General features: G+C 34.7%; 13 protein-coding genes, 1 non-coding gene and 1 pseudogene across 17 annotated transcripts; 5 read left to right on the forward strand and 10 right to left on the reverse strand.

Annotated features, from left to right (window-relative positions):
* The first annotated feature begins 3,795 nt into the window (after window positions 1-3,795).
* On the forward strand, window positions 3,796-7,956 carry LOC114761275 (hypersensitive-induced response protein-like protein 2). Its single transcript, XM_028950609.1, has 6 exons — window positions 3,796-3,886; window positions 5,618-5,814; window positions 6,372-6,492; window positions 6,669-6,760; window positions 6,899-6,995; window positions 7,396-7,956. The coding sequence occupies exons 2-6, from the start codon at window positions 5,626-5,628 to the stop codon at window positions 7,749-7,751; spliced, it is 855 nt and encodes a 284-aa protein (XP_028806442.1). The 5' UTR covers window positions 3,796-3,886; window positions 5,618-5,625; the 3' UTR covers window positions 7,752-7,956.
* Window positions 7,957-10,921: 2,965 nt separating this feature from the next.
* On the reverse strand, window positions 10,922-14,581 carry LOC114761279 (mitochondrial outer membrane protein porin of 34 kDa-like). The gene is made up of 6 exons (XM_028950614.1): window positions 14,437-14,581; window positions 14,249-14,316; window positions 13,248-13,358; window positions 12,262-12,348; window positions 11,896-12,104; window positions 10,922-11,546 (listed from the first exon to the last, which is right to left on the reverse strand). The coding sequence occupies exons 1-6, from the start codon at window positions 14,483-14,485 to the stop codon at window positions 11,240-11,242; spliced, it is 831 nt and encodes a 276-aa protein (XP_028806447.1). The 5' UTR covers window positions 14,486-14,581; the 3' UTR covers window positions 10,922-11,239.
* Window positions 14,582-18,264: 3,683 nt separating this feature from the next.
* On the reverse strand, window positions 18,265-27,559 carry LOC114761277 (mitochondrial outer membrane protein porin of 34 kDa). 2 transcript variants are annotated; one of them, XM_028950611.1, is made up of 7 exons: window positions 27,403-27,559; window positions 27,216-27,283; window positions 26,608-26,718; window positions 25,592-25,678; window positions 25,212-25,420; window positions 24,706-25,017; window positions 18,265-18,597 (listed from the first exon to the last, which is right to left on the reverse strand). In XM_028950611.1, the coding sequence occupies exons 1-6, from the start codon at window positions 27,449-27,451 to the stop codon at window positions 24,711-24,713; spliced, it is 831 nt and encodes a 276-aa protein (XP_028806444.1). In that variant the 5' UTR covers window positions 27,452-27,559; the 3' UTR covers window positions 18,265-18,597; window positions 24,706-24,710. The 2 variants fall into 2 exon arrangements, with proteins under 2 accessions (XP_028806444.1, XP_028806443.1); XM_028950610.1 differs by lacking the exon at window positions 18,265-18,597 and having other exon boundaries at window positions 24,417-25,017.
* LOC114761278 (mitochondrial outer membrane protein porin of 34 kDa) lies at window positions 18,315-21,524 on the reverse strand. The gene is made up of 6 exons (XM_028950612.1): window positions 21,371-21,524; window positions 21,205-21,272; window positions 20,614-20,724; window positions 19,465-19,551; window positions 19,126-19,334; window positions 18,315-18,909 (listed from the first exon to the last, which is right to left on the reverse strand). Exons 1-6 carry the CDS (start codon window positions 21,417-21,419, stop codon window positions 18,603-18,605), a joined length of 831 nt encoding a protein of 276 aa, XP_028806445.1. The 5' UTR covers window positions 21,420-21,524; the 3' UTR covers window positions 18,315-18,602.
* A 2,167-nt stretch (window positions 27,560-29,726) lies between the features above and the next one.
* On the reverse strand, window positions 29,727-31,674 carry LOC114761274 (auxin efflux carrier component 8). The gene is made up of 6 exons (XM_028950608.1): window positions 31,161-31,674; window positions 30,624-30,801; window positions 30,460-30,545; window positions 30,194-30,351; window positions 30,031-30,107; window positions 29,727-29,918 (listed from the first exon to the last, which is right to left on the reverse strand). Exons 1-6 carry the CDS (start codon window positions 31,672-31,674, stop codon window positions 29,852-29,854), a joined length of 1,080 nt encoding a protein of 359 aa, XP_028806441.1. The 3' UTR covers window positions 29,727-29,851.
* Window positions 31,675-34,688: 3,014 nt separating this feature from the next.
* TRNAA-AGC (transfer RNA alanine (anticodon AGC)) lies at window positions 34,689-34,761 on the reverse strand. Its single transcript has one exon. It is a non-coding gene; the product is annotated as a tRNA-Ala (tRNA).
* Window positions 34,762-35,476: 715 nt separating this feature from the next.
* Window positions 35,477-38,998, reverse strand: LOC114761243 (auxin efflux carrier component 8-like; annotated as a pseudogene).
* A 4,908-nt stretch (window positions 38,999-43,906) lies between these two features.
* On the forward strand, window positions 43,907-45,426 carry LOC114761244 (pectate lyase-like). The gene is made up of 3 exons (XM_028950572.1): window positions 43,907-44,109; window positions 44,214-44,865; window positions 44,959-45,426. The coding sequence occupies exons 1-3, from the start codon at window positions 43,907-43,909 to the stop codon at window positions 45,424-45,426; spliced, it is 1,323 nt and encodes a 440-aa protein (XP_028806405.1).
* A 1,896-nt stretch (window positions 45,427-47,322) lies between these two features.
* On the forward strand, window positions 47,323-50,535 carry LOC114761268 (AP2-like ethylene-responsive transcription factor At1g79700). The gene is made up of 8 exons (XM_028950597.1): window positions 47,323-48,117; window positions 48,196-48,278; window positions 48,431-48,439; window positions 48,525-48,613; window positions 48,707-48,780; window positions 48,891-48,941; window positions 49,032-49,108; window positions 49,274-50,535. The coding sequence occupies exons 1-8, from the start codon at window positions 47,882-47,884 to the stop codon at window positions 49,837-49,839; spliced, it is 1,185 nt and encodes a 394-aa protein (XP_028806430.1). The 5' UTR covers window positions 47,323-47,881; the 3' UTR covers window positions 49,840-50,535.
* Window positions 50,536-50,839: 304 nt separating this feature from the next.
* On the reverse strand, window positions 50,840-53,099 carry LOC114761264 (uncharacterized). Its single transcript, XM_028950594.1, has one exon. It carries the CDS (start codon window positions 52,995-52,997, stop codon window positions 50,976-50,978), a length of 2,022 nt encoding a protein of 673 aa, XP_028806427.1. The 5' UTR covers window positions 52,998-53,099; the 3' UTR covers window positions 50,840-50,975.
* A 1,012-nt stretch (window positions 53,100-54,111) lies between these two features.
* Window positions 54,112-58,993, reverse strand: LOC114761267 (uncharacterized WD repeat-containing protein alr2800). 2 transcript variants are annotated; one of them, XM_028950596.1, is made up of 8 exons: window positions 58,694-58,993; window positions 58,181-58,367; window positions 57,879-57,976; window positions 57,364-57,469; window positions 56,134-56,351; window positions 55,586-55,622; window positions 54,748-55,001; window positions 54,112-54,608 (listed from the first exon to the last, which is right to left on the reverse strand). In XM_028950596.1, exons 1-8 carry the CDS (start codon window positions 58,894-58,896, stop codon window positions 54,206-54,208), a joined length of 1,506 nt encoding a protein of 501 aa, XP_028806429.1. In that variant the 5' UTR covers window positions 58,897-58,993; the 3' UTR covers window positions 54,112-54,205. The 2 variants fall into 2 exon arrangements, with proteins under 2 accessions (XP_028806429.1, XP_028806428.1); XM_028950595.1 differs by having other exon boundaries at window positions 55,586-55,628; window positions 58,694-58,992.
* Window positions 58,994-61,080: 2,087 nt separating this feature from the next.
* LOC114761252 (V-type proton ATPase subunit d2-like) lies at window positions 61,081-64,524 on the reverse strand. 2 transcript variants are annotated; one of them, XM_028950580.1, is made up of 10 exons: window positions 64,260-64,524; window positions 63,412-63,532; window positions 62,990-63,097; window positions 62,807-62,909; window positions 62,546-62,626; window positions 62,363-62,448; window positions 62,217-62,276; window positions 62,082-62,130; window positions 61,641-61,795; window positions 61,081-61,495 (listed from the first exon to the last, which is right to left on the reverse strand). In XM_028950580.1, the coding sequence occupies exons 1-10, from the start codon at window positions 64,438-64,440 to the stop codon at window positions 61,465-61,467; spliced, it is 975 nt and encodes a 324-aa protein (XP_028806413.1). In that variant the 5' UTR covers window positions 64,441-64,524; the 3' UTR covers window positions 61,081-61,464. The 2 variants fall into 2 exon arrangements, with proteins under 2 accessions (XP_028806413.1, XP_028806412.1); XM_028950579.1 differs by having other exon boundaries at window positions 61,661-61,795; window positions 64,260-64,523.
* An 8,576-nt stretch (window positions 64,525-73,100) lies between these two features.
* Window positions 73,101-76,740, forward strand: LOC114761245 (plant cysteine oxidase 2). Its single transcript, XM_028950573.1, has 7 exons — window positions 73,101-73,287; window positions 73,433-73,500; window positions 73,904-73,973; window positions 75,184-75,302; window positions 75,407-75,569; window positions 75,847-76,065; window positions 76,188-76,740. Exons 1-7 carry the CDS (start codon window positions 73,101-73,103, stop codon window positions 76,307-76,309), a joined length of 948 nt encoding a protein of 315 aa, XP_028806406.1. The 3' UTR covers window positions 76,310-76,740.
* A 3,703-nt stretch (window positions 76,741-80,443) lies between these two features.
* Window positions 80,444-83,265, forward strand: LOC114761281 (aldose 1-epimerase-like). The gene is made up of 5 exons (XM_028950616.1): window positions 80,444-80,770; window positions 80,891-80,940; window positions 82,032-82,155; window positions 82,244-82,351; window positions 82,444-83,265. Exons 1-5 carry the CDS (start codon window positions 80,575-80,577, stop codon window positions 83,088-83,090), a joined length of 1,125 nt encoding a protein of 374 aa, XP_028806449.1. The 5' UTR covers window positions 80,444-80,574; the 3' UTR covers window positions 83,091-83,265.
* A 745-nt stretch (window positions 83,266-84,010) lies between these two features.
* Window positions 84,011-86,938, reverse strand: LOC114761260 (O-acyltransferase WSD1). The gene is made up of 6 exons (XM_028950589.1): window positions 86,923-86,938; window positions 86,260-86,494; window positions 85,568-86,134; window positions 85,088-85,441; window positions 84,768-84,905; window positions 84,011-84,412 (listed from the first exon to the last, which is right to left on the reverse strand). Exons 2-6 carry the CDS (start codon window positions 86,452-86,454, stop codon window positions 84,251-84,253), a joined length of 1,416 nt encoding a protein of 471 aa, XP_028806422.1. The 5' UTR covers window positions 86,455-86,494; window positions 86,923-86,938; the 3' UTR covers window positions 84,011-84,250.
* Between the last annotated feature and the right edge of the window lie 22,815 nt (window positions 86,939-109,753).

Raw genomic sequence — 109,753 nt, forward strand, 5'->3', positions numbered from 1 at the left:
ATTTTTCCTGGAGATGTAAAATTTCCATGACCTCTACTTATATGTCATATCATTGATTATTTAATTTTTTGGTCATAATCGGTGGAATTTCGTAGTAACACAGCTCTTGATTTATTTAAATTATAGAATCACCAACTAAACAAATACGGCTTAATGATGGTATTATATATTTTGTCGAACAAAAAAAAATAGCAGTATTAATGTATTACATATTCCCATAATTCCGTTGGCTCACACATGCGGCGCCCACAGGGAAAAGTCCACCGGCTGTTTTCTGATTCATCTCTCAATAAACTGTTTTTCGATAACTATCTTTTAATATATTTTAATCTTACACACGCACACACACGAAGTATTTTCAACTTAATCTTTCATAATATTATTATTCACGATCTAAGAAAATTATCTTTTGAATGCAACATTGAAAAGATGTGTGCTTTTTACCAGTTTGATGAAAGAACCCCATTACGATAACTTTATTTGCGAATAATTATAGTAAAAGAATCATAAATCAAGAATTAGTTTTTTTGGGCCAAAAAATAATAATTACTTTTCTGGTCCCATTTATAAGGTACTTCCAACATGTTTTACACAGACCAAGAAAAATCTTAAACTTCATTGACTCTCATTTAAAATTTAATGACGTTCTCACTTTATCCTTATTTAATATGCATTATACCTTATATAAAGAAAGTCAACACTATAACAAAATAAGGGTTAAAATTGTATATCGATACAAAAAATTTCTCTTAATATCTTATAAATAAGACTAAAAAGTATTTTTTCTTTTTTTGCTCTATAAACAGGATAAGAGGAGTAGTCCAGAAAATAATTTTACAAAAAAGTTTATAAAATTTTCCGTTTCTTTAAAATTATATATAGTGGTTAGTGGCGATTATGGTTGACCCCAAGGCATGAAGACCCCGTGGTGGACAGCATGATTTGACATTCGAAGCCATTTCATTGGGACAGCGTACGAGAAATCCACATCGGTAAGGTCGTTCCGCATCCTTATCAAGAGACGGGCCCACCACAACGATATTTTAGTCCTTCGAAATATAATTACTTGCGAAAATTTGCGCCTATATTTAAAATAATTCAGGCCCCAAAAAAAACACATAAACTGGACATGATTTTCTTAATATAAACCAGACAAGATTTTTGTATTTTTTTAATTAAAATGTATATTGTATAGAATTCAAAATGAGATAATAATAATAGGTTTGAAAAGTATAAGGTTGGACTTGTTCTTTTTTAAGTGTTGTATGACGCAGACGTGGATAAGGTTTTCCATATCGTGGTTGCAAAGTTGGTGACCAGACAATAAACGAACTCCGCACACAAGAAAGAATCAAACTGCCGGCAACTTCTTAGTGGTTCTCAGCTCAGGGAGTATAATTTAGCTCTGCCTTATAATTATACTATCCGAGTAATGCACTAGCCAGATAAGAATTAGAAATATTTTCTTTTAAAATTCCAACACTTCATTGATTTTTCTCATTATCTGCTAAGAATCCAAAGCAACTTAAACACGTCATTGGTAACTCAATGCCTTTCAGCAAATCACACTCAACGCTGCAACTTCCTGGAACTATCCTTATTTAATATTAGAAAAGGAGAAAAAAAAAAAAAGAAAGGAATACGGAGAATTATATATGGATTGTGTGAACGTAAAGGATCATTATAAAAGTGGATAAGTAATCTGCACGACTTTACACAAGCTGGCGAGAGCCGGACGGAGACCCCGGAATGAAAACTTCTTTTATTAATATTATTTTATCGGATTACTTGTTTCACAAATGAGCCAGGGTGTCTGGCTTAGCTTTTTATGAATGTAGAGTTGTCGTCTTTAAGATTTGTTTTAAAAAAGAATTAAAAAGATCGATGTAAGCAAGGAACAATCTTCCAAGAAGATAAACCACAAAAAAGGAAAATCAACCAAGGAAAATAGCATCAAAATAAACTATCAGGAAACATTCACATCAATCAGTTCTTTCTGCATAAAAAAATTTTGTTTTTTCTAAGTCTAGAAAAGTCATATGTACTTTTTAAATTATATTTTTTGGGAACAAAATTAAAACACAACATTTTATCTTTGAAATCGTTTGGAAAAGGGTTAAGGTGCGTCCAGCATCTCGAACTATTTACCCAGGTGTGTCCAGTGGCCTAAAGTAATTTTAGATGCATCCAGTATTCTAAACTAATTAAAATGGTGCGTCCATATCCCAAACTAACAGAAATGTTATGTTTAACTGTTACTTTCTTGACTCAGCGTAAAGTTGACCCCAAATATTCTCAATGGCAGACATATGAACATTTGATGTGTATTATTCTTACTCAAAATTGAATTTATTTCCTTCCTCTTCTTCTAGATAAATTGACTTTTGAGTAAGAATAATACACATAGAGTGCCTATGTGTCTGTCATGTAGAATATCTGAGGTCAACTTTAAGTTGAGTCAGAAAAGTAACAGTTAAATATAACATTTCTGTTAGTCTGGGATATGGACGTACCATTTTAATTAGTTTAGGACACTGGATGCACTCAAAATTACTTTAGGCCACTGGACGCACCTGGATAAATAGTTCGGGGTGCTAGACGCACCTTAACCCTTTGAAAAATTCAATGTGAAGTGAAGAGAAGACAGAAGGGGATCAGGAGAAAGAAATCAAATCACATTATACCAGCAAGGGGAAAAAAAGAAGAAATCAAATTACAGCAAATTCGGTGTGAGGAGCCAGTTGCACGAGCGGATAAGTACTGGTACCTACCCCTCTGCCTCTTCCCCAATTTACCAAAACGGGGAGGAATAATATTAGTTTATGTCCAAATAAGGCAAATGTTCATTTCCCACTAATGTTCACAATTTATCAGTGTAAAAAAAATCGGACCGGACCGGCCGGTTCAACCGGTAAACCGGTAAACCGGTCAGTGGTCCGGTCCGGTCCATAAGTTAAACCGGGGACCGGTTCAAACCGGATTGAACCGGTCAAACCGGTGTGAACCGGTGAAAACCGGTAAAAACCAGTATGAACCGGTATTGAACCGGTTTAAATAAATATATTGATATTTATCCTATTTTTTCTCATTTAACTCATAATATCTCAATTATTATAGATTTAAATGAATTTTGATGATGAGTTTGGCATCAATAACTATTAATTTTAGTTATTGAAAAAATTATAAATATCAAAATTCTCAATATTGTTGTACTTTATTATTATTACAATCAAATTCTTATTGTATTTCTTTATATTTTGTTATTAGTAATTATTATTATTGTTATATTTTGTCATTTTTAATTAAATTAAATTATTTTAATATGACCGGTTTGATCCCAAGTTGACCCCGGTCTGACCCATTAACCCTTGAACCACTACCTCAACCGGTTTAGTGTCCGGTCCGGTTTTTTGTTCCTTGCAATTTATTCCTCTCTCCTGTTATTTTCTACTAAACATTATCCTCTGCCTTTTTTTTTTTTTTAAGACACCATCCTCTCCATTTTTATGCGAATAAAAAGATGTTGGAAGATATCTTCTTGGGAAAAAAACTAATGTGCTGGATCCAAAGGACTCGTTGTCACTAAAGGCGGGTTTTGATCCAATACCATGGGCAAATTCTTAGTTAAACTATTTTTTTGATGAGTATTAATTTATATCTATATTCACGATAAAAACCCACAATTGTTTTTTTTTTACCTTGTTATTACGTCCTTTTTAACTGGTTTTAATAATGTTATTCGCATCGCATTAGTTCCGGCGTCTCAATCTCTTTCTTTCACGACCAAAAAAAAAAACAAACCTGTTCCTTCGGTCCTTACCAATAAAAAGCTGCAATTGCATTTCTGCGATTCAGCCTGTTCCTCCGGTTCTCACAACTCATCAAGGTCTTTCTTCTCTTTCAAGTCTCCTGCTCTCTTTGTTTGTTTTGTTGGAGAGCTAATGATTATCTCCTTATTCGATGGCATCCTTTGCTCGCGCTTCACTTTCCGTGCATGATGCTTTTGCATTGCGTTCTTGAATTATATCTGTATTTTAATTTTAACTTCAATGTTCGTATTCGTTTCTTCCCTCTTTACTCTTCGAGACTACCTGCACTTTAGCAAGCGCGAATTTACTTTTTGGTTTTGTTGATTCTAAGGTTTTGCTGAGACTTAATGCTTCTAAGTTTCTTTACCGACAAACTGAGTGTTAGGGGAGTGTTAGGGTTGTCTTGTGCTTGCTTTTTGCTACGTGATCTTAGGACAGAGCATCAGTGGTAAATTGTGTCAGAGTTTTACCTTGGAAGAGATAAATTATTTTACAATTTTTTCCCTTCAATTTTGCTTTGGTTATATCGTTTTTTCTTTTCAATTTGTTGCTTAGAGCATTTCACCCTTTCCAAAGGACAGAGAATCCGAGTTTCGGCTCTATCTTGTTTCGAGTCTTTCTAAACTTCGAAAAGTCTGTTTCTCTTCAATTTGGTGCTTAGAGCATTTCACCCTTTTTTCCAAAGGACAGAGAATCCGAGTTTCGGCTCTATCTTGTTTCGAGTCTTTCTAAACTTCGAAAAGTCTGTTTCTCTTCAATTTGGTGCTTAGAGCATTTCACCCTTTTTTCCGAAGGACAGGGAATCCGAGTTTCGGCTTTATCTTGTTTCGAGTCTTTCTAAACTTCGAAAAGTCTGTTTCTCTTCAATTTGGTGCTTAGAACATTTCACCCTTTTTTTCCGAAGGATAGGGAATTCGAGTTTCAGCTTTATCTTGTTTCGAGTCTTTCTAAACTTCGAAAAGTCTGTTTCTCTTCAATTTGGTGCTTAGAACATTTCACCCTTTTTTTTCGGAGGATAGGGAATTCGAGTTTCAACTTTATCTTGTTTCGAGTCTTTCTAAACTTTGAAAAGTCTGAGCTTTATCTGGTCCCAAAAAAATTCTGAGCTTTATATTTGGTTTGTATTGATTTTTAAAATAAATAAAATAGAAAGGAATTTGGTTTGAATTAGGCCTGCTACGGAGAATGAGAATCCATTTCGTTTACTCGCTTTTTCTATCTTGTGAGTCGTATTTGTCTGATTTTACACCCTATTTGTCTAATTTAAGACTGTGGTTAAGGGAAAGTAACTTTGATTCTGCTGTTATAAGTTAATTACTGCCATTCATTTCGGTTGACACATCTATGATATCTGTTATTAGTTCTGATATTGCTGTTGATCAATTTCTTTCTCTCATTTATCTTAAAAAAGATTTACAATTTCAGTAGTTTATGGTGGGCACTTGACAGTTTTATTACTTCTATTACTTTCCTGAATCAAGTCAAAGCCTATCCGTAAAGGCTTGAAAACAAACACCTGATGCTTCATTTTCTTCCCATCTGTTGAAAGTTTCTTGTAGTCAGTAGTCGCTGTTCTCTTATTCTTGCTCAATGTTGAAAGTATTTATAGCTATATTAGATTCAACAGTATGTCTTGCTGCTTTTTTTTGTTTTTTGGCCTTTCACTGTTCTTGATATGAAAAAATGCATTAAGTCTTGCAAAACTGATCATGGGAATTAAGGAAGTTAAAACAAGGTGGTGCTTGGTAGTGGATAATGCAAATTTGTACCATTTTTTTTTAATGTCGAATTGTGCTAATTGTCTTCAGATTGAAGAATGGGTCAAGCTCTCGGTTGTGTTCAAGTAGACCAGTCGAATGTGGCCATCAAGGAGCAATTTGGAAAATATAGTGACGTGCTGCAACCTGGATGTCACTGCTTGCCTTGGTGTATTGGGTTCCAGATAGCTGGTAAGCTATCACTACGAGTGCAGCAACTTGATGTTCGATGTGAAACAAAAACAAAGGTTTCTGCTGCTTCATTTTTCTTGTCTTTTACGTAATATTATTATGCCACTCGAGTGTGACTTGAAATCATAGATGGTGGGCTAAGGAGTTATGGCATATTTGATAAATATGCTTTACTCAATTTAAAATCTCTGAAGATTGTCTGCATAACTTCAAACAGATTTATGCACAGTTGAAAAATATCTCAATTTATCAATATCAACTAGATTATGTGTTCATTATTTTATGTGTTATATTTTCAACTTTGAGATGAATGAATTTGTTGATATTTTGATTGGTCACTATCAATTTACAGAATAATAATTTTTTTCAGCTGGAGGCATCTCTGTAATTTTGTGGCTATGCTATCCTTTCTCTGCCATCTATCCCTTTTTTCACAATTTTTTATCAATACATTCATGTTTGCAGGCAACTTCCATTCTGCTGGCAATGTATAATTTGTATTAATGATTTGGAAAAATACTGAAAAATCATTTTACTCTTTGTATGGATGTTTATCTCTTATGTGGGTTCTCATGATTTATTGTGAAATTTTTTACTGTCGTTGGCTTCTCAGGATAATGTATTCGTAAATGTGGTTGCGTCTGTGCAATATCGTGCCTTGGCTGAGAAAGCATCGGATGCTTTCTATAGGCTTACCAACACCAGGGAACAGATCCAATCATATGTTTTTGATGGTACGTCAAGTGGGTTTTTGCTACTAAATTCTTGACCTTAAAACATGGATACTACGGTTTCTGCACTAATGGCTGTCGTGTGAAGCACCCTACTTTTCTATGTAATGTTGGATTGCATAATTGGTAATAATGTGGGTTGATTTCCTAAAAGTTGCTAGTATTTGGCATTTCTCTAGTTATAAGGGCGAGTGTGCCAAAGTTGGAGTTGGACTCTGTCTTTGAGCAGAAAAACGAAATAGCGAGAGCTGTAGAAGAGGAGCTTGCAAAGGTGTGGTCATTTCCCCCCCGAATTATTCTTTTCCTTTCTTTATATTTCTACATACTGCATTCAGTATGGGATTATTGAGGGTGGTTGTCACTTGTCAATTGGACTAGTTAAGAAGTCGGCATAATCTTTGTGTTGCAGGCTATGTCTACTTATGGATATGAGATTGTTCAGACTCTTATAGTTGATATAGAGCCTGATGTTAATGTCAAGCGAGCAATGAATGAGATCAATGCAGGTAATAATTTCTAGGTCCTGATGCAGAAAGACTGCACTTGGTAGTTGTTGTGATGTTTGTTAAACTTTGCTGGTTTCTATATTGTTGGATTGCTTTTAATTTGCATTAAGTGTTTGCAGATACTATATTTCAGTATGTTTCTAATATTTGGATTGGCAATTTCTGATATATGTGATTGCACTCTCTGTATCTTGGCATAGGTTCGGTGGAATAAATTTCTGGTAGTGCTTATAAACCTTTTAACGTTTATATCGATGTATTATTGTGACATGTGGATCCATACGGACACCTTTTACTATGCCTACAGAAGCTACTAGACCTATTTATATTGTAAATTTCAATTTTGTTGTTAGATTGTTGTTCTCCCATCTTGAGCCTCTTTCTTTATTTCTTTTAACAGCTGCTAGGCTGAGGTTGGCTGCCAATGAAAAGGCTGAAGCGGAGAAAATACTGCAGATAAAGAAAGCTGAGGGAGAAGCAGAGTCCAAATATTTGTCCGGACTTGGAATTGCTCGCCAACGTCAAGCCATTGTGGATGGGCTGAGGGACAGTGTGCTAGCTTTCTCGGAAAATGTACCCGGTACTACAGCTAAAGATGTCATGGATATGGTGTTGGTGACTCAATACTTTGACACCATGAAGGAGATTGGGGCATCCTCAAAGTCCTCATCCGTGTTCATACCACATGGCCCAGGTGCAGTGAAGGATATTGCTGCGCAGATTCGGGAAGGTCTCCTTCAGGCCAATGCTTCCTAGAATCTGATGAACTGAGCTCTTTTGTAATGGTGAATGGCCAGATATTTTGCATGTCTAGTTTATTTGTGGAATACTTGTGAGTAGATGCTTTATATGTAATTAATAGATCAAGTCAATGCTTCTTTTACTTTGAATAATTGTTTTAGTACTTTGTTTGTACAGCAGATTGTCCATTATACATATTCTTGAGTGCTAATTTGTGCCATCTATGTTTAATTAGGCCTTGTAGATTACTGTGGCGGTATAGTGATGATATTGCAGGGTAGAGTGATAGCGGTACCATAGTATGCCATTCAGGCACACTGCACAGTCAACGGAGCCTTTCCATCCGTGGGCCTGACTTGTGCAACTTGAGTAGTATGCGCTTTCTGTGCTGTTTGATAACACATGATTCTTCATTAAGCTGTTCTTGTACATACTTCCAGTCTGGCTGGCTATCATTTAACCTGGTTTTCAAAATCCAGTTTTTGACAGCAATTTTTATTTCCATTTGCAAAATGTTTGTTGAGTTGTTTTCCATTTTACGAAAGTTAGTTGAGTTACCCAAACAATTCGTTGCGTTTGCAGAAAGTTAGTTTTGCTCTCCAAATTGTTAGTTAAATGCGCACATATTTGTCTTGTATCAACAGATTTGAGGACAATAATGGTTTATATCTCGTTGATTGGTAGCAAGTTTGATCACTCATATGGTGCTCGTTTGGGATTCATTAGAGGTCATGAGATCATTTAATATTGAATTATAAGTGATGTCATTAGTACAAGTTTAAAGGAAGAGTTCAAATTTAAAGGCTAGCCCTTCACGAGGAGGATTTTCCTTTTCTCTTTTTTTTTTTTGTTGTGGGTACAGGTATCTTTCTATTAAAAATAATTCTGTTCGAGATACTGTCAAGCACTAAATATAGGTATTTCTACCAACAGGAATTTGAATCTTTAGTTTTTCCCGTTCGGTAGATTTTCTTCTCAGCTGTATTTGGCCTCTTATCTTCTGTACAATTGTATTTCAATTAAGGCATGTTTCTTTAAGTTTTAAAAAATAATTTTTAAACTGTTTAAAAATTTTATGAAAAAGGATTTATTGCATAGATATCTTATGAAAGAAAAGCAAATTATCTTACGTTTACCTACAATTTACAATCCTAAGAAAATTATTTAGTGATCTTCAAGACGCATCGTCACGCCCACGCACCACGATAAAGGGTAGAATCCTTGACCCCGTGATTCGCAAGTTTATAGTGGTGCCACCAAGGATCTAGGCCACTGACTAGCACATTATCTTATGAAAAAGAATAAAAGAAAAAAATAGGTTGATGTCCTTTCATTATTTTGATGCCCTCCAACCAAGCAAATCACCATAAGGGTAGAGCCGGGAATCAGGGCCGGCCCTTCAGGGCTGGCGGGCTTAAAAGGGCCGGCCCTCCAGGGCTGAAATTTTAAAAATACCCCAATTTGCTAGGCCCGGCCCTTAAGCTACAGGGTCAGGGCCGGCCCGCGGGCTTTTGGCCCGTTTAAGAAAAAATACTATTTTTTATATTTATCATATTTTTTATAAAAATAAATCAATGAAATTATTAATAAAAGACATAAATATGAATAAAATTAAGTCACATATAAAATATCATCATATATAAATATTCATCAACATCTAAAACATTCATTAACAAGATAACAACATCTAAAAGTTTTATCTATAATGCAATTGTGTAATAAATAAACACTATTATTAATCTTTTGAAACTTCATCATCACTATAATTAATTACTTTTCTTCATAAGTATACTTTTCTTTCGTAACAAAAATATCAAGTTTTTCTTCTTTATAAGAATTTTATTTTTAAATTTTGCAATCTAACTATTTTTTTACTTTAATGTGAGAAACATTGCTGTTAAAACTCATGAATTTCTAATTCAAATTATAGAATCACAAGTTATATAAGTATAAAAATATTCTATTATCAAATATATATATATAGTTTAAAAATATCAACGCATATAATATAAATCAAATCATTATTAAAGTCCAAATTAACCCATTTTTTAAAAATTTAATTGGATAAATTATTATCTAAAACTAAATTTACTTTTAAAATGATAATAATAACTAAATATTTGAAATATTATTAACAATGTAAAAAATTAATAATATTAATATTATATAAAAAATTTTAAAAATAAAAAAAAATATAAAAGGGCTTAAAAGGGCCGGCCCGTGGCCCTCCAGGGCCGGCCCTTTTAAACCCTCGGCCCTCCAAGGCCAGCCCTCCAGGGCTTATGTTTCATTTTAAGAGAAAAATATCAAGCCCGGCCCTCATAATTTCAGGGCCTAAAAGGGCCGGCCCGACGGGCTCGGCCCGTTTTCCCGGCTCTACATAAGGGAATGGGAAAGCCATATTATAAATCCCTACATTTTCTCTCAATTTTTAATTTGGTAACTAATGTATTTTTTTCCTCTTAATTACATCATTTAATTTTACTTTTTTAACATTAGTTCTTATATCTTTGTTTTATTAGCATTTTTAATCTCCATATAAAAGTTAACAATATTAATAAAGCAAAATTAAATATTTAATTAAGAGAAAAAACACAGGTATCAATTTGAAAAATTAAAAAAAAGTATAGTATTTTTCAAATAGTTTTTTCCTCAAGGAATTCTATTCTTCTTTTTTTTTTAATTGCCCAGAATATCTTTCCACCTGAATAGTGAGAGACTAATATCTCAAAATACTGTTAGGCACTGTAACGAAGACCCTTCCTAACAATATTTGTTCCATACATACCGCTTCAAGAATCGAATCCAAGACATGATATTTAAGACACCCAAATCTTTTCTACTTAGACTAACACTTGTTGGTTAAAGGAATTCTACTCTCATTCCATGTTGAACAAGGAAATCCATAGCCCAAAACGAGGAATGATTTTCTGATAAGGCGAAGCCCAATCTCCTCAGGGGCCCAAAATATAAACGTAACAGAACAGCACCGTTAAATCCAAGAGGGGGCCTAATAGCTAATGCCCTTCGGAAAATCGTAAGCGAAGCTCAGAGACCCGCGGTTCCGACCAGAAGAAAGACGAAATCACGTTGTCAAAAGTCCGGTTCACATCATTCTCCCCCATACCCCAGCCGCTGGTTATGATCCTATATTTTATATAACTAGGAAGATATCACACCAAACCTAAAGCATCTCAACATGCTAGACTCGCAACGCTGAAAAGAGACATCAAAAGGCAAGATATCTTGCAATTCAAATCTCAACAAGTGTACCCAATCCTCAGTTACAGTGAGGCTTGCAGAGCTTGTTTATATTTGAGAGTAACATTAGGTTTATTAAATAATCTACTAGACATTTTTACCAGGTCGAAACACTCATGCGTGAGAACCATAAACACTTGCTTCCAAAAAGAAAACCAACCTCAGAAAATAAATCGGATGGCATATAACTATATGCTCCTAATGCCTACCGCGGAGATCTTGCCAAGAAAGCTCAAAATTCCTCAGGGCTTGAGAGCCAAGCTCAAGCCAACCTTAGCACTCTTCTCAATGGCTCTCGTGTCTACCTCACCAGAGATGGTCAAGAACGATTTGGGACGCCACTCATGCTGGATGAGGGCACTAGCACTGCCAGAGTTGTTGACACGAGCTTTCAATGTGGTCAATGGATCCAGGGCATGCTGGGTACCAATGGTGAAGGTATTCACGTTAGTTGAGAATCTGTGAGTCACATCAGCACCCACAGCGGTATTGGTCAAGGGGTTGACCACATGGTAGTAAGAAGCATTCAGAGCATCACCTTTATCATTCCTGCACAAATAAATATCATCGTATTGAAAGAAAAAAAAATGTACTCCCAATATTTCTGAAGGAGGTTACTAATATGAACAATAAACAGGTCTATTTCAAATAAGTATCGAACGCACACTCTCAGATTTCACTCAACAGTTATAGGGCCTTTACATGAAAGAATTGTATAGCTATCCTTCTAGTTTTTATAACCAAAACAAGCTCAATATTCTTTCCCTGGTCCCACATGCCAATGCTCACTTGTAGAAGTTGGGAAGAAATACATGTAGGCAGCTTTTCCTTTCCTCCCCCCCCCCCCCCAAAAAAAAAAAAAGCCGTTCTCACAATAGGAGAGGCAGCAGATACTCACAAAGTCAGTGAAGCAATAAAGTCGGCTTTCGTGAAGCTCAATCCAGCATTCAATTTAGTTAGATCCCCACTTTTGGTGTCGTAAGATACATCAGTACCGACAGCAAGGACATTAGTCCCTATAACACCAGAGAAGTTGACAATCGGGCTAGCTGTTAGCCCAACACTTGTGCTTATCCCAGCATAGTCATGCAAGTACTGAAGTTCCACCTGTTCCGGAACCACAAATCAGACAATAAATTCTATTGACAATGGAGGGTGCAAGTGTTCAAGGAATTTTAAAGATTCAATAAGGTTGGGTTTTGTTTCCACATCCATCTACTAACACAACTGTTAAGTATTTCTACAAAAGGTTTGATCATCTCACCTTTCCAGACCTTTGATCAGGAACTCTGAAGCTAAAGATACTCTTCAAACCAGGAGCAGGCTCATCAAAGGTGACTGTGGTGAAGAGCTAAAGAGCACAAGAATTTAATGAATTTTAGTCAAAGCATCTCATATGAATGTAAAGCGAATGAGATGGGACTACTATAGGAGACTTGAGCAAATATAAGAACATTGAGCAACATTATTTCTCCGAAAGATGCCTGAAAGAATATAACTGCTACATTCCATTCACCTGTCTTTCATGTCTAAATAATAAGCATGAATAGATCTATAAGAAATTTAGCATATCCTAGATTTGAGCCACCAAGTACACATGCAGAGGACTAAAGTAATTTTCCCCTAACACGATTACATCTCCATAATCCATATAGTCAAGAAGAGTTCAAATAAATAACATGACAGAAAACATCAAAATAAGAAAAATTCCGAACTATATTCAAGTCCAATCTTTCAAGATAATAGTAAGAATGCATGCAAGCACAGAGATTTTCCAACATCTACACAAGAGTAAAATGAAGAAACATCCTTTAACTCTAGGCCACACTCATTTAACATACAAGTATGGTTCAGAACTCTTTTTAATTTTCAGTAAATTATTTAATTGACCTGTAAACTGATGTGAGGCAAACAAAAATTACTAAGCAACTTCGGGAGTCAATAATTTGCAGTTTAAGTCCCAAATGCAAAGCACTGTTAGAAGCGCTTGAATTAATCAGACGAATCTAAAAGTGAAGGCCGTGCAATCAATTCAATCAGACACAGGATTCTATTTTAAGAAGGATATACTAACATATTGAATCGGCTGAAAACCACTGTGCAATGGTGGTAAAACTCAGATCAATCACCATAATTGAATTTATATTTTGTACAAGACAAGCAAATAAACACCAAGGGAGGAAAAATGTCAAAGGGTAAAGAGGGGGGGGAAAAAAAAAAAGAATGACTGAACAAAGATGCAGAACTTACATTGGAATCAGCATCAACTTTAATATCGGTGGTGAGGTTTCTGTGCTTCAATTGGGTATTAACATCAGCCAAGAACAGGTCACCTTTCTTAGTTCCTGATGATGTTATAACCTGAGATAGCAAATTTAAATTACTAAAGAGAGGTAGAAATGACACTGAAACTGAGTAAGGATGTAAATATTATCGTGTAGGTTGCAAAGTACAAATAATTTTGGAAGCATTAAACTGCATCTAACTCAATATTTAGCGTAATTTGACTAGCATCCATAACACTGCAAAGCATATGCCTTGGTTTATCCCTATATCTTTTGGGCAAGATACACAATGACTTTCATGCTTCTGTAACTAGTATTTGCAATCTCACGTGGTACATTCATCCAAAAGTAACAGAGACATCGAACTGTGTATGTAACTCCCGTGGCTCACCATTTAACGCCAAGAGAAACATGGAAGAAACATGACTATTAGGAAAGAAGCCAGCTCCGACATCTAAAATGTTTCTTAAAACTAACGCTTGGTAGTATGTATTCAAACGCTGTTATGTTCAGTCGTACTCCACAGAAACTAATAGCCACGCCGCTAGAGGATCGTTTCATGCAAATGGCGCTAATTTAAATTTTAAAATACAAAATTACAATCCAATCAGTAAACAAACAGATAAAAAAAAAAATCGAAGAGAATAAACTTAAAACCAAAAGACAATGACAAATAGGTGAGAAATTTATATATCAAAACGCGATAGTATATGGTGTGCAACAAAACTGATGCAGGACTAGACTTGCTATCTATACTTCACTGGAAGAAAAAAGATTCCCAAGAAGATAGGAAAGAAATAAAAAGGACGCCAAGAATCAGGCAAGCTGTTCTTTCACACTACCCTTCGAAACACAGATAAATTTGGCACGCCTCACTCGCATTTGAAAATCGCAGACAGTCGGACCAACAATATAATGCTGCATAGAATATTGAATATCCATGAATAAGGGAAGAAGGAAACTCACAACTCCAGTGGGCGAGTAGGTGGTGATGGAGAATTTCTGGTCGCAGTGATAGTCCTTGAACAGAAGATCTATGACCCAAAAACATATTCAATAAAAGCAACGCGAACAAGAATGGAGGAACACTTCACCGATTCAAAATCATAACCAAAAGCATAGCAACAAATCCAGTGAGAAAAGAGAGAGAGTACCTCTGGCTCTCTTGCCGATGTCAGTGTAGAGACCAGGACCCTTACCCATGGCTAGCTCGAGAAATGGAAATCTGAAATTTTCAGCAAGGGTGCAAGAAGAAGCTCACCGTCTAACAGCCAAAGCGGTGGTGAAACTCACAAAAGCGGGCGGCATATAGATCCCCAAGCCCTACTTTCGTCTTTTTCTTTTTCGAGTGGTTACTGTGACTTGTTCCGGGTGAGAAAAACATGGACCGTTCGATCTAGAAAATTAACCATTTTTCAGCCACCTGTGAGTTGTGACCGTCGGAAAATATATTTCATAATAAAATTACACATATATTATGTAAAGTTTGAGTTTGAATTTAGATATATTTTATAACAAATGTAATATTGCAAGAAATAAAAAAAATCATATATATCCTCCTTCTCAACGTCTTTTTCTTTGTCAAAAAAAAAAACCTTTGAATTTTAAAATTCAAAATCAATCTTATTCATTATATTTTAATAAAATTTAAAAAGTAAATGATAATACATTTTTATAATTATTTCTGATTTAAAATTTTGAAAATGTAAAGGTATTTTTTTAAAAAAAAATCAATTATAAATCATTTTTAATATCAAATTTTCTGTGCAAGAAGTAAAATGGTTAAAACTTGAATGAAATAAACGATTGCAATCCTAAGTAGCTTAAAAATGAGCGCATGTTGTATTTCACATTTATTGGGGTGTTATGCAAGTTTTGGCTGTTGTAATTAAAGTTTATAAATTTGAAATAAGGAAGTTTTATGGGGCAAGAAAACAAAGACATACAACAATTTAGGGTCTGTTTGGTAAAATGCCCAAACCATGTTTTGAACCCAAACTATGATTTGAATCAGAAATTTGCCAAACAGGGAGACAAAAGGACAAACCACAGTTTTGGGACAAAATCAGGGTTTTAAAAGAAGTGAATCTATCCTGTTTCTAGCTTAAATTGGAGAGTATAATTATGCCTGTCAGAGTATATCCCAATAGTAATATGATTTTAATACCCCTCAATTATTTTTCTATAAACATATTTAATCTTATATTTTATAAATATATATACACATATTAATTAATTATTAATTATGTTATCTTATATATTATTAATTATGTTAGTAAAAAATATATTATTAACAATTTTATTTCTTCAAATTAAAATATATTATAAAATCTATCTTTTATATAATTATCATATTAACTATGTTCCTTTTAGTAATTTGCACATATAAAAAGTGCTTCTAATAACAACTATCCAAACACTCTCACTTATTAGAATCACTTTTTCACAAAACCTATTCTTCACAATATCTATTCTTCCAAAAATCTATTTTACGGGGGTGTTTGGGTGATTTTTTCCCAAACACCCTTAAAAAAACCAAAACCATGGTTTTGGGAAAAGCAAAATTTTTTTGCTTTTAGAAAAAAAAAAGGAGAGTGTGAGAGCTTATAGGATATGTATTTTGTTGTTTTTTTTTATAAACATATTTTTTATAAATATATTTAATCTTATATCTTATAAATATATATACATATTAATTATTTATTAATTATTATCTTATGTATTATTAATTATGTTAATAAAAAATATATTATTAACAATTTTATTCCTTCAAATTAAAATATATCATAAGATATATTTTTTCTGTAATTATCATATTAACTTATGCATTTTTTAGTAATTTGTACATATAAAAAGTGCTTCTGATAACAACTATCCAAACACTCTCACTTCTCAGAATCACTTTTTCACAAAATCTATTCTTCAAAAAATCTATTCGCCCCAGAATCTATTCTCCAGGAGCTCTTCTCTAAACTATGGTTTGGTTATATCCAAACACCCCCATCTTATTCTCTAAACCATGGTTTTGTTTCATCCAAGCACCTCTTAGGGGGTGTTTGGCAACTTTCAAAAGTCCTTCTCAGAAGCACTTTTCCGCAAAACGAGATAAATTTTTCCACATATTTATTTCGTAAATCGTAAAAGCACTTCTGAAATCATAATTTTTCCATCCAAACACCCCCAGACAAAAGGCAGTCAGTATACTTTGAAGCCTTCGACAATAAACTGATAAATATTACTATCTCTAGTTATTAATATAATAGCTAATTGAGTAATTTGATTATATTAAAAAAATAAATTAAGTTAGTTATTTGTAATAAATAGATATTGTCTTTTTTAAAATACATTTGTTAATCATGTATATTAACTGCAACTATTATTTAATAAACATTTAACATATGCACCCGCTATAAGGACTATTTTAAAAAATAGATAAATATAAAAAATAAAATAGATTTGAATATTATATTTAAAACCAAATTTAATATAAAATTAATTTTTATATTAAAAATCAAAAGTAGTACAGAATATCAAACCACTCAATTTCAATATATGTGTGTGTGTGTAGAGAGAGAGAGAGAGTGATTGTTTTGGCCATATAGAATATTACTCGAAGGTATTGAATTGTATACCCGCAGCGGCGTAGCCACTCTAGCCAGCTTACAATGAAGGAAGGCAGAAATATGGACAACATGTATTAATATAACAGGGTAAAAATTTGTAAATTACTAGCTTTGGAGCTGGGTCTTCATATAAAAATTAAATAACTAATTTATCAATGTTAAAAATATTAGTTAAATTAATTATTTATAATAAATAGATATTATTTTTTTTAAAAATAACTTTACTAACAATTTTTGCAATCATCACAAATATTACTTTTTTAAGTTGTAAGCCTTGTACTATTAATATCATTTCGCCTTTATCTCCAAAATACAAAAACATCATAAAATTACTTGAAGCAAAATAAAGAAATATAAAAAATAAAGTGAATTAAAATTTTATATCTATATTTTTTCTCATTAAATTAAAATTTTATATCTGGAACTAAATTAAATATCTACTAGGACTAAATTGAATATCTACATAACTACTAGATATTCATAACTTCCTCTAGCTAATGCCTTTCCCTTGTATTCTCCAGTTTCCCGCTTTTTTTTTCCCCCCACTAAAAACAGTTGCTTCGTACAACCACGCAAAACGAATGGTTCATCGCCACAGCATCTGATCCTACAGTAAATTGGATAAAATGCACATCCGATGACATGTTCTCATAAGGGATCGCCAATGTTTAATCTTGTTTAATTCTAATAGTTTTAATATTCTTAATTTTAATAAATGATAAAAGAATGATGTAAAATAAAAATATACTTTATAACTATTAGATTTAAACCAAAAATGAAGTTATTACTTGAAACTTGAAAAATAAAATTTAAATCTCGCCCGTTCAAATTAACACCACATGAAAATAACAAGTGGCGGCAGTACATGAAGAACCTCCAACACAAACCCCTTTACAAACTTCAAAATTCAAATTATAAGGATACTTCCAATCACTGTGCATGAGTAATAACAGGGCGCACACAATCAGCAGGCGGCGTTAAAACGGAAGACGGCTTGGTGATTAGAGGTACCCCGATCGGAAGCAATGTTTATCGACTGTTATTGGATTAGAAAGTGCACTTTTTTTAAAACCTATGACAATGCAGCACCTGACAAACAACTACTCATCTACACCACTTGAACGGCAGGGGCCAGTCGTTATATTCACCTAAACGTGTCTCGCATTGTTTCTAAAATTATCCATCTTAAACTGACGGCCCAACTGGACATCCACAAGAAGACCTACATCAATTTGTCCGTTTGTGTCCCCTTTCCACAAGATGCAGAATTTAACCCGCGCCTGTCGCTTCTAAGCAGAAAGTCCACAACAAATGACGGTTGACAAAAATGAAGAAAAATAAAAGAATGACACAGCAAGATATCTCATTAGATGTAAATGATCTCAACCTACCAAGACTTCATAACGCTGAGAACAGCCATCACAAGGCAAAATATCTTGCAATTCAAATATCAATGAATATCAATCCTCAGTCTAACAGTGAGGCTTCCAGAGCTTGTCCAAATTTGAGAGTAACATTAGGTTTATTAAATCATCTACTAATTATTTTTACCATGTTGAAACAGGCATGCGTAAGAAACACCATGAACACTTGCGTCCAAAAAGAAAACCAACCTCAGGAAAATAAATCGGCTTGCATATAAACCATATGCTCCTAATCCCTACCTCAATGATCTTGCCAAGAAAGCTCAAAATTCCTCAAGGCTTGAGAGCCAAACTCAACCCAACCTTGGCACTCTTCTCAATGGCTCTCGTGTCTACCTCCCCAGAGATGGTCAAGAACGATTTTGGACGCCATTCATGCTGGATAAGGGCACTAGCACAGCCAGAGTTGTTTACGCGAGCCTTCAATGTGGTCAGCGGATCCAGGGCATGCTGGGTACCAATGGTGGAGGTATTCTCATTGGTTGAGAATCTGTGAGTCACATCAGCACCAACAGCTGTATTGGTCAAGGGGTTGACCATATGGTAGTAGGAAGCATTCAGAGCATCACCTTTCTCATTCCTGCACAAGTAAATATCATTGCGTCAAAAAATGTACTCCTTATCATTCTCAGGCTCTCAATAAAACTGTAGCTATCCTAGTTCTAATGACCATAACAAGCTCAAGATTCATTTTAACTGGGCTATATAAAACTTTCCTTGCCCCCACATGCTATGGCTCATTAGTTGGAAAGGAATAAAGGCAAGTCTCACAACAGGAGAGGCAACAATTACTCACAAAGTGAGTGAAGCGATGAAGTCTGGTTTTGTCAGGCTCAATCCAGCATTCACTTTAGTGAAATCACCACTTTTGGTATCATAAGAGACATCAGTACCAATAGCAAGGCCATTAGTTCCTAAAACACCAGAGAAGTTGACAGTTGGGTTTGCTGTCAGCCCAACACTTGTGCATACCCCAGCATAGTCATGCAGGTACTGAAGTTCCACCTGTTCCAATCAGACCACATGTTTTACTGACAATGGCGGTAATCAAAGTGTTAAAGGAATATTAGAGCTTCAAAAAGGTTGGATTTTTGGCTTCTACAGCCGTCCTCTACAAAATGTTTGATCATCTCACCTTTCCGGACCTTTGATCAGGAACTCTGAAGCTTAAGATACTCTTCAAACCAGGAGCAGGCTCATCAACTGTGATTGTGGTGAAGAGCTAAAGAGCACCAACACTAATGAATTTCAGTTAAACGATCTCAAAGGAATGTAAAGGGCGTGAGATAGGAAAACTGGGCTATTAAAAAAATTGCCAAATGTTAATTATTCAAATAATTTATATAGCATCAATTGACACTGGCTATTAACTAAGAAATTACAAAGCCAAAGACCTCGATAAAAATGCCACTTAGAATATATCTGTCACATTCTGTTCACCCATCATTTATGACTAAATGACAAGCAAGCATATCATGAATATCAATGAGCAGGTACGTACACAAAGACATCTAAAAGAACACTTACCCAACATGATAACATGTCCATGCAGTCACGCAAAGATTAAATAATTTTTATCATATAAAAAATAAAAATAAGAGAAAAATTAAAAAATATTAAAATCTAATTTTTGAAGATAATACCAATGATTTCTGCAAAAGAAAAATTGTAAATAATTAAAATCTAATATTTCAAGATAATTGCAATGATCTCTGCATGCATAAAGACATCCCAACATTACCATATGAGGAAAATGGAGAAACATCATTTAATACTGAATTGAGCTCGTATAGGCATTTTGGATGCTGCTATTGTAATAGCCTTTTTGGATTCCGCCTATTTCATAGAGTATTCTACCAGTTTTCATGATAGTTACCAAATATTCCGGTGCTCATTTAAAATACGAGTATAGTTTACAATTTTTTTTTTCAATAACTTATTCAATTGACTCGTGAATTGATGTGATGCGAATAAAGATTATGACTCAACTATGGGAGTAATAAACTTAACAGTTTAGTGCTTGAATTAAGAAGACTCATCTAAAAGTCAAGCTGTGCAATCCATTCAATCAAACACGGTATCCTATTTAACCTAACAAGAAAGATACACCAACATATTGAATCGTCTGAAAACCAAGATGCAATGGTGGTAAAACTCAGATCAATCACCAAAACTGGTTTTATGATTTGTCCAAGACGTGCAAATAAAATAAAAAGGGAGGAAAACATCAAATAACATAAAGAAAGATAAAAAAAGAATAACTGAACCAGGATAAAGTACTTACTTTGGAATCAGAATCAACTTTAATATCAGTGGTGATGTTTCTGCGCTTCAATTGGGTATTAACATCAGCCAAGAAGAGGTCACCTTTCTTAGTTCCCGATGATGTGATAACCTGCCATAGCAAACATAAGTCACTAAAGATAGGAAGAAATGACACTGAAACTGAGTAAGGAATCATTTTGTCAGCATTAAACTACAACACAATATGCCTTTTATCCCTATATCTTCTAGGAAAGACACAGAACGAAATCATGCTTATATAAACCACAGAAATTTAACGCCGGTGTGCTCCGTCGTAATCTACAGAAACTAAATGCTACAGCGCTAGAGGATCATTTCATGAAAGAGGTGCTAATTCAAAACTTAAACAACGAAATTACAATCCAATAAAAAGACCCCAAGGAAAAAAAATGAAAGAAATACAAAGGAAGCCAATAATTAGACAAGCAGGTTCTTTCACACAACCCTCCGAACACAGATAAATTTGGAAGGCCTCTCGCGCATTTGAAAATCGCACGTAGACAGTCGGACCAACAAGATAATGCTACGCAGAAGATTGAATACACATGAACGAGGGAAGAAGGAAGCTCACAATTCCATTGGGCGAGTAGGTGGTGATGGAGAATTTCTGGTCGCTGTGATAGTCTTTGAACAGAAGATCTATAACCGAAAAACATATTCAATAAAAGCGAGGAGGAACACTTCACAGACTAAAAATCCCAACATAGCAACAAGTCCGGAGAGAAAAGAGAGAATACCTCTAGTTCTCTTGCCAATGTCAGTGTAGAGACCAGGACCCTTACCCATGGCTACCTCAAGAAATGGGAATCTGAATTTTTCAGTACAGCTTGAGCAAGCTCACAGACTGATAGCCAAAATGCAATGGCGAGAGTGTGAAACTGACTGGGGCACACAGATATCAAAACCCTAATTTCGTCTTAATTTCTTTTCAAGTGGTTATTGTGACCGCCTTGTGACCGTCGGAAAATAATTTCATGATAAAATTACACAAATATTTTGTGTACAGCCTGACTTTGAATTTAGATATATTTTATAACAAATATAACATTGAAAGAAAGGAATAAAAAACTAATAAGTTTCATGCACATTTTCTTTTTCAATCTTTTCCCTAAAAGTATACACTCATTTTTAATGTCAAAGGGAACGAAGTGGCCAAAAGAGAAACACGGGGCCTTGCCAAAAAAAATGAAAGCAAAGGGTTGATTATTTCGTTATGGGATCATATATGTTTTTAGACACAAGGAGTGTATTCGAAGTCTAACCAGTAAGAAAGTCTAATGTAGGAAGAAAGCAAATAGCAGTAGTAGGCAATTCGAACCTTAATCACTTGCTTGAAAATGGAAGCATATTGTATTCAATATTTGGTGTAATGTAAGTTTCGATTATTGTAACAACGGTTATTTAAGTTTGAAAAAAAGGAAATTTTTCGGCGGTGAAAAAGACAACAATGTAATTCACCAAAAAAAAAAAGAAAAAAGACAACAATGTAACAGCAAACTTCCTCCCATTTCTCTACAACATATGTTGTCGAGCCCCACCACCTTTTTTGGTCCAACAATGAGGGGAAAGAAATTATTCGGCCCTGGTCTCGCGAAGTCACAAGCAATTGGCAGAAGCAAGCAGAATCGGGAATACAAAGAAGAGCAAAAAGCAACGGGTACACTTTGGAGGATTGAACAATAATCCATAAATGACACTCTTCCGATTCTTAATATAAGATATATTTAACTAATTTGATTAAATTAAAAAAGTTAGGTAAGTTAGTTAATTATAAGAAATATGACATGTTTTTTTTTTCTAAAACACTATAATCATCTTCCTTAATATCCATCATTCCTCTTTTACTTGATTATGGTTGATGGAGTATCCATAGTGATAGAGCCGGTTATACGGGAGCCCAGCCTGCCAGCCCACCAAAAAAAAGGGGCTCCGGTTGGCATTTTGTCAGCCCGCCACGGTGCGGGCTACTCTAGCCCACACCGCTTTTGGCCAGCCCGCTTTTTTATTTTTTATTTTTACTTTTTCTGATTTTTTAATACATTATATAATATAATTAGAGGATTTTGACCCTCAAATTTTATATGGACATTACATCATTCATATCATTACATATATAATTAATTAAGCACTTCATATATATGTGTATGGTTATATAAAGAACACCGTCCATCTTTTATTTTTATATCTATTTGTCGTTACTATACAGGGCTTCATAAGATTAGATGAACAGTCATGTGATTCTCATATAGTCATACATACACACACATAAAAGATTTACTTAATTAATTTGGATAAGAAAACTAGTTAAATTAATTATTTATAAAAATATATATGTTAGTTTTTTTTAAATATCTTCTAAAATTATAAATTAATTCTCATTTTTTCATCAAAACCCATTACTCAAGTTTAAGACTCGGAGCCTAATTTCAACATTTCAAACTAAGCCTAACTCATACTAATATAATAGATTTGAAAAAAAAAAATTTAGGCCGGCTAGCAGGCTGGTTGGCGGGCTCGGGCTGGAAAAATGCGAGCCCGCCAAGGTGTGGGCTACTTCGGCCCGCATCTCGGCAGGCTGGCCTGTATCCGCACCGCCAGCCCGCTTTTCCAGCTCCACATAGGGTAATTTAAAAAAAAATGATAAATATAAAAAATAAGTCTTATATTTAGGACCAAAATCAACTCAATAATTAGGTCCTATATTAAAAATCAGAAAAATATTATATATATATATATATATATATATATATATATAAGATTCTCTTGGTCTTGCACGAGAATGGTGTGTTTTTCTCCGTATTACATGAGAGAGTGGGAGAGGGTTTAGGGTTTAGCTTGGGAGGTGACGGAGGGATGACGATGGTGATCGGTGATTGGAAAAGGTATAATGAAGGATCGGAAGGAAGATGAAATGGTGGATGATCAATCGTTGATTAGGAACTTGCAGGATAGGAGTGGCAGAGCCAGAATTGTTTTGGCCAGAAAATCAATAATAGGCAGGAACATGAATCGAATAACAACAATTTCGATAATCCGAAAGCCTTTGATGTGATTACAATCCACATCGAGGTCCGGCAGAATGTATTCCAGTTCGATTCAATGGTAGGGAGCAGGAGAATTATGAGAGGTAGGCCATAGACGATCAATCAGCATCTTGCCAAACGTCAATATCAATCTTCGTCACGACTTCTTTTCCTGTTTCGTTGTCGATTTATTCTTCCATTGTTGATTGGTCTCCCCGTTTCATTCTTTCTTTGTTCGAACTTCCAATGCAGCTTGGCCATTTTCATTAATATTTGCTTTGTTTTGGACCAAGGATTTCCAGTCATGCTATAGATCGTCCGGTACCTTTTTGGTTGAAAAGAAAAACTTCTAATTACATTCTTGGTGATCCACATTTTAGATTTAATCTTGTCTCATCCTTCAATTTTTTGTCGTAATGATCATGCTGAACCTTGTGGAATTGAAAAACTGGCTTTGATAACTACTAGCGAAATCCAAGCGACCTTTATTTAACAACAGTAGGTTTGTTAAAGTGAGGCAGCTCAACCGGTTCTAGAAATGTTCTCAAATCCACTAGTTTTCCCTCATGATCAGACAGGACATGATCAATTCACGCTTCTATCTATTTTTGGCTTACTTCAACTTCTAACAGATGCATAATTTAACCCATGCGTAGGGCTTTTAACCAGATAGCTAATAATAAATGACGGTCCACCAAAATGAAGAAAAATAAAACGACAAAGGCAGACATCCCATCAGATGTAAACAATCTCAAAATGCTTGAGTTGATAACGCTGAGAACGGCCATCACAAGGAAAAATATATTGCAATTCAAATCTCAATGAGTATCAATCCTCATTCTAACAGCGAGGAGTCCAGAGCTTGTCTAAATTTGAGAGTAACATTAGGTTTATTAAATCATCTACCAATTATTTTTAACACGTTGAAACACTTATGTGTAAGAAACACCATGAACACTTGCGTCCAAAAAGAAAACCAACCTCAGGAAAATAACTCGGCCTGCATATGACCATGCGCACCTAATGCCTACCTCAATGATCTTGCCAAAATTCCTCAGGGCTTGAGAGCCAAACTCAACCCAACCTTGGCACTCTTCTCAATGGCTCTCGTGTCTACCTCCCCAGAGAAGGTCAAGAACGATTTAGGACGCCACTCATGCTGAACAAGGGCACTAGCAATGCCAGAGTTGTTGACGCGAGCTTTCAATGTGGTCAGTGGGTCCAGCGCATGCTGGGTACCAATGGTGAAGGTATTCTCATTGGTTGAGAATCTGTGAGTCACATCAGCACCAACAGCTGTATTGGTCAAGGGGTTGACCATATGGTAGTAGGAAGCATTCAGAGCATCACCCTTCTCATTCCTGCACGATTAAATATAATCGTGTCAAAAAATGCACTCCAAATCATTCTCAGGCTCTCAATAAAACTTTATGGGCCGTATAAAACTTTCCTTGCTCCCAAATGCTAAGGCTCACTTGCAGAAATTAGAAAGGAATAAATGTGGACAATGCTTTCCATATCAGTTCTCACAATAGGAAAGGCAACAGTTACTCACACAGTCAGTGAAGTGATAAAGTCTGCTTTTGTCAGGCTCAATCCGGCATTCACTTTAGTGAAATCACCACTTTTGGTATCATAAGAGACATCAGTACCAATAGCAAGGCCATTAGTTCCTAAAACACCAGAGAAGTTGACAATTGGGTTCGCTGTCAACCCAACACTTGTGCATATCCCAGCATAGTCATGCAGGTATTGAAGTTCCACCTGTTCCAGAACCACAAGTCAGATCACATATTTTACTGACAATGGAGGATACAAGTGTTCAAGGAATTTTAAAGCTTCAAAAAGGTTGGATTTTAGGCTCCTACAACCATATACTGACACTAGGTTTCCTGTATCTGTTAAGTACCACTACAAAATGTTTGATCATCTCACCTTTCCAGACCTTTGATCAGGAACTCTGAAGCTAAAGATAGTCTTCAAACCAGGAGCAGGCTCATCAACCGAGATTGTGGTGAAGAGCTAAAAAGCACAAACATTAATGAATTTCAGTCAAACCATCTCAAAAGAATGTAAAGAGCAAGACAGAGGAAAACAGAACAACAACAAAAATTGCCCAGTGTTATTTCGCCGAATAATTCATATAGCACCAATTGACAATGGTTATTAACTGAAAAATTAAAAGGCTAGAGACCTCATCAAAAATGCCACCTAGAGTATATCTGCCAAATTCTCTTCACCCATTGTTTATGTCTAAATGAATAAATGATAAGCAACCATGGGTCTATTAGAAATTTTAGCATATCATGAATATTAATGAACAGGCAAGTACAAGTAAAGATTACTAAGAGTGCTCTTCCAACATGAAAATATCTCCATGTGGTCAAGCAAAGATCAAATAATTATTATCACAAAAAATAAAAATAAGAGAAAAATTCTAAAGAATTAAAATTTAATATTCCAGGATGATGGCAAGGATCTCTGCATACACAAAGACATCCGAACATCGCCACTAGAGGAAAATGGAGAAACATCCTGGAACTTTAGGCCATGCTCATTCAACATACAAGTATAGTTTAGAATTTTTTTCCCCATAGGTTATTTAATTGACCTATAAATTGATGTGAGGCGAATAAAAATTATTAGTCAACTATGGGAGTAACAAACTTACAGTTTAAAAACACTGCTAAAAATGCTTAAATTAACAAGGCTCATCTAAAAGTCAAGTTGTGCAATCCATTCAATCAAACAAGGTATCCTATTTAACCTAACAAGAAAAATACACCAACATATAGAATCCTCTGAAAACCATGATGTAATTGTAGTAAAACTAGACCAAAACTGGCTTTACAATTTGTAGAAGACACGCAAATAAAAAAACAAGAGAGGAAAACGTCAAATAACATAAAGCAAGATTAAAAAGAATAACTGAACAAGGATACAGGCCTTACTTTCGAATCAGAATCAACTTTAATATCAGTGGTGATGTTTCTGCGCTTCAGTTGGGTATTAACATCAGCCAAGAACAGGTCACCTTTCTTAGTTCCTGATGATGTTATCACCTGAGATAGCAAACAGAAGTTACTAAAGAAAGGTAGAAATGACACTGAAACTGAGTGAGGATGGAAATATCATCATATAGGTTGTGAAGTACAAGCCATTTTTGCCAGCATTAAACTACACCTGACATGATTATAGCATAATTGACTTCAATCCAAAACATTGCAAAGCATATGCGCTGGTTACCCCGATATCTTTTGGGCAAGACACAGAAAATAAAGGCTACAACGCTAGAGGATCATTTCATGAATGTGGTGCTAATTCGAATTTTGAACCACAAAACTACAATCCAATAAAAAGACTCCCAAGAAAAAAAATGAAAGAAATTCATAGGAAGCCCCGAATAAGGCAAGCTGTCTCCGTCACACAACCCTTCGAAACACAGATAAATTTGCCAGGCCTCACGCGCATTTGAAAATCGCACACAGACAGTAGGTCCAACAACATAATGCTGCATAGAAGATTGAATATACATGAAGGAGGGAAGGAGGAAACTCACAACTCCGTTGGGCGAGTAGGTGGTGATGGAGAATTTCTGGTCGCTCTGATAGTCCTTGAACAGAAGATCTATAACCGAGAGACATGTTCAGTAAAAGCAAAACGAAGACGAAAGAGGAACACATCAAAGATTAAAAATCCCATGGACAAGCACAACAACAAATCCAGAGAGAAAGGAGAGAGAATACCTCTAGCTCTCTTGCCGATGTCAGTGTAGAGACCAGGACCCTTACCCATGGCTGCCTCAAGAAATGGGAATCTGAAGTTCTCAGCACAGCTAGAGGAAGCTCACAGACTAATAGCCAGGGCGGTGCACTGCTGACCAGGGCAGATGAGCACCGAAACCCTAATTTCCTCTTAATTTCTTTTCGAGGGATATTCCGTTATTGTGACTTATTCAGGAGGAAAAAGACATGGGCCGTTCGATCTCAAAAAATTAACAGATTTTCAGCCACTTGTGAGTTGTGACGGTCGCAAAAAATATATATTTGATGGGAAATTAGGAGATATTTTATAATAAATATAATATCCTTTTTTCCTCCAAATATAACATTCAAATAATATTGTAAGAGAGAAATAAAAGAAAAAGACGTTTTTTCGCCACTCAAATCTTTGATGCGGAAGACGTTAAATGGTAAGGAGTAAATGGAGCCACCTTTGTCGGGATGCTGCATTTTAATGTACCCCCGGTTTAAGTTTTGATTTACTAGTTTATTTGGATTTTTTTGCCACTCAAATCCGCTGAGTTTTTTTTTTTTGGTCCAAAAATCCGCTGAGTTTAAAATCCAGAATTTTACGGGAAAAAAAAAAGATAACAACATAACTGCAATTCTGCAACTTACACTTCTTAATATAAGAACTAGTTGGATAATTTAAATAGATTTTATTTATTTGTAAAAATCTGTGTTATCTTTCTTAAAATATCCTTATTAATTGTATTAATTAGAACTATCATTATTACAAGAACTATCTTAAAAAATAAATAAGTATGAAACATAAAATGAATTAAGGTCTTATATTTAAAATCAAAATAAAAATCTAACTGATTTTTATATTAAGGATTTCTATTTTTTTTTTCTTTTTTTCCTGCCAAAAGAAAATGTAGTTTGGCCCCGATCTGTCCATGCAAGAAGCAACGGGGGAAAAAAACAAGCAAGTGGCCAGAGCATTGAGAATCAGAATACAAAGAAGAGGAACAAGCAATAAGGATACTTTGATGGCTTTTACATATATTGCATGTGGTCTTAATTATAAGATATTATATTATAAATAAAGTCTTATAATTATAATTAGAATTGAAATAATAGTATAATTTATATTACAAACTAAATCTTATAATTAGAATAGAAGAAAGGATAATGTTGATTATAAACAAGATGTCAAGTCATTATCATATCTATCAACATACATGCAATGATACTATTCAAAGGTTATAAATATTACCCATATAATCCTAAATATAATACTTATTTTATAACGTAAATTATATTGTAAGATAGGTCTTATATTTAGAGTCGAAACAGTATAATTGTAACCAATCTACTCAAATGATAATAAAGGAAGAAATATCACTTATATTAATATGTGAACGAGGTGTTGGAATATTTGTATTACAGATATTAAATTAATACTTGTTCTGGTTTTTAATATAAGAGTTATTTAACTAATTTGAGTGGATTAAAAAAATTTATTAAGTTAGATATTTGTAATAAATAAGTGTTATATTCTTTAAAATACCCTTACTAATTATATGTATTAGTTAGAATTACTATTATATAACTACTACAAGGACTACTTTAAAATAAATAAATAAATATAAAAGATAAAGTGGATTGAGATATTATATTACCTCCGGTCCTTAATATAAGAGTTTGTTCGAATTTTTTTATTCCAAATATAAGACCCTAATATATTTTGTCTCTCAAATTTATCCTTTTTTTTTCAAAGCAGTTCTTGTAATGATGATAGTTCTAACAAATATACTTAATTAGTAAAAATATTTTAAGAAAACAACATCTATTTATTACAATAAATAACTAACATGATAAATTTTCTTAATCTATTCAAATTAGTCAAGTAGTTCTTTTATTAAAGACCAAAGATAATATTTAGAACTAAATCAAATATCAAGCTAGTTCTTATATTAAAAAATATATAAAAATTATAAGTGACTTTGATGGCAATTGAATCATGGATGTCTTCGAGAATCAATAAGCATTTTGCAGCTGCAAATGACTGATTTGCTTCCGCCCAGCTGTGAGAAGTGCTCGAGGTTTGGTACCGAGGCCAGATATCTTCGTAGACATGATACTCTTGAAAATACGGGAAAAAAAAAGAAAGAAAGAATGAGCTGCACTAAAATCAAAGCAAACAAACAGCAGAAAAGTTCAGTGTGATTACAAAGAGATAGAGAGAGAAAATCCTTGTATGCATTTCATCTGCTTTTTCTTGAATGTGTAGGTATTTCGCTGTGTGGTATGTACATAGATACATCGTACAAACAGGGGAAAACAGTAAAAAAAAATTAAAAAAAAAAAAAACTCTCCGAGCTTTAATTTGGCAGTCTTATACATTCCATTGTGCAGTTCCACACCAACTGGCAAACGAGAAGTCTGGTATTGTTCAGCACTTCTAAAGTCACAAGCCTAAGAGGAAATAGTAGGCCAGAGCTATGGGCAAGGAAATGAGCAACCCCAGGATGACCCTGTCACCAAAACAACGTTAACTAGCTTCAAATCTTACTCAACCTGGCTATGTAATGACACTAACAATCAAGCTTATAAATGAGCCAAGGCGCATTGAGCCATATTATATACCCAGTGCTTAAAAGAGCTGGATGCACGTTATACTCGTTGGCAAACACAAAGGGAACAATTCCTTGAGGTAGAGCAGCCTGCACTCAAACAAAACCCCACTATATTATATCTATCTTCGCATGATCTGAAACAGTATAGAGAAATATAAAGACAATTAGATCACTTGAACAATTGCAGCTTTCAACAACGTGTCTCTTAATCCTACGGCAATAGAAGCCACAGCCATTATGGTAGGCCCCACCAGGAATTTCAGTCCCATTGTCACCACTGCCATCTTTGTCCCACAAGCTATAATGCTAGATTGTGATGCCATGAACAAACCTGTTTGATACATTTCAAGCATGGGCGAGAGTTCAATTGGGTCAAAAAAATAACGAGAAAATGCACATAAGTGGACAAAGAAAAATTAATGGAGGTTTGATTTCTTACCCAGACTGAACATTGCCATGCCGAGACCTCCATTAGACAATATGACTATTGATTGTTTAACAACGGAAGGCATGTGTATGCCCCACCTGAAACAAATCTGAACTTTATATGGCTGTCTTTATGTAAAGAAATATCTATAATAATTTCCAATGTTCTTACCTTACCTAAAGTGTATGGCTGCCCAAATCAAACCTGTTAAAGTTCCATAGGTGTTAGGATTAGTGATCAACTTTTTCCCCACTGTTGACAGAACGAGCAAGATCTTCCTTTTCTTTCGTCTTGTGCGCCCTGCTTCTTCCTCTTCTTCTTTAGATTGTTCTTCCTCAGCAGGCTCCGCTTCTCCTTCAAGCAGAAAGCAAGAAGTGAATGGGAGAAGACGGAATGGACATGACTAGCTGAATCTACTAATCTTTGAGAGGAATAAAAAAAATTACTGGTGGAATCTATTTGACACAGAAGAAATCCAAACAAAACAAAGAGCTTCTACCTGAATAATAGACAAAGAAAGAAAGCGAAGGAACAGAAAAAACAGAGAAATTAAAATGCGTTGAGGGCCCACTTTGATTGATTGTCATAGATTGCGTAAGTTGACCGAGAAAGAAGCATTGATCAAAGCGATAAAATAAGGGACATGGGATAGAATTAGACCTCAAGAAACAAAACTGTACATCTCCTATATAAGTTTTGCATTGAGAATGAACCTGAACCTTGCGATGATGACGATGGAGTAGCAAGAGACATGGTATTTGCAGCATCGAGCTCATAGAGAAACAAGAGCAAATTATACCAGATCACGCTCTGCAACACAATAATCTGGGCAAGGATAGAAACTTGATCTCTATACATGGCGGTCAAGAGGGGAATCCCCAGGATCAAAGTGTTAGGAAGTGTGGACAATGAAAAACCAGAGATGATACATTTCAAACCTCCTCGACCACTGATCTTAGCAAAAGCTGCTATGGCAAGAACAGAGAGAAATTTCTGAAGAAAGTCGGCGTAAATGATCTTGAGGCTTATCCTGTAGAGATTGTAGGAAGAGACGACTTGAAAAGACAAGAGAGGAACAGAGAACTTAGCCACAAACTTGTTGATGCCAGAGCACTGATCCGGGGTGAAGAGTTTCCACCATTTGACAGAGACGTAGGCTAAGATCATGGTAACGTATAAGGGGACTGTGGCTGAGACTACGTGAAGCACATCGCGTGAGGAAAGCATGGTGGGTGGCGGTAGGGGTTCAAGGTTTTAGGAGGACACGGGCAACTTCGTAGGCTCTTTCGAGGTTTCGTTAGGGGCTATTTGTTTTTGAATTTTTAACGACAAGGATTGAAGGAATATTGTCTGCTTTAGTTGAAGCTCGCTTCTGCAGAGGTTTTACTGTGTCTTTTTTTAATTTTTGGGAGCAACTTAATCAGCCGTGTCGGACTTTGAATATTTGTCGGTAATTCTTCGTTAAGTTCTTTCTCTGCATAAAAATGAGTTGTAAATGGTAGTTTTCAAATAAAATCATTTATTAATGTTTGTTAATATTTATCATAAATGCATCAAGTTCTCTGCCCCCCCCCCTCTCTGTTTTTGTTCAGATGCGAAAATTATACTGTGGAAGGAGAGTGGATAGATTATATTAACTCAGTAAAAAGTCATTACTAATTATATATATTAGTTAGAACTACCATTTAATGGAAGTTTTAACAAGTGCAATTATTGCAAAAACTACATTAGATAAAACAGATGAATACGAGAGGCAAAATAAATCAGGGTCTTATAATTAAAATTAAATTAAATGTCAAACTAGCTCACTTATATTAAAGACTGAAGGTAATATATAATTATAGTCAACATGATTTGTAATATTTAGATGGAATAATATATAAGGAAAACCTTAACGTTGTGTCTTAAATCCATTTTCACACCACACTGCATCCTAATTATGTGAGATTAAATCAAAAGAGAGTTTATTATGAATAAAACAAGGGAGAGTGGGTATTTTTGTCCACACGAGCTTTCAAACCAGGAAGAATCCTATTTCCTTCTTAACTTGGTCTTTCGTTTCATAGGTTCTTTAGCAAAGAAGACCTAGCTAGCTAGCAAGCACCCATTGCATAGCCTGGGAAGTTCATGTCATCAATAGTTCTATTTGTCTTTCTTAAAGCAGAGAACTGAAAATGGAAACTCAGGCAAGCAAAAAAACAAAAAGAAGAACATCCCTATGGAACACATACACGTACACTTGGACAATGAACGAGTGTTGGTTGAATTTGATGTTTGTCTTTTGATGGATTGAATGAAGACTTTTTCAGAGGTGATGAGAATAAAGAAGTGAATTGCGAGGGAAGTAATGAAGGATTAAGAACAGTGTGAGGAAGAATAGTTTCTAATTTCAGTCAAAAGCGTGAGAATAAGTGTTGCAGCGGAGAATCTGCTTTTCAAAATGTGAATTTTTTTGCCATAAAAGACCAGTAATCTCTTTCTTCAGGTTGTCTTCAGATGCGGATATAACAGCCCGTTCCTTCAAAGCTTTTTTGGCTTGCCTTCTTAGTGATCCTAAAGTTCAAAATGATCTATGCCTCTTAATTAATACTGATGATGATTAGAGTATCAGGCCATCATACAACTTTCTTCGAGTAATATGGTTATTTCCAAAATGACGATGTTAAATTGTACTCATATTTTAACTAATGATTTGATTCTTTCGGCATGATTCTCTTGCTTTAACTACCACATGATTCCTCTTCTTTGGATCCAATTCTTTACAGATCAATAAAATCTCCCAATTCAATATCTTTCATAAATGATTTACACACACACATGTCAAGTCAAACCGGTCACATGCACAAGCAAAATTAGAATTTCACATGATGGTTCTTGTAAAGTTATATATCAAAGTACTACTCCTGTTCTAATTATAAGATCTTATCTGTAGTCTATAGACGAGGTCTTATAATTAAAACCAGAGGTAGTTTTTTTTCCCCGATTCCTGAATGACATTGAATTTTAATAAATAAATAGCGTACTAATTAGATCAAAATTGCAGGCTTTGGTTTTTTTTCCCCCCTGGCGAGATTAACTTAACATGTAAGCGAACGCTTGTGTCTTTAATCCACATTTTTATTGCATAACAATAAGAATATAAAATATTTATTGGTCTACGGAAAGCAACGCCGAACGTGAAAAGCTGTCATTCATAGCTAGGAATCTTGGCCCTCAAATCCCTTTACCGTTAGATTGTTTCAAGAAAAGAATGATTATGTACGACTATTACCTTCCTCTTTCTTTGCCATAGATAAAATGAGCTAGATTATTATATTCATCATGCAGTTTTTTTTTGGGGGAAAAAACAGCGGCCATGGATCAAACCATACAAAAGGGCGTAACATTTACGTATGGACATGATACTATATAGTTCTTCAAGCATAAGGTCAAACCAATACAATACTATCCTGGACATTCTTGCAGTGAGCTTAATGAGATAAACCCAGCCAATGTGATTTATATAGATTTCTTTTTTCTTGTACACAGATAAAAGAATAATACTATATCTAGAATCCGTGTCAAGATTATCTGTTTATCTGCTGTGATAAATACCATATGAGGCTGAACTATGAAAAGATTTTATGATGAATTATATTTAAAAGCATGTGATTATTTTATTATTGTTAAAAAGATTGATAACAAGATCTAAAACTTTACTTTATCGTATTAAAATATGGTAAGGTGACAGTCTGAGAAGCTTTTCATCAGTGGACTCACCATTTATATTATAGTGACGCTAAAATGAGTCTTTCCCAAGTAATCTAATGACCTCTACCTCTCGTTGCTATTCTTTATTTAAAGCCTTTTTTCTCGGTGATCCCTCAGCTAAAGAACTGCATAAAATATGAGTTATTCGTTTCATTTTTCTGCTTTTAGCAAGCCCTGCTTTTTATTTATTTATTTTTTTCATATGCAAGGAGAAACCATATGAAGGGTTTGTGTTATGTAGGTGCAATTTGTAAAGCTTAAAACTGAAAACAACACTCCTTTCCTACTCACAGACCACGGCTTTTGATCTAGTGAGAAACATTGGTCCCTGAGCATATCGGCTATGGGCGATGTTATAGTCCAGGCATAGAGCCCAACTTTGATTTACTCAAAACCCACTCTGGTAAGTACAAAAAAGTACCGTTAACGCCCTACCGGGTAATGGAAAATCCACAGAAAATTGGGGAAAAAGAAGAAAAAGTTGCTGTTGTTGGAGATGCGGGGTATCGATCCCCGTACCTCTCGCATGCTAAGCGAGCGCTCTACCATCTGAGCTACATCCCCATTGCTGTTGCGTTCTCTCAGAACTAATTTTAGTAAAGAGATGTAGTGCTGTCGGGCTTATCAACCGGCCTAGTCTGCCGATCATTCACAATGTAGCCAACGTGAAATTTTACAAAGTATCTAGATATAGTATCTCCCCAGTTTTCTCCCACTTTTGCTTTTCGTGCCTCGCCTGCTATAACTGCTTCATGTTTTGCTGTTAGACTAAGGGTGTGTTTGGATAGAAACCAAACCATGGTTTCAGAAGTGCTTTTACGGATTACGAAGTAAATATGTAGAGGAGATTATCTCGTTTTGCGGAAAAGTGCTTCTGAAACCATGGTTTTGGGATACCCAAACAGGCCCTAAAACTCGACTGCATCATTTTGTTTTAACTTGTTTTTTCTATCACCGATCAACAATTATTGTAATTATTCATGTTTCTCTCTCTTCCTGAATATGTCATATCTGCCAATTAATTTCTTTATATATGTCTGTGTTGTGAATATTTCGAGAAAGAGGACAAACGAAATAAAGAAGGAGAGAGGAAAGAGAAAAGTGAGATCTGAATGATACATTGTATTTACCACAAAGCACCGTAATACATGTGAGATATTTATAACTAGTGAATACACTTTGGTAAATCCGTCCCTCTTGACAATTTGACTAATTTGACTAACTAACTTGGTGGATTACAGCTGTCATGAGTAACTACACTAATATCCTCCCCTTAAACTTATGGTGGGGAGACAGGTGGATCCCCAACACTAAGTTTACAACGAAAATAAGAAAAAGCAGAACCAGAAAGTGGCTTGGTTAAAATGTTAGCCACTTGATCAATTGCAGGAATATGAAGAACTTCTAATTGCTTGCGTAAGACTTTCTCACGAACAAAGAAAAGATCCAACTCCATATGCTTTGTCCGATGGTGCAAAATAGGATTGTGAGCTAAGTGAACAGTGCTTAGATTGTCACAGAAGACTAATGGCATCTCTGAACATGTAACACATAACTCCGATAATAAAGATTGAAGCCAAAGAACTTCAGCAACATCTGAGGCAAGACTACGAAATTCTGCTTCTGTGGAAGAACGTGCCACTGTATTTTGCTTCTTAGCACTCCAAGAAATGAGATTCCCTCCAAAATAAACACAATATCCTGAAGTTGAACGCCTGTCATCAACATCAGTTGCCTAGTCTGCGTTTGAAAAGGCTATCAGTTGAAGGGACTGAGGTTTGTGTAGAGTGAGACCATAGGATATGGTCCCTTTAAGGTAACGGAGGATTCGCTTTACCGCTGTCTAGTGATTTTCAGATGGATTTTGCATGTATTGACAAACTTTATTAACACTGAAAGCTATTTCAGGTCTTGTAATGGTGGCATACTGTAAAGCACCAACAATAGACCGATAAAGATGAGGGTCAGCCATTGGAGAGGAATCAGATTGAGAAAGTTTGAAACCAGAGGTCATAGGCGTCTTTATTGGTTTACAATTAGACATACCAGCACGAGTAAGTAGATCCGTGACATACTTTTTTGAGATAGCAAGAGACTACCCATAGAGCCTTTCTGAACCTCAATACCTAGAAAGTAATTCAGATCACCAAGATCTTTCAGAGCAAATTCATCATTAAGTTGGGACTTGAGTTTCTGAATTAGTGTGGAGGAGCTACCAGCAATGATAATATCATCCACTGAGAGCAATTAAGTGTGAATTTGAGACTGAGATCTAATATTCGAGGATTACTCGGTGAAGTGATTTCCTCCATGGCTCTGATACCATGTGAATATTTAGAGAAAGAGGACAAACGAAATAAAGAAGGAGAGAGGAAAGAGAAAAGTGAGATTTGAATGATACATTGTATTTACCACAAAGCACCGTAATACATGTGAGATATTTATAACTAGTGAATACACTCTGGTAAATCCCTCCCTCTTGACAATTTGACTAATTTGACTAACTAACTTGGTGGATTACAACTGTCATGAGTAACTACACTAATATGTGTAGACTTTCTCAATACATAGATTAATTCACCGCTCTTTTTTATATTTAGATTTGTTTGCCGATGTTATCTTTAACTGTTGACTAAAATACCAGGGAGAACATAAGTTAGAGAGAGATGAACGGAGGCAATAAATGAAATTGATAAATCCATGTATATTTGGAGTACAATCTTATATACACGTGTGTGGAGGAGGACACAGACATAAACTGATATACAAGTAAGCAAGCCTAATAGTTATAACTCACGTCTCTCTCAAATTGTCTCAAGGCATCAATCTCTAAGATAAGCATTAACACTTCATATGATGTATATTATCAATATAATCATATCTCTAGCTAGATTGTGAAATAGTTAAAATCGGACTCATACATTAATCTGCATGGTCCTTCAGAGTTTAGAATGATAAAAGGAAATAATAGGCCATTGCAGTAGGCATGGAAATGAGCATCCCTAGTATATCCCGGTCACAGACAACATTGCTCAAGCAGTCGGTTTAAAAATAAATACTTTAAATATCTAGAAAAACTTGAAGTCCACTGTTAAAAGTTGTAAATATATGGTGCTTGCAACTATTACTTACCCAGTGCTTAAAAGAGCTGGATGCACATTGTACTCTTTGGCAAATACAAAGGGGACAATTCCTAAAGGCAGAGCAGCCTGCGCTCATATAAAATCTCATTATATATATATACTCATCTGGTCTTATTTATAAGGTATTTTTAACATGTTTTATACAGACCAAGAAAAACCTTAAACTGTATTAACTCTTCATTAAAATATAACACATAACTTTCCAACTTTACTTCTATTTAATATATACTCATTTTTAAAAAAAAATTATCTACACTATAATAAATGAAGGATAATATGGTACATTCATGATAAAAATTTAATGAAGTGATTTATAAATAGGACAAAAAAAAAACTTCTCTCTCTGTCCTATAAAAAGGACCAGAAGAGTATATGTATATTTTCATGGTTTGAAAGACTGAAACAGTAAAAAATACGTGAAATTAAAGGAACGAAAAGATCACCTGAACGATTGCTGCTTTCAACAACGTACCTCTTAATCTTACGGCAAGAGAGGCAACAGTCATTAGGGCAGGCCCCAGCAAGAACTTCAACATTATCATCACAAATGTCAACTTAGTCCCACATGCTAAAACGCTGGACTGCGACGCCATGAATAATCCTGTTTATACAAATCCAAGAATTATATTTACGTACTTCAAGGATAAATCAATACATTGGCTCGGAAAATCACTGGATATTTGATTTCTTACCCAAGCTGAACATTGCCATGCCAAGACCTCCATTGGCCAATATTAGTATTGATTGGTTAACAACGGAAGGCATGTGTATTCCCCACCTGCAACAAATTTAATCTTTGTAACTGTCGTTATGAACAGATATGAACAGAAGTATATATAACAATATAATCTCCAGCATGCTTACGCTTTACTTAAAGGGTATGCTTGACCAAACTAGACCTAATAAGGTTCCATGGGTGTTAGGATTAGTGATTAACTTCATCCCCGTACTGTTGAAAGAATGAGCAAGATCTTCCTTTTCTTTTCCGTTCTACGTTCTGCTGCTTCTTCATCTTTTTCTTCCCCAGTATCCTCCGGATCTCCTTCTAGCAGAAAGCAACAGATTATGAATGTGAGAAAACGGAATTGGCCTGAATTGCCAATTATACATAATAATATGTGGCCTGCATATAGAAAGCACCTGGGCATTGGGATAGTGGTGGCTTAAGAGACGTAGTGTTTGCAGCATCGAGCTCATAAAGGAACAACAGAACGTACGTTGTTCCAGATGACGCACTGCAACGCAATAATCCGGGCAAGGATACCTGCTTCGGCGCCGTACATAGACGTCAAGAGAGGAACTCCCAAGATCAAAGTGTTAGGAATTGTGGACAATGAAAAACCAGTTATGATGTTTCTAAAGCCTCCTTTTGCAGCACTGAGCTTAACAAATGCGGATATGGCAAGAAAGGCGAGAAATTTCTGAATAATATCGGCGTACAGGAGCTTGATGAGGCTCATTTTGTAAGTGTTGTAGGAGGAGACCACTTGAAAGGTCAACAGAGGGACAGAGAACTTCGCCACAGACTTGTTGGTTCCAGCGCATTGTTCTGCTGAGAAGAGCTTCCACCATTTCACAGAGCCGTAGGCTAAGATCATCGTCACGTATAATGGCACTATGGCTTTCGCTACGTGAATCACATCGTGTGACGAAGGCATGGCGGCTAGCTTTCAATTTTTAGTGTACGTGCACAACGTCGTAATATCTCTTCCAAGGTTGTTCCCGGGCTATTTGTATGGAGTTTTTTAATGACTTGTGAATATTATCAATTGCGTCAGCATTGTTAGTTGAGTCTTTTCATAGGCTTACGGTGTTGTCGTGGTTGACAGTGTTTCATTTTTTCCGGCAAGAACAAAATAACGGGCTTTGGAAATGGGGAATCGGAGACATTCCTCTCACCAAAATACTCCTCCTATCGTATATATAAGACTCATTTTGTAGTATATATATGAGTTTTACATTTAAGACCAGAAAAGTATATTTTAACTTATATCAACGTACGTAACATTTTTAGAAGAGTTTGCCACGTGAAGAGGCTTTCTAATGGACCGATCGATTAGTATTCATACTCCATTATATGTGTTTGCTTGAGTTTTTTCATGGTAATTAACTAGCTCTCCCATGGAAAGCTAGTTAACTAATGATAGTTAATACGTTTAAGAACAAATCCTCGAAGAGCAGCGTTACTTATGGAACGCTTGAAAGACAAATTATACTGAACACGTTCTAGTCAGGGTATAAGGAGTGATTCACCGTAGACAGAAAAGCAACGAGCGACTCAAGAATTGTGTTTCCTTAATTTGTGACCACTTTTGCCACAAGTAGACAGCATGAGTATATATTCTTCTCAGCTGAATTTGATCGTTTGTTTTCTATTCCAGATTTTTAAAGAAAAAACTTTCTTCAATGCTAAGAAGCGAGAAAGAAAGAAGCGAGTGGCGATTGAATCAAGAACATATAGTGAAGGAGATCCAATGGTCTCTAGTCATAAGTGAGAAACCTAGTGCGGTAAAGAATCTGTGTTCCCAACCACCTTATTTCGGGTCCCATGGTATGTGAATACGAAGCGCAATGATCCAAATATTTTGATTTTAGTTGTATTTATGATAACGACATGAACATTAATTAATGACCAATTAAATTATAAGCATCAAAACTTTCTTAGTGCAACTAGTAAGCCATTTCTTTGAAAGAGCCGTGCACGCTTTCTTGGCTTGCGTTTATTAGTTTATATACACAAATCGTTGACCATTAATTCATGATCATGCATTTGTTTTACCAGTACTGATGATGATCCCGAAATTAATGAAGGCATAGTCTACTTGAAGTGGATGCGTTAAAATAGTTTTCAGTTATTGTCACCAAAAAAACTCGGTGTAATTAATATATTACTACTATTTTCTTCAAAAGACCCATCACCTTTGTGTCTTTAGTTTATTATTTGCCAGTAGTAATTTGTTTGCAGTTGTTGCATTGATGATCACGAAATTTGTTTTGAAGTATGATTTTACTTTGGCAATAACAAAAATAAAACTTAATTAATCAATTGATCGTCTTAATATAATTTTTGTCCCTGAAATTTGGGTTCATTTTGGTTTTGTTCCTTCAAATTTCAAATATATGGTTTCAGTTCCAAAATTTAATTTGTCTTAAAACGTTATTTTCTTGAACTGTAATGGTGTTAAAATCTATTGAAATATTATAAACTATGTTGAAATGATAATGTGAACTCTCTAATTAAAACCTAGCTGGGTCTTTGTATGGATAACATAGAAAAAAAGAAGAAGAAGCTATTTTTGACACTTACAAAGAAAAAAAAAAAGAGCTAAATAGTTAATTACATTTTGAGGAGTTTTTTTGTTGTTATTCATACAAGATCGAATTAGGTGCTATCATTTTAACTCTGTTAGTCTGTTACACTTCAACAGATTTTAACATGGTTATATTATCTCTAATTGATTTGAACACAACTTTCTTAGCGCGGATAGGCGTCTCTTTCAGGGGCATCCTGTCACTAAAGGCGAAAACAAAAGTAACAAGACTAGTCAAGCATTCGTCGTCGATCACATATGATCGTTTTCTGTTTTATCGATGATCACAAAACAAAAGCAATCCACTAAATGAGTTAAATGTTTTTTTTAAGGTACCAATTATTCCTTTTTTGAAATAATTGTCTTTCATTTTACTTTAAAATGGTTTCTTCTTTAAAATTTTTACTAAGCAAATTTCATTTTTCTCCAATTTTATCCGCTACTACCTTTTTTTTTTTGGTGGGGAGAGTGAGAACATGAAAAATATACCCCTTCGGTTCTTAATATAAGTCTTATTTAGCTAATTTGATTATATTAATAAAGTTAAGTCAATTAGTTAATTATAAAAAATATGACATGTTTTTCTTAGAACATTATAATTATTTTTAATATTCTTCTTCCATGTCCTACTTGATTATAGTTGATAGAGTATTAATATAGATAATTTAAGAAAAATTAATAAATATGATGAATATCTCTTACATTTAGAATCAATATCAACTCAATAATTAGGTCATACATTAAGTATTGGTGGAGTAGCAGTTAAAGAATTTACATGTACAGTTTACTCATAAAGAAATTATATATACAGAATTATTTTAGTTGAATGCAGTCACTATCTTTTTACAATCCAAACTACTATTCTCCCGATTTTTAATATAAAACCTATTGAACTAATTTGATCAAATTAAAAAAATTAGATAAGTTAGTTAATTATAAGAAATATGACATATTTTTCCTAAAATACCATAATCATCTTTCTTGATATCCTTATTCCCTTACTTACTTGATTATGGTTGAGGGTTCTATAGAGGTAATTTAGGAAAAATTGACAAATATAAGAAATAAGCCTTATATTTGGGACTAAAATTAACTTAACAATTAGCTCTTATATTAAAAGTATGAGGAGTACTATTCAATAGTTTATTCTTGGTGTTGGCTCGCCAATATAGTAATACTTCAATTGTTCAAGCTGAGTAGCGGAAAGAATATGCTGATCGAGCAAAATCACAAGCATATAAAGTCCAGTTTATTCTTGGTGTTGGCTCGCCAATATAGACTCGGTATCAAGTTTTTTCTTCATGTCCACAATGAGATATTCATTTGCGCATTAGCTGACATGGGGTCCACCACTTGTATTTATTTATAACATGTATATACATTTGATAAAAAAGCATAAAAACAATATTTTAAAAGTTGGAATAAATTAAATGAAACATGATGACTGCATGTATATAAGCCAGTTGGAAATTAATATAGAGTTAAACATTGTTTTCCACCCAAGAGATGAAATTAATAAAGGACGCTGGATATTTTTGCAAGCAGTACACACACACACACACACTCTAATACAAGTTGGTATAAAATTAATTAAGTGGTCGTATAGGGTTCTCATACGAGAGTTTTAACGTACGTGAAGCTACTACTATAAAACGGTCCCCAAATAATCAGATATCAAATCGCAAACCACAGAGATAAGACATTGATCCATCTCACTCCTTTACTTTGCAATACTAAATCACTGGTTCATAAGTTGTTTCAATTCTAGGATATGGAGTTAGCCTTTAATTTTCAACGCAAGGATGGTTATGGTTTTTCTGGTATTCTTTGCTTCTGATGCTATCAGCTAGTGTACGTCATTCTCCGGACAGAATCAATGACCAGAATTCATAAGTTTGACATTTTCTGATCAGTTTCACCGGTTTAATTTTTAATACAGAAATCTTAAGTTAACTAGACAGATCACATATGCATTCTTGCAACTCATATATGTTTCGTATAACTTATTAGAATTTTTTATTTAAAAAATTATGGATATTTTTATATCACACAACAGAAATTAGAGGATAGCCAGCTCCTAGAGAGGAAGAGAATTTTATCATAAATTCTATGCAAATAACACTTGAGCATGAATTTAGTCATATTTCATATATGCATGCACGTACAGGTGAAGTTCATGTGGTGGTTGTGTCAGTCGTGCCCTAAGATTGCATTCGAAATCTTAAAGAAGCAGGACCCGAAACTTTGCTTCAAGACCCCGTAGCACGGCGGCGGACATATCTCGAGGGGATACTCGTCGACGGCTCTTGTGCCGTACGGCAAGCAGTGGAAGAAGATGAGGAAAATTGTCAACAACGAACTCATTTCTCCTCTTAGACTTCAGTGGCTTCATGACAGGAGGATGGAAGAAGCCGATGAACTTGTGAGGTACTATTTCAGTTTTAAATATAAGGCTCATTTTATAATACAAATTCTAAATGCATGTAAGATCAATTTGTAGTGTAACTTGTGAGGTACTATTTCAGCTTTATTACACGCATAGGTATTCCAAACCAAATCTATTATTGGGCCCATCATCTGAGGCTGTTCCAAGATTAGGTCGGTTCCACTTCCGGATTGCTTGACCCAGGTCCGAAAACCATGTCAAACACGTCATAACATTCTTAATGTGAACTAAAAACATTATTTTGCTACTGATGAATGATCCGAGCAGCAAGAGGATGAAATAGATGTGGGTATAAGTGAATGGTTCAAGTTCAATCCCCTGATCTAACCCAAAATTGTTTCCTTTTTATTTGTCCAATTCTGATTTAGACCAAAGAAGGGGGAAATAATTTTTTTTTTTTTTTAAAAGAATGAATCCATCTGTTTCTATGTGGTATATCCACAGCAGTAAAGCTGAGAAAGTCAAGGGGAGATCAAAGGGCAGGGCTAAAGATAGCAGATGGGAAAGATTGAATGCTTGATTTGAAGCCTGAAGACCCAAGAATACCCATTTCTGGAGCAAGTTTGAAACAAGAACAGGCTAAGAAATGGAAGGCCAATGACGCCCTGTGCTAAATATAGAGGGGAGGAAAGATAGGGACGAGCTTTATATAAAGCAAAGCGCGTGTGGTTGTGCATAAGCATTCCTTAGACAACGTTGGCTGCATGAAAAGCTTATTGGGGTTTAATTGGTATTGGATTGGCAAGGTCTAGTCCTTCGCTAAGACCTTCGCCATCCTTACCTGTTATAGACCAGGCAAATCTATTACGATGGCAGAAGGTGTTAATAAGGCCACCCTTTTCTTTTTCTTGGCCATTTTCGCCGTTTCTATTCCATGCCTACAAGCCAACATTGCCGATGAGTACGACGAATATATCATTAAACGATCTGAGGAAGCCCGCAGGGCCGCTCTAGAAGCCTACGAGCCTGAACCCTATAATGTCACCTCCGAATTCAATCTCCACGTTCACTTGTACGTGTATATATTATATATACATATGTAAACACACATATACATTTTTTTTTTTTTTTGAAAGCTTCCACGTTCAATTCTTGTATGTATGTATGTTGATGCAGAGCATTGAAAGAGAGCAACAGGAGGGGGCTGAGGAGGAGTCAATACGCAGGACCATGCATGGCCACCAACCCTATTGACAGGTGCTGGCGGTGCAGGCGTGATTGGGCCACAGATCGCATGAGGTTAGCTACCTGTGTGAAGGGTTTTGGCCGGAAGACCACCGGAGGACTAGGTGGCCGGATATATGTGGTCAACGATCCCTCTGACAGCGACTTGCAGAACCCGAAGCCCGGAACTCTGCGGTACGGGGCAATCCAGGACGAGCCATTGTGGATCATCTTCGAACGCGACATGACCATCGTTCTGCAACAGGAACTCCTAGTTAACTCGCATAAGACCATCGACGGTCGTGGCGCCAACGTCCAGATCACCAAAGGTGCTAGCATTTCCTTGTTCATGGTCACCAACGTCATCATCCACAACATTCGCATCCACGACGTGGTACCCAAGCCAGGTGGTCTCATTAGGGACTCCGTTCAGCACGTCGGCATGAGAACCCGGAGCGATGGAGACGCCATCTCCATCTTCGGCTCCTCCAACATCTGGATCGATCACATTTCAATGTCCAAAGCCGCCGATGGGCTCGTCGACGTCATCCAAGGCTCCACCGGCGTCACCATCTCCAATTGCCACATGACTAATCACAACGACGTAACAAATATTAACAAATATCCGCACATATACGCACGATTCATATGCTACACTAGAGAAAATTAGATAACATACATGGGTGTCTGGTTGCAGGTGATGCTGTTAGGAGCAAGCGATGTGTACTCAGGGGACAAGATAATGCAGGTGACGGTGGCGTTCAACCATTTCGGGCAGGGACTGATACAGAGGATGCCCAGGGCGAGATGGGGATTCGTGCACGTAGTGAACAACGACTATACTCACTGGATCATGTACGCCATAGGTGGAAGCTCCGGGCCGACGATACTGAGTCAGGGAAACCGATTCATTGCTCCGAACGACCACGCGGCGAAGGAGGTGACGCACAGAGAGTACGCGACGCAACAGCAATGGAGCTCGTGGAGGTGGACGTCGGAAATGGACTTGTTAGTGAACGGAGCGACGTTTCTGCAGTCGGGAGGGCAGATAGTGACTCAGTCATACGGAAAAGACGCAATGATCAAACCCAGAGATGGAGCTTTTGTGACAAGGCTGACCAGGTTTAGTGGTGCTCTGGGCTGCCGAGTGGGAAAGCCTTGCTAGAGAATTCAAATTTACGTTTGTGATTATATTCAATCATCAATTGCTTGCTGCTGCTTAATTCTGCAGTTTTATAGAGCATATGGCCTGTACGGTGATCGATGAATTCTTTGTGGCCACCAGAGCCAGCCAGAAACGCAAATTGTTGTGGCTTCTACTCCATCTTCTTATTTTTCTTGTTCTTGTTTAATGTTTTTTTTTTTTCATTTCTTTACCCCGATTCAACATTTCAAAATAGCTAGACCCCCTATGTGCTAGCTAGTGGTAGCACTTTCTATTTTAAAAGCACTGACATTTGTGTACCGCATAACTTACTCCTTACCAAAAGTCTTTTTAATTAAGCTATATATATTTGCATATGAGGCAATTTGGGGGGGGGGGGGGAATCATTGGTTTAGTACATACATAATGCATGAAAGCACATTATAGTTTGGATTTCATGTATCAAGTTGCCGAGATTAGATTTCGATGATGCGTGCGAGTGTTATTCTTAGCTACAAATCAAGAATTAGAAGTTTTATATATAGCTTATAAAAAAACATATTTTAATATGAAATTTTTTTTAAATTCTCACTAATCATATTTAAATTATACTACTGCTATATATAATAGTACTTCATTTCCTATACCGTTACAAGATTATACATGTTTGTGCTATGCTTCAAAATGATAAGCAAGCAATAAGCCAAGTAGAAAAGAAAACGAGATGCATGAATGAGTTAACAGACATATATGTTGGCTGATGAGGAACATGCTAAGCCAATAACAGTTAATCCATCCAAAGTTGAGGCCCAAGAAAAAACCCATCCAAAGTAATTATGTTTCACACCTGAAGGGCTAACATAGAGACACAAGATCGAGAATCAAGATTGAGAGTTCCTTTAGAATTAATGGAGAATAAAACACATGCGCATGCAAAAAATTGCTGCCATGGCAAGCAGTGATAAATAGATTATTATGAAAATGTCTTTGGTATATTCTACTTCAGAAGGCTCACTCTTTCACACAAAATCATCAATATCAATATAAAATATAATAATTATGTAGAGCAAACAGTTCACAAGCTAGGAATGACACAATTCATCTAGGACTCCATCTAAGTTTCCTGAAAATTTAGCAACCAACTTTCAAAACGTTTAGACCAGAAAGATCAGGTCTTGGAGCTTGATCAGCACATAAATTTTCCTTTCTTAAACTGTCAATTGGGTTGACCTGAATGCCAAAAAGAAAAAATGACACGATAGGAAAGAGCCAAATTCCCAGCTGTTTAGTATATGGACAGGCTGAATGAATTATGTACTGTTAAATACATAGTATACATCAACGATTGGAGCTACCGTAGGGCAAGAAAATTCTACTCCATTTCAGCCAGGATTCTCATTGGCTATCAGAATATAAACCCATTTAAATATAAATAAACAAACAACATCCACTGTAGGTTTGGCGATGCATCCAATGTACGAACATCTGCACAAAAGGATATACTCATTTTTTTAAGGTTTTCTTTGTTATTTTCCGTAGAGAGAAAACAAAAAAGGGGGAAACCTGGATTTCTCTTTCCCAAAACCACCGAAACTGTTCTGCATCATTCTCGTCTGCGATCAGTCAACCATGCTTTGCTTGATTACATCATGATTTGGTTTTCATCAATATCTTAAAATCACTTGCGGAATTTCTTTCTTGGCCTCCACCCTTCTAGTCCTACTTTTTCTTTCTCCCACCGAGGATATATTACACAGAGAAACCATATTCACAAATGAACACCATTATGAGGAGACATCTGATACATTACAACTAATTAGAGAATAAAGATAAAATCCAACTCAAGCAGGCACCGTGAAGTTAACTAGGATCACGAAAACTTGTAAGTTTAATTTACAGTTATCTGATAACTGAAAGTTGGTTGCATGGAGATAAATATTGCCGCCTTAATCTTGGTATTGCTTTGGTTCCAGGAGCACCTCCCATAAGACATTGTTTATGCTACATCTTTGGTTTGTGCTACATCTTGTAAAGTATCCTTGATTTCTGCCCCCTTTTGTGGCACAATATCAAAGTTTTTTTTACATAAATAACCGTATGGGCTTACAGATAACCTATAAAGCATACTTGATTTTTATTATCATATTCTGGGTTGGCTTCAAGACTATGAGACCTCTTGTAAGTTAAGATGGCAAACGGAGTCCTTTGACATTACAACCAGCAATATGAAGCAAATCAGAATTTCAATAATAAAATTTGGGCTGGCAGATGTGACAACTTAACGCGTACTCATTTGTCACCGAAATTATCGAGCCTCTTGTTTCTAACTCCAATCAAACCTATAAGAATACGAACAAAAACATAATAAAGCCAACAGAAGTGCACATCCTATAAGAACACATACCTTAGGCGCATTTCTCTCTGCCCCAGTCAAGCAATACAGAAGGAGAAAGTTTCGGAGAGAAAACTACAGGAGATGGAGAAGACGGTGATGATTAAAAGTGGAGAGAGCAAAAGGAGCCAACTCATGGCAGAAAATCAGTTCCCAAGAACTCATTATGTCAAGAGACGGCGAAGAGAGCCTTATGCAACTGCACTTAATGATGCTCCAAGTGATCAGGTGCAACAGCAGTCGCAGCCACAGTTACAGGGTGATCAAAATTTAAGTACTAGCACTGTGAAAAGAAGTTCAAGATTTCGTGGTGTAAGCAGGTCATAAAAAGGTTTTGAAGTCACTTTTATAGTTCTTGCTTCTGTTTAAAGCTACTAATCTGAACTGTAAACAAACAGACATCGATGGACTGGTCGATTTGAAGCTCACCTGTGGGACAAGTTCTCTTGGAACGTAACACAGAAGAAGAAAGGGAAGCAAGGTAGAGTTCTTTCTTCCTGTTTTCGTTTTTGAAAACTAAACGGGAACTTCCCTTGCTTTTCCTCACTACTTATTTTTTCACCCTTTCTGACTTATTTCGTGTCTCCATTTCTTTACGGAACGTAAATGGGAATTGGTTATTGGGCATAACAGTTTATCTCGGTGAGTATCTTTGGCTCCAAGTCAAGGTTTGCTTGAAGGATGTGTTAGTCAATCCGAAGATGACAATATTTTTCATGTTTCACAGGGGCTTACGATGAAGAAGAATCAGCAGCAAGAGCGTACGATTTAGCTGCACTTAAGTACTGGGGAACATCAACTTTCACTAATTTTCCGGTATTAATCATCACCTATGTGGGAAATTAGTTCCGTATATTTTGATTAGAAGTACATGACTTCATCTTCTAATACTTCTTAGACAACAAACAGATATCAGATTATCAGCAAGAGATAGAGATAATGGAGACGATGACCAAAGAGGAGTACTTGGCTACTTTAAGAAGGTAGGACTTTGTTATCCACTTGATAGTCCCCACGTTGCCATTCCTTTTACTCGAGGTGCTCTCCTCGGGTTACCTCACTGTTAAAACACTTTCTGATATTTCTTTAACAGAAAGAGCAGTGGCTTCTCAAGAGGCGTCTCTAAGTACAGAGGCGTTGCAAGGTAATACACATACTCTTGATGAATAGGAGATGAACCAGCTTGAGTCATCTTCGATGAAGACGAATCACTAACACTTCAAATATGGTGCAGGCACCACCATAATGGTAGATGGGAAGCAAGGATAGGAAGAGTATTTGGAAACAAATACCTCTACCTTGGCACTTATAGTAAGTTATATTTCCGGAATCTATTATAAGATGGGAATACAAAACTACCAAAAAATCCACGAGATAGAATTGAAATGAAGGAAAAAGAATAACAATTCCTCTTCCGTTCATTAGCTTCTCCATAAATATTGTGCTAACCAAAGTTGCGCATCTTTTGCATTACAGGCTCCCAAGAGGAAGCCGCGCGCGCTTATGACATAGCAGCCATTGAGTACAGAGGGATCCATGCTGTGACAAACTTTGATTTGAGTACTTACATAAGATGGTTGAAGCCTACAAGAGAAAACATCCAAGAAGCAATACCTGAATGTCAGGTGGTACCAGAGGCTCAGGCGGAGACATCCCCACCTATCTACACTCCAAAAGAGGAGAAGAAATCCATGACCCTTCAAAGTAATTCTTTCACAGCTTACCTGAACTCCCCTTGTACGCAGGATTTACTTGAAAGCAAAACCCATTTGATCTCGAGCGATAGGGCATCTTCTCCTACTGCCCTCGGCCTTCTTTTTCGATCCTCAATATTCAGAGAACTAGTCAAAAAGAACCCAAACATATCTGGACATGAAAGTGATGGAGAAGACACAAGATCAAGGGATTTACAGCAGCTGACGGGTGATGGCGAGTTAGGTGGGATCTTCTATGATGTAATTGGCAATGATGACCTGTTTGTCTGCGATACCAGCAAGTACAGCTCAGGATTGCAAGAAAGAAACTTCCAGGCCCTTCTATGAACAGAGAAGGTAGGTTTCTGGAGAATAATGCCATGCCTCGGTGTGGATTCGAGTACCAAACAATCCACAACATTACGGATGAAAAATTGTGGATCAATATTTGTGAATAACGAAACTAAAAACCTCCTCTATATATGTAGAGAGATAAGTTGCTCTCAGTTTTGGAGACGTACAGTTTCACAATGTAGTGAAATTCAACGCTCCTTTGCACCGGGTTATGTAAATGGAAGCCTAGTTACGATTTTGTTTACCGAGAAACTGCCAGCTGCTCATCCAAAGTGTGAATGTTCTCAAAATTTTGGAAAAGGTTATCGTTCTTAAAAAAGTAATACTGTGCTAATTTACAGATCATTGTTCATTTGGACAGAAAATATTCTCACAAAATGAAAATGTGTAACAGTATGAATCCTTCACCTAAGATATTTAATGATGCGTCCTTCACAAAAGTTCCATGTTCACCCGGCAACTCCAAATAATTGAACAGCGGGGATGCGCTAGCATGAGATGCAGCATGCAAGAAGGAAATCTATTAATCACAAGTAATTCAGCAGCTCAGCGGCTAAAAGCTGGAGTAACAACCTTTTTTTTAAAAAAAAAATCAAAATTACCACATGATTCATCTGGATCACTCATCAATCTTTCACTCGCAGAACAGAATCCAGTCACTTAGAATTCAGCTCAAGTAACAAGCTGTAAGGTGTAAATATGTGATGAAGAATTCAGTTAATATCAATAACAAGCATGGTACTTCAGGTTACCGTCCACTATACTAATAGAATTTATTGAAATCTCTTGCATGCCAAACTTTTCCTTACTTGAAACATAAATAGGATACCAAATTCCTTCGTGATTTGTACAACAATTTTGAACTATAAAATACTCAAAACTAAGTATATCACCTTTCAATCTTCAAACTGCTTATGACGCTAGTATTCATCAGGAAAGTTATCAACAAGCATCAAAACAAGCCAATCACGGGAAAAGAAAAAAAGGGGCAAAATGGCTGGTTGAACTGCAGTTAATTTGTTAAGAAATCTAAATACTACGCTTCTATGCCCATCAGCATACCTCTTGTACAATGATACATGTGCAATGTTTTCTTGAAATCATACAAACTTTCTCCCTTCTTAACAACATCAAAATTGCTTCCTTTTATTTCTAAAAAGTCTATCCCTTTTAACATAAACATAAGAGAGAGCAAGGAAAGCCCCTACAGAAAATGAGACTGATGTCCAAGGAAATGGAGGATCCTTAAAGCACACAAGGGATGCCTCTATTTCTTGGGAGGCATGATAGACGATAGAGTGGATGGCATACAGATCATGATCAGACAACCTTAAGTAAAATAAAGCCCTCTCATAATCCATATGTGATAATGCAGAAATCACTTTGTCCAGCTTGTACTTGAAAAGATTCCATCTTTGGATGAACTCAACATGCTGCTTTTGCTTGAGTAGATTTCTGTCTCCACCATGTGTTTGTATGGACTCAAGAACATCGATAGCGCTTGTTACACTGTAATTCAAGGATGTCAATAGAACATTTCTCCTTGCCGCATCTTTCTGCACAAAAGACAGGGATGAATTCTCTGAGAATGGCCCGAATGGAGTCTGCCCTATGCTCCATGTGTAATCAACCAAAGTATTATTGTGTCTTGGGCTCCATGACAAATGTGTTGGGGACACTCCCCACATGCTCTGTAGAATTGACCCAACAAGTGGCCGTTCAAGTTCCCTAGTTTGAGTGAATACATGGCGACCATTGCAGCTATAATCACTTACAGTCTGAGTATTCTTCGTCCTCACAGCAATAACCATGTCTTTGAAAGCCACAGATTGGTGATACCGATCAAGCAAGACAACTGTGTTGTAATCTAAATCAAACACGTACACAGGAATGACCCTACCAAAATCCTCCTCAGGCACCTTAGCTGCTTTCCTGAACTCCTCAGCCGACTCAGACAATATCTGGTGTAGACGCTTAGAGTCTAAATACTCGCTCACTATCAAAGTGTAGTTATCAAACAAGAACCTCGAAGTGTAGGAATTAAGAGACCTTGAAATAGCAAACGAACATATTCGGCAATCAGAATATTCAACCTCGTAAGCCTTAAAACTCAAAGACTGGTCACTTAACAAGAGGCCGTTATCATCAAACTCGTCCCTGAACGTCTTCTCAATAGATTTCCAATCCAGACCATTAATATCCTTCCCCCCAAAGCCATGCACATGTATGAACTGAACTATCAACGAATTCTCAAAAGGAACTGGAATTCTCAAAGAAGGCACAAGAAAAACCTGATATGCACTCCAAATCAATGAAGCCAAATCCGCAAGCAATGCTTTCTGCGACTTGGGTCGACCATGGAGAGCCGCCAGAGGATGAAACTCGCCTCTAGGCAAAACACCATCTCCTGAAATTGCCGGGCCGTAATCCACAGGACCTGCACCCAAATCAATCCACACGTATCTCTCTTTCCCAGTCCATATGCTCCCCAAACACTTAGTGACACCAGGAGACGAATCCCCAGACCCGTAATTATAAGCATATGGTCTCGACTGGGCGCCTAAATTGAGGAGATATATATAAACCCCCTCGACCGGTTTTTCCTTCTCGAAGTCTTGCTTGATGATCTGATCCACGGAAGCATGAGGAATAGCGAGAAGAGGGGATCTAAGGCTCGATGGGGTTTGGGCAATCTCAGATTTGATTTTATCGGAGAGAATGGAAGCTAAAGAAGAAGAGTGAGAGACAGAGAGATGGAGCTCATGCCTGAGAGAGAGACGGTGGTTCTGGTGGTCGAAGGGGGTGATGACGTGGAAGTGGTTGGAAGGCTGGGAAGCGGAGAGGAACGAGTTCAAGAGGGAAGATGAATCGGAAGGAAAATCGCCGACGAGACGGACATGGACAGAGAGAGGCACTGAGAGAGAGAGAAGGGACGAAATGAGGGAAGGGATATGAGGATGAGAATGAGAAAGAGAAAGAGATCTCTTGATAGAGGAGGGAAGAGAGTGGAAGGAGTCGTTGGAGGCTTGAGGGTCGACACGGGCTTGATGGGTAAGAAAGGAGTCAAGACCTATGATTGGGGCGGCAGTGGTGGTAGCAGTAAGGAAGATGAAGACGGTGGTGATGACGATGGCGATGGTCGGCATCTTCATCCCAGGGCAGCACTGAGTAGGGCTTGCTTTATGAGAAGACTGCAAAGTCAAGCGCCGGCGGTGAGACTTCGCCGCCAGCTCTTTATTGTATTGCCGATGGGTCGCTGAAGGAAGGTTTAATTAAAATTAGCGGTATGCGCCTGCACGACCCCAGCCTATGGAATTATGGGCTATTTATTGTTGCTATTTTGCATCATTTTTTATTATTTGTTTTTTCCAATTTTCCTTGTTAGGACTATCTCGGATTTTTAATATAGAATATCATCCCTGTATTTTATCTTTCATAATTATAATTTTTTTCTAAAAAAATATAATTATTATAAATAACTAATTTAGCAAATTTTTTTAATATATTAAAATTAATTATCTATCTTTCATATTAAAGATAGGTAGTACTATTTACATTAACAAATGGTTAACTTGTTGGTAAAAAATAACTAACATTGAAAAATGGACTTTTTTACCCAAAAAAAAAAGAGGAAACTTTAATTTTGCTTTTGCAGAGAGACGCCTGGGGAAAAAATGATATTGGTTTCTTCCGGTTGACATGGAAATTTAGGCACATCTGCTAACATAAATCAGAGAATGCAAAACCTCTGCTTGCTAACACCCATTCTCTTGCTTTCGAATAAAAAATGAAGATCCTTTCGGCTTATTTGGCGCGCATCAACGCCCTATACTAACCAATGGCAGCATTGTGATACACTGACTCAAGATCCTTTTTAGCTGCTGTATCCTGTAGCAAGTAGGAGGGGGAAATTGACACGAGACAAGTGAATCCTTCTTACTCTCCTACCTGATTAATGGAATCCACAGATCCGAATGTTTTTCATCCTACCGCCTAGTGCAATGTTTTATCACCCATCTGAAATGAAGCTTCGTCTACGGATGCTCATCTCTTCGTATGTTGATTCCAACCTCGTCTATTCCCCTATGGCTGTCCATCAATGCCCGGTGCATCTTTGGCTTGTCTATTCGCCTTCTCCGATCTTGTCCCTTTTTTTTTTCCCTATGGATTGTACGTCGGTTATGTTGATTTGAGGATTTCTTAATCTCGTTTCGTTTTCTGTTGATTAGAGTTTATAAACATATTGATGCTTTTTCAATCAAGCACAATAAATATATTTTTCCCATAATGACACAAGTGTGCAGTTTCAATTATCAGACTACATAATTATACAAAAGTATATCCCAGTCCTATTATAGGACTAGTTTTGCCAATCTGAACTGATACCATCGGTCGAAGAATCCCAAAATTTGGATGTCTGGTCGTCCTCCAGTTTCGTGACAGGACTTGAGGCGTTACTGAAATCCCTAAAGCGCAGAATTCCCATTTCTTGACAGTAGCTGGCAGTGGCTATTCTACACCCATCTACGGCTAGGGCACCGCAGCCAGACCTGTTGCCATGAGCTTCTTTCTCCCCACAGCAGCAGCTCAAGGAATTTGTTTGTGCACCCGTGTCAACCTCCCAAACATTAATGGACGAATCTCGAGGGCCTCCAGCTACAATTTTGTATGAATCCATGTGCAATAATGTAATTGGCCCGGAGGGTCCGTCCAACTCTGCTACTGATTCTTCTTGGTTTCTTCTAATATCCCAAAGCATTGCTCTGCAGCATCATTTTAAGTTTTGAATGCTGAGTCCTTATTAAAATACTGACTTAAGGTAAACTTGACAGTTGACATTAGTTATACAGCTAACTCAAGAGAGCAGTCTGGCCATGCAGATTATTGATTATTTTCTCTTACCTGCCATCACCGCCAGTGCAGATTAAAGACTTTGAAGGAACAATATCAAATGAATATAGCTTTGGCTGATGTAACGCTGCAGTCATAACTTTCCGCATTGTCCTTAAATCAACAGCCGTGACAGAAGAACCAGCTGCAATATACAATAGCGATTCGTGGCATTGCATGCCAACAGGTGCACCAGGAACAGAAGTCATTCCCACACAGCAGGATGAACGAGCAGCAGATGATGTGGTTGTATCCCAAACCCTCACCTGTTACAAGTCAAGCTCCATATTGTAAAAGGATAGGAAAAACAACTTTATAAAACAGTTCAGAGGCACCAGGTTTTTAGCAAGGCTGAATGGCTGATCAAGAACAAATTAATGAAAACTTGCTGGTTTTCCAGTAATCGTAAACGTTTATAATACAAGGCTTTGCATTTAGACTAAAAGCACGGAAAAACTTCCGGTGGAAACAAATTTGAACCCATAAATCTTAACATGCATTCATTGCATTGTCAATCAATTTATATGTAGTGTTTCCATACTAGACACGCAAAGATGCTCAAGTCTGAAATGAAATCATCAACAACTATCGTCTCTGTATCTCTAAAGACTTCCATTAGGATAACTGTTCAATATGCATAAGATGAACACAAAAATGATCAATTCCTTTCAACAACAATCACCTCTATAATTGCCTGTAATGCATTTAATTTGACCATAAACGTTATCTACTCTGTAAGCAAGCTAGATTCGACCTAAAGAACGTTGTTGATAGATTAGCTGAACTCAAATCTCAAATTGAATGCTAAGTAAATAAATTGAACAGTAGCAAAGAGGAATACAAAGAGTACCTTCGAATCTCTTGAAATGCTTGCCAAAAGAGAAGTTCTGTACCTGACAGTTTGAGGGCAGGAAAGATATATCACTATAATTGAAAGAAATGATTAACATAGACATGCAGATTACAATTTAAAAGAGAAAGACATCAAGAAACTAAATTTAAGAATAGCTATCTTTATACAACAATGGCTCGTCTGCTAGAAGACAGAACATGTAAGTAGGGAAATATAAGAAACCTTGAAACATTCGGTTGAAACAACCTGACAAATATATTCATCAACAGACATAATCACATAAATAAAATGACTCTTTTTCTCATGGCATTTATCCAACTTTAAGAATCAGAATAACAGAGGTTAATCACAGTTTAGAATGCACAGATTGTCTCCCTGATCAAGACTTAGTCAGCCAAGGTTAAAAGCTCAAGGTAAGAAAATTGAATACATTCGATTTATCCTCTATGAAGGATTATCAATAAAGTATAAGCAACATTATCATAACATCTTTTGTGTGGGGGGGTGTACAGCCCCAAAAAAAAAAAAAAAATTTACTTTCATACCCGGCAACCACTAAAAAATTTACAGCCTTCTCATGTCCATAGAGTGTAGCCTTTAAAGCACGCTGGCCTCGTTTTCCACTGGAGCTAAGAGACCATAGACGCACAGTACCATCATCTCCTCCACTTGCCAATACTTTTATATTATCCTCTCCCAATAATTTATTTGATAGGGACAACACTGGACCATTGTGACCTCTAAAGCATCTTTGACAGGAACCCTAAAAGCATGAATAACCGTAGCTTTCAGGGAATGCAAACAGTATACAATGAACAATATTGCAGAAGGCAAGCAAATGAATGAACAATGAAGAGAGAGAGAGAGAGAGAGAGAGAGAGAGAGATTTCGAAGAGCTGTAAGAGTGAACCTGGGACATATAATTCCTCCCCAAAAAAAAAAAAAAAGCGACAGAAAATAATTGCCCCATCAAGGTTTCAGTTCATATAACCCATAGAACAGGACAGAATCAGTAGCGAAGTCACACAGCGTTTAGGAGAAAAATATTAAAATGGAAAAATTAGATGCAGGCTTGGAAATTCAAGTCTACAAGCACTTCCCCAAACCCTTCTCTAACCTCTACCCAAGCAACTCTCTTTTATTCATGTTTTAACTGTCTAGTAAGTAACCAACCCTCTTATGGTACAGGCTACGAACAGATTTATCTTTTTAATCTTACCTCTTTCCCGAAATGTCAATTATATACCAGCATCTACCAAGAACCAGATAAAGAAGGATGTTTACTTCTTTAATAAAATAATAAGGTTGTCATGAAAAAGATAAGTTGGCCATGAATAAGACGAGCATGGGTGCAGTAAAAATATAACGGATGAAAAATAAGAATTCATTTCAGAGGAATAGGTAAAATTGGAGTGGCAAACCTTTTCACTCCATATCCTTTATCTCAAATCTATGACAAAAAAACAATGCAAATAACGGCAGAAAACATGTTATGTCCAACAAATTAAACGTATTTTGTTACAAGTTTGAACTGTAATTTTTACTTCAAAATATAGGAAATGAGTTAATGATATCATTGGAAAGAGTAACATTCTCTTTCATCTGTTCCGTCATATTTACCAAGCACTATCAGGTGATTACAACAACCTTTTCATCTTCTCCGTTTTTCCATAGTTACAAGGGATCATGTCATAAATATGTAATTCAAGGATATTTAAGGCATCAACTACCTCTACATAGAAGATAAGGCTTCTTACAATGTTAGAGAGATATACCTTTCGCCACAGACGAATGGAGTGATCACAGCTAGAGGTAACCAAAACTTTTTGCTCCCTTTCTGTTTCACCCCGAAACAAGGACATGTCATTAAGGGAAAACAACCTGCATTTTATTATTAGATTTCAGGTGCAGGCCAATTTTTCCATGTTCAGGCAGCTATGTTTTTAGGTGGGAAAGATTTGAATTAACTGTCATATTGATACCCTGAATACAATAAATCGATTTTCAATCCAAATTTACTGCTCACTTTTGGCATCTCAAGGAAAGGGGCTGCTGATGAACACACAGGCCGTTAGGAATACTAATTTCAGTTTATCATCACTACAATAAATTCTTCTATTTCAAACTTTGTGCTGTCGTGGATATCTTTGAATGTTTCTTTAGCATCAGTGACTTTTTCTCTTCTTTCTTTTCTTTTCCTTTCCTTTTTTTTTTTGGGGGGGGGGTTATTGGAATAAAAATGAGAAATCAAATATTTAAATGACCAGATAATACATAAAAAAAATCTTACCTCATACAAGTAATTCTTGCTTTGTGATCACTTAACGTAGATGCAAAATCTTTTCCGCTTTGATATCGATCCATATTTATCATTTGTATCATAGAACCCTGTTTTTAAATTCATGTTAATAACAATGAGCAAGATGCATGTCAAGATAATTGTGGGGAAAATGTATACTCAGTTTCTAGGCCCTAACCATATAGGTCTCAAACCAGGGGTAGGAATGAAGGACGGAAACAAAAAATGAATTTAGATGAAATGATTCAATGAGAAAAAGAAAATGCAAAAATTTCACCACACAATAGGAATACCTGGGTTAAAAAGATATCATTTCCACTCAACTGCAAATGATTGAAAGGTCTAACATCAGTATAGAAGTCAGCGACAAAGGGATCAGCAAACTTAAACTGCTGAACTGCCGTACGCCTCGCCAAATACATTTCCCTCACTCCACATGAATGTAAAGAGCTAGAAGATTGCTGTTGCGGCCAATGCTCCCTACAAACTGAATCAGTTTAGAAAGAAGGAAAATGGGGGAAATAAGATGTGCAGAAAACAAACAGTAGAACGCCTAAACGGCTATAATTTGCACAAGTCTAAGTACGTTATAAACAAGAAAAACACTTGCAACTAAAATTATCAGGAAGATCAACATTTCAGTTGCTTCTTATGTGATTCCATGATAATACACTAAAATAACACAGCTGAGAAGAGATTTGCAAGATGGCGTTTCTGAAGTTATATACACACACAGGAATTCGTGCATATAAATAATTTCGTAACCAAACAAAAGGAAAATAAAGGAAGAAGAGAGAAGTAGGAACCGGAAGAAACGTTGCCAGATGGAATCGGAATAGGCAGCCCTTTTGAGATATCTACAGGTCATGGCCAAATTGCAAACATCTTGGAGGTTAAGATAGGCAGCAGCGTGAACAAGTGAGTCTACATTGAGATCAGTTATTGTTGTCGTCGTCGTCGTAGTATTCCGACTCTGATAAGAGGACGGCGACGGGACAGAATCGGCCATATTAGTGAAGCAGTTGGGACCAATCGCTAAACCCTAGAAGATGTGATCAGTGGACATGAAATAGACGGAGAAGGGGCGAAAGGCGTGATCTCTTCTGAAGCTGAAACGCACCACTGCTCCTGCTTTCCAACCGACTCTCTGTTATTTGGGGAGATGATCTCGAGAGAGTGTTTGGATAAAAACTAACATGTTTCAGAAGTACTTTTACGGATTACGAAATAAATATGTGGAGGAGGTTATTTCGTTTTGCGAAAAAGTGCTTCTGAAACCACGATTTTAGAGCACCCAAACAGAACCTTAGTCCATATCGAATTGCTTTTTAAAAACTTATTTTCAAATCGAGACATAAAATATTTAAAAATTAACATGGATAATCATTAGTACTATATACCAAAAATAATTTTTGCAAATCATAAAAGTAAAAAAATTATTGAAAAAGATAAAATTGAAATATTTAAAAATTAACATGGATAATTTAATTAGGGTGAGACATAATATTTATTTCCTTTCTAAAAAAATCCCAAATTTAAAAGAACTTATAAGGAAAAAAAGGAGTACTAAAAGACAACTTTTTCTCTTTTTTCTTCTATTTTTTTTGAACCACACATAATTTCTTATTCTCTCCTTCTTCCTCCCTTCGAAAATCCTTCAAGTTAAACAGCGTATGGGTCTTTAACTATTTCCCCTCCACCCAAAAACACATGGAAAAATTATATTTGGTTGGCAGTCATAAGGATATATAAGTATATTTTATATAAATTAAAACAAAACTCATATTATATACTTAAAATTATTTATAAGCTATTCCAGAGGGCTCCTAAAATTGTTCAAAAATTATTAGTTCTCATTTGTTCCTAATAAATTGATGAAACAGGGTGAGAAATAAATGGGATTATTTAAATATTTATAGTTAGTTTTTAAGATTTATTTGTTTTGAATAAGGATATTTAAAAGTTTTTAGATTAATTAGAATTTATTATGATTTTCTTATCACTATTTTTCAAGGTCATTATATTTTGTTTATTTTTAAATAAATATGTCCGGGGTTTTATAAATAACTCTAAGACCCTCTTCTTTGTTACCTGAATTTGCTGGCCTTTGAACTAAGAAAAAACTAATTTGATAGTGCTCATAATTTTATTCCCTATAATTTTTTTCTTATTTATTGAATCATTATTTTTTATTTTGTTAATTATGCCAGTCCTTCTGTTGATTAAATAAACTGCCAGTTTTGCTCGCCCCAGCACCTCATCCCTCAGCTTCTCTGCCCCTCGTCCTCTCAGTTTCCTTAACTCGAAGCGAACATCATTGTCCATCTCTCATTGTTCATGTTCTCCTTTGTTTGGCCGTCAATTTTCAGTGTCTTCTTCTTCAACATAAGGATCGACAAAAGGGGGGGGGGGGAGAGCAGAGGGGAATAAAACGGAAGGAGGGAAGGGGGGAATTCATTGCACCTCGTCCTATGCAGATTTCGTTTATGGAGAGGAAATAAAAGTGAGAATTGGGGGTGATGTAGGAAATAAAGGGGAATAAAAATATGCTGTTTGAGCATATTTTTTCTCTATTTCTTGGTCTCTTATTCTCCTCTCTCTCGTTGTACCTTGTTAAGAAGAAAAGAACGTCTGATTCATATTATATTTTTCTGTTTGGCCTTCATTTCTATTTCCTATTTTTTTTCATTTTGTGGAACAAGAAAGCGTTTAGCGTTCTTTCTTTGTGTTGATCGGTTAGACATTAAGAAAGTGCTTGGATATTGCAGAGAATGATTAGGTATGAAAAAAAATGAATAAAAACAAATCCTTTTAAATGAAAGAAAAATCAAATAATTCATTTTATCTAGCCAGCAAAATGTCAGTCTATCCAAATGCTACAGAGTGCAGAAGGAGGCCCTTAATTGGGTGTGCTCAGCCACAACGGCGATGAGGCGATAAGGGGGAAGCTTCCTTTGATACCCCTCTTCACTTGATTAAAAAATTTACCATTAGCACCATTCGGCCATCACAAGATGTTAATGCTCTAATGCAGCAACACTCACAAGACGGCACCGTGCTGGGCATAAATAAATCACAACCAATAGCTCAAGCACCCTGTGTCACAGGGATGCTTAGGCCTACATCCTGCCTTCTAGATTGTATTAGCTTGTTTTGTATGTCATCTCAGTATCAATTAACCCCAGACTGACCGTTGATAAATAACCAGAATTTCAGAACCTTTATTTCCAGTAACTGTTTATTGTAAATCAACATACAAATTTAGTATTCTCAAAACTCTTAACATACTTGACAATATCAAAATACAATAATGTTCCCTTCAGATAGAAAAGGATCGCTATAGAATTATACTTATTTGGTAAACAGGCTTCTCAACAGCAAGCTGCATCCCATTGGCAAGAGAGATGAAGAACATCAACAATAATTTACAGTCAATTATGCACTAAACATAAAATTTCCAATTTGGCATATTCCGGCTAAAATATGAAGACAACACTGTCATGTACTCTGGACTTTTGATTTTGAGCAACGCATTCTGAAATCCACATTAGGTTCCGAATCTCCTGCTCTCTTAACCTCATATATGCGAAAAAAACAGCATAATGGAACTGCCAAATAGACAAAACAGGGAAGTTCAGAAAAGAGTAGGATATAACCAGAGAGGTGAAATCATTCCTTCAAGACCTATAAAGATCCATTGGCTATTCCTATACTTGCTAATGCCCTAGTGAAGCCTGAAAAACCAGTACTCACATAAAAAGTAAGATACAAACCTGTTGCTCAAACGCTAAGCAAAGCCTCTTCACCTCCTCCTCATAGAATGCCTTATCAAGCATCTGGCTCTCTCCATATGACAATTTAGCAAAGATAGACTGATAAGGGGGATATTTTTCCATCACTGCGCGAACCTACACCAGCAACCAAAACTGGGATCTCAGGCCCAAAGCAGCATAATAATTAAAGCCGTCAAGTAGAAATATAAGTGTCTCCAGCCCACCATTACAGTGATCGGCAATACAAATAATAGATACAGAAAGAAGGTAAGAGTTAACCATAAAAGAAGCCTGTGAAATCAACGGCAAAAATCAAGTGCAAATTACAAATGGAAAAGAAAAAATCACATCGTAGAACAATCCACTTAAATCCACCAATGAAACTACTCAAACCATCACACAGTTGAGAAGCAAAATATACCTGGTCAATGTCTTCACAGACAGCAAGCTCCTCGTGACCATAAGGGTACCTGATTAAGTCAGCCATTGCCAAAAAATCATTCCAAAGCAACACATATGCTTCCATTTTCAATAACAAAATTAGATCAGAACTTACAACAAACCAAAATTAGAGTACAATTTCCTACGATCATCTCTGGTGAGTTCAGTACCGATGCTGCCATCAGTGAAAAGTGGAAAACATCAAGATCAGTTATAAAAATATCTAAAGTGACAAATATGCAAAAACCTAACTTCAATTACCTATTTATGGTAATATTCACAGCCCTTCTATCAGCCTCAAAAGCTAGAAGGTCAGACATGATTTCAGCTGTGGCACCACCGAGTTTCTATCCAAGTACAACATTGAAATTTATAAAACCACCAAAAAATTGGAAAAGAGGGAACACATGCATAGAAGATGGGATAAAACTCTTGGGCACTCACCTGACAAAATTTGTAAAAGTCTTCAAGATATGCCTTATAAAGAGTGTTCCTCATTATTTCAATGTTCATATCATCCAGGTCCTAGAAAGAAAGAGTGCACAAGTAACATATGAGATGTGAAGAAGGAGATTTAGAAGTACATTGTTCCCAGTTTTTCCATAGGCCCATAGCACCGAATATCTTAAGCTGAACACGCTGATTGTGGACCTAAATTCTCTGAAGAAATTTAAGAGCAATAAGAATTTTGGTAGGAAGATTAACCTCTGATGTAATGCAGTCGGAGAAGTACGGAGCAAGGGGAGTGTCCACAAGTACCAGCCTGTAAAGCTCCCGCATATTCTGAGCAACTGCTAGACTAGCAATGCTGGAGAGAACCAAAGCATAATTAAAATTATGAGTACTTACACAGTTATCCTACCAAACTAAATATTGAAATTAATATACCTGTCAAACATGCCCAGTGGATGACATTTCTCTAATAATTCTTGAACATCTCGTTCATGCAACGTGCCAGTAACAATCAAAACAACGTTGTCTATCATGTGACCATAACTGCAGGAATAAAAAAGAGAGCGTATTGGTGTCCGTTTTCCCCTTTTTTCCTGCTTTGTCCAGGTTAAAGATTTCTTAAATGGAAAGGACATGCAGCATAAAATCTATCAACCCAACCCCAGTCTGATTAGAATCAAATTTTCCGCAAAAGATCTGAGTAAGTTTCCAAAAATCGTGGCCAGGGTTCCTGAGGAATTAAGGTTTCCATGATTTCGTATCATCACACAAATCATCTTAGATTCAGAAGAATTACAATGGAGAAAAAAAAAAAAAGTGAATATAAGAGGTCGGGAAGGAAATTGAAGTTGACGTACGTGATATACTCCAAAAAGGTGGACAAGGGTTCTGTGGCTTGGCATAACATGTGCTTATAGTCATCCACCAGTTTAAGTGTACATTTCTCCACAATTGTTGTTGTGTGCAATGGAGAAGGCTCTGTAAAAGGTAAATCATCAACATAAACAAAGGTTTTAAGCTCTTGAATACTTTAATAGAATAGAAAACGCTAAGCAGAAAAATAGATAAGGTCGCAATTGATGAGAGTGTCAAAACTAGGATCAGACAGTTTAATTTCTATTCAATCACTTTATCAAATGAGCGACGTCTTATCTGCCATCCCGTACAAACGAGTACATGTTTTTCTCATCAAGATGCACCAAGCAAGAGAAACAATGTAAACAAAAGCACCCGCTAAGCTAAGGACACAAGTCTTCCCTCAACAGCAGAAAAAGGAACGGAGTCCATGGAAATTATAGTTCAAAATCTCAGATACATAAAATTATAAGTTCTCAGCGAAGTTGCGCAAAAAGCATCCATCAGCATGAATGATCTCGTGATGTCATTATTGAGGTTGCAGAAAGAACATTTACCCCATGCAGATCTCTAGAACTGATGAAGAGGATAAAAGACAGAAATTCACCATAACAAAAAGAGGGGGGGTTAGCCAAGTAAACATAAGGCGGAACGAGAATCATCAATATCTTAACTAAATAGCTATATTAACTTGAAATTAAAAAAAATGTTAAAGAAACCAACTTTCTAATTTGAAATTTAATTCACTTAGTTCCACTTTCGATTTATTTGAAGTGGAAGAAAATTAAAGAAACAAAAACTTAAAATTGCGATGGGGGGACAACAATTTAAATTCAATCCTCAAACGCACCATTCTGCAGGTAAGGACCATACTCAGTAGCAGAAAGGTGCATCTTGATATCTTCAAGGGTTTCACATTGACACAAGTTGTTGTAATCAGCGGCTGTCAGCAACCCAGCACGGTGCCCTCGCACGATAGCCTCCAGGTAACCTCCATGAATGTTGAAAGTAAGAGCTTCAAAGCCGTACATCTTCGTAAGGCGATTGCGGGACCAGCTGGGGGCAGATCTGAGTCGAATTGCAGAAATTGATCGAAGTAATCAAGCAAGGGGATCGCAAACGAGAAGGCCCTCGAGGAAGAAGACGAACACAAAAAGCGACGAAAATAAAATAAATTTCTTTTTTTATTTTTTTGCCCCCTTAATCGGATAACTTATTGGTTATTGGGCTTGACTTTGAGGCTACGACGTATCATTGGGACCCAATAAGTCAAAAGGGAAAGCCCATTGGGTCCAAAGCTCCTGTGATGATCCAACGGGAACGGATGGATAATCCATGTGAGAGATTTATAGGATGTTTAGCAATATAAAAACTATGGTTTCAGAATCACTTTTCCGCAAAACGAAGAAAACTCCTCCACATATTTACTTCGTAAACAGTAAAAGCACTTCTGAAACCATGGTTTGGTTTCTAACCAAACACCCCAATCTCATCCATGTGCATAGTCATTGCTATAATCATTGCTATAATCAAAAGAGTGGAGTTAATTTGATAATGAATCGCCGCTCCTTCTACTTTTTTTGGAAAAAAAATATGTTGCTTTCCAGATCAGATTTTTGCGTCGGATGACTTCAGATCTAAACTTCAAAATTTATATATTAGCTCGATTTTTAACATAAGAATTAGATATTAAGAAAATTAGAAAGTGTCTGGGTAGAAAAGAAACAATAATTTTGAAAATGATTGTATGAAGTAAGTATGTGAGAAGATTTTTATCTTAATTTGTATAAAAATATTTTTTAAGAATTCCAAATACTTTTTAACTAAATTAGTTATTTATAATAAATAAGCGTTGTTTTTCATAAAATATTCTTATTAAGTATGTGCATTATAATAAAAATTATGTAACATATACAATCACTATGAGAACTATTAAAAAAACATGAATAAATATAAAATAAACTAGATTAGAGTATTATACGTAAAATATAAACGAGAATATTAATCTTTTGGTCCCCATACCTTTAACTCGATTGTGAAGTCCCTCAAATTTAACTCACTGACTCAGTCCTGTTTTCAAACTGTGATGACTCAGACCTTGAAATAGCTAAAATAGGGTGAGTCCTTGAAAACCCATCCACGTGGCAGAATAAAAGTTGAGATGACATCTTAATAAGCCATATCAGATTCTCAACTGGAAAACGAGGGAGGGAGAGAGGGGGCCACGTTGAAGAGGAGGTCGTCTTCTTCCCTTGAACCAGAGCACGCCGATGCTAGTCTAAAATAAAAATTCATCACTGTTGTCTTCACCAAGCTGCAGGGGCTGAGCTACCATTCTTCTCTTCATTATCATAAAAATTAACAACAAAATCTATCTATATACTCCTCCGGTCCTTAATATAGGACCCAATTCTTAAATTGATTTTGGTCCTAAATATAAGACCTATTCCTCATATTTATCAATTTTCTCTAAATTACCCTTATGGATACTCCCTCAACCATAATCAAGTAGAAGAGGGAGAGGGAGGATTAAGAAAGATGATTATGGTGTTTTAGGAAAAATATGTCACTTTTCTTATAATTAACTAACTTACCTAATTTCCTTAATTTAATCAAATTAGTTAAATGGGTCTTATATTAAGGACCGGAGGAGTAATATTTAAACGGAGGTGCGAAACTTACCCTCAGCGTTCGTGGAATCAATCAGCCACATCATGTGTTCATTCAAGGATATGCCTCTCATATATTGCATGCATGGCTGCCCAGAGAGTTTGTATTTGGTGGAAAATTACCAACACTGAACCAAAATGCATTGGTCATAAATAAACCAAGTTACCTTCAACGAGTGTCTCTCTGGCTCTACTTCTACTCCCATTCAGCTCCAGAAGCAGTCTCGGCGTCTCCTCTCTCCTCACGTAGTCGCACCTTGGTCAGAGGAGAAGAATACACCAGAGAATGATCCTCCCTCAGTGAAGACGAGAGTGATGAATTTTTATTTCAGACCAATATCGGCATGCTCCGGTTCAAGGGAAGAAGACGACCTACTCTTCAACGCATCTCCCTCTCTCCCTCCCTCGTTTTCCAGTTGAGAATCTGATATGGCTTATTAAGATGCCATCTCAACTTTTATTCTACCACGTGGACGAGTTTTCAAGGGCCAAGTCATTATAACTTAAAAACTACGGGGACTGAGTTATAACGAGAGACTGAATCATAGCTGAGCTAAAAATATGGGGATCAAAAGATTAATTTTCTCTTAATTTTTATTTTGATCATAAATATAATATCCTAATTTATTTTATCTCTCATATTTATCTTTTTTTTTTTAAGATAGTCTTTGTAATAACAGTAATTCTATCCATTACATTTGATTAACAAAAATATTTTAAGAAAGACAACACATATTTATTATAAATAACTAATTTAACTAATTTTTTTAATTTACTCAAATTTATTAACTAGATGTAGTGGTAATATCCAAATTATTATTAATTGATGTGGCCCTTTTCAACATAAAACTAGTAGCCAGATGTTTTGCAAACTGCAGCGTAGCCCAATCATCGTACACAATGCGTAATCTGATCTGTTTCGAAAGGAATGGCTACCCCTCGTATTTGTAGTTTGTACTCTGTTTTTGTGTGTTTTCGCCCACAAAAACACAAACAGATAGACAGACGTGAAATCGTTTGGGGGTCTCCTCAACACATTTAGCTCTAGGTTCGCACTAAACATTAAAAATAAGGGCTACAAATTGAAAGTAAGATTAAGAAAATATATTAAAAAGTATTTAGTATGAGAGATTGCTTGTTATGTAGGATTAGATAAAACCATATATGTGATATTAGGAAATATTATAGGGGGAGATGGTGTTCCTCAATCCTACTTTTATGACTTTGTCTAATCCCATATAACAAGTAATTATTTATGCTAAAAAAAATTTTAATGATTTTTCTCAATTGTAATCCTAATCTTCATCTCTCATTTTTAATACTCCCTCTATTCCTTATTATAAGAGACAATTACAAGGTATATCATGTTCCTTATTATAAGAGACACTTATAGGTTGTCTCAAATTTTATATGTTGATTTTCTATTTTACCCCTATTTAATTACTCATATTACTCATATAATTGTATTTAATTTCCATTCGTTCTCTCTCCCACCCATTATCTCTCTTTCACATAAATGAGGGTATTGTTGGCAAAAATGTTACACTTTTTACATATTTATTGCACCTAACTAATTTTAACTAATTTTTTGAATAATGTGATTTAGTTAATTGTATCTTATAAAAAGGAACGGAGAGAGTACTTTGTATTAAATGGATCCTACTTAAAACCTGTCGAAAACGCATAAGCCAAATCACATGGCAGTGCAGCTCGGACACTTCTCTCTTAGTAATTACTAGTCACTGATCACGGAAAAATAAGAGATCGTCTATAATTTAATATGTAAAACCATGGTTTTGTGCGCCTAAGAGAAAATGAGGGATCACCCCCTATAAAACAATTATCACTTCTTCCCTCGATTATGGGGCATGTTACTCTCGGTTTTTGAATTATAGGGCTGGTTTTATATCCATAATTAACCCTCGCAGTTCGCAAGATCTAGCCCACAGAAATGGGGGAACGCATACAGACAACATGTAACAACAACAAAAGTTGGCAGAAACACACGTGAAAATGAAAATATCAAGTTTTGTGGGGTAGAAAATTAAATCAAGTAATCAAAAAATGAATAAATGCGAAAATGCTAGAGTTATTTTTAATTGTCATCAGCTTTTGGGTTTGGTCTGCTCCTATCCCATCGAATAATGCAACCAGATCAAGTTGGGCGGGGGCAAAGTCTTGTAATCTTGAGAGAGATAGTGGCCTTAGCCTAGCCAGACCAAGTTGTACCCAGACCAAGACCCACGAGTGAAACAAAAAATGTGCACCAAACCCTACGTACACTAAAATTATAAAATACTACGTGGACTAAAATAATACTGCTTCTCATATTTAATATAATGATTAGATAATTAATTTTAAAATATTAAAAAATTAGTTAAGTTAATTATTTGTCACAAATGTGTGATGATTTTCATAAATTCTTCTTTAATTATGTGCATTGAAACTCTTTTTGGTGAGATCCTCTTTTAATCAATAGAGATATTTTGAAAAAATAGAAAGATAAGGTGAGTTAAAAATTTATATTTAGGGCCAGATTTAACCATCAACTAGTTTTCATATTAAGGATCAAAACTATAAAAGTTATATAACTAATTTGAAAATATTAAAAAAATTAGTTAATAACTTAGTTATTTGTTGCAAATATAGGTTGGTCTTTATAAACTATGCTCTTCAATCATGTGTATCGAATGATTGAAATTGTCCCTTGATGGAAACCCCTAAAAATCGATAGAGATATTTTTAAAAAAAATAACAAAATAGATTGATGTATTATATTCAAAATGAAATTCAACATCCAAATTAGTTCTTATATATTAAGCAACGGAGTAGTACTTGCATATCACCTGCATTAAGTAACTCATATATGTGTGCGTAGTGTTGTCTGGAAGTAAAAATGATGCATGCGTACACAGTTAAATTAGTACTCCATCCGTTCCTTATTATAAGAGACATTTGATGTTTATGGCATGTTCCTATATATAAGAGACACTTAAAAGTTGTCTCTACTTTTTTGTGTTGATTTTCTATTTTACCCATATTTATTGTTTCCAACTCACACTCTCTCTTTTTTCCACTTCTCTTTCTTTTAATAAATTACCATTGTTTTCTCTCATGTTCTCTCTCCTTATTAATGAGGGCATTTTTGGGAAAAAAATATACTTTTTATATATTGATTGTTCTTAACTAATTTTAACTGTTTTTTTTTATCAACGTAATTCGGTTATTCGTTTCCTACAATAAAAAACGGAAGGAGTATAAATTAGTGTGAGATAGCAACAGGCGTTTGCGTGCCCCTTCCATGAGTTAGATTTGAGGAGTGTGTGAAAGAGAGGTGATATATCTAATAATCACTCGCATTATTAAACACGCATGATGCATCAAGTTGAGAGATAATTTTGTGATTTAATATTAGTCATTTCTCGGACTCCATGCAATATATGGGTTTATGACTGACTAATTCAAATATTGAACGCTAAAAAAAAAAAAAAAAAGCTTACCCCAACAAATTGACCCAAATGACATGCATATCCTGTATTTGTTTCACTTCTCAAGTTGGCAAGAAAGATTCTCTAGCTAGCTTATCTCAAGTAGCAAGAGAAAACGGTGTCTATTTTTGAAAAGCTGGCCAGCCAAAGCCATTCAGCTCAACTTGTCACTATATATGTTTTTTGTTTGGGCTGAAAAAGCTAACGTCACGAGTTCTCAGATTCGCCCTTCTACTACCTCAATATTATCCTGCTAGTCCTTGTTCCAATATCCTTAATTAATCTGGATTTACCCTCGCTAATTCAGCTGCGCATTTGACAATTCGCCTCTGATTTTAACTTTATTTGTCAATATGATCCTTACAAATGGACCCAAAGTGAGCTGGGGGATGTTTGGCCACTTTGAGATTTCTTTTCTCCTTTTTCTGGGTTAAAACTTAGTCTAACATTTCATAGAATTGCCAATTAATTGACATATGCCGAGTTAAATTTTTATACACACGCACAAAGAAAATGGAAAGAAAGGGTTTAACTGAATAATATACTGATGAAAGAGCAGCGTGAATATACGTGATCATTTGTGAAAAGTTAACTTCTTCAATATAATTCTCCGTTCTTGTTCCATATATATATGAGTTTAAGTTGGCTTAATGACTTCGAAAATTCAAAATCGTTATAAACATGATTTAATAATATCAATGTGAGTTAATTTACGGTTTTAAATTCTTGTTTAACTATAGCATCCCGTCCCTACTTATGTAGGGAATCGTTTGAAATTAGGGTGATATGCGCTTCGAATAAAATAGGATACCAGTACAAAAAATACAATTTTATATATATTGAAAGATTTGCAAAATAATACTGAGTTAAAAATCTTAAAAAGTCATAAAATATAATATAAATGAAAATACTTTCTGAACATAATTTTATAGTTTAATAAACTCTCATAACTACTTAAAAAAGCTATTTTACACAATATAAAATTCTTCTTACATATTTAACAGTTATAGCTCAAAAATGCTACGTTGTAAACTAATCCTTATATTTAGGTATTAAAATAAGTTAATCCAAATACGAGAAGAAATGCATTAAGTGGCATATGGTTTGAGATCACAATGATTGAAGAGCATTTGAGTCAGAGAGCATGCATCCTTGCTCGTCAACGGAGGACAATGATTAGGGGGAAATGGATGCATCCCCTTCGTTTCACTTTATAATTTCCCCATCTCTCGCAGAATAGTGGCTTTTACTTTTTCAATCTCTTCTTTTTCTTTTTTCTTTTTTTTGTGTGGGACCTTTTGCTTCTTCTATCTCAACTCTCAACGGCAGCTTTTGTTTCTTTTAGGACTTGTCTAGGCAATATAGGAAACCATACTTTTGGAAGCTAAATCATGATTTAGGTTTCAAATTTGCTAAAAAGGTGAAAAAATTAACAAACTATAATTTTGGGTTAAAACCGTGGTATTAGACTCAAAACTACAGTTTCAGAAAAAGTGAATCTATTCTACTTCTGGTTTAAATTGAAGAGTATAATTGTGCCTATTAGAGTAGATCTAAATGACAATATGACTTTAACACCTTTCAATTATTTTTTTATAAACATATTTAATCTTATATTATATAAATATATGTACACATACTAATTATTTATTAATTATATTATCTTATATATTATTAATCATGTTGGTAAAAAATATATTATTAACAATTTTATTTGTTCAAATTAAAATATATTATAAAATCTATCTTTTATATAATTATTATATTAATCTATGTTTTTTTTAGTAATTTGCACGTATAAAAAATGTGTCTGATAACAACTATCCAAAAATTTTCACTTTATCAGAATTACTTTTTCATAAAATCTATTCTTCCAAAAATCATTTCTTCAGAAGCTGTTTTCCAAACCATGGTCTGATTTTATCCAAACACCCCTTTAATGTGAGTTTGGAAATCCATTAATTATAATATATTACTAGTAATTCATTAATAAGTAAGAAAGTAGTTTCCATAGTAATATCTCCATCTATGATTGCAGTGTATGTATAGTTAGTATTATATGATTCATATTGAAACTAATATCTGCTGCGTTAAGTTAAAACTCTTTTAACAATACATTATTCGGGATTCGAATTTATATTTTCTTTCTTATAAAATGATACTGTTTACTATTTTAACTAATAGTTTGTTAGTATACTCTCTTCCATTTTATCACCTGTTTTGATATATTTTACAATCTAATTTTAATGTTAAGCATAACTGTTTTTTTAATATAAATTAGTAAAAATCCTTTTCTGTAAAAAGTTTGATGGAGCTTTTATATATAAAATAATAATAGTATATAAATATAGAGCCCTTCTTCGTCCTTTCCGTTTCGAATCATTATCATGAATCAATAATAATAGCAACAGTGAATCAGCTTTTGGGCTTATGTCTGTGGGATTTGACCGGCGGTGGTGAGAAGGATCAACCAAAGCAGTGGTCATAATTAATGAAAATTAGTATTAAACACACCGTTTCTAACTTTTTCAATTTTCTTTTAAAAATCATTTTCAAGTGCATGATGTCTGCTCCACAATGCTGATTCGTTGAACTCCTTTATTCGTTTTTGTTTTATTATGACAGGGTACGTGAAGAACGATGTACCTGATGTTCTGATATCCGGAAAATTATCGAACGTGTTAATTTTTTTTAGTGAATTTTTAATTATAAGATCTTTTATTTGTAGATATTATTTATAATTAAAATTAGAAGCAATATTAAAAAAACGTGTGTTAACATTAAATTCTTCAAATTAACCAATAAAATGTGGATTTTTTTTTCACGCTCCCCTAAGATATTCACTGATTTAACTTATAGTTTAATTTTATTACAAAAAAGTCATCCTATTTTTTTAAAATGAAAAAATTTAACACCGGGGGCAAAAAAAAATTAAAAAGATAATTAACACGCCTACTTAAATTTTCAATTTGCTTACTCTCCTACGATGTTCTCTAAGTTATCCTAAAATCTGGATGGCATCCAATTCTCTTGATAATATCTGACTTGTAAATATGAAAATTTGATTTATAAATGTTAAATCATTAAATTTTACTTGTACATTATGAAGTTAAAAAGCAAATTAAATTAAAAATAAAGAGACAAATCTTCCTTTTAAATAGGAATACAATGCTAGTATTTTTTTTGCCATGGAAATATAATACTAGTATTACATGTACTCATACCATTTTTATATTAAGAAAACTTTTCTAAATTAAAACCTATAAAATATGAGCCTTGTTTAGTTAACAAACCACTTAATGCGAGGACATGGACTACAAGAAAAATTAAAACCCAACTATTATTTTTAGTTTTAAATATAAAATTTATTTTATAAAATAAATTTATTTTAGTGTTGACAAAGGAGTACTTAGGATATGTATCTTCGTCGGGGAAAAAACAATTTAGGATACGTATCTTTAAAAACTATAGTATTAAATTTGGATCCCTGGATATAATTTTCTCAAATCATACAGAGTAACGTGGCGCATGAGCATGAAGAGGGGCAAAAAAGTAAAAAAGAGGAAAAGAGGAGTAGATGCATCTGAGGAAAATCTGCTGTTGAAACAGCCCACTGGAATTCCAGGCGCAGCCCCTGGGTTTCAGTTTTGCATAAACCATTTCCATTATCTTTCACCCAACCCTACTCCTCCTTCTATTCCTCTTTTCTCATCCGTCCTCTGTTAATCCCATTTCGCATTTCTCTCCCCACTTCAACTCTCCATAATACGCGACCTTCCAAAGAATTCGTTATCCCGTATCATCATCCACCATTTTCCTCTGTTCTCCTCTTTTTCCTTTTTTTTCGGTTTTTTTTTCTCCTGTAGATGCATCTGAGGAAAATCTGCTGTTGAAACAGCCCACTGGAATTCCAGGCGCAGCCCTGCGGTTTTCAGTTTGCATAAACCATTTCCGTTATCTTTCACCCAACCCTATCCTCCTTCTATTCCTCTTTTCTCTCATCCGTCCTCTGTTAATCCCATTTTTCGCATTTCTCCCCACTTCAACTCTCCATAACTACGCGCGACCTTCCCAGAATTCGTATCCCGTATCATCATCCCCCATTTTCCTCTGTTCTTCCTCTTTTCCTTTTTTTTTTTCGGTTTTTTTTTCTCCTCTGGTGCATTTTGTTTTTCGGGACGTTGTTTCTCGCGTTTAGGATTTCTTGGACAATACCCATTTACGGAAAACGAATTCTGTCGGGTCCCTTGGAGGCATTTCGTGATGAGCTCTGTTTTTAGTACTACACCGTGATCGTAGTGTTTTTTCTCTTATTAATAACTTGACTTTCCGGCAAGTATTTTGCCTCTGGTGGGACTGGGATCGTTCCGCCTCCTCAGGACATTGAAAAGCTTCGAGCTGTTATAGGTTTGTGGTCTAATCAATCATACTTGCCGACTTGTTGCATCCTTATACTTTACTTTTACCGTCCGGCAGTTTTCGCAACCTTGCTTGCTTCTGATATGAAATTTATTTCGAAAGGGAATGTAATTTTTCCTGCTATTTTTTTTATTTTTAATGTTGCTGTGGAGAAGATAGTGTGAGACATTGAATTTTCCCTTTTTCTCGGAATTATTAACTATCTTGTTTGTTCATGGAACTTGGTATTCCTGGAAGGTTCAGCTAAAAAGCTGAGTCATTTGTATCTCATTTCAATTTATATGGTTATTATAAATATAAATATGTGGTACTACTAATCCAATTTCGCTTTGTGCCGTTTCTGACATTCATTAAATTATTCGTGGTGGCACCTGGTGGGCTTGCGTGCTCCAATGTATCCTGATATGTTTTCGACCTTTGGGGGTGGGGACATGGTTTTGTGGGATGACATGCATGTATTAATTTATATCTATTCTGCAGGTGTTCTACCATCGAATCAAAACAAAACAGGAAAAAAACAAAGAAAGAAAGAAAGAAAGAAAAAATAATGCTTGTTGATATGTGCTTATATGTTTCCCCAACTCAAGAGCCATTACATTGCTGGTTTCAGGTTACAATGTAATGTCAGTCCGAGTTCTGATATGACGGAGAGGCCAAGCATAGGATTCAGGCAAAAAAAAAAAGAGAGAGAGAGAGAGAAAAGAAAAAAAAGAGCATAGAATACTCAGTGTGTTACATTTAGGGTTTAGTCAAATGTCATCCTGAATTTAAGCGATTTTAGCAACTTATTTATGCTTCTCTCTTCTTCTCCGTGTCTTCATCCAGGCGGGAAAATAAAAAAGCCCGTAGGGATAGTTTGGATAAATGTCATCCTGAATTTAAGCGATTTAGCAACTTATTTATGCTTCTCTCTTCTTCTCCCGTGGGTTTTCATCAATCCAGGCTTCTCTCTTCTTCTCCCGTTGGAAAATAAAAAAGCCCGTAGGGATAGTTTGGATGTGTTATATCCCAAATTGGGGATTGTTTGGTTTGATGAGCCTAAAGAGCTTGTGTTGCAAATCCCGAAAAGCCAGATAAAAAGGGTTATCTGTCAATAATGCTAAGGATTCTGCTACTAGCTGTCTTTTTTCACATTTTATTTGTTTTTCTGCCTTTCATATACTGTGCAGAGCAACTAATTGAGGCCTCCTCTGTGCAGACGCAATAAAACTAGAAGATGTCGGCTTGAAACCTGAAATGCCATATTTCCGGAGGAACGCTGCTCATAAAACCCCAAGAATCACATACCTCCATATCTATGAGTGTGAAAAATTCTCGGTATTTTTTTTGCTTGCCCAAACTGCTTGAAGGATGAATTACGCCTGAGAACCTGCTATATTGTTGATGGTGACTGTGTTTGAGCATCTCTGTGTTTATTGCAGATGGGAATATTTTGCTTGCCACCTTCGGGTGTTATTCCTCTTCATAATCATCCTGGAATGACGGTTTTCAGTAAACTTCTTTTTGGGACAATGCACATCAAATCGTACGACTGGGTGGCTGACTATCCTAGAGACACCCCCACCATTCTCAAACCAACCGAAAGTGAGTATTTTCTCTTTTTCTTTTTAATTTTGCACTATTTTAGTACTACTTGTTTATAATAGTCTAGTACAATTTCTCCTTTGGCTTTGAGGTTAAAACAATGTTGAAGGTGATTCACAATATGTATGGATAGATATAGACATATCTCCTGTTAGGTGAAGATTGTCCAGTAATAGTTATTGTCTTTCAGTTCAAAATTTGTTTCTCGTAGGTTATCCTTCTCTTCTTATAAGAGTAAGCAACAAAAGAATATAATTTGCATATTCGAATGATGCAGTCAAGAGTTCAGAGGTGCGGTTGGCTAAAGTCAAGGTTGATGCTGATTTCGCTGCTCCTTGCAACCCCTCCATCCTTTATCCTGCTGATGGAGGCAACATGCATCGCTTCACGGCTGTTACAGCTTGTGCATTTCTTGATGTTCTTGGTCCTCCTTATTCAGATCCTGATGGCAGACACTGTACCTACTACGTCAATTACCCTCTTTCTCACTTCTCAGGTAATGGTGCCCTCCAACACCTTATGTTAATGAGTGCAAAATTTTTTCACTCATAATCATAATTCTTGTGTTTAGTTATATTTCTCTTGCATACTATAAATGGAACCTTTTTGAAACTTCAGTGAATGGAAATGCCGTACCAGAAGAAGAAAGGAAAGGCTATGAATGGCTGAGAGAGAGAGAGAACCTTAAGGATATAGTTGTGGTCGGGGCAACGTACAGAGGCCCGAAGATTGCGGAGTAAGCTGATGTTACTGTCTCTGTCGCTGAGCTCATCTAGCAAAGTTGTTGGCTGGATGCTGACATTCTGTCCAGCAACTGACCTTGTCGCCTTCATCTTTGTTCTCGTACTTTTGTGGGTTTTCCTTTTCATTATTGAGCAGGTCTACAGTTAACATGTACATATCGAAACAGAGACAGAGAAAGTGATTCTGCACAGGTAGTTGAAATTGGAATGGAGGGTCATTGAGTTAGTTGTCCGGTAGAGCATCGTTTTGTTAGACGTGGCAGGTCATTTCATATTAAATATCTGATGATTCAAAGCTGAAAGCAATTGATGTATTATCGAGCAAGGTGGTATATATTTGGGCAAAACGATGACTCTATGCACTTTGAAATTTTGCATGTGATCGTCATGAAGGGGAAGCTTCCCTTCATGAAATACAGAGCTCAAAATCTATAGAAAACATACCTAATATCTAGGACATGTTTACGAATGTATTTGTCCAAGTCAAAACCATCTCTTTGGAGGAAGCATTCCTTGTTACCTATCAAAATCATGGTTTTGGCTTTGGCAAGCATGTTTTCAAAGTCATACTATTTTATAATGAGATCTTAAATGTAAGAGTTAGTTTACAATGTAAATTGCACTACAAACTTTTATATCTAGAAGAGGAGGTAGTATTAAATTTTGGTGGTTTACCAAATATGCTCAACATAAAATCATATATTTCTAGTGAATTTTAACATGAAATCCAATGTGATTGACAAATAAGCGGCGACATGCTGCGAAGCATACGTGTCAGTGGAAAGAAGTTTGATGTAAATATCTGCAATCAAATTGATCTATAAATTATTATCAAAGTCTCTTGTTACTGGTATCTTATTCTTAAAACATACTCTTATATCATAAAATCTATTGATGTGGCGAAAGGTCACACGGCTTTAATGGCTTTCACTTCTCGGTGGTGGAGGTTTGATCTTGCATGTTGTCACCTGTAATAATAACAACAACAAAAATCTAATGATATGGAGCTTTCTTTTGACGGAGTAAACTATGGCTAACAAAATTATAAAAAGGAAAGGAATTTTGTTAGGAAAAATGATATGGGATTAGATGATAAATTAACTATTTTAAGTAGTAGTGATAAAAAAATCTATAAAAAAGTTTTATCCATTCTATTCATCTGAGAAAATGTACTTTTCTTGTTTATATAGGAAGTAATTCTCTTTAAGAGCATATGTCTAAAGTTTTAAATCATTAAAGAAAACTGGCAAATTTCAGGAATTTTAGGAAGTGCGGAATTATAAATTATTTTGAAAATAACGCTATTTACGAAAAATAGAGGGACGGGTTCCGTGCTTGCATATGGTTGTGCTGGTGGTAATACTTATTATTATTGGATCGAGTTATCAGTTTTCCAACACAAACTTGGGATTACTCTTCGGCACTTGCAAACTAGTTAAGGTGGTTCCCGAATGAGGATCATCAAACTTCAAAGACGCGTTATTCCATTCCGACTTAGGACTTTGAATTCAGATCACTAATCATAGGCTGCAAACACTAATGCCATGTCATGGCTCTTCTGTTTGCAGTGGGCTTCCCTGCGCATTGAACGTTCCTTTCTTAATGACACCTTTTTTCCCTCCAGCCCCCCTCTGATAAACTTCTTAACAACACTTTAAATTTTTGTGCTCGTCCCTGGTTTAAACTCCATAAGCTTGTGCCAATGGCTGGATATTTTGTTAGGTTATTTGCAGCTCGACTGCCCAAAACTTTTAGCAATCAGTGTTACCTGACATAACGCCATAGAATACAATACATCCAAATAAATATGGGGTTGGTATTGGTGGATGGTGAGGATGGGCTTTTATGTATAGCAAATGTGGCAGAGATCCATATATGCCATCATCAATGAATCGAAGTCCACGTCAAAAATGTCAGTTGCTTTTCGGTTTTAGAGGTAGAAGAGAATAAAGCAGCTCACTGCATCGCATTGTGGCTGTGGATTTTCTTTTCTTCTCTCCTAGTTCTATGCTTTCTTATTTCTATTGTGCTGCAACTTTATAGCCTTTTCTCCTCTCTCTGATATTGTTGCTACTCTATTATTTGAAACATATGTAGCGCAGGGACTTACGAAGACGGCTTTTGTACTTACTCTCAACAGTCATGAATTGAGCACAAACCTCGGTTTGTCATGATTTTTTTCCCCCTCAAACTTCACTTCGTTATTATAACAGGTTTTTGTGAAAGGAAAGATGTGCATTAGTTTACAGTTGTTTAACCTTTCCAACCACCTACAGCTCTTTAAACTTTCGCAATAAAAATGGCGTTTAATCCAAAAAAGAAGAAGAAGAGAGTACCATGGGGTTAGTCAGAATCTTGAAGTTGCCTCCCTGTTTGCATGTAGGTGTAAATCCCAAGCTTCTGTCGAGGGAGACACAGACCATGGATGCGTTATGCTTCCCCCGTCTGTGTATTACACATATTCCAGTGAATTCAAGCCTTGGAACGCGATGCGTAGAAAATACCACAGTGGCTCCAAAAAGTAATAACTGCACAAAGAAAAACACTACTAAAGGGGCTCAAAAATGACATCATGAAAATCCAAATCAAGAACCATTTGGGCACTTTTTTTAGCAAAAATATCTGTCACTTTACTTTCAAGGTTAATGAATCCAATGGCACTACCAAACAACGTGCTTCACAGTTCATAGGTTCCATCTCCAGTGCCTCACAGTGGGCAAGCAGCCTCCATGAGCTTTTTTTCATGAGACACATTTTGATAAATACTTCCAAATATGAGAAGAAAATAACAACACACCGATCAGTTAATCCCTTTTTTTTTCCCCCTCAAACGATGTTCACGGGCTTTTATAAATCATCATTATCCCAACAAATTATAGGTTCAATACTTCAAAAGTCAAACAAATATCATATGCCCTCGGGCGGCCAAACCCCCCCCCCAAGTCTTTTGCCACAAGTTATTACCATTTTTATTTAATTATTGAGCTAAAATTTCAAGATTCTTCTTGTCTATGTTATATTCAATTTAAAAAGTATTGAAATAGCATTTGACTAAGTAAGCAATTAAAATTAAAATCAATAGACAGAGAGACAGAGTCAGAAAACCCATGGGAAAGGGCTGTATTAATTAGTAAACGCAGCCCATCTCAGTGCAGCAATAAACGGGGAACCGTTTAGTAACACCGTCAGTTACATTGAGTGCAAGTTATCTATAATAATGAACCTTCATTATGAATACGGAAAATTAAACCAACTTATTTCTCAGAGAGTTGGAGGACTTGGATTATTGTAAATACTCTATCAACCGTAAAATAGAGAACTCAAAATCATCTATTATTGAGCTGGTTAACTTGGATTTTAACATTAATTAGTCCAAATGTTATTTAAAAAAAATAAAAATTATGGATAGATCCTAAATAAGGGATTTATTTATAAATAAGTCACGTGAATTTGCTAAATATAATACTACCTCCGGTCCTAATTATAAGATCCAGTTGACTAATTTGAGGAGATTAAGGAAGTAAGTTAAGTTAGTTATTTGTAATAAATAAGTGTTGTCATTCCTAAAATATTCTTGCTAATTAAGTGTATTGGCTAAAACTATCATTATTAGAAGAACTATTTTGAAAAAAAATACATAAATATGAGAGACAAAATGGATTGGGGTCTTATAATTATGACCAAATAAAAAGTCAAATGGGGTCTTATATTAAGGACCGGAGGTAGTAATTTAGTGTTTTTCATCTGCGTAAAACATAACACTAAAAAAAAAAATCTCGCAGCTTCCCCTTTTATTTAGGAGAACAAGTCCCTTATTTGAGATTTATGTGTGCCATAAAACTCTAGTTTCTATCTATCAATTAATTTCTTAAAAAGATGTCAAAGTCAAATTTTTATCAACTCAATGATGTTGGTTTTACCCGTGCATGCATAATTAAAAGGGTTTAACACAACGGTGTTCGAATCGAAAACAGATTTTAAAAACATCAAATGGGAGTCCAGTTCAATTAGGTAGGACCACACACACATGTATATGGCAAAAATATAATAAAATAATCAAACCTATGCCGCATATGGCGTTTGGTCCCTTCACTATAATAGAGGCACATCGCCTTCAATCCACAAAGAGCAGAACCTTGCACATTTGCATTCTGCTCTATTTCCAACTTCCCCGCTTTCCCTTTCCTCATCTCTCTGCTTTTCTCTTCTCTTCACTTGAGCTGCATTCGCCGCAACCTTGTCTGCTTTTTCTTGCTTGATACATGATATTACTGCATCAGAAAATGGACAAGAGCTTTCTGGTTCTCTGTTTTCTCCTTTTGGCTGATTCTGGGTTTGTGTTTGGCTATGATAAGAAGCAAAATGTTGGAGTGTTTGAGCTCAAGAAAGGTGACATCTCCTTGAAGGTCTCCAACTGGGGTGCTTCAATAATTTCTCTTGTTCTTCCTGATAAGAATGGTACATAACTATACATATCCACATGCCTCTGGTTACTGTTTTTTTGTTATTCTTTGTATTTCTTATTTCTGGATATTTATCTAAATCTTCGATCGGTCTGTGAATAATTTGTTTGATCAGGAAAGCTGGGCGATGTCGTTCTGGGATATGATTCAATCAAAGATTACTTTGTGAGTCCTTCGTGCTCCTTTTTAACAATGTTGAGTTGAAAGTAATTAATTTCCCCAGATTTCTGATATATGATCTGCTTCTGCTTTGTTTTTTTCTCAAATTGGACTGGTTCATACAACTCTTTCTGCAGACGAATGAGAGTTAGGACAAATATGTTACGGCTAAGATTAGAGTACAATTATGCCGTTCTCTGATGTCTTGTTTTTCAAATGTTTTGACTATTAGCTATCACTCCCGACTTGCGTCCTGAGATCCGCATCTTCCCTCAATAATTCAAACTTAATCTTCTTAAATCATCAGAAAGCCAACTACTGTTTATTATTATAGTCGTGGATCCAGGTGGGATGGATGAGGATAACTTTGACGTTTTTATCACAAGTATACGTGATAAAGATAGCCTTGACGATTCGTCCTAATAAATAAACCAGAAAAGTCTCATATTAGCTTTGAACTTTGACGCTTGGAAATTGATAATTTTCCAAAGCACGTGTCTTGGAGGCTTCCCCTTTGACGTATCTATTGACGTTACTTGCTTAACTACAATTCAAGCAATTGCTGCTAATTACTTACTTTTCAGCGCCACTGGCTTGCTTTGAATTGACTAAACCAGGTTATGGGCTGATTAACTTAACTAATTTTATTTAGTCATTCTCATCAAGTGGGGCTGTATTCCCCTATGAATTGTGTGGGTAGGAACTGGGGACGTAATACCTCAAAAACACAAGGCACGCGTCCCAGGAAGGACCGCAGGGAATCATTCTTTGCAATGATGACTGTTTTGGGCTTTTTCCCCCTTCTTTCCAGTGAATCAGGGCCATGTTTCCTTGAGATTCATTGATTCTAAGTTTTTTTTTTTATAATTTTTAGTTTCTTTTTGAAATAATAAAAAAATTATAGGAAAAATGGCAAAAAAAACCTTTGAAATAAAAAAATTATAAATAAAGACCCATGACAATATTAATATGGGTTTTGACAATAAATTTTGTAAACCAGTCTCTTTGTGTAATTTTTCTATTTTGGCAGCCATTTTTTGCTATTTTTCCTTTTATATATTAGAAAGTTTAACGAAATCGAGTAACTACATCGGCAGAATGATTCAACATATTTCGGTGCCACGGTTGGTCGGGTTGCTAATAGAATTGGAGGGGCTCAGTTTACTCTCAACGGACTCCATTACAAACTGGTCGCAAATGAAGGAAACAATACACTTCATGGTACACTTTTATTATCGGATTTTAATTCCTCAACTAACTGAACACACAGTTTTCTACGTTAAAATTTTCTCACCCTGCCAATGATTAGGTGGATCCAGAGGATTCAGTGATGTTGCTTGGAAGGTGAGAAGCTACCAAAAAGAAGGTCATCATCCTCATATTGTCTTCACTTACAGAAGCTCCAATGGTGAACAAGGTAAAGCAGACGATCTTCACAGTTCAAATTTCTCTGATATAGAGTATTCATGACAATCTAATAAAATGGAATTGCCATGGTTTGTGTTTCAGGGTTTCCCGGCGACCTCGTAGCCACGGTGGGCTACCATCTAGTTGGGAAAAACGAGCTGGCTATAATCATGAAAGCAAAAGCTCTGAACAAGCCCACTCCTGTGAACTTAGCCAACCACGCGTATTGGAACCTCGGTGGCCACAACAGTGGTAATATTCTGAGCGAGGTGGTTCAGATCTTCGGATCCAAGATCACACCTGTTAATTCCCAACTCATTCCCACTGGAAAATTTCAGTCAGTCAGAGGAACCCCGTATGATTTCCTTAAACCCCGCACTGTTGGAAGTAGAATCAAGCAGCTTCCTAAAACCAAAGGCTATGACATGAACTACGTGCTTGACGGTGAATATGGCAAGAAATTGAAGCTGGCGGCAATAGTGCAGGATCACGAGTCTGGGAGGGTTATGGAGCTTTCTACGAACGCTCCTGGCTTGCAGTTCTATACTGGGAATTATGTGAAGGATGTGAAGGGAAAAGGTGGGTATGTGTATGAGCCTCATGCAGCCTTGTGTTTGGAGACTCAAGCCTTCCCTGATTCTGTGAATCATCCTAATTTCCCTTCAACAATTGTCACCCCGCAAAAGCCTTACAGACATTACATGCTCTTTAGGTTTTCCACGAAACCTCCGTACGGTTCACGGGGTTAAATTGTTTACGTACTGTACGTTGTTGTAATCTCTCAAAGCATTTGACTTGACTGTCTATGGATTTTTATCAAACTCCGCTTCGGCAGAATAAAGGGGGAAGAGAAAAGATAATAAACAGAGACTTTGTAGTTGCCTAGATTGGCAAGAAATTTGTTGATTAAGGCTTTTATTTGAAGGATAGGTTTGTGTTTTTGATTTTGTTGGCACCATAAAGTAAAAAGAGTGACAATATGAGCCTAGTTCTGGGAGTCTCTACTGCAATGGCGGAATGTATAGGATTCGCTCTGTTCAGGAGGGGAGATATGCGTAAAAACAGAGGATGGGTGGCACACCGGGCCGAAACATTTTTTAACAATAAATTCACTTATTTCCTGATAATTATTTCACTGCTCACAAGTTAAATATTTTATTAATGAACACAATATAGGATCTGGTTAAAGAGTATGAGGATGAGAATCATAGAGATTTACGTCCGTAAACTACAAATGAAGTCATATAATTACAACTGAAAGTAGTACTTCTTAAGCCATCTCTACCAAATATGATGATATATATAGTTTCAGAAAATAAAGTGTCCAGAGATATAGAAGCAAAAGGAGAAGACTATTCCATGGGATGGATTAATTAATATTAGACAAACAGAGCATTAACAAAAGAGAAGCAAAAGGCTGGCTCACACATGCACTATCCAGCCTACACATCCCGATGACAGCACTAGTGCAATCATGCAGCGATACGGCCTTCGAAACTGTTTCCCTTAATTTAGAAATGTAGGCACTTGGTCTCTGTCTCTGAGAAAATTTCATATTTTTGTCGACATGCAATTGTTCCGATATGATAAAGAACAAGCCTGCATAATTACTGCAACTGAAAAATGCATTGTTACCTATCAACTTTAGAATGCTACTGTTCGAGAGATGTAATCACGGGAAGGCGCATATGGTCCACTTCTACAGTATTGTGAATCTTTTACCCCTGAAGGATCGTTTTTATTTCAAGCCTTTTCTCTTTAATACATATGACAGATGATAGACAATCGACAAATAAACAGGACTTAATTGAAACTTTACATGCGGACATACGATAAACTAAATGATAAAGTCATTGGCAAAAACTAAGAAATTATTAATTGCTTTAGGATAATTTTGTAGCAGGAAGCTTTAAGTTTTGGTAGGTTGCGGAAATTCCAGAGCCGCCTTGAGTACAGTCTCAAAAGCACATTTGATGCAGGAACTCAGTTTGTGTTCGTCTATGAAATACTTCTCTGTCTTCAGGGCCACTCTTAGAACTCCCATGTAGCTCATAATTGATATCACAAGGCTCTGTCACCCATCAAAATTCAAGTGATGATCAGCAATGTGTCAAACATAAAACGTAATATTAGAGAATTCAATTCGAACTTCTTCTTAGATTTTTAACAAACAATTTAGTTGTCAATTTCATAATATTATTTATCAATTTCCTGTGCTAAAATTATTAATTCTAATAGAACAGTTGTCAGTAAGGTTATTCGTTTGTTAGTAACTTCATTGACAACTGTTTTATTAAAACTAACAACTTTAGCATGCAATATTAATTAACAGCCAATCTTATAGTATTTACTAGTCATTTGCATGCAAAAGAAAAAAAACGAAAACCTATCCTTTTGTCAATAACTCTACTGAAAAAATGAAGTACCTCAGGACCTCCCGCTAGTGTGAAATACAGGCCTTTCACAGGATGATTGGCCAAAGACATTGGCTGTGATGGTCCAATCAAGTTTGTAATTACCATACTTGATCTTGACAGTGTGCCATGAATGTGTCCAGCCACTGCCTGCAACAAACACCATTTCAATGAACGTGCTGTTATGTTTCTAAGAAAACTAATGTTCTTAACTTGTGATGGATCTTTTGAGCTTTATGTGTTCGGTTGTAAGTAGTAACTAGCTAGTCGTTAGCTAAGGAGACAACGCACTATTTTACTTAACCAGACGTATCTATACATCCTTCGCGTACCTCGTAGCCTTTTATTTTGCTCTCCATATTCAGAAGCATCCCAGTGAGGGGAACGACCAAAGATTGTTTCTTTCTCTTGATTATATGACGTGCTTCCCAGATAAATTCGAGCGGAGTTGAAATTCTCCCACTTTCTAACTTGGGAATTGGAACATGCAAGAAGGTAATATGATTCCCCCAAGGCCCTTTGGCCTTAGCATTAAGCATGTCATCCACCGACTGGTAGCCTTCAACATTTCTTGTATTGAAAAGTACCAACGCTGTGCAGTTTGCAGCCTTTGACTCATTATTAATTTCTTGCATATACAATCGATTCCCATAAAAGATAATTCCAGTGATTACATCGTTTATTGTCTGCATTCAAATGGAAGCAAAACAAAGATGAGGGTAGGCAAACCAACAGAATTGTGTTATGAGTTGTTGAAGAGTCAAAAACCATAAAAGAAATTTCAACAAATAAAAGAAAAAATGAGAGCTAACCACTCCAAGCCTAGACTTGATGAGTTTGATTTGGTCAAGTGAAAATTCAATGGTAGATATGGTAAGCGGGCGAGTTTCTACTCCTTTGAATCCAGATCTGATTGGCGTTTCATCATCTTCAATGACGCTACTCTTTAGTATGCCCCACCAGAAATCTACTACAGTATTGCAGGCTAACGACATGGTCGAAGAAAATTTGCCTAAGAAGCCTTTGCTGACAGATTTTGATGGTTTTGCAGAAGGGAAAGACAAAGGAAGAGAGGGATGATCGGCTCTTTGAAGACAAGAGAGAAGAGCACCCATAAGAGAGTAGCCATCCCCAAGAGCGTGGTGGAGTTTGAATATGAGAGTACTTGCTGCACTACTTGTAGGGTAATTCACAATGTGAATTTCCCACAGTGGTCTGTTTTGTGGAAGCTTCTCTATCGCTATTCTCGACAAGTAATCAGAAAAATAGTTGTTATATGATTCCTTTGACTCGCAGTCAGGGAATGAGGGGATCTTCACATGATCTTTCAAGTTTACTTGCACTTTCTTCCATTGTTTGTCCCTTCTTTTGTCTTCAACCTGCTTTGAATATTATCGCCTATTAGTTGTGTGTGTTACACTATGATGATGATGATGCAATCCATTTTAGAATACTAGGTAGAATGAACAGAAGAATAACAAGCAAGAGAAAGAGAAAGGGTGACCATGATGGAGGAAAATCGTGGGTTGATAGGAAGGAAGAGACGTTGGAGGAGAGGGATGGCTTGAGACTCGTCCAGGCGAACTTGGAACTCTAAAACGCCAATGATGTAAATGCGGAGCACAGAGCTGTTGAAGTATTGCCCCACAGGACTCACCGGTACCGCTCCTTCATCTTCTTCACGGTGCTGCTCCATCATCCTGCACTGCTTTTCGCAAAATTATGGTATGAACATACACCTGAGAGACGACGAGGTTCATATCACTCTCTCCTCTGTCTCCTTTTTATAAACTCAAAATTGCGGACGATAAAGAGTCGTTAGAAGGTCTGGTTAATTGGTTAGAAAATTGTACAGTTAGTTGGGAATACTAAGTAGAAAAAATTAATAATTTATTCAAAACATATTATATTATGAAAAATGTAGGAGAAATTAATCAAAATTAAAGGAGAAATATCAAAGGGGGAAGCAAGCAATAGAGACGTGCATGGGCAGGCATCTGCGTATGGATTTGGAAGATGCATGTGGTTTCAAGCTCATGCATATATGCGTCGTTCTTAAAATATATATATGCTCATCATCATTAGTTTTCAAATGGAATAACTGGGCTAGATAATTGGTTATGACTACCGGGAACTACACTGCAAAAATAATTAGACACTTTTTAACCTTTAGGACAAACAAACTGCAGGAACGATCGGAGCAACATTTGACTATTTGTTCGTTTGCTGTTTTTCCAAAGAACAGGTTTTTTATATCATAACACGCAAAAGGACTGAGATAGATGCTGTTGCAGGGCAATTAATTGCATTAGTGGTTGTGAAATTAGTTGCGAGTTGGCAGCCTGTGAAAGTGAATGTGATCCATCCACATGATCCTTTCTTCAACTTTTAATCCCCACCGACGACTAATCACGTTTGGATTCCGCCCCCTCTACCTGCGTACTGCCAATTATTCCTTGTTGATAAAAGTTGTGGGCGAGTTTTTATCAAAATTATGCTACATTATTGCTTATTATAAAGCGCCTCCTTAAAAAGACGTTTTAAAATTTTTTGCATAAGGTATTTGATATTTTTAAAAAGCATTAAGTATTTTTTTTCACATATCTCATATTTAGTAAGGATAACAAGATAATAGAAATTAACATGAAGTTAAAATTTGGAAAGACACTAATAAGGATAATATTAGAAATGACTTGAATTTAATTATAACAAGTTTAATATTTTTGACTTTTTTTATTGATACATACGAATTAGTTAGAAAATTACATATATATGTGTAGGATTGGAGGATGTATGACTCCAAAAAAGAGTGCATAGGAATTCTTCTTGGGTGTTATTTTTTCCCCGTACCTCCTTTAGTCGATCTCTGGTAATTAAAAGATTTTCCTTTAATTGAGTGTCTTTAATTAAGATGCGTTATTTTTTCTCATTATTTTACATTAAGGTTGTTCTTCCAAGATACTTTTAAGAGAAAATTACAAAACAAAAAACCGTAAAAATTATAAAACTCTATGTCGGAAATTCTCACAAAAATTTGTTATCATTTGTAAATTGATTCTTGTCAAAATCATTTAGTGTTATCACAATTCTTGATCTGGGATTTTACAATTTTCGTGATTTTTATTTGTAATTTTTCTTATTTTTAAGGGAAAATACCATTCCTTTAATATTTCTTTTACTAAAATTTGTTTTTAAAATAATTTTTTTTTAAATTCTTGTGAAACACCACTGTGAATTCATAATTTAGTAATAAATATTTTCAATAATTTGTGAAAAAAGTTCAAAACGAATTGTCTCCCATGATAAATTAGAAATTTAATGTAGTAACATTTTTTTTAGTTTTTTTTTTTTGCTCTTTTCATTGTCTGTCCATCTAACTTTTCTTTTCATCCAAATAGAGGATTAGTTTGCTTGGCCAGAAAAAAATAGAGGGTTAGTATCCAACGGCTAACTAAAATAAATAAATGAATTGGGGAAAAAAATATCTCTGCATGCATTATATTTATAACTGTTGAATAATTATTTTTATTCTATATGCGTCTGTGCGTCGAATTTTTTAATTCCCTATTCAAGATTTGGATAATCTGACTAATTTTTTTCATTTTATTTTATTCCTAAAATTTTAATATAGACATTATATTTTTTGAAAAGCTCCACAGTTAAAAAAATTAAAAATAAAATAAAATCAACAAAATATGATTGGGTCAAGTGAAGAAAATTTGTAATTCCTCCTAAATAAAGTCTAGGGCTCAAAGCTTGTTGGTTAAAAAAATTATATTGAGGGAGCTAGCTACCCAGTTAGAGCCAATAATATTCAAATTTAATCTAATAGTACGAGACATATCAACTAATTACATTGAAAAGTTAAAATAATTTTCGATCCAAATAATCAATGAGTAGTACTTGGAAATAAAAAATTCTTCTAAAGGCGGCTAACCAGTGAGAAACAAATCACCATGTACATGACAAGATTGATAATAAGAATACTACTGATGCTTAACCCAAGACCCAGTTAATTAATTTAAGAGATTAAAAAAATATTAATTATTTAATTATAACATATATTATATAATCTTTTTAAAATACTTATAGAGATCATTAGATTATATATTAATTTATAAACGAGCTAAATTAATTTTAAAAAAAATAAATATAAATAGTTTAAATTTTTTTAAATTAGTTTTATATGAAGAATAGTATATCACCTCACATTATTAAATATTGTCAAGATCGTCTAGTTTAATATTAAATAGTATTGAATTTGTGAAGGAATTCAAGACACGTATGGCCGTCCAATCAATGGGATCCATATGAGCGACGGATACATCTCTGCTTCTCTGATCTGTGTGGAGTTCATGTTTGTTTGCGGATTGCAGCCGCTATCAGTGCTTAATTTTGGGGGTGGCACCACATTGTTTATATTTAAAAAAATTAAGGGATGAGGATAAAATCTTGAACAAGCAAGCTGGAGATATATATACACTCTCCATTCAAAATTATATATATAGCTTTTTTTTTACTCTTTTGATGCTTAAAAAATATAGACACGTGATGGTATTCTCTAAATTTCTATAATGATCATTTAGTATGCAAAGAAGCTAGTTTCCAATCGTACTTCAACTTATGTTATGACAGTTAACGAGAGCTAATTAAGAGAGGACATTATGTTATGTGTAATTATACCTATAAAAAGTCAAAGCATGTGTTCTCACGTATATGTCTGCACAACAGACAGTCCGGGCCAGATCAGAACCTAACCAGAAGTTTAGTCTGATTTTTAGTTGGGTTGGGTTTGACTGTCTGTAGTCTGATTCAATCCAGTGGTGACTCGAGGTCGGATTGGACTCGACTTAGTCCACCAGATTGGTGGACTGATCCAGATAGTCCAGGTGCCCAATTTTTTTAAAATTTTTTTCTTTATAAGAAGTAAGATTTCAACATGATAAATACAATTAAGACAATAAAAAATACCTATAATCATATGAAACTTGTCCTAAAATATTAAGACTTCATCATTAATACATAAAAATATCTAAAAACATTAAAATGATTAAAGGTAAAATCTAAGTTACAAATTATTGAAAAATAAAAAATTCATCTAGACTGGACTGGACCAATCCTGGTGGTCTAATCACTTGGTCCAAAACTCAGTTTAGCCCGACCAACTAGTCTGGTCTAATTTCATCATATAATTTATTTAAACTGGATAGGACCACTTTGGGTTGGACTAGATTGGATCGGACTACCGGGTTTTTACACACCCCTCATATGTCTATAGGTAGTTATATGTAGCTCTTGCAAAGATAAAGAGTGTGGGAAGGATTGAAAAGTCTATTAATTGCATGATAGTGACAGTAATCCAACATCAACCACTATTAATCTAATAGGTTGGCAGAAGTTTTTATATATGCAGCTGGTGTTTCAAATGTGAGCTGTCTTTGTTCATGTTCCTGTGCTATCATTGTTAACATGTGAGAGCACTCACACTTCAATATGCTGATGATGTACTAAGTTTTCATTAGTTTAAAAATTTTCAAGCACTTAATTATATATGCATGCATGTGTGATTTATATATCTTCAGCTCATCTCAGTTTATAATAATATAATATCCAATGGAAAATCAGCACATGGAAATATAATTAAGTTGAATGCTGCGATATTACTTGGAAGGAACTTATAAATATTGTGAAATTTAATTTCCCATTGATTGAAAGCTTCGTTCTATATACACACAAACACACACATCTTAGGGATTTCATTACTGCTAAAAAAACCTAAGAATGCAGGTAAGAATGTCACAAAATCACAATGGTCAGTGAGCTTAGGCGCAAGCATGATGTTTTTTGCTGTTGTGTAATGAACGGCATACATACAGGTTGTGATCACTTTGTTTTTGTGCGGGTCGATTACTTATTTCATAGGATTCATGGGCGAGTTCTTTTTCATTCACCAAAAAATAAAATAGTTTGATTCCTTAAACCTATGAAGTGTATTTTCCGTCCGTTGATTTTAGCACCCTTAATTACATTAATGGAAAATATTGAGTCACTAAATTTAAATGGGCTTTGTAATTAAATACTCTCTCTAATATTTTTTATAAGATGATTTTAACTAAATTATGCAGTTGAAAAAAATAGTTAAAATTAGCTCAAAACAATAAATATATAAAAATTAAATCTTGTTTTCCCAAATACATTCTCATTCAATGAGGGAGAAAATAAGAGAGAGAAATACTAATAATAATATAAATTATGAAAGAGAATGTAATATGAGAAAAAGATAATGAAGGAGAATAAAAAATTACTTAAGGACGAAATTGGTAAAAATGCATTTCATATTGAAATATCCCCAAGCAAAATCTTATAAAAATGACTAAACCAATTCAAATCTTGAGAGAGTACTCACAAAGTATGCTTAAATGTTAATCCTTTAATATAATATTGTTTATTTTACATTTAAAATAATCCTGCTAAATTATTTTTTATTCTTTATATTTTTATACTTTAAAATTAAAATAGGAGTTCTTATAGGACTGATGTTTGCAGGGATGAGTTGTTAACGTGAAAACGCAAAACATTAATCCGCAAAGACGAGGGGTGTTATGTTGAAATTTTAGAACACGCGGCACTTTTTTTAGGTGTTGTTTTAAATCCTGTTCGCTTTATAAATTTTAAATTAGAAATAACTACATCAATATTTTTATTAATGAGATGAAGGGTGTTAAAATTAAAGAATCAAAAATAAAATTTATAAACTTATTAAAACATTAAACTAAAACTTTATATAAACTTAGTATCAAATCGTATATTTGAGCATTTGGGAAAAATATGTAAGGCGTGTTTTAATTACTTGTGTATATGCGAATGGTAATTTTTGTGTAGATTGATTAGCCAATCTTACTCGTTGTTCTATTGAATCTTTCCGGAAGCTCTATTAAAAGTTCATTAAAGAATGCGTGATAATGTAATAACTTTTATATTATTTTTTCAATGTTTCAATTTAAATAGGAGTAAAGTTTAAAATCTTTCTTAAACAAAACTAATGATTTAACTGCCACTTCTCAGTTTGGATGAAATTATTAAAATTGAGTACCTTTGACTCACTTTTTAACGTGAGTGTGGGGTTAACTGGTTATTCGCATTATCGGACCGTCGTAACCGGTACGTCTTTCCCCGACCACCTCGTACAGTACAGCGATCTTGTCGTTGGGAAGGTTGTGTAAAATTTAATGAGATGCCAAAAATTATTGTGGCTGGCTGGCTGCTTTCCCTCTGAAAGAAGCGCGGCACATTTAAATTTTGGGATTTTTCAGAGGACAAGAGTCCGCACACTATCTACTTCTATCTGCTATAATCTCATTTGGTAGAGCGGTGAAAATTTCCTATAAGCATATTTTATGTAAGCTGACATAAAACTCTTCTTACATATTTGTTTCGTATTCCATAAATCACTATTAAAAAATAGTTTATAAGCTACTTATAAGTTGTTCCAAACGGACCCATTATCTGGCAACGACGTGCATTGATCATATCTCCATTTTGCATTTTGATTGGTCATATATTCATATCTCTATTTACAAGAAGGGAAAAAAAATTCCTTGCCTGATATATTTATTAAACAGGGAAAAATCATTCATCATTAGACACACAAGTTACTGTATCCCAAAGAAAAAAAACACAAGTTACTACTCTCTTCCATCCCCCCCCTTTTTTAACATTTCAAAATTTAAATTAGTTTGATCCTTTTTATAAAATTCTATTTAGAGTTTTTTTATACATTAAATACATTTTTATCTATTTTGCCCTAATTAATTTTTTGTCATCATTCGTTTTTTTATACTACATTTTTTCTTTCTTTATCAAACTATTACTCTCCCGGTTTTAAATATAAGACTCGTTTTATACTATAATTTAGGATCAGAGGAGTAGCATCTTTCTCCCTTATGTGCTCCCTCATCCAATAAGAACATAGTATTTGGTAGAAAAAAAATTCAGTTTTTACATATTTATTATTTTTAATGAAATTTAACTATTTTTTTAAATTGCGTGACAAAGAATATAGTTGGATAGAAATTTACAAATATAACGTATTTACTTGTAAGTTTTAACTGATTTTAAGTTTTAGCTATATTTGGTGGTCTCAATTGACTAATTATTTGTTTTTAAAAAAATAAAAAAGAATATAAATTTTTATATAGAGAAAATCCCAATTAAGTTCAACTGGGTTTATACTTTTAAAAAATTCTTAATCAGGATAAAAATTCTAATTAAGATTTTTTTAATGTTATTAAAAAACCAAAAATACCCTTCTATATAGAAAGAAAAATTGAAGATAGGTGTAGAACTGATTTTGGTTTTAATTATTTCAATTATATTTAATTGGACTTTTTAAAAAAGTTACAATTATACAAACCACTATGGCCGTACAGCCAAGCTCTACTGGGGAAACTCTGGCGGGGGAATTCCCTTCGCGCCCCACGGTCGTCTCAGGCTTCTCTTTCTCTTCACCATCTCGCCCTCTCCTTTTTCCTCTTTTTCCCTCGATTTTCCACACTCTCTCTGTTAAGTACTCAAGTGTTAACACCTATTGGCTATTTGAACTTTCTTATCTGCTCTTCTCTGTTCACCTTCTATTTATTTGCATTCGTCTTTTCTCCCGCACATTTTCCTGCTTCTGCTTGCAACCTGGCATGTTTACTTTATCCGGCTTTTCCTTTTATGAACATATACACATATGGCTGGATATTTTCCCGCGTTTTCTGTTCTGGATTTCACTCACTTTGTATGCGTCACTTTATTCGAGCCTCTAATTTTTGGATTGTTGAGGAACCTCCATAGCTGCATTGAGTATAATCTCAAAGGCACATTTGAGGCAGGATTTCATTTTTTGTTTATCTATGCACTTATTTCCATTTGAAGACTCTGTGACCCATAAAATTATATATTAGTGGCATTATAATAAATAGTAATCAATTTAGGTGATGATTCATTCAGAAAATCATGTTTGTTTTGGCTTTGGAGAGACAAAGTTTTACAATGACAACTAGAGAATAAATGGTCTGAACATGTTCTAAGTTTAAACTGATCAATTCATCACTGGACACCAAAAAAAAAAAAAACAACAACAACATGAGGAACTCCAACAACTATGAAATAAATGATTTTAAGAGGATGGTCAGCCAAAGATAGGTCGATCATGCTGGCTCACACTCGATTTTGACAATGTCCCGTAATTGTGTTTAGCCACTGTCTGCAAAAGCAATAAGTTCTTAATTAATCAAGCCTTATGTACAGCCAACTTCTTCGTTGTTATCATGTACTCTTTTCGGTCCAAATTATGGAGCAAAATTAACTTTATATTTTCATGATTTTTAAGGAGTAATAGTACTTAATATCCTTAAGTTGCAAAAAACAGAATGTGACTTTTCAATTTTACCTTTCACTGAAATTGACGTTCACAGCAAAGTCTGTTCAGAAATTTAAAGTATGCCAAAAACTTGGTGCGATTAAAGAAGGATAGTAGTATTAAAAAGCGATATCAACTTTTATATTTAGAATCAAATATGATTTTAAAACTTTGCCTATAATTAGGACAGAAGGGATTACTATAAAAGGTGACGGCATCATCGCTTGCAGAGCATATTTAATTAATCAGACAAACCATAGGTTTTATTTTACATAATGATACGTGAAAAACAAAATATGCTAGCACCAACCACACCCCTTTTAAGGATGTGATGTTACTTTTTTAAGGGAAAAGGAATGATTTGTTCCGGGGGAGAATGACACTTTTATTTGGGTCGGGCAACTATTTGGCATTTTAATTTAGTTTCTTAAAACAACATTAATGACCCCTATAATATATTGTATAATTTAAAAAATGTTTTTTAATGGAGACCAAAATGTTAATAATTCCCTTAGAAAGGACCCAATCACAGCCAAATGCCATTTCTCCGTTTATGCAATACTCAAATATTTAAAGCTCTATATTTGTGATCTGAGATTATAGATTATGTTACCTAATTAAGTAGACGCACGATTTAATTGAATGAGATGTACCTCATGTCCTTTCCATTTTCCCTTCATATCGAGAAGCATGCCTGTGAGGAGAACGGCCGAAGATTGTTCCCTGTGTGCTTCCAAACTTCCAACATGAATTGGAGTTGGATTTGAAATTGCGTCATTGTCTGACTTCGGAATCGGCACATGCAGTGACTGAACCTGACAAGTTGATAAATATGGGCCACAGTCAAATGGGCCGTTGGACCGTTAAATAAATGGATAAATTATGGGATCACAGGACTGCAAAATTTTGTGGAGGCTGTTGACATGACCAGAGAAAATCCGTTGGACAAACTTGTGGGGTCGGATTTTGAAGGTTCGAGCAGAGGAAGGATAAGGGAAGAGCTGAGAGCGTTCATAGGCTCTATCATCATCTAGACGAGATATGCTTTCTTTTTTATGCTGTGTTGGGACTTGAGAGAGCTGCTTTGAATATGATGTCAAGATTAATGAATATTTCAATAATTATTGGTGCAACTGCGTGCGTGGGGAGGATGTTTGATGAAATGCCAAAAATGTGAAGGAAAACAGTTGTTATATTTTTGTTGCGCAGCTCTTTAAAGCCTCCTGACATGCTATTGTGGAGAAGGAAAACAATTGAGGGGGGTAATTCACTAATTTAGGAGGGGCCAAGGTACATATTCCTGGGTCTTCATTCAATACTCATCACAACAATGAATACTATATGCTTATTACTGTAATACAATCTAAACCATCCAAAATGTAATATAGATGATTCAGATTTAAAATTTTTAATATGCAATTTTTTCAATAATAAATTTATTTTTTAAAGATATGTTAGTTATGATATTATATTTATTTTAAATTCTGTATTAAAATATATAAAAAATTCAAATTCAATATGAACCATCTAAAATCAATCTGGATGATTCAAATTGCGATGTGATGAGTACTCCATGCTCATGATTGTGATCAGGATAGAATGTGCTCCCCATGCTCCTATATGTCTGTTCTGATACTTGTCCGGAAGGTAGGTTATGCATCATTGTTACTTAAGATCCATCAATGCCAGGAAACAAAAAAATAAATAGGGTCTGGCTTCTCTCCCGTGCTCTTTGTGGTCCGTTGCCCATCCTCTCTTTCCTAGTGAGACTTCTCCCTCCCACAGTCAGATGGCACAACAGAAATGGAGTTAGCTTCTTTTTCTCCAAAGAGAATAGAAGTAGTCTTTGGCCATGAAAGAAATGATGATTAAAAGTCAATAATGCTCTCTTCAGCCTCTAGTCTTCTTTATAAGGTACGTATTAGAATAAATGATTGATCCATTAGTTTTATTTGCACGAAATATATATATATTTTTGATGTTGCTCTATTAAAAGTTTATTAATTAGGGAACGTGTGAGAATGTAATAACTTTTATTATATTTTTTCAACACATAGATTTAAATATGGCTAAAATTAAAAAGTAAAAACATGTTAAACAAAATTAATGATTTAACCACTACTTTTTAATTTCGGTGACATGCTTAAAATTGAGAACCTTATTAAAAAGGATCTAAAAGAGAAAGGAGTATAGGAGTGCAATCTAAAGGGGTGTTTGGATGAAACCAAACCATGGTTTGGAGAATAGCTTCTGAAAAATAGATTCTTGAGAGAATAAATTTTATGAAGAATAGATTTTATAAAAAAGTGATTATGATAAATAAGAGTGTTTGGATAGTTGTTATCAAAAGCACTTTTTATATGTGCAAATTTTACTAAAAAGTACATAAGTTAATATGATAATTACATAAAAGATAGATTTTAAAATATATTTTAATTTGAAAAAATAAAATTGTTAATAATATATTTTTTACTAACATAATTAATAATATATAAAATAATATAATTAATATGTGTATATATATTTATAAAATATATGATTAAATATGTTTATAAAAAAATAATTGATGGGTGTTAAAGTCATATTATTGTTGAGATCTACCTTACAGGCATAATCATACTCTCCAATTTGAATCAGAAGCAGAATGAATTCACTTCTTCTGAAACTATGGTTTTGAGTCCCAAAACCATAGTTTCTGTTTTTTCCTGGGTGTTTGGCAAGTCTGGGACCCAAACTATGGTTTGGATCCCAAAACCATGATTTCCTTTGTTATCCAAACAGGCCCTAAGTATGCATATGCGTATGGAGCTCATGTGATTGTGAATAATCAATGCCAAAAATTATTGTTCTACCTGCTTTCTCCCTGAAAAAATAACTGCACGTGGCACAATTAAATTTGGGAATTTTCCTGTGGACAACGGGCGTCACTCTACCGTCTAAATTTATGGGGGCAATCATTTCTCTACTTCGGCTTTTTCTTCAGCTCAAATTTAATAGACTTTTTTTAACCAAAAAAATTAAGTGAGTTGGATCTCGAGACTCATCAGAGCTCAAAGAACACTTACAAAAATATTTATAAATTACCCACTAATAAAACTCTCATATTAGTAGTGGAATTCGAACTCACAACCTTATAAGTTATGAGTTGACTTCTTACCAATTTGATCAATTTTTATCCGCTAATGAGCTTTGCTTTCTTCTTAACGCCGCACTATTTATTAAAAATATTTCCTTCATCTTTGATACAAGGGAACTGAAAAGAAAGGGATAAGAAAAAAAAATTTAATAAGCTCGATTTAAAAAATTGGGATTCCGGAGTTATAGAATTGAAATAAAAAAAAAAAGGATAAAAGAATAAAAAATTAATTAAAAACTCTTTACCCTGCTAGTTCAATTTTAACTCACTGCTCGAACACAAAACTGCTAGCTAAACTAGAAGTTAGACTAGACAAACTTCTTACCAGTTTAACCAAGTAATTGTTGGTATTTACTTAGTCATTACATCTGAATCTCATACATGATTGTGGATGTAAATATAAAACTTATTTCTCATATTTATTAATTTTTTCTAAATTACTCCCTATAGATACTCTCCCAACCATAATCAAGTAGAAGAGGAAGAGGGGGTATTAAAAAAGATGATTATGGTATTTTAGGAAAAACATGTCACATTTCTTATAATTAACTAACTTACCTAACTTCTTCAATCTAATCTAATTAGTTAAATAGATCTTATATTAAGGACCGAAGGAGTAGTATTTATCAGTCTTGAGCGTCACGCTTAGAACTCCCATGTAGCTCAATATAGATATCCCTGGCTCTGCCACCCATACAATCTCAACTTAATTGTGAGGTTACCATCATTTCAAACAAATTAAAGTTAATTACTCTGCGAGTCATCACATTTGTTTTGGTTCTATACAAAATTTAACAGTGATAATATACAAAGTTACTCTCACAAGTCTCCGTAAAAAAAACAATACTTATTCGGTCCTAAATATAAAACTCATTTTGTAATACAATTTACACTAATTAACTATACTTTATTCTTAACGCAGTCTCTTTAAAGAACAAATAATTAATTTCTGTAATATCATACTACCTCCAATCCTTAATATAAAACCTTGTTTGACTTTTATTTTGGTCATAAATATAAGACCTTCATCTACTTTGTCTCTCATATTTATATATTTTTTTCCAAAATAATCTTTCTAACAATGGTAGTTCTAGCCAATATACTTGATTAATAAGGATGTTTTAGGAAAAACAACACTTATTTGTTACAAATAACTAACTTAACTTCTTTCTTTAATCTCCTCAAATTAGTCAACTAGCTCTTATAATTAGGACCGGAGGTAGTATCATTTATAGTCTAATAAAAATTAATTTAATCAAACAAAATTATGATTCATTTATGCAGATATACCGTGTTGCAAGTTTCCAATTAACTACATCGCCCTAATGGACTGGCTTGCCTTACCTTTTGAGAGAGGTATAACGGGCATGGATGAGTGACTTTTTGAGAAAGCTTTGAAGCATCGGCCCAACCTCAATCTTATGGGTTGCAAATTGTCCTAGGATAGCCCACGTTCATTTTGAGGATGCCCCTAGGCCCACTTCCCTTTTTTTTTTTAAATTTCTATAATTAGATACTTCTACCATAAGGGAAAGATAATGAATTAATAAATAAAATTTATTAATACGAAATTGAATTACAATTTTATAAACAAATTACACCATTTCTTTGATATTTAAATTTCACAAAAAATTGAAGGAAAATTGAATAAATATATGAAGTAAATATGGTTTTAAAAGCGATTTTATGGTATATGAAATAAATATGTGAGAAAAATTTCGTCTTGACTTGCGTAATACTACCTCTAGTTCTTAATATAAGAACTAATTGACTAATTTGAATAGATTAAAAAATTATAACAGGAAAAAGTACAACATTAAATTTATTCTGACTGAGACTAAAGAAATTAATTCCAAATAATTTTTAAGTAATTACCCACCTAGTCCTTAATTTTTTTGTACAGTACAAATTAATGTCTTGTTATTCATCATATCTTATACAGAACATATTATGCATGATATCGAATAATCATGCCTCTCATACAATGCATCATACATTATGCATGTAGATACAGTCACGGGATATTTTACCGTCAACAGTGCAAGTGAATTTTTATTAAATAATATATCTGATGACTGCACATGTTAAGTAATTTTTATCAAAAGATAATCTCAACACACATGATTGATAGGGGTATTTTAGGAGGAAAAACAACAACATTTATTATACATAAATAACTCCATTAATTTTTTTAATACCTATAAATTAATTATCTAACCCTTATATTAACGATTAATTAATATAAAGTTATTTTTGCATGTCACCATCAACATATGCTCTATATTAGTCAAACTTTTAATATACCTTGAATTTTAATATTCTTCATCAAGAGTTTTAATTACTTTTATTAGTTTGGCAAAAAAAATTACTTTATATATATATATATATGCATATTCTCTTAAAAAAGAAAATACCTCAGGACCTCCAATTAGGGAAGAGTAACGAGCGGGTTGGGTAGCCCGTGACTTAAATCGTAGCCCGCCCATTTAATATTACACAGGTACAGGCTAACCCGTATCAATAATCAACTCGTTCAAGCTCATTCTAAACGAGTTAAGGATAAATAGGCGGGTTATACAGGTTATAAACAAACCAGCTTTTTTTTAAAAAATTTTTACTGAAAACTGAAAAGTGCATTAAAAATTCAGGCTTATACAACTTAAAAACAAAAGACTATCTAAAACTTTATCAAAGATTCACCCCAAATTTAAAAGGTGGAGGTTGATTAATGATGCAAAAAAAGTTACAGAAAAATTCATAGCTATAAAGGCAGAACAATTCGTAAAAATTCCTTTTGTTGGACAGTTTTTTTCTTTGAAAAAAAAAAGGCGAGCCAATTAATTGAAAAAATGAAAAATGTAGACTTGGAGGAGCACATAGGAATCAAACCAGCGTCATTAGGGGCTTGTTTGTTTTTGTTCTTTGTTTTCTTGTTTTCAAAACAATTTTATAAAATTGTTTTTAGAACAAGTTTTGAAAACAAAAAATAAAAGAATTTGTTTGGATAATAATTTTAAAAAAATCATGTTTGAAAAAAAAAATCATAAAAAACCATACTTGTTAGATGATAGTTATGATTGATAATAATAAGTAATGAATAGTAGATGAGAAGAAAATAAAATTTCTCAAAATTTTTCAAAACAAAAACAGAAAAACATATAAAAATTGTTTTGGTTTTTAAAAACTTGTTACTGTTTTTTGTTTTTTAAAACAATAGACTAAAAACAACTTACCAAACAAGTTTTTTTTTTTGTTTTAAAAAACTAAAAATTGTTTCCAAAACAAGAAACCAAACAAGCCCTAGTAGTTTCAAAACTCGATTCATTTGCCATTACACCAAGCGGAAGGAACATGCAATGAAAGAAAACCTTACTCCACTCACAAAAAAAAAAAAAAAAACAAGAAGAAGGAAACATTCTTATTTTGTTAAAAAAACTTGTTTTTAAAATAAAAGTGTATATGCGCTGGCACGGGCAGCCCGGTGGCATACCCGTAAGCCGCCCATATAATGGGTGAGCCCGCTTGTTACGGCTTAAATGGACAAACTCTTATGGAGTTTGGGCGGATTCAACAGGTTGTGGGCTACTTGCTCAGCCCTACCTCCAGCCACCATAAAGTAGAAGCCATTTACAGGATAATTGGCTAAAAACATCAATTGTCACTGCGTTATGGACGCGTTTAGCTAGTGCCTACAAAAGATCACGTATGATTATTCAGAAATCTAATCAGACAAACCATAGGTTTTCCATATCTATAAGCTAATGTAATTATTGACACGCGAAAAACAAAACATTATCGGTTTGTCTGGTTTCTTGTTTTAAAAACTGAAAAATAAAAAAGCTTGTTTGACAATTTGTTTTAGTTGATTGTTTTAAAAAATAAAAAAAACAATAATATGTTTTTAAAAACTGAAAAACCAACACAATTTTTACATGTTTTTTTGTTTTTCTTTTTGTGCTTTTTATTTTTTTGTTTTAAAAAATTTAAGAAATCTTCTTCTGTTCTGCTCTAGTCCCTACTCCTTATCACAATCGGTGATAATTATCACTTGTCAAAGTGTAATTTTTTTTAATTTTGTTCAAATATGATTTTTAAAAAATTATTTTCCAAACAAAGTTTTTTGTTTTTTATTTCCAAAACTTGTTCTTAAAAACAATTTTATAAAATGATTTTGAGAATAAAAAAACAAAGAACAAAAATAAACAGGCCCTATTTCTTAGCACCGAAGCACTCTTTATAAGGATGTGAGGTTACCCTTTTAAGGGGAAAAAATGATTCGTTACAGGGAGAATGACACTTGGGTAGGGCAATTATTTGATATTTTAGTTTAGTTTCTTTAAACAATATTGACAACTATAATATATTGGATAAACAAGTTTTTTAAAATGTTAATAATTCCCTCATACAAATGACCCAGTCACTTAACTAATACCCTTCTCCGTTTATATATTCAATAGTCAGGGTTAAAGCTGTGTATGTTTGTAAGATGTGATTGCACCAAAGTAAGTAGACGCTATTTAATTAATTGAGTTGAATGAGATGTACCCGTACGAACCTCATATCGTTTCCATTTTCTGTTCGTATGGGTAAGCATCCCCGCGGTGAGAAGGGCCAAAGATTGTTTCTTCCTGTTGATGCTTCCCTGATGAATTCTAATGGATTTGAAATTCTGTCATTTCCCAACTCTGGAATGGGCACGGGCAAGAAGGAAAAATGATTCGTCCCTGGCCCTTGGCCTCAGAATTCGGCATGTATAAGCGAAAGTACTGTGGGCTAATGACATGACCAAAGAAAATCTGTTTGAAGAAGCTTTTGCTGTCAGGTTTTGAAGATATTAAATTAAAAATGAGGAATTAAGATTGAGATCATAATTGAGAAAATATATTAAAAGAGTATTTAGTATAAGAAATTAATTATTATATGAGATTAATCAAACCCATATATGTGGGATTGAAAAATACCACAGGGGGAAGTGGTATTCTCCAATCTCACCTCTATGGGTTTGTCTAATCTCATATAATAAACAATTACTTATATTAAATATTATTTTTAATAATTTTTTAAATTATAATTCCAATTCTAATATCTCATTTTTAATATTTCATACGAAACGGGATCTAAGAAACAAGAGCATACAACCATTAGAGGATAAACCATCATCAAGAGCGTGGTGGAGTTTGAACATAGGACGATGTGAATTTCCCAAAACGGCCTCCTTTCTCTGGAAGCTTCTTCCGCAGGACTCGCTTCTTCTTGATACTGTTTCATCACAACTCAATTATTTAATGGGGTTGCAAAGGAGCTCATGCATAGACAGATTTTTTTTTTTTGGGTTACCCACCCAGTTTATCGAAACTTTGGATCCGACCCGCGTCGCGTACTTGGCTGTAGTGGGTGAGTCTCCTAACGGGAATTTTTACATACGCTGAGACTCGAACTCGAGACCTTGCTTAAGCACTACCAAACCGTTTACCACTTGGATCAACTCCCGTTGGTTCATTCGTAGATAGATAATAAAATGAAGGATGTGAGGGATAGATATGGGCCACAGTCATATGGGCCGTTCGACCATAATTCTGTTTTCATGGTGGCAAAAAAAAAGGCAAGTTTTATCCCAATAAAACTATTCTCCGGCCCTGTATATTAAAAAAAAATGTATAAAAAATAGAACACTCTTGAGAGTGTAATGTAGGATAATAATATCTTAATATGCAGCTTCTCTCCCTACTTGATGATTCTTTACGGACACTCGCTTCTTCATCTAGGCAGCGATCATAAGCTATTTCTATTCAGTTCGCTTTCGATTGTTCCTCGTTCTATCCGTGACAGCGATTATGCCAACATTTGCATGCACCTTTGTTTGGTTATACAAGACTCTTATGCCTATATGTGTATATGAACGGTTATAGACAAAAGGTTGAATTGTAAATAGTAGTGACATTCAAATTATTAACTGCTAATGTTTTGATAAAATACTATTAGGTGATATATATTAAATAATAGTCAATACATGCCGATATTAATTAAAAATTAAAAAAAAAAAGCATCAGGCGTGTTTTGCTCATATGAATATTTGAAAATTTTAATTAAAAAATATCAATTGTGCATTTAAATTAATTTTTTATAATTATAAAAATAATTAAATAATTGTTAAATATTAATTTGAATAATTAGTCATAAATTAACTTGAATTATATTGTGCTTTTAGATAATTTTATTATTATTATTCGAATTTTATAGTTATAAAATAAAAAAAAGTGATTACAAAATAAATATAAACATATGTTTGATTAGGAAGTTTAAAATGATAATTCCACACATTACATTCATAGACTGTTTCCGATAAAACATCCCGCCGTATAATATCATAACATCCTGTACTGTATTAAATTAGCGAATCGTGGGAACACCACCACCACTAGTACTTGCTAGCGACGTTGCTGACACGCATATACAGGCGGGGGACATTTTGCTAAATAATTTATACTTTAAATGAAATTATTTATTTCCCTGTCTAGCTGTCTCTTAAAAACGTCGGCCACTTGAAACTAAAATACAGGTAAGGAGAAATAGTTGAAATTTACCTAGGATCTTTTTTCGCCAGCTACCTATGATTTTTCATCAGGTAGAATTATAAGTTTTATGATTTTATTACAAATTCAAGCATCATAATAGTTTTGAAATTTGTGAGACTTAATTACAAATATATTCTTCCTTTAAAACCTATTTATAATTTTTTTCAAAAAAAATCATAAAATATAGAGATGTTCATAAGAAAAGACGGGAAATGACGATCCCGTCCTAGTAATTGGGATGAGATAACTTTTCTTTCCCGCATCTAGTCTAGTCCCGTGCCAGCAAGACGAGACATGATATAGCCAAAATGGGACAGGAATGTCCCCCTTTTTTTTTTTGTAATTTTTTAATTTGAAAACTACCTATACATAAAGTATAAAGACTCATAATAAAAACATATAAAAATGAAAAAAATTGGCAGTAATTAAAAATCAGCAAAGGAAACAATGTCTTTTGTAATGTTAAGAAACAAAAATAAACAAACTTAAATGTTCACTAAAAAGAATATCACGTAACTCATAGAAAACAATTTGTAAATAAACAATCAAAATAAAAATTTATAAATATTATTATAATGTAATTGTAGTAATAAATCAAATAAATTTATAAAAATTAAAAAGAAAGACAATATATTAGGATGAGATTGGAACAGAATATTTTTATCATGTGTCCTGTCCTATCTCCCGTATCAAATTAATTGGGAAAGGGACGAAACGTCGGAACATGATAGGGTTGAATACTCCCAATAAAATACACATGAAAAGAACTAAAATTTTAAAGAATTACATGCAGGTCCTAAATAAAAAATCTTATTGCCATAAAATCTATCAAAACGTTGAAATTAATCTCATTTATGGAGTTGGTATAGGGGTTGGGGTGGGGGGTGGGGGTGGGTGCCGACTCCCTTCCTTTTATGGGACCAATATTAAAAATGGTAGGTATTCTTTATAAGGTATTTTTAATATGTTTTATATAAATTAAAAAAATCAAATTCTATCAACTTTTTATTAAAATATAACAAGTTTTTAATTCTATCTTTATTTAATATATATATTTGTAAAAAAAAACTACATGATAAAAATTTAATGAAATAATTTACAAATAAGACCAAAAAAAAATTATTTTTATCTTATAAATAAGATCAGAGAAGTAGTTGATTTTATTTTAATAAAATTTTAAAATAAAAATGAGTGGCTAAGGGCTTGTTTGGATTGATTTATAAGTAGTTTTTCAAACGTGATTTACAGAATATGAGATAAGTATATAAGAAAAATTTCATCTCGATTTATATAAATTTATTTAAAAATCTGTTCAAAATGCAAGTCCAAACAAGTCATAAGTACTAAAGGATGCTCAAAGGATGCTCACAGGGGATGGGGAAAAGAAAGACGCTCATAGGGCCGTAGGGGCCCCTTACCTCATTCATTCATTAAATTGCAATATTGCGTGTCCATTTAATCTTTTCGGCTCTTCGGAGCTTACAACCAAAAACCCAAAAAAAATAAAGATGGTACTTAATACTCTTTCAGTTCTTAATATAAAATTTATTTAACTAATTTGATTAGATTATAAAAGTTAGATAAATTAGTTAATTATAAAAAAAGTGACACATTTTTCCTAAAATATCATAATTATCTTTCTTAATACCCCATCCCTTTCTTTTATTTGATTATGGTTGAGGGAATATCCATAGAGGTAATTTAGAGAAAATTGATAAATATGAGAAATGGGTCTTATATTTAAGATCAAAACCAATTCAACAATTGGATCCTATATTAAAGATCGAAGGAGTACTCAGTTATTTTTAGAGATGCACCTGACATCTTAAAATATTTGTTGGTATAATTTTATTCTAATATAATTAATTTGGTTCAATTTGTTATTTTCTTCCCCTAACTAATTGTGTACCAAAGGGACGTTTATTTTTGCCACATAGGCAATTCATTTTTTTTAAAAAAATAATGACACTTAAAGCATAAGAAAGCCACCTGTGCAACGTTTTTCTTTGGTGAAAAAAAGCAAGGGAGAATTACAATCAAGTCCTGCAGAAGAGAAATAATTACTAAAAAGTCCTAATAACAACTTTAGCAGCCTGTAATAACAAGTCCTACAGGAAACAAAAACAACATCTGTTTTATAATTTTTTTTTCCTTCTATAAGACTTGATTATAATTCTCCCAAGAAGCAATCTCCGCCACAAGTAATGCCAAGTTTAGGTTTTGTAAACGACAGGGAGAACTGGGCTACAAAATGAGCGGCGTGGATGTGAGGAAAAGCATCTATTATGAGGTGAGACTCGTCTGTAAAGTTTGATTCTTCCTTCTATGCTATGGTGAAATCTCATGAAAGCTCTCAATTGATTTACTAAGAAGGGTTTTTTATTCGGAAAATGATTATAGGTGTGAATCTTGGAGATGACATAAATAATGTAAGTCGCTAGTTTGCCCTGTTGTTTTATTAGATGTTTATTGGAGATGATGTAAATGGCCATCAAAGTTTGGCAGCCACACACTTAGAAGGGAAAAAAGTCGATCTCCTCTGAAGTTTCCAGAAAAACGTCCAGAATCAGACCATTGCATTCTCCCCGTCGCCCTCGTCTTCGCATACAGGGTTTCAAAAAACCCATTATACGCTGAAATTCATACTCAGTATTTTAAAGGTTTTTTTTGTGTTTGCACAGCTAACATCTAAAAATACTTTTCAGTACATTCAGTATCAAGACAAAAATATATATAATACTTTAAGGTACTGACCACTCATGCACACAAGAAAATACTTCAAAATGTTAGATGTACATGTAACCCATTTAAAATTTATAAATAACTTATGATATTATCTCTTTTTTAATTGTTTAATTTGAAAAAGGGTTAATACTATTTTACCTTTTGAAATTTCACTTTATTTTAATTTTAGTGTTTGAAGTGATTTGGTTTCAGGGACTAAAAACACTATTTTGAAAATCATAAATGATGTCAAACTATAAGTTATTAATCATTATTATTTAAATATATTATTACTTTTTATTCAAATTAAATTTAAAATTAAATAAAAATACAAAAATTTATAAATTAAATTTCAAAGTAAATAATATAAACCAAGGGTGGAAATATCCAAATGAAAAAAGAAAACCGAAAATATGCAAATGTATTTGTATGAGAAAGGGGTAGGTTGGGAAGGGGCAGAAGGAAGAGTGGGGACGGCGTGATCAGTATGCAGATGCGAGAGAAAAGAGACGTACAGATGCGTGTGGGACTTGTCAGTTGTGAGTTGATCATGGAAACAACTGGGAGACAAACAGTAGATTTGGAAAGTCGGCGCGGAAAAATTTGGACTCAAAAAAAGCTAAAGTTAGGAAAACGAGCCGACCTGCCTGTTTAGGCTCGAAAATTATAGGCGTCAGATTTGAAAGTTTTTCACTCAAATAAAAAACAGAACCTATAAGACTGGCCTGGTAGAATCGAAGGCTTAAATAGACTGGTTCTATAGGGCGAGAACTGGCCCGCCTAGGTCTTTTTCTAATTTTTTTATTTTTAAAATTTTTTTTGTATGATTTTAATATTATTAATTTTTTTACATTGTTAATGATATTTTAAATTTTTAGTTATTATTATCATTTTAAAATTAAATTTCACATAATGGTTTGATTTATTTAGTTTTAGACAATAATTTGTCTAATTAAATTTTTAAAAATGAGTTAATTTAGATTTTAATAATGATTTGATTATAGTATGTATTAATATTTTTAAACTATATATATTTGACAAGAGAGTATTTTTATATTTATATAACTCGTGATTCTATAATTTGAATTAAAAAATTATAAGTTTCAACAACAATGTTTCTCAAACTAAAGTAAAATAATAACTACATTGTAAAATTTAAAAGTAAAATTTCTATAAAGAAGAAAAACTTGATATTTTTGTTACGAAATAAAAGTATACTTATAAAAAAGAGTAATTGATTATAGTGATAACAAAATTTTAAAAATTAATGATTGTGTTTGTTTATTGCATATTTACACCACAGATGAAACTTTTAGATGTTGTTATCTTGATAATAAATACTTTAGACGTTTTTAGATGTTGATAAATATTTATGTATGATGATATTTTGTATTTGTGACTTAATTTTATTCATATTTATGTCTTTTATTAATAATTTTATTAGTTTATTTTTATTTTTTTGATAAAAAAAGTAAGAAATATGAAAAATAATTTTTTTTTAAATGGGTCAAAAGCCTACGGACCGATCTAAGCCCATTGGTTTAAAAGTCGGGCATAACAAATTAGAGTATTTTTGAAATTTTGGTCTTGCAGAACCTGACCATACTACTACCTCTACAAAAAGTCAAAAAGGTGCAGCCAACTTGACATACATGATAGAGACATCTATTTGTTGTCATTTTATGGGCAGATGACATGGTGTTCCGGCTGCACACGAGAATTTCTCCATATCAGGTGCCTTTTTGGGGAGAACCATCGAAAAAGTCTTCAAGAAGAAATTTATTTACTACAAAATTTTAATAATAAGTGATTAATTTGAATCTGTTGTTATTTCTTATCTTTAAATTTGTCAATAAATTTTAAAATAATTAAATTTTTTTGGGACTTAATTACAATTCTCTTTTTTTCCCCCAACAAACGAACTACCCGGGTGGCTTTTCCTCGCACGCAGGCCGCTGATTTTGTCATCCGGTTCTCGTTCAATTGGGTCTTCTCACGTGTTTTGAAGAGCCTAAACATTGCTGGTAAAAAAAATGAAGAGCCTAAAATTGGTTTATTTGAGATGGAGATCGTTTTATCTCTGAAAAAAAAAAATTGCACAGCTGGCTTTTCTATGCCTCCGTGTCATTATCTTTACAAATATACATTGCTTATCTAGTAAAAATAAATGGCCGGTTGGTACACTCTTAGTGGAGGGAAGAAATTGAAGCACATTAATTATATGGAAATAAAATTGCACTCTAATTAAATATTTCAGGTGGGCGGGTGTACCTGTCAAAATGATTTGAAATGATGAGCACGTCCTTACCCGAAATTAAAAAAAAAAAAAAAAGAGGAATAGAGCAAAAAACTGAATAAAGTATGTCCTTCAGGCCTGCAGCGCAGAACTGCAGATGGGCATTCTCTCTTACATTATTAGCTTTTTTGACCTGTCTCTTACATTGTTAGTTGAATCCATTTCAGTTCACTTGTCACGTCCCATTTCACTGGTGCGTGTCCTTTTTGTAGTTGAGGCATTCGATAAAAAAAAACAGAGAGAGAATTGTATTGAGTTCTCACAAAAAATAAAATACTGCAAAAAGGTTTTCAGAAATTTGATAATTGCTTTGAAATTCTAAAGGGATTTGACTGGAATAATAAAAATGTTAAAAAGATTTTATTAACCCTAGTACAGAAAAAGTGTTGAAAAGAGAAAGTTGTTAATATAAACTGTAATAATTATTAATATTATTGGTTCATTTGTCAATTTATCCAGTGATATAAGTGTGAAAAAATGTGATTTCAAATTATATAATGAAAAGTAGTATTGAAATATCTTGTAGACTAGCACTTTTTAATGATAATGTGATAGAACATTGTTATTAAAAGTCAATTATCACTTATATAAAATTATGAAATTACTTGTCATTAATTAGCTCGTCATATCATAACTAATAATTGACTTTTAATAACAATATTACATCACATTATCATAAAAAAATATTAGTTCACAAAATACGTCAATGTTATTTCTTATTATGTAACTTGAAATTATATTTTTTAAAAATTTATATCAACAAATAAATTAACAAGTGAATTAGCAATATTGACAACTATTAAAGCCTACAATAACAATTATCGTGGCCTATATTAACAACCGTACCTTTTTAGCATTTTT

Source organism: Neltuma alba, unplaced genomic scaffold (genome assembly GCF_004799145.2).
Source record: "Neltuma alba isolate B1F8T4 unplaced genomic scaffold, ASM479914v2 tig00011113_pilon, whole genome shotgun sequence".
Lineage (NCBI taxonomy): Eukaryota > Viridiplantae > Streptophyta > Magnoliopsida > Fabales > Fabaceae > Neltuma > Neltuma alba.

Excerpts from the sequence above, each read along its gene's own strand:
- LOC114761275 (XM_028950609.1), top strand. The coding sequence starts at position 5,626 with ATGGGTCAAGCTCTCGGTTGTGTTCAAGTAGACCAGTCGAATGTGGCC. Across the intron at positions 6,493-6,668 it reads CCAATCATATGTTTTTGATG|TTATAAGGGCGAGTGTGCCA; the intron begins GTACGTCAAGTG and ends GCATTTCTCTAG. Across the intron at positions 6,761-6,898 it reads TAGAAGAGGAGCTTGCAAAG|GCTATGTCTACTTATGGATA; the intron begins GTGTGGTCATTT and ends TTTGTGTTGCAG.
- LOC114761279 (XM_028950614.1), bottom strand. The coding sequence starts at position 14,485 with ATGGGTAAGGGTCCTGGTCTCTACACTGACATCGGCAAGAGAGCCAGA. Across the intron at positions 12,105-12,261 it reads CTGATCAAAGGTCTGGAAAG|GTGGAACTTCAGTACTTGCA; the intron begins GTGAGATGATCA and ends GTTCCGGAACAG. Across the intron at positions 11,547-11,895 it reads TTTATTGCTTCACTGACTTT|GAATGATAAAGGTGATGCTC; the intron begins GTGAGTATCTGC and ends TTATTTGTGCAG.
- LOC114761278 (XM_028950612.1), bottom strand. The coding sequence starts at position 21,419 with ATGGGTAAGGGTCCTGGTCTCTACACTGACATTGGCAAGAGAACTAGA. Across the intron at positions 19,552-20,613 it reads AAGTTGATTCTGATTCCAAA|CTCTTCACCACAATCACAGT; the intron begins GTAAGTACTTTA and ends GGTGCTCTTTAG. Across the intron at positions 19,335-19,464 it reads CTGATCAAAGGTCCGGAAAG|GTGGAACTTCAGTACCTGCA; the intron begins GTGAGATGATCA and ends TGATTGGAACAG.
- LOC114761277 (XM_028950611.1), bottom strand. The coding sequence starts at position 27,451 with ATGGGTAAGGGTCCTGGTCTCTACACTGACATCGGCAAGAGAGCTAGA. Across the intron at positions 25,679-26,607 it reads AAGTTGATTCTGATTCGAAA|CTCTTCACCACAATCTCGGT; the intron begins GTAAGGCCTGTA and ends TGTGCTTTTTAG. Across the intron at positions 25,421-25,591 it reads CTGATCAAAGGTCTGGAAAG|GTGGAACTTCAATACCTGCA; the intron begins GTGAGATGATCA and ends GTTCTGGAACAG.
- LOC114761274 (XM_028950608.1), bottom strand. The coding sequence starts at position 31,674 with ATGCTTTCCTCACGCGATGTGCTTCACGTAGTCTCAGCCACAGTCCCC. Across the intron at positions 30,108-30,193 it reads TGAAAGCTGCAATTGTTCAA|GCTGCTCTACCTCAAGGAAT; the intron begins GTGATCTAATTG and ends GTTTGAGTGCAG. Across the intron at positions 29,919-30,030 it reads CCAGCTCTTTTAAGCACTGG|GGTCATCCTGGGGTTGCTCA; the intron begins GTATATAATATG and ends TTTTGGTGACAG.
- LOC114761244 (XM_028950572.1), top strand. The coding sequence starts at position 43,907 with ATGGCAGAAGGTGTTAATAAGGCCACCCTTTTCTTTTTCTTGGCCATT. Across the intron at positions 44,110-44,213 it reads TTCAATCTCCACGTTCACTT|AGCATTGAAAGAGAGCAACA; the intron begins GTACGTGTATAT and ends ATGTTGATGCAG. Across the intron at positions 44,866-44,958 it reads ACATGACTAATCACAACGAC|GTGATGCTGTTAGGAGCAAG; the intron begins GTAACAAATATT and ends GTCTGGTTGCAG.
- LOC114761268 (XM_028950597.1), top strand. The coding sequence starts at position 47,882 with ATGGAGAAGACGGTGATGATTAAAAGTGGAGAGAGCAAAAGGAGCCAA. Across the intron at positions 48,118-48,195 it reads AGATTTCGTGGTGTAAGCAG|ACATCGATGGACTGGTCGAT; the intron begins GTCATAAAAAGG and ends GTAAACAAACAG. Across the intron at positions 48,614-48,706 it reads CAACTTTCACTAATTTTCCG|ATATCAGATTATCAGCAAGA; the intron begins GTATTAATCATC and ends GACAACAAACAG.
- LOC114761264 (XM_028950594.1), bottom strand. The coding sequence starts at position 52,997 with ATGAAGATGCCGACCATCGCCATCGTCATCACCACCGTCTTCATCTTC.
- LOC114761267 (XM_028950595.1), bottom strand. The coding sequence starts at position 58,896 with ATGGCCGATTCTGTCCCGTCGCCGTCCTCTTATCAGAGTCGGAATACT. Across the intron at positions 57,470-57,878 it reads GCAAGAATTACTTGTATGAG|GTTGTTTTCCCTTAATGACA; the intron begins GTAAGATTTTTT and ends AATAAAATGCAG. Across the intron at positions 55,629-56,133 it reads AATTTTTTAGTGGTTGCCGG|GTACAGAACTTCTCTTTTGG; the intron begins GTATGAAAGTAA and ends TCAAACTGTCAG.
- LOC114761252 (XM_028950579.1), bottom strand. The coding sequence starts at position 64,440 with ATGTACGGCTTTGAAGCTCTTACTTTCAACATTCATGGAGGTTACCTG. Across the intron at positions 62,277-62,362 it reads GTGAATATTACCATAAATAG|CATCGGTACTGAACTCACCA; the intron begins GTAATTGAAGTT and ends CACTGATGGCAG. Across the intron at positions 62,131-62,216 it reads TACTCTAATTTTGGTTTGTT|GTACCCTTATGGTCACGAGG; the intron begins GTAAGTTCTGAT and ends TGACTTAATCAG.
- LOC114761245 (XM_028950573.1), top strand. The coding sequence starts at position 73,101 with ATGAAGAGGGGCAAAAAAGTAAAAAAGAGGAAAAGAGGAGTAGATGCA. Across the intron at positions 73,974-75,183 it reads AAAGCTTCGAGCTGTTATAG|ACGCAATAAAACTAGAAGAT; the intron begins GTTTGTGGTCTA and ends TCCTCTGTGCAG. Across the intron at positions 75,303-75,406 it reads ATGAGTGTGAAAAATTCTCG|ATGGGAATATTTTGCTTGCC; the intron begins GTATTTTTTTTG and ends TGTTTATTGCAG.
- LOC114761281 (XM_028950616.1), top strand. The coding sequence starts at position 80,575 with ATGATATTACTGCATCAGAAAATGGACAAGAGCTTTCTGGTTCTCTGT. Across the intron at positions 80,941-82,031 it reads ATTCAATCAAAGATTACTTT|AATGATTCAACATATTTCGG; the intron begins GTGAGTCCTTCG and ends CTACATCGGCAG. Across the intron at positions 82,352-82,443 it reads AAGCTCCAATGGTGAACAAG|GGTTTCCCGGCGACCTCGTA; the intron begins GTAAAGCAGACG and ends TTTGTGTTTCAG.
- LOC114761260 (XM_028950589.1), bottom strand. The coding sequence starts at position 86,454 with ATGATGGAGCAGCACCGTGAAGAAGATGAAGGAGCGGTACCGGTGAGT. Across the intron at positions 86,135-86,259 it reads CACGATTTTCCTCCATCATG|GTTGAAGACAAAAGAAGGGA; the intron begins GTCACCCTTTCT and ends TATTCAAAGCAG. Across the intron at positions 84,413-84,767 it reads CACTAGCGGGAGGTCCTGAG|AGCCTTGTGATATCAATTAT; the intron begins GTACTTCATTTT and ends GATGGGTGACAG.